Source organism: Phodopus roborovskii, unplaced genomic scaffold (assembly GCF_943737965.1).
Source record: "Phodopus roborovskii unplaced genomic scaffold, PHOROB, whole genome shotgun sequence".
Classification (NCBI taxonomy): domain Eukaryota; kingdom Metazoa; phylum Chordata; class Mammalia; order Rodentia; family Cricetidae; genus Phodopus; species Phodopus roborovskii.
The window spans coordinates 10,754,104-10,875,999 of NW_026126549.1; the positions used below are offsets into that span (position 1 = coordinate 10,754,104).

The 121,896-nt window shown below is 39.5% G+C and overlaps 1 protein-coding gene across 1 annotated transcript; it reads right to left on the minus strand.

The window, feature by feature from the left end:
• Positions 1 to 51,488: 51,488 nt before the first annotated feature.
• On the minus strand, positions 51,489 to 100,367 carry Dtwd2 (DTW domain containing 2). Its single transcript, XM_051200974.1, has 6 exons — positions 100,085 to 100,367; positions 82,864 to 82,954; positions 79,771 to 79,865; positions 79,281 to 79,473; positions 59,914 to 60,042; positions 51,489 to 52,994 (listed from the first exon to the last, which is right to left on the minus strand). Exons 1-6 carry the CDS (start codon positions 100,300 to 100,302, stop codon positions 52,824 to 52,826), a joined length of 897 nt encoding a protein of 298 aa, XP_051056931.1. The 5' UTR covers positions 100,303 to 100,367; the 3' UTR covers positions 51,489 to 52,823.
• Between the last annotated feature and the right edge of the window lie 21,529 nt (positions 100,368 to 121,896).

Sequence of the window (121,896 nt, forward strand, 5' to 3'; positions counted from 1 at the left end):
AGAAAACTTATTATTATTAAATATATAATTCTGATTCTCTAAGTTACATGCCATTAATTAATAAATGGCATAACTGTACATATACAATTGCTTACTTCTTATATTGTTTTAAATAAAAATAACAAGTGGCATGACTGTCATGGGAGTAACCAACTGCTCTCAGGTTAGCTCTAAAACCTACTTCATTTTTGTGAAAGGATGATTTGTTCTTCTTTATGGCTGAATGATACTCCATGGTACATATATACTATATATATTCTATCTATTCATCCACTGATGGAAACCTAGGAATTGTCCACAATTTGGCCGTTGAAAATGTTGCCCCAATAAAATCAGTATGTAGGTATGTCTATATCAAGTAGACTTTGATTCTTTTGGGTCTAATCTAGGACTGAAAAAGACAGTTCTATTTTTAGATTTTGGGGGAACCACTGTATTGACTTCCATAATAGCTGTAACAATTACTTCCCACCAACAGTGTAGTAAGGTTTATTTTTTTGCACATTCCTTGCTAGCATTCTCTTGCTTGTTTTCTTGATTATACCGTTCTGACTGAGATGAGATTAAAATCAACATATTTTCTATTTGTATTTCCCTGGTGATGAAAAATGCTGAATATGTTTTCATCTGAAAAAATGTTTTATTTGCCAATTTTTATTAATTTATTTGTTCTTTTGGTGATTTTTTTAATTTTTCATAACTTCTAGACACTAATCTCTTGACAAATAAGTATATTTCCTTCAATTCTATAGGTTGTCTCTTTTTTCTACCAATAGTTCTTTTTGTTGTTATCTCGTTTGTCAATTCCTGACACTACTTCCTGAATATAAAATGTAAAACCTCATATGTTTTGTTGAAAATCAGGTGGCTGTGGTTGTTTGGATAAATCTTTGAGTCTTCCATTGTATTTCTTCAGTCTACACAGCTGTCTTAATGCCAGCATCATACTGTGCTGTTACTGTGGCTCTATAATATAACTGTTCCTGGTTTGTGCCCCATGGCATTTTCAATTTGTTTTCTCATACAACTCCATACCACCTGATCAGGAATGGCACTTCCCATCACGGTCTCTGCCCTCCCACACCAGTTATTAATCAAAACAGTGATTCACAGGCTTGTCTACAGGACACACTCTATGGAAGCATTTTATCATGTAGGTTCTGCACTCCCAGATGACCCAAGCATGTGTAAAGTTGACAAAATAATAATAATAATAATAATAATAATAATAATAATAATAATAATAAAGCACACTTGGATTTGTTCTTAGGAATTTTTGGTTTTGATTTTTGGTGTTTGGAGGGTCTGTGTCGATGTCCTGTATAAACACTAGAAACCACGCAGACGTCCATGGCCTGTGCTGAACCCATGCTGATGTCCACGTGGTTGGTCTGCATTACCATCTGAGTCCATGTTGGTGTCCATGGCCTGGGCTGCCTCTGAGAGTCTTGTCTTAGTCCATGGTCCTACTGCTGCTGGGGGCCATGTTCTTGGTCTGTAGCTTCTACATGTCATCATGAGGAAACCCACCATCCATTCCCCTGCTGACTGTGAAGAGCAAGGAGGCTACTGTTGTGGCGATATCAATGACTCCAGACACACAGTTGGGGGGGCGGTGGACATGGAAGACTTCTGTCACAATCCCAACCTACCCCAACCCTAAGAGCCCCCACCGAAAAGAGTAACAGCCTAGATAGGAAGCCACTGAAGAGAACTCTTAAAAAGTGTGGCAAAGGTGCAAAGCACCCCTCTCCAGAGCTGACGGCTTCTGACAGGGGTGTGGGAGGGGAAGGGCTCAGTTCTATTTAAGGGGTAGCCCACTGAGAAATTGACCATGCTCCACTGAGTATATAGATAACACAAGTTAGACTTTTTAAAACATTTTTTAGTGTAGGGGGGGTCACAGGGGTGGGATAGAAATGTAAGAACTGGGAAATGAATACAGTCAGGGTACGAGATGTGAAATTCCCTGAGAATCAATAAAAATGTTGGAAAAAAAAGAGAGAAAGAAATCCTCTTATTTTAAAAGCCAGAGGGGTACACACACACACACACACATTAATAAAATAAATAATATAAAAATAAAATCATAGCCCATAAAACCCAATATCAAAAGACTACTAGGAACACAGTTGTGTTTATTAACTGACAGAAGCAGGATGATCTACAAAGCACATTCAAAGATAAGAATGGGGGGGTACTTTAGGAGTGGGAGAAGTTATTTAATAATTTAAGGGTTTTGATAGAGTTTTCTCAAAATCTATAAACCTAGGACATGCTAGAACTATCAGTGATTGTGTGTTTAGAACACAAGTCTGTTCAGAGTTTCTGTTAGATGGACTTATCTATTGTCCTGTCTAACATGTAATTCTAAAGAACCTGGAGCTGCAAAGGTTTAAACTCATGTTGTATGTGCTGTATTCCCTGGCTGGGTCTGGAGGTTTATCTGTTTTGTAGGTCACGTGCATTTTATTTTTTTATTAATTTATTTTATTTTATATAACAAAGTCCAATTAAATGAAAACAAACATTTATACACAATATTTGGGAATTTGGGCATTGTTCTTTCCAAATTACTTCCTGCTGGTAAGGGGCACTGTCATGGAGGATTCGAAGAAGATTCAGAAATCCTGGCTGTAGTCTGTAAGGCTGCTTTGTCCAGCTGTTTTGAATGTGGTCACGTGCATTTTAAAGTTATCATTTTCTTCCCATTACTCCTCCCGTTGGAACACCATATTCCAAACCCTCATGATAGTCTTGATAGCTAGTCACTGTTTTCCTTTATTTATTTATGTTTGTTTACAGAGAAGGCTGAGGCTCAATAAGTTTGTACACCAGGTATTATGCGATCTAGGGTTTCCACAAAGGTCTGTCTCCAAATCTTTTACCTTCAGTAATTTGGATTCCCCCTGGAAGTTGAATCATGTCTCTACTACTTAACAAACTTACCATTAGCAGGGCATGAATATTTAAGTGGCAATGGATTCTTCCTCTTTGTATATGTCCTTGATAGACCTGGCAGCATACCCTACCCTCTCTCCCGAGGAAAGCTGCTGCTGATCCCTTGCAGGGCTCCTTAGTTCCTTCCACCTGGATCCTTGGGACTGACTATTCTGAGACCTGACTTATCTGATGTTTACCTGAAGTTCTCTGGGCCCAAAGGCAATTTGCACAATCAGAATGGTTATCATCAAGAAAACAAGCAAGGGAAAATACAGACAAGGGCTGTGCAGGAAAAGAAACCTTAATACACTGTTAACGGGAAGGTAAATTTTCAAGAAAGAATGAGGTGGCTGGGCATGGTAGCCCATGCCTTTCATCCTAGCACTTGACAGGCAGAGATAAGTGTATGTCTGTGACTTCCAGGATAATCAGGATATGGTCCTTGTCCTGTTTTTCTGTTAAAGTCAACTTTTACTCAAGTCATCTGAATATTATTTTTCTTACACATAAACTTCCAAACTGCAATGGTGATTGGACATACTCATGAGATCATCAGGAATATTAAATCAAGTTTTGTTTACACAGCAGTTAGCTCAAAATACCCCAAAATACTAGCTATTGGCACCGTGATAGTCATAATAACAACTAGATTTGCCCAGGACAGGACTTTGTCAGCATCTCCACTATGAAAAAGTAGACTTTCGTTTCTGATCATCAAATAAGCTTGCTTGCCTAATGAAGGTGTCAGTCATGAGTGAAGCATAAGCGTAATCTGACATGAGGATTGCTGCCTTGCTGTAATGCTCCCCTTTTAGAGTGTAGAGATCTCTTCCACGTATATTCATATGGACTTATTTCCCAAGAATCATTATTGGAACTTGGGTGAGAGACACTAAGCATGCAGCTGACCTACTTAGTGGCCTAGCCAGGCAACCAGCTGATAGAAGGAGGCTAAACAGGTTACTTTTCTATCATAATGTGATAGAGAAGAATTGCCCACCTGAAATTCTTCTGTAAGACGCAGATGTCACTGGAGATAGTTCTAGACAGAAATAAAACCACATTTACCATCCTTCATTACATTCAAAGATTTGATGAGATTTCTTTAAGAAATGTGGGCAACAGTGATATCACCAATTCTAGGTTTTATTTTTAGGACAGGAAGTGAACGAAAAGCAACGCACATCACCTCCTGGTGTTGTTATAATACGGTGCAAGATTGGACTTTACAGCTGAGTCCAAACCATGGTGGGTGAGGGACAAACCACACTGTGCAAACTGAGATTATGCGTGTGGGGGGTGGTATTGGGAGAAGGGATTGGGGGGGAGGAGGGAGGGAGGAAAAGAGACAGGAAAAGACCTGCCTGTCACTTCAGAGGAGTGGGCAGAGGTTAAAGGGACCTTTTGCACCCTGCGTGTGTACAGAGCAAGGGTATGGCTTGCCATGCACACAGGTGTGAACACTCCACCAGCTGCTGGATGCTAACGGGTGTGCCTTCTCCTACTCCTGTGTCCTCCACTGAATTGATGCTGAGATTCTGGGCTGTGGTACATGGCACAAACACAAGATGACAGAAAGCTTATGTCCCTATAAAACCACAGAGAATACACATTTATAACTAAAACTTGGTGGTTAATTCACTACACCAGCTTTTATCCTAAGAAAAGCAAAGGTTTAAACTAGATGGCAGCAGGACATCGTGAAGGATACAAAAATGCACACGGACAGAAAAGGTCAACATGGATAACAGAAGCAGGCAGTACTAACTGCAGCTATGCATCCAGCCATTCCCAGATTGCTTTCTCCGCTGTTTCCATCCCTGGATGTAAATGCAGCTCTATACACATTTTGAGTGTCTATTATAGAAAGGTTGAAAGGAAGTTGAGAAATGAGTAAATCGTGTTCTCAGCCTTCGAGGGGCTTCTGGTTCAAGGGAATAAATGCAATGAAAGCAATTAGATTTAGGTGAGGGGAAAGTTCTGGAGATGAATAGTGGTGAAGCTGGCCTATACAAATACAGATAATGACACTGAAATACCCACTTAAAAGGTTGAAAAAGCAGATTTTAACACACACACTCACAAAAAAAAATACAAATGAATCAGTCAAAGCCAGGTACATGGCTTTAGTCCCAGAACTTGGAAGGCAGAAGCATACAAATCTCTCTGTAAGTTTAAGGCCATGCTGATTTAAATAGAGAATTCCAGACTAGCCAATGCTCCATAGTGACACCTACCTTAAAAAAAAAATCAACTGGTACCAATTCCATTTCCTAAACAAGAAAGAAAACTTAGAAGCTGTAGTGTTTTTCTGTTTGTGATTCTGTCAGATCCACATAGAAGACAAAACTCAAGTGAATCTTTGCCCAAGCTGAGCTGTAGGGAAAAATCAGAATCACACATGAAGGTAAGTGTTTTTCCGTGGAGATGTGGATGAGTGCACTGTCTCTAAGGAAAATTAATGATTTGGAAAGCACCCTCCCCATCCAGGTACAATGGTTTAGATAGGGGATAAGCATCTCCCACAAATGTACATACCACGGGTATGTTTGGGGGAAGTTATAGATCTTTAAGGGTGAGGCCTACAGGAAGGAGAATGCTTGGGACACTGGCAGGGGTTTGCTCTCAAAAAGGATTAAGGTTAGCCTCGTGGGCTCCTGATTAGTTCTTGTGAGAAGATGGTTACAAAAAAAGAAAAAGAAAAAAAACTGGTTCTTCCTGTCATCTTCTCAAGAGATATTTCTCTAGTTTCTTGTCTGGTCATGTGATTTCTTTCTCCCATGTGTGGGCCTACCTTTGCCATCTGCTATTAAGCGATGTGGCCCTGATTAAGCCCTCATCAGAGCTGTACCATCCTGTATGAACAGTGAGTGTACACAAGAAAATATTTTCTGTACAAAGCTATCTTTCCTACAGTGCTTCATTGTAGTAGTGGAAAGCAGGCTAATAAAACAGGTGACCCAAAGAAAACAACAGCAGGGCTCTTGTTCTCACAAAAGAATAAGGCTAGCTGTATGGCGCACATGCGCAGCAACCATGGAGGGCTTCATGCTCAGAATGGCCTCCTCTGTTTAGTTCAGTGCTCTGATGTTCTCATCAAATTGTGTGTGTGTGTGTGTGTGAGAGAGAGAGAGAGAGAGAGAGAGAGAGAGAGAGAGAGAGAGAGAACATTGTGTGTGTGTGTGCATGCATGCATGCATGTGTCTGAGTGTATATATGTGTGTCACATACATGCAGGAGTCCATGCAGTTCAGAAGATGGCATCAGATCCCTTGAAACCAAGCTTACTGGTGGTTGGGAGCCACCATGTGGGCACTAGGAACTTAGCCCAGTCCTCTGCAAAAGCAGTAAGCACTCTTAACCACTGAGCAATCTCTCCAGTCCCTGTCATCAATATATGTTCTAATAGAGGAGTCCACATTATATCTTACCCCAGGCCCAGAAAGTTGGAATGCAGTCAGTTAGTCCTGCAGAGGGGAGAGGAGTCAGCCAGTTTCATTCCAGAGCCTTTGGAAGGCAGAGAATGGTGATTGATGTTCAGGAGGGTACAGGAGCACTTCTCATGGGCACAGTGGCATACACCTTTAGTCCCAGCCCGCAGGAGACATATGCAGGCAGATCTCTCATAGTTCAAGGTCAGCCTGATCCACACACTGACTTCCCCCTCTTGATCTCAATAAAAGAAGACAGAATAAATCAAGGGAGAAAAATCTTCATGAGAAGGAGGATCATGTTACCAGGACAAGAGTTCCCAAAATGGGGTTGCATGAGGCTTGTTGGGAGTTCATACTGCAGACATAGCCCATAAGCTTAAAATATCTTTCCTTGGGTACAAGGCAACCTGTGTCCATTAGAACTGTGACCTCCATCGTACTTCTCTTGGAACACTCAACACTTTTCTGGAGCTTTGTGTGATTACAGATTGACATTAGAGTGAGCTGTGGGTGCCATCTGGAGGCTGAGGGGACAAGGACCAGCATGGGAAAGTCAGCTTTGTCCCTTTTCTTCTGAGCACTGGCTTTTGATGGCACCTAGCCAGTTTCTCTCACCCTCAGCCTTCAGTAGGCCTTCTGCTATAATGGAGACTGTGAAAGACTGGAATGGAAGCATTGCCCCCTCTGAAGAAGGATGGTCCCAAGGTCTCCCTTTGTTAGCTTGACAAACAGACTGTGCCCTTGCTATGTAATTACTATTTCTGTTTAGAATCTTTATCATATCTATACATAATACTGGCTACTTGAAGCCAGTCAACTCATTGGTAGCTAAATCTGATGTGGGGGTTGTCAGGAGCTATCCCTAGCTGAATTATCTAAGTAATACTTTCCTTAATGTCATCTTAGCCCTATTTATTACTAAAGGTTCAGACACTTTGACTTACACAAACATTACTCTTTGCATTTCTTTTTGTATTTTATTTTCTACTTCTTGGAGGTTGCAGCAGGGGTGTGTCTACATTGCCTGGGCTGTCCTGAAACTCATTATGAAGACCAGGCTGGCCTCAAATTCAGAGACCCTCCTGCCTCTACCTCCCAAGTGAGGGGACTGAAGGCTTGCACCACCACTCCCAGGACTCTTTGCATTTCTAAGACTTGGTTCTATTTACTAGAAAAAAAATAAAACTTCAACTAATATTTAGATTGTCTCTACCTTATCCCCAAATAAAGCCAGAGCTTAGACCTGATTAATCTAAAGTGTTGATCTGGGCACACAATTTAATCCATCCATCTCTCCTCACCTTGCTTGGTTCAGCACTGCTTCCTGTTAGAGGGGATTTGGGTGATCAGGAGAAGAACAAAACCACCCTTCTGACCGGGCCAGACTGTAGTGTGAGTTTGGCATTAACTGTTCTTCTCACTGATGGTGGCTGGCAAGAATGGACAGTTGCTCCAACATCACACATTAATAAAGCGCTCAATTCCTTGAGAAAGCAGGCAGCCACTCCCCAAAGGAAGAGAATGACAGTGAGTTTATTGATGGAGTCCCTTTCTTTTCTTTTTCCCCACAGGAATTCTTTGGGGACCTATGCTTGGACTTAGGAAAAGACAATCTCCACAGAAAGGTCTTTGGGAAAACGCCTCCCTTCCTCTTGTGTTGACAGTGAGTTAAGGAGAAGCGGTTGTGTTCTCAACTTAAGCTCAAGGGACCTGCCTGAACCTCTTGTTGGTTTTGCTTAGAACCTAGAAGGTAGGGATTAGCCATTATTATGGACCATATCCTCTAGACCACCACTCATGCAGGGCACCTCTGATCAAACAACAAAATCCCTTTTAGCTTAAAACTCTTTAAATTAGCTTTAAAATGAGTGGATTTCCACACTGCTTATTCATACATTCCTTTTTAAAATTAACGTACTTCCAATCCCTGATATGCCATATCCTCCCCTTCCCATCATCCCTACCTAAACCTTCAACTTGAAGTATTCCTCCCAATTCCTTCATACCATCTGCATTCTACTATCCCCTCTAATTATGTTTGAAATTGAGTTGCAATATCTTAGGCTTCCACACAGCTTTTTTATACGCCTTCATTTTGGTTCGCTTTGCCCTGCATAGTCATTTCCCCATCCCCCAGCACTCCTTTCTGGGCCATTTTCCCCCTTCCTACTTTCATTTTACCTACATTTTCTTATTTCCCCTTCCTTAATGGATGCATCACAAAGACTCATCTCTAAATACCTGACTTTTATCTGTACTTCGAGTTATATAAAAACACCAGTGTCTAGAAGCTAGGATCTCCATACAAGAAATAACAATTGTATATGTTGTCCTGATGCTGGGTGACCTCATTCAATATAATACTCATTCAATATAATATAAATCTCATTCAATATAATATAATCAGTCACACTCTCGTCTAAGAAGGACCAGCCAAGATAAAATCACTTCTATCAAACATCTTGGTAAGGAGAACCCATATCCTTTTCCTTTTCACCCTAACATTCTTTTATTCTTAAAAATATTTCTAGAAATAACATGAACGTGAACATAATAGTGTCTACTGTAGTAGCATTTACCCATAGTCCTGGATTTGGAAGGCAGAAGCAGAAAGATTGAGTACAAAGACAGCCTTGACTACATAGGAAGACTTTGTCTGGAGCTAAAATTGAAACAAGAACTAATTGAACTCAGGAGCTATTAACTATAATTTCTATTTTTAAAAAAATGAAGACATGAAAACAAGAGAAAAATAAGTGGTATGTCTGGGGGAAGCTGGAGAAAGGTACTGGGGTGTGAGTAGCATCAAAACATGCTATATACATCTATGAAATTGTCACGAGATAAATAAAAGTATTATTTGACAAATGAGGGGAGCAAGGCTACAAACCTGCTCTCATAAATCACAGATTAATTCCAATGGAAACTGATTTGTCAGAAGAAAAAGTATGGAGCAACAGCATAGACATAGCGGCAAGGAACTTGCCAGAGAACTGCTCATCAAGAAGCATCAGGGTATTTAACATACGCTGTGGGGTAAATCTTTTAACAGATTTGTCTTCTAAAACTTTTCATGGTAAGCAACCCAGGAAGCTAAGCTCCTGTGATTAGCTCTCTTTTCTGTGCTTTGCTGAAGTCCAGATCATTAAAACTGATAAGCGGAGCTGAACAACACAAAGGCTCCAGATAAACAGCAACTGGAGGGGGAGGGGGTGCAGGATTCACAGCTCAGACCCAGTGACAGAAATCTCTATTTGCACACATGGAGCCTGGCCTTTCACTACAATGAAACTCCAAAAATGATGCAGAAAGGCATTTGGTTGGTTTCTTTAGGTACATTTCCCATAAGTTAGTGCCACAAGAACATTTTTTTTTTTTTTTTTTTGAAATTCCATTTCCTGTTGGACACATTCATTCTCAGTGGTTTGCCCATACAAATGATGATTTGGAGACTCTCCAAGCAGCACATAATAACAAGAAAAGGAAGGAAATGAACAAGGTAGGAGTGAGGGGAAGGGGCCGGAGGGCGCGTTTAGAAAGTCATGTGTTTCTTTTAGGTCCTCCACTTGTTTCATAGGCTGTAATCAAGACCACTACTCATTGGTTGTAACTAAGTTGAGAGCAAGGCTGTGGCATCACAGGGAAAGCTGACTTTGAGGTTAAAATACTATCTGTGAAGTAACCTTTGGCTAATGGCACACATTTCATTCTTATAGCCCATTGCATATTGTTTCATTTCCTTAAACATAGTTCTCTTCCATAAAATGGGAGAGAATGCAGCCACTGCCACCCTGCAAAAAGGCTTGATCTTAATATTAAGCCCTTTGGAAACATTTGCAAAGAAGCCACTTAGAAGCACAGTTCATCGGCAAACAGCATCAACACCATCTACAACTGTATTAAAGATTCCCAATGATCAGTCACACTGTAGACCTCCTAAGTGAATCCATGTTTGACTTTTAAGAAAGTATATAAGTGACATGAATGGTAGCAAGACTAAAGTCCAGGGTCAATGCCTAGAACCTCGCTGCTGCCCCTGCAAATCCATTTTTAGACACATACAGGATTTGGGTATAAACATTTAAAATGTAAACAATCCTTTGACCTGTGGGCACCTCTGAGCATTAGACTTGTTTTCAATGGGAATGGACTAGTGGGATTTTAGACCTTCTCTGGTAAGCTGGACAGCTAACCAAACATCACTGGGACAGATGTTAAAGAAAAGGAGGAGTGATTTCATCACGGGTCTGGGAAGTGCTTAAAGCGGAGCTCAGCACACCTTTCCTGGGAAGGACCAGAGGTGGTGTGGGTCACATAGTCTGCTATTAGTGCTCCCTCAACAGAAAGAGAAACCACGCCACCATCTTCTGCTCCTAGCGGAGTGGGGAATCCAGTGAGGCAAAAACCATCTACCTGGACAACCCTCGTCACAGCCTAGAAAATAAGAGCATCAAAACCTTGATGGCTCAGAGGGAGAAAAGGCAGGATTCACTTCCTCTGCTTCCGGGATCTGTGAACGATAGGCCATGACCTCAATCCAGCCTGTGATCCATTTCTGTAAAAACAGTACTATTTGAGAAAACCAATGTCCATTCATGTGTGCATTACCTAGAGCTGCCTTCAAGCTGGGGGAGCAGACTCCAGTAACAGCAGCTGAGGCACTCTGCCCCACAGAGCCTAAGGTGCTTGCAATTTAGGTCATTATGGGGAAATTGCCTCAGTAAGCTGTAAGCAAGTAGTTACGGTGGTGGGTTTCTCCTACTCTTAGCAAGGTTCCTCCCAACTGCTCCCTCTGGAAAAACTGTCCTCTGCTAAAGAAGATGGCACTGACAGGCTTGCTTAGTTCCCCTGGCATTTCTTGTAGCTTTCAAGATCTTTTTAAGTAAGTTTTTTTTTTTTATTTTTACTATGAAAACTATAGGCAGGGTTACTTAATTCATGAAGCAGTCCATTTGTTAAGCCAAGGCAGCAGTGACTTGGTACCGTCTATATTAAATCTATAGGGAAACTATTAAACACCTTAAGAAGCAAAAGGCTTGGTTGGCTAGGAGGAAAATACCGCCCGCACTCCACACCTTTGGAACAGTCCCAAGCTGGTGAAGGAAGCAGGAAGAACAGCTTCCAAGCAAACAAGGGCTCTTTTCCCAGAGAATTTGGGGCTGTTTGTGTTGAAGCTTCAAAGAATAGCAAGCATCGTAAGTGCATGAAACAAACTTCAACAAACAAAACCTTCCTGCCATTGACTTCACGATAAGCAACAGCAGAAGGAAAAGAGGCTACAGTGGTCGGGGTAAACACACACACACACCTCTTTGCAACATGGTGTTAACAAAACAGTTTTTCACTCTGAGATAGTAGGAAGGAAGAGAGTAAGTGCAGCATCATATGCCTAAACTTCTGGGCACTTTAGAAATACTCCTAGTGCCACCTTCTGGTCACTAAATGTATTGCATGTCCCTTGCCATCAGACCTTGTTTTTCTCTGTGAAGTGTATTATAGAATTATAGCCCCTTAGAGAAAGAGAATTGGGTGGGTTATCTGGAAACCACTAAACATTATAGAGAGTCCAGATGAAGTGGCCTTTGAACTCACTTTTAAAACACCCATAATTCTTTGAGATAACTTTCTCCATATCCGAAAAACCAAGAATACTTCTTGGTACCAAAAGTTTGAGAAATCTACCGGAATGAAAGATTCTAGGGCTAGAGATCTCACTCAGTGGTGGAGCACTTACCTGGCTTGCACAAGACCCTAATTTTTATTGGAGACAGGGAGAAACACTAGACAGCTAGCCTTTACTTCCTTCCATTTCAATTCACTTAAGTTCCAAAGACAGCAGGCAGTTTGCAAACAAACAGGGTTAGGTCACAACTTGGAAGGAGATGCTTTGTCCCAAGACAAAGAGGAAACCATGGCCACAAATGCCAAGGTTTCCTTAAGCAGTCTGCTATGTTCCTCTTGGGATACCTTGGGGAGCCAAATCCTGGTAGCAAAGCAAGTTGTTACATTTTGTCACATTTGCTGTAGAAATTACATTGTAAGTTAATGCAGCAGTAACACTTGTAACCTACTAACAAAACCTTGCACACAGAATAGGATCCTTCCCAGAACCACACTGCTTGTCCTGCCAATAGTCCAATCACACAAAGGATAGAGAGCCGCTAAGGGCATGGCTGAGAGGATTTGTGGAGATGGACCGGGGACGAAGGCTTAACGCCTGACATGGAGGTGAAGTCCTTCAGGACACACATGAAGGCCTGTGGGGACAGGGACAGGTTAGCTATATCTCCCTTGACAGAAATGTGGATCCCAACTCTCGGTACTAAATCCTTTTGCTTCTGATTTGAAAACCATTTGGCTTCCTGGAAAGTACATCCTCAGAGTTGACAGTTGATGTCAGCAAAGCACACAGGTAGTCTCTACTGGTCCTCCCTGGACGCAGTCATGATGGCAATGAAACAAGGATGAAACAGGACCCTAGGATCCCAGTGGGAAGGAACAGAAGTATCTTCAGGAGATCCTCTGGGATCTTTCAGAAAAATAAGAAGTTTTCCCCTCTGAGGATAAAAGAGATGTGTCTCAAAGAAAAATGGCCATGTTGTAGGAAAATGCATATTTTATGAAGACATTCAATGGTGCAGTGAGCAAATTGCTTTCTGACTGGAAGGATAGAGGGAGTATTTTTGCTTAGAAGATGCTATTATTTATTATTATATCAGGGACTTAGTGAACATTGTTTTCTTGAGTCAAATAGATATTTTTAGCCCTGTTTTCTTGATGATGAAATTGAAGTTCAGAGAAGCTTTTGCAAGATGAAAGGGAAGTAAGCAGACATGAGCACATTTCTGTCTCCAGAGCAGGTGCTGTCCACCATGCCCACACCTGTTACTCCTTACAGTGGTTGACTTTCTCAGACAAAGCAGACTGCAAAATTAACGCTTCTATCCAGACATCTACATTTTTTAAAGCAAGATGCTAAAACATGATTTGTGGGTGTCAGTCATGGTATAAGTACAGCATAGCTGTGCCTCCATGGACAAAGCACTCCTATCTGAAGACTCCAGGCAGCAATGGGTCAGAGGCACGAGAGCTACTCTAGCAACTGCTACTTTGTCCTGGCGGCTACAACAAAGTGACAAAGTGGATAGTGCATGAACATTTATGTTATGAGGCTCTGAGGACTGGGAATTTGAGATCAAGGGGCATCATAGTCAGTCAGGTTCTGACACCGGATTCTTTTGGCTGAGACACCACAGCCTACGAACCTGTGAACCTGCTACACTGACTACAGACTGAAATACAGGATTCATTCATTCATTCACACACAATGAACAGATGTTTCCATTGTCCACCTTTTCTTTTCTTTTTTTTTTTTTTTTTTTTTTTTTTTTTTTGGATACAGGATTTTCTGTGTAGCCCTGGCTGTCCTGGAACTCACTGTGTATGCCAGGCTGGCCTGGAATTCAGAGATTCAGAGGTTCACTGGCCTCTGCCTCCTGAATAGTGGGATTAAAGGGTGTGCCACCATACCTGGCTGCCACCTTCTACTTTTTACCTAGACCCTGCTAGAGTGAGTGAAACTGTTATGATTTATAGCAAGTAGATATTTTTAACCCTGATCCATGACACAATTCATCAGCCACAGACTCCCAGCAGCAGACACCAATTACTCAATGACTGAAACAGATAAGGACAAAATGACCAAAGAAGAAACAGCATAGGGACCTCAGTGAGAATTAGCCCCTTGAGCTGATCTCTTGGAAGATGCTCTTTATGGTTTCCACATGGCACCACAGAGAGCAGAATGTGGAAAAACAAATCTTTTCAAGGAAAGAATTGTCCTTTCCAAGTAAAAAGTTTGAATCTTGAATCTGAATGAATGTTCATTCAAAATATTCAAGTTACCCCATTTCAAAACAGAAGAGTCCTCTATACTAAAATGCCAAGGTCTGGCATGTTTTAATTTTCTCTTTCCAGACAGAATATGGTATTGAGGCAATATGGTACCACTTAGGAGACTAAAAAAGGAAAAAAAATACTTGATCAGACATGGTAGCATGTGCCTGCAAGGGACTAGTATCAAGGAGGCTGAAGCAGGGGATTGCCATGAATCTGAGGCCAGCTGCAACTATTTAGTGAGTTCTAAACCAGCCTGGACTACATACTGGAACCTTGTCTCCAAAGAAAAGAGAGGAAGGGAGGGAGGGTGGAAGGGAGGCATATAAAACATATATATATATATATATATATATATATATATATATATATATATATATAAAGAAAACACATGAAAGAAAGAAAATAGGTAATTATTTTCACATTTAAGTTGTGATGTGGAAATGCGGCCCGGGTGTACCTGTGTTGGCTAGATTAATGTAACCTTGACGCAGTCTATAGTCATCTGAGAGGGAGAAACTCAGTGCCTCCAAATCAGGCTGCAGGAAGGCCTATAGGGCCTTTTCTTAATACTGATCAGTGGGGGAGGGCCCAGCTATCGTGGGTGGGACCACCCCTGTCCTGGTGGTCTTCATTCTATAAGAAAGCAAGGTGAGCAAGCTGTTGGCAGCACTCCTCCACAGCCTCCGCATCAGCTCCTGCCTCCATATTTGAGTTCCTGTCCTAAGTTCCTTTGATGATGACCAGTGCTGTGGTACAGTAAGTCGAATAAATCCTTTCCTCCCCAAGATGCTTTGGTCAGAAACCCTAACTAAGATAGTACTTGTTACATGTTTTAAGTCAGACAGCCTCATTTCCTTCACACTTAAGTACACATTGGTAGAATGTCTCACAAGACACCTTTGGTGACAAGATGACGAGCAGGGCAGATGATGGGACACTTACGTGAACTCTTGGGTTGCCTTTGTTTGGTTTCTTTGGATACAAGATTTTCAGGGAGACATTAACAAAATGGGTTTCCTTAAAAGAGAATTACCCAGGATGGTAAAGAAGCTGTAATCCTATCCTAGGAGAGATGGATTATAATCTAAGAAAAATGAAGACACTGAGGGAGGGGGCAAGGATGTATATTTATAATGGAGTGGGATGAGTATGTCTTGAGGTAACCAAGGTCCACACAATGACTCTTCCTTTCCTGAAGAACATGTTTTTTGTAGTCTATTCACTTGGTCTGCTGTATATCCCAGTTCTACTGCCCAGAGCATCTACGGAGCAGTGCAGGCACTAAAGGGTTTCCACTGGGAGGTGGAAAGCTGGAGCCAGAGTAAAGGAAGTAACAAAACTAGGAGTCCTGGGAGAAGAATTGGTGGCCCTGGGAAAAGTTAACACGCACATCAGTCCATAGTCCAGTCATAGCATTTCTGGTGCAGGTCCAAATGGAACGCAAAAGCTTGTTTTGTCCCAAACAAGCTGAGAAAATACAGCTTTAAGATTGTCAAGAAGACAGGTACAATAAAAGAACCAAATCAGAAGCAGGTCTATGTTCCAAAGAAATCATTCCAGGAACTAGTGGCAACTGTGAATTCAGCCAAGCTCTGAATACATACCCAGCAGGACAAGAACTCAAAAGAAACATCCAGCCATCCTGGCTATAAGGAGGGCTTCCCACATACTAGTACAAGAGTAAGAAAAATGTACAGAAAAAAAAAACAGGAAAAATTAGGTCTTCCTGGAGGAGAAGCATGCTGCTTCCCTACTAACCCTGCCACACAACAGACTTGCCTAAAACGTCACCTTAGGATGACCACTTCTTTGCTTTAAATCTAAGTGGTTCTTCAGTGTTTCTTTTCAAGCTGCTTACATCCTTCGGGAAAACTAATGTAGTGGACTATTTAAGCATATTGATTCATTGATTAAAAAAAAGGCATAAACTCCAGAAACAGCATTCATTTCCAGGAGTGGCAGTCAGCTGTGGTCCATAGCATGAGATCAGAAGCAACATTGCTTCCTTTAAATGGCTGACTGTTTCAAAGTCTTCATGAATTCAAATTAAAGTCAAAACCTCACAATCAAGGCTGGGTTGCTAAGAAAGAAGGAAAATGAATGAATGATTTAGGCAAATTTAACTTTAGTTAAGTCCCATTCTTCTAATAGCTGGATATATTTAAATATTTCCATTTAGACCAGGGCATATCAGTTGTTAAATGTTAAACAGTGAAATTGAGTTTCACACTGGTAAGTGTCCCGTGGTTTGCTAGTAAAAAATGTAGAAAGACTTAACGTGCCATGAAAACTCATTTATGACTATATCTCACAGCAAATAAGAAAAAGAATTTGTAGTGGTAATGACACAGGTTGCTGTTATGGAACATTTTCTGTCCCAGCCAAGTCCCACCACTGCTTCAGCCCCAAATGAATACACAGAGACATATTAATTATGTAACTGTTCACTGGCTTGGGCTTCTTATTGGCCAGTTCTGCCTTAATTATTAACCCATTTCTATTAATCTATGTATTTCCACATAATCTTGGTTTACCAGAGAACACCTGGCTCATCCTCTCTTCCCCGGCTTTACATGACAACTCCATCTGCCTATGTTTCCCAGAATTCTCCTCTTCTCCTATCCCTGCCTATACTTCCTGCCTGGGAAATCAGCCAATAAGTGTTTTATTCTTCAACCAATAAGAGAAAAATATATACAGAAGGACGTCTCCCATCAGGTTGCTGGTATGTTGTCTAAGATCCTTAATTCTAGCACTTGAGAGGTAAAGGCAGAAGAACCCAGTGTTCATGGTCACCCTCAGTTACACAGAAAATTCAGAACCATTGTAGGCTACATGAGACCCTGTCTTACAAACAAACAAGCAACACCACCAACACACACACACACACACACACACACACACACACGGACACAGAGAGAGGATTTATCAGGTAATGATGCTAACCACCAAGTCTAACAACCTGAGTTCAACAGGGACCCACAAGTTGACCTGAGTCCCATGCTAGGGTCACCATGGTATGAGGGCAGGCACATACACTGGGGTGGGGGATGAGGATCAGAGACAGAGAGGAAGTAAGTGAAGTAATAAATACTGTGGTTCAAAAACAGCAGTGGCAAAAGATTAGAAAATCACCCACCTGACAAATGTCTATCATGGTCCTCTCAGGTATAAAGCCAAGAGGCAGAGTGAGAAAGCACAGGGATCCTCCCCAAACAAATGAGGTGATAAGAGATACTGAGCAAGGTCATCTCATCCCATCTCACCTCCCAGAACCTGACCCTGACTTAGTTATTCCTGAAGAAGTTATTTCCTGAATACTTGTTAATTACCCAAACATTGAATGGTAACATCCAAGGCAGTGGCATAAAGTGATAGGTCTTCTCAAACACAATTAGATCATGAGGGGTGGTCCTTCACACAAGGGACTAGTGTTCTCATAAAATAAGTCCCAGTAGGTTCCTTCATCTCTCCCACTAGTGAGAACACAACCAGAAGATGTCAAATATGAGCAAGAAATTGTGCCCTCACCAGACAGAAAGCTACCCTTGCCTTGATCTTGAGTTTCCCACCTTCCGGAACTATAAAAGAAGTATGTTGCTTGTAACCACATCAGCTTGTGGAGTGTTGCATTTTATAGCATCCTTGATGGATTCAGGTAGTATAATCTGCCACCAATATAAAGGTCATTGCATTGTACCTAGTGTGCTCACACCAAAAGCACAGCAAACTGAGGACTGCCTGTGAAATACATACTGCAGTCCTAGGGCTTCCATGGGGAGATGAACTTCCTAGTTAATATGCTCCAGCTTACATACATTTTTGAAAATGTTGTATGCAAACGATGATAAATATGATTACCTTCACAGAGGTCAGCATAGAAATTTGAGAATCTGTAAATATAAAGAACATTAACTTCTTTACTGAGCAATAATAAAATATTGATCCCTTTTTAATAATGTGTTTTAAAAGACAAGGTAATTAGCAAGGCCAAGGGGATGTAGGTATGCCTCTATTCTTATCATTCTAAAGCTGTAGAAAGGAAGGTCTTAAGTTTGAGAAATCCTGGGCTACACAGCAAGACCTATCACACACACACACACACACACACACACACACACACACACACACACACACACATGTTTTTAAGTAAACCAACACTTAGTATATGTGGCAGACTGTGGGAGACATTGTTGATCCTTTTCTCTTTCTGTTATGACTCCTTGTTTTCAGGACTAGAAACTGAGCCCAGAGCCTTACATGTGGTCAGCAATTACTATGCCACTGAGATACAAACCTAACCTTCTTCTTTCATTATCATTTTATTTTGAGACAGAGTCTCACAAAATTACCCAGGCTAGCCTTGAACCTGGCATATACCACCAGGCCCCAACACCTTTATGACTTCTTATTCCAATTTTCATCTGATATGCTTCTCTTTCCTTCAATTCAGTGGGTGGTTTATAGGACCCCTATCCTACCCCTTAGAACAGTCAATGGTCTAGGCTTAATTCAGTCAATGCCTAGCATTTATTTGAATCACAGTTAATGTTCTAGGTGAATGTAGCCCTAATAAGTTCAAGATAAACCCCACAAATGTCATGAATAACCTGAAAAGGAGGCAGAGAATAGTGTGGCTATATGACAGGAACAGCACTACTGACCATGGAGAAGTCAATGCAGAGGATGCAGGTGTGAGAGATAAGGAGACCCCAGAGCCTGGTGATTCCACTGAACCCCTTAGTCAAACAGCCCTATGTGCACCTTTTCCTTTCAACAGTCATGACAACTTCCTCCTGCTCAGCTACCTTGGGTGGGTTTCCTGTTACTAACTACTAAAATCTCAATGTGTAATGATTTTAGGTAAGTGAGATGTGACCTGTAAATAAGCACTAAATGTAATTATTCACTGGGAATACTTTTTACTTGTTCCACAAGATCCACTTTCTCCATATGCTAAACCTCAGGAACGACAGGTCCTTCCTGCAGCTCGGACTTCTGCAGCTGCAAACTGAGGCAGAGTAGGCTTTTCATCAAGTCCTCTTTTGACCCCAACACCCTCATTGAATTTGCCTTACTTTTTTTCTCACTTAAATTCTCCTTAATGTTTTTGTTAAAAATTTCATAGTGTTTTGTTTTTTGTTCTTGCTGAAATTCACTACATTTGTAATATTTCTTCTAGAATAAAATCTTTACCTGGGGAGAAAGAAGGATGGGCATGCCTCGGTGGTAAAGAGCATTTGCTGCTCTTGCAGAAAACCAGAATTCAATTCCTAACAACCACATTGGTCAGCTTACAGCCACCATTAACTCCAGCTCCAGGGACCTCAGGCCCCCATGTGATCTCTTTGGGCATCTTCACACACATGGCCTACATTCACACAGGAAAACTCACATACACATAAGTAAAACAAAACTACATCTCTTTTTAGAATTCCTGAAAATTGCAGTGAATTAAAACAGTAGATTTCAAATAGTAGATGATTAACAAATTATTTTTGGAACTTTCTATGGATAAATCTAAGAGATTATTAATATTACATTTTGGTATATATTACATTAAGTAAACTATGTGTTAACTATATAGATATAATTTTAAAATGATGATGAACTCAAGCAAAAGAAAGGTAACTACTCATGATAAAACAATGCAATACATCTACCAATGTGAGTCTAGTACGAATGGTCACTGTGAAATAGCCACATTTTAGGTTGCCATCTGTTAACACAAGCAGTTGAGGTCATCTACAAGGTCAGCCTCACTTCCCTTGGACCAGCCAGGGCAGCGTCTTCTCCCTGCACATACCCTGAGAAGGAAAAATTTTTCAGAATCTGTCCTTTAGAATGAGCATCAAGTACCTACCAGTCAAGAATGTCTCCTTGTTTTAGTGCTGACCTGGCCAGTTACCCCATTCCCAAGATGTAGAAACAGTAGCTGAAGCTGAGGAAATACCAGTAGCTGAAGCTGAGGAAATACCACTTAGCAGTGTAAGAAAATGAAATTTGAGCAATGTGCACAATTCACAAGGAAACCATCATTTGTATCTAAGCTGATTAGATGTTTTCCCCTTGAGGGCACAGAAGAGTTGCTAGAAGGAAACCCAGGTCTATCCATCCAAGGAAGGGAAAACTTGAGGGACTCCCAGAAGACTCTGTTGTAAGCCTCATTTCATTCCCAATGACTTCACAGATGCCAGGTTAAAGGAGGTCACAGGTATTTACCTTTCTTCCCCATCTGTTTCAATCTGGTTTATGAAGGAGAGAAAATGCCAGTGCCTGTGCTCCTTAGAGCCCACAACACATTCATTGTGAAGATTTTTTTATGGTAGGGTAAACATTATCCCAATAGGAAATGTCACTGAGATACATATAAGGTTTATATAGATAAATCAATTCCTTTCTTCAGCAATGATGGGATAGACTGCCAAGTCTCATGTGTGATGCTTTGACAAACAGGGCACCAAGGCATTAGAGCCTTAACACATCTCTCTCCTCCCTCCCTCCATCTCTTTCTCTCTCTCTCTCTCTCTCTCTCTCTCTCTCTCTCTCTCTCTCTCACACACACACACACACACACACACACACACACACACACACTGCCTCTACCTCCCAAGTGCTAGGGTTACAAATGTGCACCAGCCATGCCAAGTTTCTGTGCTTCTGGTGATAGAACTCAGAGCTTTAGGCATGTTAGGCAAGCAAGTACTCTATAAACTGAGCCTAACACATTGTTAGACAAGATGCAGCCATGTCTTATTGTAACACTACTCAACAACTTCCTACGGTTGAGAAGACTAAACTGGATTTAATAAAAAAAAAAAACTTAATTATTAGAATAACATGTACAGGGTATAAATAATCCTAAGGAGCAGATGTTCCAAAATCTATTTATACTTGCCCTTATTTATATGTTGAAATGTGGCTGATAGTCACATTAAGGTATATATTTGTAATAAATATCAAGTGGATACACTGTGCTGGCACTGAGCTGGGTACTAACTATAACAAAAATGAAAAATGTATAACTGCCTTCAAAGATTTCACCCTTTACTGAGAAAAATACAAAAGTAGAAAATAGTCTATAAAATCAATATCATAGATTTCTTAGAAAAATGTAACATGCCCATACATTCAAGTGTGCATGCTACGTACCAAAATGGGTCATACAACCAAGTACCAGGAAGCTCCTCAAAGCAAGCCTTCATGAACCACATGAGTGGCTTATGCTCTGTGGAAAACAGCAACAGGCCTTTGTCAGAACACAGTATGAATCCATGCCCGGAGCATTGCTTAGGTTAGCTTACCAACACTAATGCATGGTAAAGAATTCTAATGAACTAGTACTTGTCATATAGGTCATGGGCAGAGAATTGAGATAACACAGCCAACTCAATCTGAAGAGCTAGCTACCTATCCCACATGTACTCAGAAGAGTATGTAGGATAAAAACTTAGAAGAATCATTTGAATGCAAACATATCTCTGGTGATTCCAAGCTATGGTGGCCTAGGGCATTAATCTCCACACTGGAGACACCTGATGAAGACACTTGAGTAATTAACACTAGTTATCCTGGCCCTGGCCAAGACGGCAGAGCACTTTCTTTGTGACAAACTACTTTGCCGTTAATGTTCTAACATTTTAAGGTGTCTCTTTTTGTATGTGCAAGTATTTTTCTAACTGCAGGCAAACTAATAACAAAATAAAAAGCTCTTACAATTCTCATATTTTAATTTCATTTCCCCCCCCAATCTTTAATACAGTTGTAAAACACTAAAGGTGTGTGTGTGTGTGTGTGTGTGTGTGTGTGTGTGTGTGTGTGTGTAAAATAAATAAGGAGAAGGCTGTCTGCATACTTTGAGTTTCTACAAAACAAGCTACAACATTGCTTAAGAGTTGTAAGAAATAGGTGATTTTCAGGAAACTCATCTTACTAAACCAAACACGTAGCTATCTGGTTCTCTGAGCTCAGGCTCATGCTGCTGAACCGGCCTCTCTGAAATTTCCAGGCATGAGCGCTGCCTGATTCACAAGCCTCTCCTTGCTCCCATAACATTATGCTAAATTTATATTTATGACTCTGACAACCATGTTTTGTGTCAACACCATGTCAGTTTCAAAGATATTTCAGACCAACATTTAGAATAATTGCAAGATACTTCCATAGTTCTAACAGTGTTTTGTAGGGATGTGTTTAGCAGAAAATCTTAGAATCCTTTAACTTTGACTTATTCCCTCTACTCTCAGACCTATAATTATCCCCCATTCAAGTAGCAATCCTTTAGACTTGGTTCTCTTCTTAGTCTTGTTCCAGGGTAAATCTGCCCATTGTCCAAGTTGGAGTCAGCACTGATCCTTCCTCGAAAATCAGTCAGCAAAGTGAGGAAAACAACCAAGTCTTTCTTCCTTTCCACTGAGTCCCAGGATCAAACAGAATTTGCCCTGCAGAATTGTTGGTCATTGAAAACACACACACACACACACACACACACACACACACACACACACCTGCCCATACTAAAAGTTTTACAGAACTGAATTAATCTTTTTATACCTTTGAGCCACTCATATTTTCCACTATAAGAAATTTTAAAGTCATTATACTTTCAGCCCGTAGAGTACTGATTGCTTGTATAAGATTCCATTATAGAACTACTCCATTTCCCTATCTGTATACGTTTTCACTTTCGTCTGTGTAAACACTGTCACAGTAAACATCATTGTCCATGATGTGCTCTTATTATTCCTTTCAAATGATCTTTGGAGCTGGAATTGTAGGGTTTGACTCCACAGGAACTTGCTGAGATTTCAATACACACCGCCAAATTACTTTACAGAGCAGTTGCAGCCATCCCATTTCTCCTCCCTGAACCCATCCCAGCACACAACACTGGGGCTTTTGTTTTTATCTTTTCCGAACTGGAATTTGTAAATGTATTCATCTTTGATATATTAGTACTGTGAATAAGCACAGACCTGAGGCAGGAAGCAACATGTATTAAACCCTGTATGTCGTTCAGTTAAAGGTTCCAAGGTGACCCTATGCTCCCTATTTCCAAGTTGTGCCTTGAAATCTCTTGGAGCAAGATAGAGTATAAATGAATATATTGTCCAAGTTCTTGATGAGAATAGCAAAGGCAATGGATTCCTCCAAGTACAATAAAAACTATAGAGAGAAATGGAAAATTTTCTGGAGAAAAAAAATATTTTGAACAAACATTCTATAAAAGCTGAATGAGCTAGTCCGTGAACCACACCAGTAGCCTTGAAATAAATGCTCTCGTTTAATCCCCCACACAGTCCCTGACCACATATCTGAGTCTGACCAACATGACCTGCTTTGGCCAAGGAAACATCAGCAAGCTTGACATAGTAGAAACTTTATGAACAACTTTCCTCAGGGATGTGTCCACCCCTGTGTGAAGATCAGCTGAAAGAGCACATGGAGAGAAAAGTGTCATCATCCCAACTGTTCTAATTGGACTGAGACATCAGACACATGAGTAAGGTCCCATCAAACCCCAAGTGAGCTCCTGAAGATGAAATGAAACTGGCAGAAACAAAATTGTTTCACACGTACATTTGGGTAGTTTGTTATGCAGAAAATGATAACTGATCTCACAGTGTGTGTGCTGGTTTAAATAGGAATGGCCCCCATAGCCTCATGCATTTGAATGCTTAGTCATCAGGGAGTGACACTACTTGAGAGGAATAGGAAAGTGTGGCTTTGTTGGAATAGGTATGGACTTGTTGGAGAAAGTGTGCCGCTGGGTGTGGGCTTTGGGGTTTCCAAAGCCCAAGCCAATCCCAGAGTCTCTTCCTGTTGCCTGTGGATCTAGATACAGTGCTCTCAGCTACTTCTCCAACACTGTCTGCCTGCATGCTGCCACGCTCCCTGCTATAAGGATAACAGACTAAAATTGCAACTGTAAACCAGCCCCTGAAAGACCCGCAGAGGGAGTGGACCCTCATGCCCCAACTCAGGAAAGGCGCCCCCCCCCATCACACATGAGAAGCAGTCTTGATGCAAAAGCATGAGGTCTTTTATAGTCCAGTGCACTGGGGTCCACAGCCATACTCCATGTGGGATAGAGGACTGGGAACCCTGGGTACAGGGTTTAGACAGCTTTTATAAGGTTACAGCAAAGCCCACACATCATAAACCAATCATCTCATAGCATCTAGTGTGGACCAATCAATTTGAACTATCCAAGCCAGCGCTTAGCCCAGGAAGTCTGCTTTCACTAGGGCTTCTGGGTGGTGTGACAAGGCTCATTTCCTGTGTTCACTCACTCACAGGTGCTGTAGTAAACAGCCCTGTCCTAAACAGTCAAGAATGTGACCTTTGCCTACTCACTGCTAGGGGGCAGAGTCTAGGGAGAGTTAGGCTAAATTTTTCCATCCTTACACCCCTGTTAAACCCTTTCTTTTATAAGAGTTGCCATGTTCATGGTGTCTCCTTATAGCTACAGAACACGGACTGAGACAGACACATTCTAGGCTTTCCTTTATTGGGTACTTGGTATCCAAAATCCTGAGTGAAAACCTTGCATGTTAGTGAAAGTAACTGCATAGTATGATAAGACCTCTGATAGCAAGTCAGAGCTAGAATTTTCCAATTTCAGTTATTCAGAGGATACACAGGAAAGAAAATACATGAGTTTTGTCTTGAAAGATAACCCAACAGACTAAGAAGAAAGAGTCTAGGAAGTAGAGGAAATGAAAGTATAGAGTTGAGATGTCAAACAGACTGCTTAGGAGCCTTTAAAGGAGTTACTCAGTAAGAGGTAGGTCCTGAAGATAAACAAGAGTTAAGCTGCTTAGGATTGGATAAGATGAAATAAGTTCTTAGTTTCCCATTTTAGAGACATTTCATGGGAGACTCAGGAAGGAGTCTGTTGTGCTCTCACACACTAACTATTCTGCCTCCTTTGAGAGTCTAATGCATTTGTATAGCTCCATTAAACTTCCTGGTGCCCCTCTTCTCCTCAAACTGTACATTTTGTATTTGTCCTTTCTCAGCTTGTTCCTTTTCATTTTAGATATGCATTAGACTGGGCACTAATAACCACATGACAAAGTCAATGCTAGGCTGTTTTGAACTGTCCTCTTTCAAAGCTGTTAATCTGTAATTTTTCAACTTAACCTCTGGCAGATTGTTTGGACAAGGATAAAAAGTAGCCACATTCTCCAAAATGTCACAAAAAAACAGTCTCTAGGATACATACTAATATTATTCTCCTCTGAAACCTCTTGAGCCAGGCCCCTACAGTTAAAATCACCCTCAGCACCACTAGTAGGGCCATGCTTCTACTAGTATGACCCATTAAGCCATGCTTAAAGTGTCCAGTTGCTTTTCTAGTCCAAAGTCCCAAAGTGTTCCATATTCCTCCAAACAAAAGCATGGTCTTGCCTATCACAGAAATACCCCACTCCTGGTACCAACTTCTGTATTAATCGGGGTTTCTATAGCTGTGAAGGAATCATGATCACAGCAACTCTTATAAAGATAACCATATAATTAAGGCTTGTTTACAGGTTCAGGGGTTTAGTCCATTGTCATCATGGCAGGAAGAATGGTGGTATGTAGGCAGACATGGTGCTGGAGAAGTAACTGAGAGTTCTACATCTAGACTGACAGGCAGCAAGAAGACAGTAAGACACTGGACCTGGCTTGAGCATCTGAGAACTCGAAGCCCATCCCCAGTGACACACCTTCTCTAACAAAGCTACACCTATTCCAATAAGGCCACACTTCCTAGTAGTGCCACTCTCATTAGAGCCATTTTCATTCAAACCACCACAATACTATATATACAAATACTAAGAGTAAGTCAAGGCAGTATCATCTGAACTTATCTTGCAGGATCAATTATCCAATCAATTTCCATTTTCACATAGTGGCAATATTCTACATTCACAAATACATGATGACATAAGTAAAAGAATCATGGAGAACCCAAAATCATGTTTTAATTTGTAGATATCTGTACAAGTATAAAAAGCTGTGAAACTATGCTTGGTATAAAAGGGACTGGCACAACTTACAGTCTTGGTTTGGAAAACATACAAGCTAGCAAGCCCCAGACCTGGCCCTGCATACAGAGACACATTATGAACTGGCCCCAGAAGAAACAGAGACCACTTCAAAATCATCAGGTGTTGACATATACACAGTGGTCTCCCTCTTGTTTCAGATAAAGAATGACAGACCAACCCACAAAATTAGTGAGAGTCAACAAAACAAGAGGTTGCACCCTATCATTTACAGAAGAAAAACATCAGTAAGAGAAGAAAGTTCCAGTTTTTTTCAAAGCAGTCTTATACAAACTCAGTAAGTTTACTTTCCCCCTGAGCCTAACTGACTTATACTCCTGTGTTTATAAGCCTAAAATGTCACCAAATTAAGACAAATTATACTACCAAATCCAGATGTCTAAGTTCTTTCATTCCACTTGAGAGACAGCCAGTGAAATGGATTGATTTGTTCTCACCACTTATAACCCCTTTAGCCCAAGAAATTTTTGTGCAATCCTAGGTATATAAGTATATAAAATAGACCTACAAATCAAATACGTATTGATGACAGGTCATAAAGAAATTAATTTTAAAACTATTCTGTGGAATATATATAAATTTGCCATCTATTAAATGTTGAAATAAATTTGCATATTAATGAGATGAATGTGCTTCCTTATTTTTATAGACAAGCTATGTCTTGGCTGATTATTTCATACTGGGATGTACAGCATCTTCAACAATTTTCAGACTGGCATTTATATTTCATAATCATCAATTCTGTGAATATTTCTTCACAAAAAATATCTGGTTCAGAATGTATCCCTGATGCACAAAAGGACTTTGGGAGCACATTCCCCCATGGAGGGATAGTCCCTTAATGGAGGCAGGAGGGAGGGCCTAGTCCCTACTCCAAATGACTTGACAGATTTTGTTGATCCCTCCTGGAAGGCATCACCCTCCCTGTAGAGTGGGAGGGGGATGGGATGGGAGGGAGAAAGGAAGGGAGAGAGGGAGAGGGAACTGGGATCGATATGTAAAATAAGAAAAATAAATAAATAAACAAAAAAATAGCTGGTTCAAAACAGCAGAAGCATGCTTAGGATTATTTCAGAACCTAATGGGAATTTTTTTCCTAATTTCAAGCCAAAACTAACAATAAATTTTTATGAAACTGAAAGAGCATTTGTATGTTTTTATTTATTCTTTGAAAACTTTATACAATGTATTTTGATCTGTCTAGCACTACACCTCCCTTCAACTCCTCATACTGCCTCCATTCTAACTCCTTCCCAACTTCATGCCTTTTTTATTGCCATTAATAATCCCCTGTGTCCAATTACTGCTGTTCATACGGGCACATTGTGAGGATATCCACAGGGCATGGGCAACCTACCATTAGCCACATACCGCCCTCATCAGCCACCAACTTCCAAAAGCTCCTCAGCTACAGGTGGGGCTTCTGGAACCACTTCCATTCTGGAATTGTGCAGGTCTCATTCTAGTGGCACAGCTACTGTGAATATCTTGTGTTCTGATTAAAGGCTGTACTGTAATTACATAATGGAGCATGAGGGTGCACTGGCAGAACCGTCTTAGATTCATCACATGCTTGGTTATGTATTAATTTTTTGTCACTATACATCCAGAAAGTTTTACTATTGCAAAATTTTTCTTGACCTAATATTCACTTACAAGCCCTTGTGAAGTTCAACCTATGGTTAAGAAGCTGGGTTTGACAGCAATACAAGCTTTTGACTTTTATGTAAGTCCCTGTGAGGAATCATCTGTACTAGTGTTGGTGAGACAAAAATGTAGCTATCTTCAGTAAGGATGAAGCTACTGCTACAAATCCATTGCATACATAACTGCCATTCTAAGACCTAGCTTACATATTCAAAAATGACTTTTCTATGGTATTTATACATTTAGCTATACATCAAACGTTAAAATATTAGATTTAGGAAAGAGTTAAAACTATTTACTCCAATATATCACCCTGAAGAGAAGAGTCATGTCCAGAATTTCTCAAAATCAAACATTTAAACAGTGCAAGAAAGAGGGTAAAAGCACTGCTAAAGGTTTAAAAACTCAAAGCAGCACATTTTAATTTGAAATATTTCTAATCATAAGAAATTCTCCTTGAGGTTACCTTTAATGCCCTTCCATGATAATGAGATTGATGACTACCTTATATGCTATCCTAGAGCCTTCATCTAGTAGCTGATGGAAGCAGAAGCAGACATCCACAGCTAAACACTGAGTTGAAATTCTGGAATCCAGTTACAGAGAGGAGTAATGAGCAAAGGGGTCAAGACCAGGCTGGAGAAACCCACAGAATCAGCTGACCTGAACAAGTGGGAGCTCATGCACCCGAGTCTGATAGCTGGGAAACCAATGTAGAACTGACCCAGACCTCCTGAATGTGGGTGTTTGTTAGGACTGGGCAGTCTATGGGGCCTGTAGAAATGGATCAGTATTTATCCCTAATATAAGAATGGACTTTGGGAGCCCATCCCACATAAAGGGATACTTTCTCAGCCTAGATGGGGGAGGCCTTAGACCCTGCCCCAAATGATGTGATAGACTTAGAAGACTGTCCCAACCTCCCTGGGGAGCAGGAAGGGGATGGGATGGTGGGGAGGATGGGAGGGTGAGGGAACTGGGATTGACATGTAAAACAACCTTGTTTCAAATTTAAATAATAAAGGAAAACAAAAAAAAAATAAAAACAAAACAAAAAAAAGAAATTCTCCTCAAAAGTGATACTAACTTTGATTCATGAAATAAATATTCAGGGGCATAGTTCCAGAAATTCATGTAATTAATTGTTTTTGTTTTGTTGTGTTTTGTTCCTACAAAATTTTGATATTGCTTATTTAAGGAAGACTCATGCCAATTCCTGTCTTCATACACAAAATTTTTTTTTAAAAATTTAATATGTCCATGTAATAAATATTTCCTACCTGCTCATGACTCAGTGTCTCAAACAGTAAATATTTTAAGAATTCCTACAAATACATAAATATTTTCATATTCATGAAATGCAAGAATTCATACAGATATTTTCCTATTCAAGTTATATGCAAGAGTAAGTAGGAAATCTTTCCTGCTATGGGAGGTGGTAACTGAGAAATGAAATAGTCAAGAGAATGAACATGTCAATGTACAACTGAGATTTGTAAAAAGAATGAGAAAGGGAAGGAACTGTGTACAAGTTTGATAGCTGGAAATATAGATTTAATTAAAGGGTATCCATCTTCACTGCATGTAACTAAGAGATGTCCCTCATACCACAACCTAATGACAACCTGGCAGAAGACACAGAGTTTACTTTCTGGAACACCACACATGGTTGAATAAGTCAAAGGCATAAAAATAGAGTAAATAGAATTGCACATTTAGAAAGGTGAAGCCATTAGCCACTAGACTCGATTCAGCCAATACAATAACATCTGCTAAGTTTACTACACCCCACATGAGAGGTGAAAATCCTCTCTGGGGACATGGAACAGTTCATGAGAAGTTACATGGTTTTGCTATTCTGAAGTGGAAGAAAAAACTGCTCACTGGCTCCGGAATTTAAAATAAATCTCCAGCAGAAAAGCTGTGCATACATAGACATCTCATTAAGCTTTTTGGAAGAATGTTGCTTACCCACTTGCTCTTAGTGGCTTGCACAGCTTGCTTTCTTATACAATTCAGGACCGCCTACCCCAAGGTGGCTCCTCTCTACAATGGTGTGGGCTTGTCCACATCAGCCATTAATCAAGAAAATGCCCCCAGCAACACGCCCACAAGCCAATCTGATAGAGACAAATTCCTTGGCTGAGGTTCCCTCTCCCCAGAATGACTCTAGTGTGTCAAAATGAACCAGCATTGCTGGTGAACAAACCTTTGGTATATAAGCCTGGTGGGGCAGAGGGAAGGTATCATAGGGATTTATTGCTGTGAAGAGACACCATGACCAGGGCAACTCATATAAAGAAAACATTTAATTGGGGGGACTTACATTTTCAGAGGTTTAGTCCATTATCATCATAGTGTAACATGGAGGTGTACAGGCAGACATAGTGCTGGAGAAGTAGCTGAGAGTCCTTACATATTGATTCACAGGCAACTGAAAGTGGTCTAGGTTATAGCTTGAGCATAAGAGACCTCAAAGTTCAAAGGTTTAGTCCATTGTCATCATGGAGGGAAGTATGGTGGCATGCAGGCAGATGTGGTGCTGGAGAGGTAACTGAGAGTTCTACATCTAGATTGTCAGACAGTAGGAAAAGAGAGTAACTTACTATTCCTGGCTTGGACATCTGAAAACTCAAAGCCTACCCACAGAGTGACACACTTCCTCCAACAAGACCACACCTCCCATTAATGACACTCCCTTTGGGGACCATTTACTTTCAAACCACTACATTCTATTCCTTGATCCCCAAGGCTTGTAGCCATATCAAAAAAAAAAAAATGCATTCAGTCCACTTCAAAAGTCCCCATAGTCTATAACAGTCTCAAACTTATTTAAAAGTCTAAAGTTCTGAGATTCACTCAATCTCTTAACTGTAACCCACTATAAAATCAAAATCAAAAAGCAGGTCATGTGCTTCCTACATATAATGGCACAGGATATACATTGCTATTCTAAAATGTAGGGAAGGGAGCATAGTGAGGAAATACTGAACCAAAACCCAGCTGGGCAAATTCCAAACTCTGCATTTCCATGCCTGATGTCAAAATGCTGCCGGAAGCTTCAACTCCTTCCAGCGTTGTTGACTGCAGCACACTTCTTTCTCTTGGACTGGTTCTATTCCCTGTCAATAGCTATCTTTTCCAGGTATCCCATGGCTCTGGAGTCCCCCAATATCATGTGGTCTCTTAGGTCATCCAGGCTTCAACTTAAAGCTTCCATTCAGGGACACTTCTGACACATGCCTGGTCTCAGCAGCTTTCCTTAGTCAAGGAGGCAAATTCCATAGTCCGTTCTTCTATCCTTGACACCCTTGTATCCTTGACACCCTTCTATCCTTGACAACCACATGGCTGAAGCTGCCAAGTTCTGCTGCTTACTGGGGCTGGAACACAGGTCCCACATTCACGTAGGTCTTCCTCAACGTTTTGCTTTCAGTGGTTTACTTCACTGCCTAAGCTTGGCTGTTCTAGAACTTGTTCTGCAGTCCAGGCTGGCCTCAAACTTAAATAGCCACTGCCTTCCAAGTGCTGATATTAAAGGCATGCACCACCACACCTGGCTTGAAGCTTTCTTTTACTTCCTCTTAATAAGCTGGAAACTTAGTTGGGAGGGATCTTGCTGTGAGGTCATCTCTCCCTTTATTCCATTTCTTTATCTGTTTATCTACTTGAACACAGGTCTTAGCTCCATTCCACTTCCTGGTTCCCTTTTCTCCTCAGTTTGCTCCTTTTCATTATAAATCTTTATAAGCATAAACACTAGTAACCACACAACAGCCTATATTAAGCTGTTTTGAAGTTTCCTCTGCCAGTGGAATTACTCCAAAACTCTTCACTTTAGCCTCAGGCAGACTCTTCAGACAAGGGCAAATAACAGCCACTTCTTTTACCTTGAAACTGCAAGCTAGATCCAATTAAATGTTTTGTTTTATAAGAGTTGCCATGCTCGTGGTTGTAGTGAGAGATCCACCCTGCCCACACCTGTTGCACTGACCACGCACTTGGGGTGTGGAGACAGGTGTGGACATGACCTGTGAAGTCTAGGCCTGGGGTCCTGAACCTCAGCTTACTCTCTTCCTGGTCAGAGACAGAGAGCATCTGGGGGCATCCTTGGAGCAGGAACACACAACGGTCATCTGTTTCTCATGTAAGTGACTTCTCCCTGAATAAACATCAATCAGCCTACATTGTGTCCTAGAATCTTACTTCCCACACAATACATGATATGTTTTTAACAGCAATGGAAAACAAAAGTAAGACAATTACCTAGTATATTTTCACATTATCATGTTAAATTTTATAAAAATTCATCATTTTAGACTATTTCAGTAGGAACATTTGTATGAATTCAAAGTACAATTAATTTAATTTTGGAAGGCAACTGTGATTCCAAAATGCAACACAATTTAATGGTCTGTTTAAAATTAGAAATTAGAAGCAAACAGTACTTCTGTGCCTGTTTGGGCACTTCAGCAGATGCTCTGATAACTGTACAGCCTAAAAGTCACTTCCCTACAATCTATTAAAAGCTCAACCCTATTTGTCTCTTGGGCACCACTTTACATTCAAATTGTCTTTAAAAGGTCAATGGAAATGATGTGTCCAATCATTTGGATGATCCTTACTGATAAGATCAATTATCTAACATTAAAGTTCCTTTAAAGACATTCAAAACTGCAAATGTCAGTCAAGGTGGTACATGTGTCTAAATGTTGTCAGAAGGCACCTTTGGCATTTCAATTCTATATGCAGTTGAATCTCTCAGGTACCAATTCTATCTGAATTCTTCTCCAATAACACACACACACACACACACACACACACACACACACACACACACACACACACAAATATGCTAAAAAAATTTAAGTGCCAAAGAAAAAGTTTATTTTTTTAATAGACTTTTAGGATAAAAAAAAACTGATTGGGAGAGGTAAAGAAGTTTTGTGTTTCAGAAAACATTAAATAGTAAAGAAAGAAGACATGGTGCGGGGGAAGTAGCTGAGTGTCCTCTAACTTGACTTGTTGGCAACAGGAAATGGACTCTCTCACTGGGTGTGGCTTGAGGCATATATGAGTCTCAAAGCCCACCTCCCCAGCGACACAGTTCCTCCAACAAGGCCACAACTTCTAATAAAGCCACTCCCTTTGGGGGCCATTTTCTCTCAAATCACCTCAGATGCCCATTTTCATATTGATTCAAGAAGTCAGTAAAAGTGGAAAATTGAAAATCCAGGAAGCTTTTTTTCTGAGAGATGCATAGCCTTACTTACCATGTTAACTTGAAGGTTGAGTGGCTGATTGATTGACTGATTAATTGAATGGCTGATTGCTTGATTTTTGTCTACTTGCTCTCCAAAATGGTACTTCCGTTTTTGTAACTTGACTACTTGCTACTGATGATCATTTAGTCAAGACCCCACAAGATACCAAGCTACTGGGCAGAATCATTTTTACAAGTCCTCTCCATGGATTTCAGACAACTTAAAGATAAAACATTTACCAGTTCCCAAATTTACAAGGACAGAATATCTGACAAAACCAACTTAAGGAAAGGAATATTTATCTGACTCACAGTTTGAGGGTAGAGTCCATTGTGGCAGAGATTTGGTGGCAGGAGCCTAAAGTGCCTGGTCATATTCAATTAGGAATCAGAGAATAACTAAGAGTGGGGCTTGGCTACAAAACCTCAAGACCCACCTTCAATGGCATATTTTTCATCTAGGCTCCACCTCTGACAAGTTCTAAAACCTTCCTTACATACATCTCCCACCAGCGGGAAGAGAATTTTCTAACATATGAGCTTACTAGGAAAATTTCATATTCAAACCACAACACTGTCTATAGGGGTTAAGAACACTCTTGATTAGCATCCTTCATGTAAGAAAACCCTATTTCCTGTGTTACTAAGTAAAGTGCTAAAGAGGTACACTCAGCTATTTCCCAAGCACCAATGTCTGCCTGCACAACCACCAACTCATACTGTGATAAGAATGGACTAAACCTCTAAAAATATAACCCAGCCCATTTGATTGGTTTTCCTGTATAAGAGTTGCTGTGGAGAGATTCATATAAAGTCCCTCACAGAAGGGGGAAGGGACAAGTCCCCCAGAGCACATGGGAAGGGGGGCAGTGAATGGAGAGAGAAGTAGGAGAAAGAGAAGGGGAGGAGAGGAAAGCACATGTGACTACGAAGATTGAGTCCAGGTAGTAATAGAAGACAGGAGAGAAAAAAAGAGAGAGAGAGAGAAAGAGAGAGAGAGAGAACATAAAAGAGGGAGCCATTATTGGTTTGAATAGAAATCTGAACCTAAAGAAAGGTCTAGAGACCTACAAGACTGCAGCCAACTAACAATTTGAACAACCATGGAAAGGCTACCATAAATGCCCTTCCCAGATAGTGAGATCAACAACTAAATTATCCACCATCATGGAGTCCTCATCTAGTACCTGTTGGAAACAGAAGCAAACACCCATAACTAAACACTGAGTCGAACTAGAATCCAGATGCAGAGGGAGAGGACAAGACCAGATTGCAGAAACACATAGAGACAGCTGACCTGAACAAGGAGGAGCTCACAGGCCCCCAGACTGATAGCTGGGAATCCAGCATGGGACTGACTCAGACCCCCTGAATATGAGTCTCAGCTAGAAGGACTGAGCAGTCTAAGAGACCTCAGACAGTGGAACCAGGATGTATTCCTGATGCACAAAAGGACCTTGCAGGCACATCCCCCATGGAGGGATACTGCCTTAACCTAGAGACAGAAGAGAAGTCCTAGTCTCTACTTCAAATGACTTGACACATTTATATGACACCACCTGGATGGCATTGCCCTACATGTGGAATTGGGGTGAGGGATGGGAGGGGAGGGTGGTCAGGGTGCATGTGAGGGGGGAGAGAGGATAAGAGAGAGGGAGAAAGGGAGGGAGAACTTGGATCGACATGTAAAATAAAAAATAAACAAATAAAATAAAATAAAATAAAAAGTTGCTATGGTTTTGGTGTCTCTTCACAGCAATTGAAACCCTAACTTAGGTACCATTTATATAAGAAAGTCTGTCAGAGTGAACGAATATTCATTCTCTGATCTTTGAAACAAGATTAAAGATGTAGCACAAATTTTAGACTTCAGAAGTCTTCCTTTAGCTCTTATAGGTGAGCTTCTATGAGATCCTTGAATATTTTACAAATAAATCCTTTCTTGAACAAAAAAATTAAAGCAATTGGACAAAAATTTCCAAAACTCTGAAATTTTACAATGTCCAAATGCTAGACTTGTAAGTACTATAAATAGTGACTTTTTCTTTCAAATAAGTAGAATCCTCCATGAAGAACTCATGTTGTGTGGATGAGGTCTGGTACTCAGAAACTGCCAAGTGTTTAGGTTTGGGGAGACAGTTGTTGACTGAGTGCACAGGAAGAGGGCAGGCAGGCTGGACAGTATGTAGAGTATCACTTGCACTGCACCTGGGGTTTCTTTTTAACTCAAAGAAACAAGCCACAGTTCCTTCACTGCACTTTACCAGTACAATTTAATTTGTTTCCTTTTCTTATTATTTGAAATAAATCTAAATCAACAATCAAGAGATGACTTTCTTGCCTATAATAGGGGGGAAATTGTAGTCCTGATTCTGGGTGAATCTGGAAGCACTCACTGTAAGGTGGACAACAGCTTCCCAGTCTCATTGCTCTGGTGGAGACCTTGCTGCCTGGGGAGTAGAGAGGCAAGTGCCCTTTCTAAAAACACTTTATGATTTCACTAAAATTCCATACCATGAGTATTTCATGAAAGACTCTGACTCAGGAAGAGTCTAGCTATTCTGTAGACCGCCGTAGAGACCACAGACACTCAGAAGCATTAGATGTCTTCCCTGTCTAAACCACCTTCATGTCCCTATAACCTAGGAGGCATTTTGTATGTTACTTTACTTTCACAACTCATGTAGTTCTAATATTTAAAAGAAAATGAAATCACTTCTGCTAGATATCAGTATTGAGTTTTATATATAAAACAATTCTCTTTTGTATTATAATAGTTTGAAGCCTCTGACATAATTTTGAAAGGTTTTTCTATATGATTCTTTATATATTTGTAGCTAAGCATGCTAATTCATAAATATCTAAGTGATTAAGAGCAACAATCTCAAAATTGGCCTTGACAAGTACTGTATTTCCTTTGGTTTGTATTGCTCCTGTAAGCATGTGTCCTTTCTAACAGAAGGCATATGTTTGTCTTTACCTTTTGGGGGAAGTCTGCATCCCTATCAAATGATGCTGGCACAACTACAGAAAACAAGCATTTGAGTTCCTTCCCCATCTGTTTTAAAAAGAACTAGATTCAACAGCTCTAATTATGGCTTAGAGAAATGCCAGTCAGGTAACTGAACTTGTGTTTCAAAGACTAACCCTTGGTACTAGGCTTATTGAATATTAAATAGGAGCTTTAAGAATATCATACATTTTACATAGAATATTTTAGCTCCTACATGACTTCCTCACTGGAATCATTGGTCAGTCCAATCCCTTGCTACTATCTTACCTGAATTATGCACTAAGCAAGAAATATTCCCATGCAAATCAGCATGCAAACTAGAACAACCTCTCTGTAGGATGACATTGTCAACATAAAAGCACTTTCTAAACTATATTCTGTTGCTATTTGGTGAATCAGGCTAAGAACACAGACTTAATATTCTTTATAAGGAACATCTAACGAAGCTTTGCTTCATGACCGACAGATTCCCCATGTGTGGAGAACAGTACCCTATGCTGAGAAAGACAAATCACATTCTATTCCCCATGCAAAGCAGGTGTAGATTTGTGATGTGGTTTCTAAAGTGATGAGTTATGGAAGTGAATACTAGATCACAAGGATGGCATTTCAGCCTAATAATACTACTGTTGTCAATGCCCTCCCATGAAGATCTAGACGGCATTAAAGGATTTTCTAAGGAGTGGTGATGCACCAGTTGTGAAAAAGAGGGACAGAGCATTGGCAAAGGAGCAACACTGTCTCCTTTTTTTAGATATACAATTAAAAGCATCTAGGAAATTTTTCCTTCTTTTAGGAAAAGAAACTTGTGGTTTTCAGAAGAAGTATCTATGTGATTATTATCCTTCTACTATTGAGAGCCATCTCAAATGTTAGACATAATCCCACCTTCTATTTCTCTTCCCTAATACTCCTGTAACCTCTCTATAACTTCTTTGTCCCTTCCCCCTCATGACATCTCTGGGAAAAAATGGAATTTTTTTCTAACATTAAATTTGGTGACAATATCTATGATATATACTTCAGGTCTGAAATCTTTCTTTTGGGAGTGAGTTTGACTCAAAAGTTATGATTTAACATTACTTTGGCTGCCTGACTTTGACAGTTGTAAGTTACTTTGGGTATAAATCTCTTATGTAGGAAGGCTGCCTTGTCCAGAACTGCCCAGGCATGGGAAAGCAAGTCTGCCTTTTTATAAGTGCTGTGTAGTTCTCTAGGAAAATATACTCTAAGTCTCAGTAGCAGAGTTACAGCGGTTTTCCTGTCTGTATTCCCCTTTGTCTCAGTGCTGCTTCTAATTCAAGCAAGAAGGGGAGGAAATTCATCCACTCTGTACACACACACACCAGAAGCATTTTAATGACAAAGGTTTTGTAAAAGAATAAAAGAAGAAACAAGTAGAAACAACCATTGAGAAAAGCAACAGAAAAATAAAAATGGTAAGTACTGATCAGAAAAGTATGAGTGGTTGCTTTTTTCCTTTTTTCTTTCTTTTTTTTTTTTTTTTTTTCCCCGAGTGGTTACTTTTTTAATGATTATCTTGGATTCATTTCTTTTTCAGTGTCATCTTTTAAAAGCTTTTTCAGAACATGTGGGTCTTTGGAAGAGATGTAAGGAAAGTTTATCATGAGTATCCATCAGAGTTATAATTTTGCTTGACGGTGTGTGTGGCTCAAAGGGGCAAACAACTTCAGAATATAAGTGAGTTTTCTGCATGTTTACTGCTGAATTCCCACTTTCTAAAAGAGTGCATGACATCAGATATTGCTAAGCATATATTTGTTGAATGAATAATGGCATAAATTATAAAATTATGAAAACCACAATCTGGTAGAATCAAAAGAAGTATAGATTTGTGTCTGGAAGATGACGCATGGGGGACAATGCTTACTGTATAAGACAGATGACCTCAGCTCCTTCCCTAGAACACATGGGAAAAATGGCAGTAGAGAATCAACTCCACAGAATTGTCCCTCAACCTCTGTGTACACCATTTGGCATGCATGTGCCCACAGACAACACACACTCACACACACAAGTAAATAAATAAATAAATACTTAAATAAATAGATAAATAAATAAGTAAAAATGCACAGGAATCAATCCAAGTCCCATGAGGCCCAGGTGGTGGTGGCACACACCTTTAATTCCAACGCTTTGGAGTCAGAAGCATGTGGATCTCTGTTAGTTCAAGGCCAGCCTGGTCTACAGAGCAAGTTCTGGGACAGCCTCCAAAGCTACACAGAGAACCCCTGTCTCAAAAAAACAACAACAATGGGAGGTCAAAAAGCAATTATAGTGAGACTTCTTGAATAAGATGGTAGGGAGACAGCAAGATATTAAAATATGATTTTCACACTATTACATTCTAAAATTATATGTTAGAATATAAAATCATAGGATAAAAGATTAAAGAGAAATGTATGTGTATGCTCCCAACACACACATACTCACACTCACACTCACACACACACACACACACACACACACACACTATAGCTCTCATATTAAACACAGTTTTAAGAAATTGTTTATTCTCAAAACATTTTTGAATGACCACAGCCCAGGTGTGTTGATTTAAGTTACCCCAAATTCCATGTTCCAACGTGGAGGCAGTTTCATGATATTACAGAACAGGAATGTCATAAATCAAGGCAAATTTAAAATACATTGGTGGTTACATCAGAGAGGCACCTATAGCAAGATGGCAGAAGCTTTTCTATAGGCCTAAAATGCTATCTGATGCCATTCTTAGCTCTTGAGTTGGAGTAAACCATTGGTCTACTAAGTCAATAGATCTGGAAGGTTTTTAATCTATTAGTCACAGGATGTTAGTTTCACTACAGACTTGGGCAAGGAATGGCTCCAGAAACCAAAGTTAGGTCAAGATAAATTAGTTAGCTTCTGAACCTATAACATTGCAATCTCACCACAGTACTGAAATTCTAATCACCCAACCTATCTCTTGAGACACAGCTTCAGGAAGTTTTGTTCACAATGCCAATTAGTTCATGAAGACAGAGTTTACTCATCTCTGGATGTTAGTGCTCAGCTGATTTCATAACTTGAATGAATTATTATATAGTAGGAATTATATTGTGTGGATTCTAGCCTATAGGAGGCATATGAATTTCTGTCTTCACTCTTTGCAGGACCTAAAGCATCACATCAAACAATTGTTTGGCTATCCTAGTAGAATAGTTACATAGGAAGAGGCCTGGAATGTCTTATTCAGTCATGCTAAGGTGAAAGACATGCAAATAAAGCCATCTTGGATCACCTAGAAATGGCCATGCCTCTAGATTACTACAGCTGCATGAACAATACCAGGACACTAACAGAAAGTGTCCACTCATGACAATTCTAGCAAGCCTAGCACAGAATTAAAGAATATCAGGTTCAAGATTATGTATTATAAAGCAGTCCATAACTAAATGTGAACTTCAAGAGCAACTTCATTAGAGAAAGATCCTGGGTAGACAGGATGACACAATGTGTGGATAGTACTCTTCTTCCCATATCACTATGCTACACTGGCTCAAACAAAATTTGACAATAGACACCAGGATGAGGTTATACATGGGCTCATCAACATGAATTTCCATTTGCTGACCACAGTCACCGCCGAATGCTCTAAAAGCCAACTACAGAAACTAGGGGAGTCCAGCATAATTTCTTGGCCCAATCAGCTATATATGTAGTTCCAGATTGATTATAATGGACTATTTCTATCATAGAAAAATGCAGTACTATAAACATTTACTACAGACATGAACTTGTCTGTCCTGCCCACAGTGTTTCTGTCAACACTAACATTGAAGGACTTAAAGAAATCCTAATCCATCATCATGATACCCCATATATTATCATTGTTTAGGACCAAGGAACTCATTGTAAGCAAATGAAGACTGGAAGCAGGATCATATACACATGGAATTAATGCACTAGTGCTACATCTATCACTCTGAAGCAGGTGGTCTGATAAAATGTGGAACATTTCAAAACTCACATTGGCATACTGTGGGGTAACAAGAGGGTTGACTTAATATCCCCCAAGATATGGTACACATTCTGAATGAGCAGCTAAAATATGGTGACATATCTCCTGTGTCATAGTTTCAGGGATCACAAAGTAGAAATGGGAGTCACTCCTCAATGAAGTCTTTATCAACAAGCAAAATTTTTGTTTCCTCTCTCAGTGGTTCTAGAAATAGTGGGTAAAGAGGCTTATCTGTTTGTTTCCAAAGCAGGACTGCATCCAACAAGGAACACAACAGTGATTCGTGTAACTGGAGGCTGAGGCTATTGGCTTCTCATGCCAGGAAAATAACAAGCTGAGAGGAGGGCTGCAGAACTAACTGATCCTGATCATCAAGGGAAAGTGGGTTGCCAAGCACAAAATGAGGCTGCAAGGACTGACCAACATGAAGGATGTCCTGCGGTGCTTCTCTTATTTCTCATGGATCCTGTGAGGAAATATGATGGAAGGCTATAAGAACCCAATGAAAGACAGTCTCCTGGGGTCATAGATTAAAATAGTGAGCAAGTAAATGGTGGTTGCTTCAGGGTATCAAGTTTGAGGTATTCTGTCATGAAGCAGTTCATGATATTTAGTTATTACTAAATTTGGAGCTGTTTGTGAATTATCACCAAGAGCAACATGAGTACAGAGGGATCTCAGAAACTAAGTAGATGAGATGACATAGTTGATGAGTATATTAGTCTTCTTCTCATATCACCTCCCCAAGCTGTGACCCAAGTCAAGAATTAAAGTTAAGGTCATTTCACCATTGAAGAAAATATAAATAGCTAAGTGCTTGCTGAAGGCACATAAGATGCTGAATGTTTAAGAAGGGGCTATAAATAAAGCTGTATGCTCGGTTACACAAGAGTGCTATAATAGTTACAGAAAGAACTATAATAATTATGTTAGCTTGATATAAGTATATAGCTTTTCTCCCATTCCCTTTTTATCAAATGGAAGCTATCCTCACAGTGATTTATTATGTACTCTTACACTTCAGTGTTTAAGTTACAGAAGATTAAAGTTAACCAAGAGACGTGGCTGAAAGAGAAATAAACATCACACAAAGATAGATAAATTGACATGGTATATTGTATATACTACTGCAGGGAGGCGTTCACATATTTTCAGAGAGTAGAAGCACGACTTTTACAGAAAGTTACATTTGGTTAAAAGTCACATGTATAGCATGCCTAGTAGGAGGGGAAGTGTACGCAGCTACTATAGTGTTGACCTGATTAAATTAAAAGCTGCTTCCCAGAAATCTGTTTCCGGTTGGATCCATGTTGGGATTGGCCTGAAGGGGGTACTTGAGAGCTGAGAGGTGGGAGTAAAGTATTACCCCTCTCTCCTTGATGGCCAGGTCATCATCCAGCAGCTGGAGTGCAGTCTAGCAACCTCTGACTTCTAACTCACCACTCTCCTTCATGCAGACTAACCTGCCTGATCAATGACTGTTCCGGGTCACTACAGGTGGCTGATTGAGAACACACACACAGTACTAGCCAGAGGCAATGCTGCCTAAGAGGTTTCTACCACCTTCTTACATGTAGCCAAACATACCTGTCTTCTCAGATACTCATTTTGAGATTTTTCTTACCTTCCAGGCTGGCCAGTACTTCAGGAAGACTCTGAGTGGTAGCTCTGTTTCTGATCCTCTTCTCCCACTTTTGAACCTTCATGTTTTCAGTTCCAATCGTAATTATGTAAGGTACAGTTATTACAATTAACCCCCTTTCCATAACACCAATACTGGCCTGATGCTGTGACTAAAACCCTGCAGATTTTTGTATTGCTAGAGCAGAATGCTATAGGTACAATAATTTATTAAAAAAAAAAAAACAACTTACATAGTTCTTCTTTTGCATACATAAAAACTAGAAAACTCATGACAGTGTGGTGGCATCTAGCAAGAGCCTTCTTTCTCCATCACCCTGTAGTGGAGGATGAAGGAGAAGGGCATAAGGCCTTTCTATAATGATAGCCATCCCACTAGCAAGGGTGGGGCTACAATGCGTAAGAATGTGTCGAAGGCTCTCATCCCACTCTTATTACAATCACCATTCAATTTTAACAAGTTTTGGAGTGCTCATTCATACCAAATTGTAACATTTCTTCTATACTTTCCTGAGATAAAATTTAAAGCCATGAACTTCCTTTAAGGCCTGCTTTAACCAAATCTCATAAATTTTCATTACAGTTTATTTGAAAATACTAATTTTTCCTTGTGATGTTATTGACCCTGAAGTTATTTAAAGTGTGCTGCTTATGAATAATGATTTCTAAGTAAATTCTAATATATTCAGGAACATAGTCCACAAGCTTTCAATTATTTATTATTTATCAGAAATTCATCTAAGACCCAGAGATGGTCTACCTGAAGTGCTGTATGCTATGAGTTTCACAGGATAATACACCACAGCTAATTATGTTAAAGTGGTAAACTGTGATGTTCAAAACAACTATAGCCTTATAAATTGTTTTATGAAGTTCTAAAACCGGGATGTAGAAACAAACTCCACCAACAAATTAAAATTTTATATTTTCCCCTTGGTTCTAGTAAATTTTGTTTAACTTGATTAGGAACACACCTTAACAAAATGATCATCTTTAGGCCTGATAATCTTTGTTTGAAGTCAATATAATGTGAGATTAGTATAAAAACACCAATTTTCTTTGGACTTATATGATCTTTTCCAATTCTTTTACTTTGAAGTTCTTTTTCTGTATAAATATCTGGTGCCTGCTCTAAACTGTACATAGTGGAAACTCACTTTTTTACCCCATCTGACAAATTCTGTCCTTTCAATTAGATCACTTATATTATTTCACAAAGTAGCTAGATGTGATGACTAATCTCAATTGTCAAATTGATAGGATTAATAATCACCAAGGGCAGTGGTTATCAATCTTCCCAATGCAATGCTGTGACATTTTAATACAGTTCCTCATGTTGTGGTGACCCCAACCACAGATTATTTTCATTGCTACTGCATAACTGTAATTTTAATGCTGTTAAGAATTGTAACATATCTGTGAAAGGGTTGTTCGACCCCAAATGGGTTGAGAAACTCTGATTTAGGAGCTCAGTGAAGCACAATACTGGGGCTATCAAGAGGGCATCTTCAGACAGGATGTTTATTCTTTGAAGCTGTGTAGTGATTTTCTCCAAGATTGGCCTTTATTATTATTTATTTTTATATGTTTGGGTGTTTTTGTCTGCTCATATGTCTGTGTACCATGCATAGGCAATGGGCAATGCCCACAGGGGCCAGAGAGGGCATCAGATCTTCTGAGACTGGAGTTAAAAATGGTTGTGGGTTACCATACAGATACTGTGAACAGAATCTGGTCCTCTGGAAGAACAGCCAGTGCTCTTAACCACTGAGCTATCTCTCTAGCCCCATAGTTTCCTCTAAGATTAATACCTTCCATCTCCGAGGGAGCCTTTGTGAAGACACAGGATGCTTACAGAGAGGTGAAACAAGTGTTCTGAGTAGCGAAACATTCTATCCTCCAGTAGAGCTCTTTAAGCTCAAGAAGTAAACAACTCAGAGACTTTGTTTGGGAAGGCCCTGAAACTGACCAGATTTACTAGTTCTCCCCTCACCTCTACCTCCAAGAATATATAAGCAGTAGGGACTCCTGAGAGATGATGCTCTCAGACAAGCTGAGATGCCCAGAAGAGGTTCAGACCACCTGAGCCACCTGGAAAAGACATTCTCCAATCTGCTCAGTTACCTGCAGGTTGTGCATGCAGTGTGCTCCAGGTTTCCAGTTTTCCTGAACCGCCATCAATGTGGGGTGGGCTTCTTGTGATGTGACTGTCTTTAGTCATTTCTGCTCCTATAAATAATCCCTCATCAACATTCCTGTAAATAGTCCCTCTCCCACATATCTGTAAGTAACCCCAATAAAACTTAATGGCTTGAACTGGAATCCAGATCTAGAGATGGAGGGGTGATAAGAAAATGGAGACAAGACCAGGTTACATAAACCCACAGACAGCTGACCTAAACAAAGAGGAGCTAATGGACCTCAGACTGATAGCTGGGAATCCAGCATTGGACTGACTCAGACCCCGTGAACATGGGTCTCAGTTAGATGGCCTGGGCAGTCTAAGGGACCTCTGACAGTGGAACCAGGATGTATCCCTGCCCTGGTGCACAAAAGAATTTTGGAAGCACATTCCCCATGGAGGCAGAAGGGAGGGCCTAGACCCTATTCCAAATGAGTGTGTGTGGGGGGGACAGGGATGGGAGGGTGGTGGGGACATGGAAAGAAGGGAGGGAAGGAAAGAGGGAGGGAGGGAAGGAGAGGGAACTGGGATCAGTATGTAAAATAAGAAAAAAATTAAATGGAAAAAAAAAATTATGGCTTATCAAGCTGGAATTTGGCAGAATCCATACTTTGGTCTGCCACTGGTTCCCTGTCTGGGAACCAGTGAGTATGATTATTTTCGTTTCCTCAAGAACGTTGTCATACAACACTTACTAGGCTCATAATACTATGACATTACTGAAAGGTGGTAAAAGTCAAGACCCTGGGAGCTGTATCTGAAAGGACTGAGCAGGCACCATAATAGGCTGCTCAGTCTTCTCTCATAGCTCAGACCTCCATTTCAGTTTCCTGAAACTGAGCAAGCAGCTTTTGAGGAAGAGCCACAAACAAAGGACAATCAATCTCCAGCAGTCCCAACAGCAAAGAGGAGGCCTGGTATATGCAGTACTAGTTCAGGCCAGGCCTGAGCCAACCTCCACAATCAGTAAACTCAAGGTGTTAACCACATAAGGACAATACCTGGGATTTGTCCAGGCCTGTCCCAAAATGGAAAACTGTAGCTCTACCTAGCTCCTGGCTAGCCCTGACCAATTAGAACACAGTAATAGGATTGCCACTTACTTGAGCCAATCATGACCTAACTGCTTTAGTACCTCCCCTTGACTGGGCTTAAAAGGAGCCTGTGAAGTCCTCTCAGGGTAGTCTTTTGCCTCTTGCCTTTGTATAGGATGGTCCTCCCCAGCATGGTAGAACAATAAATGTTCTTGCTGTTTGCAAACGTGGATAATGGTCTTTTGTGGGACTTCTCCAGGACCCTAAAAGTATCTTGTCTTGGCCTCCTCTGTAGTCCTTCTGTCTGGCAAGAAGCAAATTTACAACCTTCAATACATGCTTCTGCTGCCACCGTGATACTCTGCCAACATTTTATAGGACCACATAACCAGAGAGTCAACCCTGTCAGATCATAAGCCAAAATGAATCCTTTTTTTTTGGCTCCTTTAAGTTGCTCTCTCAGGTACTTGGTTGTGATGACAAGAAAATGTGCTTCGTTTTAATCTACTTACTTGCTTTTTTATTATCTAATTTTTACCCTTGTCCTTTTCTTGAATCCCTAGGGTTAAATGTCTTAGTGTTTTGTTTTATTTCCTCTCTTGATTTTTACTTTATATCTCCTTGAATTACTAGCTTTTAGTGGCTGCTCCAGGGAAGTTCCTCTGGCTGTAGAAATATTATATATATATATATATATATATATATATATATATATATATATATATATCTGTTGCTCATAATAGTGGCCAGTAGCCACATATGGCTGTGGAATGGATGAAATATGTCCAGTTTCACATGGGTACTCATTTATTAAACTGGCTTTTAAGTTACTTGAAATAGCCATGTGTGGTTAATGGCTACTGTATTATGTCCAGCAACCAGAGGAATTGCATTACACTTCCTGACATTATATTGTCTGTTGTGAGTTAATGTCATACTACTTTCAAAGCCTAGCTACATTTTAGAAATGTTTGTGCTATTATTTGCTGTATGGTTTATTTCTATACCAAGTGGGGATTTTTTTGTTTTGCTTTTTTACTATTTCACTTTAAAACGTTTCCCATTTCTTCCTTTTTTAAAATTCTTCTCTCAAACATTACATCCTGATCACAATTTTCCCTCCCTACACTCCTCCTAGTACCCACCAACCCCTTCCCTCTCCCCAAGACCTACTCCTCTTCCACATCCTTTCAGAAAAGAGCAGGTCTTCCGGGTACATCAAACATGCTGAGCAAGTTTAAAGTAAGACTAGGCACACACCCCTCATATCAAGCCTGGACAAGGCAACCCAGTAGGAAAAAAATGTCCCAAAAACAGCCCCTATAAGCCCTGCTTAGTTGACCCTGTGGGCCAAGTTCTCCTGGTGTACTCAACCCCTCTGGCTCCTACAATCCTTCCTTCCTCTCTTCTACAAGAGGCCAGTGAGGTGACTCAACAAGTAAGGTATATGCCACCAAGCCTGGGGACTTGAGTCTGATTCCAAGGGTCCACACTGTAGAATAAGAGAACTGACTACTGCAAATTATCCTATGACCACAAAATGTGTGCCATGGAATGTGCGTCCCTTAAAAGAAAGAAGTCATTTGCTTTAATATTAACCACATTAAAATATTCCTTATTACTTATAGTCATATTTTGATATCAGCATTTCAAGTGTACTGATGTTTCCTGTTATAGATTCATTTTCTGTGTCCTTCATTCTTTTTTTAAAATATTTTAATTTTCTATTTTCCCCTAAGAATAATGTTCTACTTTGCTCACTGTTGCTCTGACAAAATATTAAACAAAATCGAACTGGGAAAGTTTATTTTTGCTTATAGGTTATAGTCCATCATAATTGAGTAGGTCTGGGGGGAGGGAGTTAAGATGAGCAGTGGGAGTGAATATGATCACAATACATTGTATGAAATTCTCAAAGAACCAATAAACTATTTTAAAAAACAAACAAAATCACCTGTAGGCAAGAAGATAGCTGAGAAATGTAGACCCAGCAACCTAGTTATACAGGTCCAGAGAGGGGAAGCAGAAGGTTATTCCTAAAGGGGATCCCAGTAATCCTGGTGAAAGCACTCTAAGTCCTACTCACAGGATGAGTCCTTACAGATCATGACTCAAGTTAGGGGGCTCAGATAAGACAGTGAACCCTTCTCTGTGGAGGGACAGCAGTGAAGAAGTAATTCATTTCTTTTATTCCCCAAATTTCTGAAGGCTATGACTGGCTGCCATCTTGAGATGGACTCTATTATAAACTGAAATATTCTAGGCAACTGATAAGTAATAATTACAATCCAGGAATCCTGGAACTCACTTGCCATAGCTCAAGGTTGAGAGGCAAGACAGTTATGGAGAGGGGAGGGCTGGACAATGGCATGTGCAGAGCTCACACTACATGAGACTCAACTTGAGTAGCAAAAAAGGTACAAAGAACAGTAATCTGCCCCATAGTGTCAGGAAGGCAACATCATCTGAGTGTAACTGTGAGCACAATACCCCAGGTCTCCTACAGTCACCTCTCTGCTGTTAGGTTTTCATTTTTAGTTTACCTATTTGGTTTCCTTATGACTTTAAAAAAAAAAAATCATTAGTTTTGGTTGATCTTACCCCATCTCCTTCTCTCCCCCATCCTCCGCCTTCTTGAAAAGCACCAGTTGGATATTGTTTACATAATCCAATTTGCATCTCTGGGTTGGAGATTTAAGATCATTTGCATTTAGCATTATTGAGAAAGATAAGCTGGCTCATGTAAATCTTTTTCTGCTTAATTCAAACACTGTGTTCCTTTCTCACTTAAGCATTGTAGGAGTCTGCTGGTTTGCTGGGTTTAACGTGTTTCTTTCCTAAATTCCATCCATTCATCTATTCATGAAATTTCTTTCCTGAATCATGCCTGTGACCCTTTGTTTTTTTCTTAGTGTGTAGGACTCCTTCCAGTGTTTTCTGCAATGCTTGTGTTCATGAATTGCTTTAGTATGTGCTTATCTTGGGAGGTCTTTATTTCTTCATTGATTAACAAAGATAACTTTGCTGGATATTATTTGGGCGATTTTGGTTAGTAGATATTTACTCTGAGGACTTGAAATGTCATTCCAGGAGTGTCCTCCTTTGGGGGTTTCTGCTGTGGTCACCTTTGGAAACCGGTGCTTCTCTTTTACAGGTTGCAGGGCTCTTTTCTAAACCAGCATTTTAACTCTGTGACCTGGAGTCCCTTTTTGTCATTTCTATTTCAGTTCTAAATGTCTTCTATATTTAAATGTTCACTCTTTTCCCTGTATTTCAGGAATTTGCTTCTATAATATCATAAAAATAGGTCTTCCATTTCAGTTTATATTTCAACTCATTTTACCCACTGACTCTTAGGTATCATGTCTTAATCATGTCCCAGGATTCTTGAGTTGTATTCATGGTTGCTGTTTTTGTTTGTTTCTTGCCCTTTATTACTAAATGAACGTGTTTAATATTCATTCTTTACTTGGTCTAGTCTATTGGTAATATTTTTGACTGAAACTTTTAGAGTTTCTTTTTTACATTTATTGGGGGGGGGTATGGAGGGGTAAGTGTATACACACATGCATGCCAGAGCATAGGTGTATAGTTCAGAGTAAAGTTCCCCCTCTACAAGTGACAAGTGCCTTTATCTGCTGAGCCATCTCACCTGCCCTCTGCTGAAAGTTCTAGTTGATCTTTACAAATTATATTTGGTTATTATTGTTGCTGCTTTTTATTTATTTACATTTACCTTTTAGAATTTCTGTATCTTTGCTGGCTTTTTCATCCATGTTTTGCATTAACTTCCTTTCTTCATTTATTAGAATCCTCTTTTAGATACTGCTCATTTTTTTTAAATGAGCCTGAATAATTTCATTACCTTTTGACTGGTAATTTAAAAATTATAGACTTTAAGATAAGCCACATATTCCTTGTGTAACTTATAAATAAATACATGGACTTTTATACAGGTGTTTTCTTAGTGGGCAGACTTCTCTTGGCATCTCAATCCCCACTACAAATTAGAGGCAGAAAATACAGACAGCATGAACACCAACAGTTTAAAAATAAAATAGATATTCAATTGCAGAATAGAAAAATGGAGCAGGGAGATTGGGGCACAAGGATGATAGAAGAGAAAGGGACAGGGTAAGAATGACCAAAACTAATGATAGTGGAAAGGAATCCATATAACAGAAAAGCTAATAAAACTAATGATAGTGAAAAGGAATCCATATAATAGAAAAGCTAATTAAAAATTAAACCAAAAGCCAAGCAGTGGTTGTGCATGCCTTTGATCCCAGCACTCGGGAGGCAGAGGCAGGCGGATCTACAGTTCTAGGACAGGCTCCAAAGCCACAGAGAAACCCTGTCTCAAAAAAACAAACAAACAAACAAACAAAAAAAGAAACAAATTAAAACAAAACAACAAGTCTGTGGCTGGAGTCTGCTGTTTTCCTAAGTGGACATGCTATGACAATCATGTGACCTTCCTGTTCCTGTGTCCAGATTAGTGGTGATGTTATCTTGATCAAAGGAGCTTCCTTTTCAAATAGGCGACAGTGACTGCAGAGACTCAAAGTGCTGATGATAAGTGATGATTTAATCCTCAGCCTCAAATGCAACATCTATAACAGTTACTCCAAGGATAAGGAAACATTGCAAACTATGGGACTAAAAGAATTATGAGCCAGACGAAGAAGAGGCACAGTGTAGAATGCTGAATTCTAGGTCAGACATAGAAATTCTCATCCAACTACAAGGCCAACCCAAGTAATAAGGTTAAATATAGTCTCTTTGCTTGAACTGAAAAGTTAGAATGCTTTTTAATGTCCAAGGCCTGTATCACCTTAAAAGAAGAGTAATCTGGTGTGTGTGTGTGGGGGGGGGTTAATTTGCAAATAAAGATCACAAAAATCAATGCTGGGTGTGTTCCTCAATCATGCTCTGTGTTTATCTTTTTTTTTTTTTTTTTAAAGAGTCTCATAGGACCCAAAGCATGCCAGCTGTATTAGTCCGAAAGCCACAGGATCATCCTGGCTCCTCTTCCCCTCACCAGTGCTGGCATTAGTGGTATAGAGCATCATGATCAAGCTCACCTATTCTCTTTTCCTCATGTTTTATCCGTTCTTTAAGAACTTTATACAATGTGTTTTCATCATGTTAACCCCCTCTCTCAACTCCTCTAAGATCTACCCTTCTTTGTTACCCATTTAGCAGTCTATCATTTAAAAAAAAAAAAATCTGAGTCCAATTTATACTGCCCATACACTCTTGGTTGGTTGATCTGTAAGGAGCCACACAAAGAAATTTTTTCAAAGATCTTGGGCAACCCCTGTGAAAGTGTCCTTCAATGTTCCTCAAAGAGGTCATGACCTACAGGTTGAAAACAGCTTCCCTAGATATACCAGTTTCCCTTCTCCCCAGCTCAGATGCAGGGAATCTCCCTCTTCTCAGGGTCATGCTGCATCTCCTAATATAATCACTTTCTACTTTCCTCAAAACATGGCCAGCAAATGGCACTGTGATAATGGTTCATGAACCAATGTCCAAGTTATAGCCATTTTCCTGAAGTTACAGTGGTTCCCAAAGTGATCACTCACTCAGCCAGGAGGCCTTTGGTGCTTGAAGAATGCAGAGGTTTCTTCTCTCCTTGGTCAAAAGGTTTGACCACAGACTTCTAAGATGATCCCACAGTACCAGAGTACAAACCAAGAAGGAGGTGGGGATCTTCTCCCCATTTGCTTGCTGTGTATATGGAAACTGTACATTTCAGAGATGTCATTTCAAACTACATGTTTGAAAAATGCCACATATGTGTCTGTGGTATTCAGTACAGCATTCCCTTGTTTTTATTTAAAGCTCTACTAGTATACTACCATAGGGTCCAATTTCTTCTACAAATCTAAGCTTCTGTATTTCTGGATTTGCCTCATCTTTGCCACTGCTGCACTCCTGACTTTCCATTCCATTCGCCTCTCCCTGTAGCCAAGCACCTGATGGTGATGTGACAAAGCGCCAAGTGTCTCAAATGTGCCATCTTCCTTCTATCTAGATACCCTTCTTTAAATACACACACACACACACACACACACACACACACACACACACACACAGCCAAAGTAATAAATTTTAAACATTTAAGTAGTCAATATATTTAAAACATAAAAATTATTCTAAATGGTAAACACAAATTGAAGTTTGGAAATATAAATGGCATCGTTTGTTTGATTTTTCTTAAAGAGCAATCATAATACTCAAAGAACTTTGTGAAATTTAACTCCAACATTAAAAAAAAAATACTGAAAGATGATTTAACTCATTCATTAAGAAATCATTTTTCATTATACTATTTTTCATTATTATATAAATAATAATTTGATACTAGACATTTAGATTATAAAAGTCCAACTTATTTTTCAATGTAAATATAAATCAGCAATTGAAGTCACAAATCTAAATTTTAATATTTTAAAATATTTTTACATAATTTGCCACATATTTGTTAGCATTCTACCTGGGATCAGCCAAGCTACTAATGAGTATCTAATCTGAGCCAATAAACACATGAGCATGAAAAACATCAGAAACCAGTGTATGCTTGTGTCATACACAGTATTTATCAAAATCACCACTAAACTGCACGCTTGGTTTTTCTTCCATTTAACACTGGATTCAGGAAACTGTAGTAATTAAGAATAAAGGTCAAAATGAAACACCCTGATTTTGCCAAAGTGTTTACTTAACTGTAAATCGGATATAAATATAGAGTATACAAATTTCTCTTGTTCTATACAAAATCTCAACAAGTATTCTCCTAATAGTGTGAGGATATCTGATCTTACACATTGAAAGCTTTTGCTCTTAAAAAAAGATTTAAGTAGAGCTACTTACAGAAATATGGACTCAAAATGGTAACTGTATTATAGACTCATTTCCATATGGAAATGTCATCAAAAACCTCTTACCACAACCAGTAAACTTGTTAAATCAACACTGAAAACTAAAACTTCGGCAAAGCAACTCCTAATGAGAATGTAGGCTATTTCAAAATTAAGACTCCAGACAATTACAGGTGTAAATCACATTCACTGAGTCCAACTTCAACCATAAACAGTAAAGTTTCCCTGTTCCTTTATACTGTTTAATAAAACAAGTAATCCTCTTTTGCCACTTATTCACAGTAAGGCTGAAACTAATGCAGGGTACATCCCATCACTGGTCTATATATACGTAAGTATCCACAAACACTGATGGAAACAACAGTTCCCAGGCATAATTTTCTCCATTTTATAGACAACAACTCTTTACTCTAGACCAACAACTGATTAAATTTTTAATATATCTAAAAAAAGTGTATTAAAAGCACATATTGAAAAAGAAATAGAATATCTGGATGATGGTAGCACACACCTTTAATCCCAGCACTCAGAAGGCAGAGGAAGGTAGATCTCTGAGTTCAAGGCAAGCCTGGTCTACAGGTTACACAGAGAAACCTTGTCTCAAAAAAAATAAAAAACAAAACAAAAGACAAATACACTGTGATCTTTTCACAGAGTGGGTGGAAGTATGCTGTCTGATGCTGTTTAGCAGACCACCACTCTCTGCACAAGTACCTGCCAGCATTCCTTCTTTGGAGTCAACGCCCTCAAGCCTAAACTCCAGGAAAGTTTGCAAAGTCTTGTCAGCTAAAGACAAGTGAACCAGCATTACAGGGACAGCTGTACTAAATTTTAACACTGTTTATTAACAGTTCCATCTTCCTCAGTTTGCGTTTGTTCTTTGGCATTGGCTTGGGATATAATCCATTTTTCAGAAGATATTCCTTGCTGAAGCGAATCTGAGCACCATGCTGAAGCTGGAAAGAACATAGAGCTTGAAGAGGGCGAAGCAAAGTCTGTTAAGAAAAAAAAAAAAAAAATACTACAAATGTTTTTGTGGCAATTTGTATTCCATCTATATTTTTCTTTCAAATACAGATACTTATGTGTCATTTTTTTTATTTCTGCTTTTGACCGTGAAGAGTAATGACTATTCTAACACTTCATAATTATTTCTAAATCCACAGATCCTAATAAAAGGATTTATATTGATTTTCCATATAGGAAATAAGGAGTCTGAGTTAAGTTTTATACACTAATGTATTTAGATAACATGAAAATTTGTCATTACAACAATTTAGCCAGTTAATGAGATGATTAAAGGAAACAGGCACATCACATTAGTTGAATTTCAATCACAATTAATGTACCTCATTGACACAAACAATTCCGTGATGACAGCAAAGTCTTCCTCACAGTAAGTAGCCCATGTAAGACACAGAGGTGACTGAGTCACATGTGGTACATTTGAAATACTGTAATTTTATACCCTGCCTAAAATAAATTTCTGCAGAGCCAAGCACAGAACACTCATATATTAACTGGATTTACATGTAAGTTAATAGACATGGTGAAGGCTGTCAGACAACCAGAATACATGCTCTATTATAAGGTTATTCAAGATCAAAAGCTACAAGAAATTTAAATAGTATTTAAATACATTTTGGGGGTTAGATTCTTTGTACCGAAGGCTTCTTATCAAAACAATTTAAGTAACAATAGCAAAAGGTTGAAAAGGCCATTAAAGAATCATTTTTAAAAAGGAAAAAAAATTAAGCTAGGCAGTAGGGGCATATGCCTTTAATCCCAGCACTTGGGAGGCAAAATCAGAAGGATCTCTGAGTTTGAGGCATCTGCAGAGTGAGTGCCAGGACAGCCAGGGCTACACAGAGAAACCCTTTGTTGAGGGGAATAAAAAGAGAAAATTGATAGAAAAATTTCAAAGTATCTGTGTGAAAATATATTCTCCCACATATACAAAATACATAGTACATGTTTATATATAAAAATTTAATGGGACTTTACTTTACAATGAAGTATTAAATACTATGACAGCCTCTGATAATTACTTCTCCCTACCCATTATTTTATCCTTACTAATCAGGAGGCACAGGCAGGTGGACCTCTGTGAGTTCAAGGCCATCCAGATCTACAAAGCAAGTTCCAGGACAACCAGGGCTCATACATATAGAAGCCCTGTCTCAAAAAAAAAAAAAAAAAAAAAAAAAAAAAAAAAAATTTAACCACTGCCTTTGCTTTTAAATGTTGTCACAAGCAATTCCTTATTGATATAGACTAGTAAGAAAAAAAATTAGAATATTTTGGAAAACTATACACAACACTATTGTTGAAAGTCCATTACATATGTTTTCACTATGTAGAAAGTCCACTAGGAATGTTTTCATTATTTCTTTTAATAAGAAAGACAGGAAATGAGAGCTGGAGAGATGCCTCAGACGCTAAAGGCTAGGCTCATAACCAAAACTATAACAGAAAATGAAATAGAAAAAATGTATATATGTTACTTAAAAGTCAACCCAATGAAGAGATCGGATGACCAAACATCACAGGTCTCCAGGAAACACAGACAGGACTATATACAAATAGAAGTAACTTAAAAGTCTCTTCATGTTCTGAAATTTATTTTCATAGATAGAATAATGCTAATATTCCTTCGGCCAAATACCTCCAACTTTGACAACCCAAAGACAAAATTCCACAAAATTACTTGAATAATAGAAATCCCTAAACTACATCTCCACTTTATCTCTGTTGTGGTCACTAACAATGAAGTCATCTTTTGTCTTGGTAAATGATCAGTTTACATTTTTTATTCCTTTTGAAGTTAAACATAGTCACTGTCCTACTTAGTTTAATTGTCACCTTGACACAGCCTAGAGTCATCTTGAGAAATTGCCCAGATCAGACTGTCCTGACAGCATGTCTGTGATCGACTGTCTTGACTGTTAATTGACTAGAAGGGCCCAGTTCACTGTGGATGACACCATTCTTTAGGCACTGGTTAAGCTTGGATTGGATTTACCATATTTCTTGCTTCTTCTTTATGAAAGTGGAATACTTTTCCATAAACCTGGGTCCCTAAGCACCTGCATGAACCTTTAGAGGCCCTCCTGGCACTCTCACTGGACAAGTAGCACGCAGAGAGGCACAAAGCACTGACATCCTATACCATTTTCTGTAGTGAGATAGTTCTGTGGCACTGACCACGCCCATTGGGGGGTGGAGCCATGGGCGGAGGGACCTGTGGAAGGAGGTCGGAGGGGGCCAGGAAAGGTGCTCTCTTTCTGGTGTGACTGGGACAGGAGAGGATCGGGTTGAATTTCCTGGTGTTCATCTGTCTAGGTTGTAAGTTATTTCTCCCTGAATAAACATCTATTCGGCCTATTTGTTTATCCTGATCCTTATTTACCGCGATAATTTTCACTTATTGTAGCCTACCTTGATGGTACTATCATATGCCAGTTATGTGCTTCAAGTAGTAAATAAAATCTACCTAACAAAGTTATTATCATAACAAACAGTGAGGTGATACATTGGACCTCAACAATTACAGCACTGAAACCACTACCTGACATTTAATAAATGATAATGCTCTAATATAAAGAAAAGTATCAGATTTGAGTGACAGTACATAAGAAAATCTCACTTATAAAACAATGTTTCTAAGTGTTTACTTGAGGAAAATGAGTGTTGTATGAATCCTTTTGTCTGCATGTATGTATTCACAGTTTTCAAAATGCTATTCCTAGCAATCACTGAGGCTGGACAGAGCTAAGGTTTTTAAATTTACATGCAGCTAAGAGCTTTTTACACTTTGAAATTCTTTAAAGTACTGTTTCCCACATAAAGGAAGACCTTGAAGCAAAACTAAACCTGAAACTGGAGGTCCCTGGTAAATAATGCAGTAGGCTAATAAAACCCATCAAGTTGTAGTTTAAAACCTTTATTGATCTACCAAAATTGGAGAGGCATAGAAACTCAAAGGTGCTTGTTTGTGTTGATGATGGTAGCAATTAATACACCTCATTTATTTTACAATAGTAAGGTAATGGAGACAGAACACATTAGGCAAGTCCTCTCTCACTGAGCTACATACCCAGCCTAGGTAACCATTTTTACACAGGTTTAAAGGGAAAAACAAGTACAAAGAAAGATTATGCAACTGCCCCTGGCAAGCCATGCTGACAATAAAGCTGACAGTAAAGCTGCAATTCAAACTGACTTCAAAGCCTGCACTGTGCCCCTTCCAGAAGCCACACTCTCAGCCTCCCACATTCTGCTGCTTCCTGTGCTTGAAAGTTGATCCAGCATATAGGATGGAGATGACCCAAAAGACTGGAAATCTATTGTGGTAAATAAGGGTCAGGATAAACAAATAGGCCGAATAGATGTTTATTCAGGGAGAAATAACTTACAACCTAGACAGATGAACACCAGGAAATTCAACCCGATCCTCTCCTGTCCGAGTCACGCCAGAAAGAGAGCGCCTTCCTGGCCCCCTCCGACCTCCTTCCTCAGGTCACCTCCGCCCATCGCTCCACCCCCCCCAATGGGCGTGGTCAGTGCTACAGAAGGACTACCTCACTACAATTCCCCTTTTAGTCTAAAGAAAAGATTTAGGCTTAATACAAAACTATATACAAAACAGTGAATAACAAGTGTGTTCTAAGAAAAGGAAAATCGAGAACAAAATGACCTACATATCTAGTCCTAGGGTGAGGGCATAATGGAGTTTACAATAGAGTTGTCCTAAGCTGGAAAACGTAAGTCTAGTACCTAATATATCTAACTAGGAAGAGAGAATAATAGTTGTGATAGTTTAATCTTCAACCTCATCAAGACCTGAGAAGGAAAATAACAATACTAGAGTAGACAGGAAATGCGGATGGACAACTTCCAAAACGGTGCAGCAAGGACAGAAACAGCAAGCCACCTGAACAGTCACCCTAGGTCTCACAGCGACGTTGGTACACCCAGATTTGGCTAAGGCCAAGAGAACTTGACAGACCACAACAACAGCAGGGAAATAGAATGGCTGTCTTACCCTGACTTGGCAAGGTCAAGCAGTCTTCTATATTTGTCTCCTGCAAGCACATAGGACTGCATGTCCAAATCAGTGGTCAAGGTGGGGGCAATTCTATGCCCAACAGGCCATTAGCTGAGGCGAGATTGAACTCCAGCAGGAGCAACAACAGTGTCCAACATATTTTCGGGAAAATGTACGGTGCTGTCAGGAGCAACAGTGTCTCATGTCAAAGGAGTACTAATATTAAAACATTTAAATGCCATGTTCTGTATGTCTATGAAGGATTGAAGATTAAGCATCTATATCTGACTAATCTCATAGGTACAGGAAATGTGAGTGAAGATAATCTGTAATACTCGGGAACTTAGCTAAAAAGACTGATTAAAACTTTCCTGAGTAAAGCAGGAACAAATACTTAAACAATATAACTATTTACATATACCTACATGTAAATCCCTAAAATAGAGGTAGAGTATAAGTGTCAAGACAAGAGGTAGAACTATAAAGGGCAGCAAGATAAATATCCCAAATTGTATCAATATACAAAATGTCTTGAACACAAGAAAAGTATACATACATAGAATATGGTAAAAAATAATGTGCATAAATATTATAAGTGGAAACATTTAACACAATATAACAAAATATAAACTTAATTTTACATAGCTTACCACATAGGAATGCATAACAATGTAAGCTGTAAAATATTATCTCATTCAAACTCAAATTCTCAAGGAAATAGGCTAATCTACTTATATCCCATCTAAACCATACCTTTACCCACCATTCCCTATTCCTGTCTAAAAGATAAACCCGAGTGTAAGCATCACCCAATCCCAATGGGCGTGGTCAGTGCTACAGAAGGACTACCTCACTACAGAAATCAGTTACATTAAACATATTTATTCTTAGAGTCTGGTGTCTAGAGAATGAAGCCATACAATATTTTGCGGTTTTCCAAGTTTTAAAAAGCTTTCCTCCCAAAGAAGAAATAATACACCTGTTGTCACAGAAGACAGTAACTATGTTCCATAAAGAAGTATGCTATTTATTTTTTTGTAACTAATTTTTAACAGATTGGCCTTAGGGTTCACTTCCAATAAAACAACTTATACTATAAACAGGGAGCAAATGTGTTTTCTATAGTCAATAATCTGAGTTGTTGCATTACACCTGTCTCCCATTCATGCTCCCACCAAGCACATTAGAATCACCCAAGTCATAGATATAATTGTCAGAGATTGTTTCTCTACTGGCCACTGTGATTTGGTTATTCCTGAAAGCTGAAGTAGGCAGAACAAGGGTTCCAGGCCCTTATTGCTACTATGAAAGTTTATATTCGATCCATCCATAAGGAATTACAAAACATGTGGGGTCCCATCACAACTCTATACTTTAACCTTTGTTTATTCTCAGATGTTATACTTAGGACATAAGTTATCCAAGTCTTGGGTGGTCGTGATAAAGATTCCTCTTATTTTTAAGATACCGTATCACAAACCATTGTCCATAATCTAGTACAAATCAATGTCAGCTATTATATTTTTGTTGCCCATGAATGTTTCTGGTTTCTTGAAGAAGGAGAAGTGGTGAACAGAAGGAAATAAAGTTACACAGACAGGGAAAGGTGATGGGTAAAGAAGTGACCAGGGACACCGTGGTCATTCAAGGCACAAAGCTAGGATTGCTGGGAAGTGCTCTTCTCAAAGACAGCATGGGGGAGTGAAACTGTTTAGCTGGAACAGTTCACACAGACATCCAAAGGAAGCCTCATCATGAAACACAACTTCCATCAAATGAAGGAAGCTCCCAACTCTCACTCTTAGAGCTCAAGGCCCTGGGAGGGGCAAAGCACCCAATCCTGGCTCCCAGCCCTCTTTGACTCTTTTGTGTTCTCTTCAGAACTAATGTCTTTATAACTTCTGGCTAGGTTTTATTCACTGCTGGAATTTCCTTATGGCTATGGTACTGTCTTGTCACAGGGATGATACTATACAATGAGAGAAAGAGAAGGCAGGGAAGAGTTTTCCAAATGTGCGTGTGTGTGTGTGTGTGTGTGTGTGTGTGTGTGTGTGTGTGTGTGTGTGCGTGTGCGCGCGCGCCTGTGTGCTGGCGAAGTTACCAACTCTATCTTTTAATTGTCATCCGCTGGCATTTTTTTCCTGAGTAAGAAATAATAGTTAACTTATTTTTCACAATCCATCTTAAAATTATTTATTTGCTATACTTTTCTTGCTATAAATGTAAAGTTTCTAACATGTCCCAAAATGTTGAGATATTACAAAGCTCATTGAAATGTTATTATCTACTGATAATTATTAGTTATATATGTAATCACTAGAATTTTATGGGAAATATTATAATGTTGATTATAAGTTAAGTCCTTTTCATATTCTATGGGCATTTCTATCCATTTAAGTACCTATTTTACACTCTATGCAAGTTTAATAAAGTAAACAGAATGTTAACATATCTCCTCAAAGAAAGGCACCAATGCAAACAAGTAATGTTGCTGGAGAATGTTCTTTTAATTAAAAAGAAAAAAGTTAATCACCAGAGAATACAAACTACTTAAAAAAAATAAGAGAACGCTGAAGGAAAAATCTAGCCCAAAAAAACCTCTATTGAATACTATGCTACTTACAAGCAATTTAGCATATTAAAAACGCTATTTGCACAGCTTAGAGGGAATATTTAAATAATGCAATCTAGAATGATAAACCAACACAGTAAAATACCAGAGAGGAAGAAGATTATGAAAGTCCATAAATATCTACTGCAGATATACTCCACATGTCACTTGACTTACACAATTTACAAGTTATGCACGTCTAAATTTTCTCAATAAAATCCAACTCTATTTTAAAAATACTATGACTTCCACGTACCTCATGTATGGAGTTATTTTTTTCCAAGATGGAAAGAGCAGCAGCAGCACATTCTAAGGTAGAGAGGCACCTGCTAGTTGGTTGCATCCGAATTACATATTGACTACAAATGTTAGTTTTTAACTGTACCTGAAACCAAAAGCAAAGTAATAAAATGTAATTTTCACCTTACATTTAAAATTATGAAACAAACACTTTAAATACTACTTACCTTTCTCCTAAAACTTCAAGTTTAAAAATATTATGTGCATCAATATCTTTGCACATATCCTTTAGTTGTTATTATTGGATAGCAGAAACAAAAGTCAGGCTACAAAAAGAAATCTGACAAAGAAATGATACCCAGAATACATTCATATTTCTATATACCCCAAATGACACCAGGAACACTCTCCAATGAGGACAAGAATGAATATACACTTCACAAAAGAAGACGTAAGTATAGCAAACAGGTACTTGGCAAAATGCTCAAATGACCTAATTGATTAGTTTAAAAAACAAATAAACAAAAAAAAAAAATAACATGAGGCTAGGGATACAGTTCAGTGGTAGGACCCTTGCTAGGCATGCAGGAAGCTCCCAACTTAGTCCTGAGTATTGCCTTCCTTTTATCTTACCCCCCCCCCCAAACACTAACACCATTATATCCAAATATAAAGACCTAGAGCCAAAGAGTATGAGACCTCGGAACACTAGCCCTAAATGGGATGTCTCCTCTGAATCCTTCCTCTAAGAGCTCAGGGAAACCTATGGAAGAGGAGGCAGAAAGAGTGTTAAGGGCCAGAGGGAATGGAGAACACCATGGAAACAATATGAACTTAAAGACTGAGGCAGCATGCACAGGGCCTGCATGAGTCTGCAGTTAGAGTCCTAGGGCTCAAAGAATTGGACATATGCTCCCACAATGATAACCGTCTCATGACATAGACCTTCAATCCAACGAGATACTAATTATGCCCATAAGCTTTATGCCCCCATTGTACCAATATATCTTGCAGGCTGGCCATTCTTGTAGGTGACAGGTTTTGTAGCTAGGTTGGTGTTTATCTTTCTCCATTGGTAGTGTGCGGAGTACCTCTCAGTATGATGAGCTGTAGGGGTGAAGGCTCTAGGTAGGAACCAGCTTGACTTCCCCATGTCCAATGAATTATGTAGGTGTTGTCTTCAGCAATAGGGCCCTATCATCAGTTTTTAGAGAGCAACCAATTGCCTTGGCAATATACAAGGTTGTTTGGGGCCCCTTTGGTCAACTACTCAACTACTTATAACTCATTCCTGGTACTGGGAGCTTCATTTGGTGATGAGAGCTGCCCAGTTGGCATTCTATCTGCACTGCTATTTGGCCATTTTGTTTGGATCACCTTAATACATGTGTCTATTTTTCAAGAAGCATCTACTATATTCGGTTTTCATACAATCTCCCTGATGGCCCTTAGTTTTAGCTGTCTCCCATTGTATTCCTTCCTTCACCCACCTCTTAGCTCTCCTTTCCTATTTGATTCTCTGATTATAGGGCCTCCCCCCAAATCCACCCATAATTAACTATTCTATTTTCTCTTTGTAGGTATATCCATCCCTCCCTGCTAATCCCTTAGTCTATGCCTAACCTCTGTGGGTCGATGGATTATAGCTTGCTTTTCAAAGACTTAAGAGCTAATATCTACATATAAGTGAATACATACCACATTTGTGTTTCTGAGTCTGAATTACCTCATTCAGGATGAGTTTTTCTAGCTCCATCAATTTTGTCTGTGAATTTCATGTTTTCATTTTAACAGCTGAGTAATATTCCATTGTGTACATAAACATTTCCTCTACCCATTCATCCACTGGCAGACATCTAGGCTATTTCCAATTTCTGGCTAATATGAATAGAGCATAAATGAATATGGTTGAGCGAGTTAAGGATATCTTTTGGGTATATGACCAAAAGTGGTATAGCTAGATCTTGGGGTAGATCAATTCCTAGCTTCTTGAAGAAGCTCCACACTGATTCCACAGTGGTTATACACATTTGTATTCCCCCCAACAATGAGTGAGTGCTCCCTGTACTCTTCCTTCTCCCCAGCATGTGCTGTCTTTTTAAATTGCTCTTGGACACTATGATAGATGTTAAGATAAAAATCTCAAAGTAGTTTTGATTTGCATTTCCCTGATGACTGAGGATGTTGAACATTTCTCTAAATATTTTGGGGGCCATTTGTATTTCCTGTTTTGAGAATTCTGTTAGAACTGCACCCCATTTTTTAATTGTGCTGTTTGTTTCCTTGATGTCCAGGTTATTGAGTTCTCTATAAATTTTGGGTATTAGCCCTCTGTAAGATGTGTAGTTGGAAATTATCTTTTCCCGTTCTGTAGCCTGCTGCTTTGTCTGAATCATCAATTGTGTCTTTTGCTGTACAGAAGCTTCTCAGTTTCATAATTCCATTTATTAATTGTTGCTCTTAGTGAATGTGCCATCAGTGTTCTGTTCAGAAAGTCTGTTTCATATATTATTAAAGAACCAAAAGCTAAATTTTTTCTAGCAATACAAACATTTTTAATTTTGTTTTCTGGACAATCAATCTAAAAGTCCATGTCAATTGCTTATGTGATATAATACATAAAGCTTATGTAATATAATACCTTAAAGCACAGGGGAAAAAGTTATACTACAGTGAACTTAAATTTCTGTTGAATTTAAACATGTATGTAAAATAGGAAATGACCAAGTATTTACTATACAAGAGGAACTAGAAAGATAAAAAAGATACAAGAACATATCAACTTGAGGAATAATTCTAAGAACTAGGAAACAGATCGAGTCAAGTGTACTTTTAAACACAGATTTTATTAACCAACTTATTACTAAGGTGACTGAGAAATTACTAGGGCTCATTATTTACTTGATATTATTTTCTGCTTACTTGATATTATTTTCTGCTCTTTAGGGTGACAACAGCTTAAGCTAGTATCCTCAAGTTTAAACACACCTGAAATCCAAAATCCAAAACTTACTAGATTTTTGTTTTTGTTTTGTTTTTTTGAGACAGGGTTTCTCTATATTGTTTTGGAGCCTGTCCTGGAACATGCTCTGTAGACCAGGCTGGCCTTGAACTCACAGAGATACGCCTGCCTCTGCCTCTCCTCTGCCTCTCTGCCTCTCTGCCTCTCTGCCTCTCTGCCTCTCTGCCCCTCTGCCCCTCTGCCCCTCTGCCCCTGCCTCTGCCCCTGCCCCTGCCCCTGCCCCTGCCCCTGCCCCTGCCCCTGCCCCTGCCCCTGCCTCTGCCTCTGCCTCTGCCTCCTGAGTGCCAGGATTAAAGGCGTGTGCCACCAATGCCTGGCTAGAAAATATTTTTTAATCTAGCCCTTTCACCCAAACTAAGTGAAATTATCAAAATAGATAATCATGTAACTAAACAAATTCCTTTTACACTCAAACTGTAGTTTAAAAAGACCACAGAGAATACTGGTGGCAAAGAAGAAGCATATACTCTTCTAAAAAACAAAGACAAAGATGGTTTTCATACCTAGTTTTCCATTTTCAGCAGATGTGTTATTGAAAAATTGAACAATGCTGTGTGGTTATAAGACTCACTTATAAAAATTTCCCTATTACTGGGCAGTGGTGGTGCACACCTTTAATCCCAGAACTTGAGATACAGAGGCAGGTGGATCTCTGTGAATTTGAGGCCAACCTGGTCTATAGAGTGAGTTCTAGGACAGCCAAGGACACCATGAAACCCTTTAAAATAATAATAATAATAATAATAATAATAATAAACAATAAGATAAAAAATTTAAATGTCCCTATTAGTTGCTAGGTTCCAAAAATGTGTTGTTTCCTTTGCTAATCTCACCAACACAGAGTAGTCCTCTTTTGGGGTATCAAGTAGGTTCCTTTTTACTCTTGTAAATTTTTATTCTACATATATAGTGTCATTCAGTGACAACTGGCTACTACATTGCTAATGAAAATGTAATACTTTTCTTCTATTTCTTGAAATAACAATATAATCACTTTCCTCTTCTATTTCCTCCCTCCAAACCCTCCAATGTGTGTTTTAGCTTCCTCGCTCTCCTTCAAATTCATGGCCTCTATTTCTTTTGTTATTTCCGTGTGTGTGTGTGTGTGTGTGTGTGTGTGTGTGTGTGTGTTCCTAAATATATAAATAAAACATGCTCAGTTCATATAAAGTCACACACACACACGTTTTTCAGGGTGAGACCATTTGGTATTAGATAACCAACTGGTGTGCTCTTCCCTGAGGAAAACTTTTCTCTCCCAGTCTCCCACTCTCAGCCTTCCTTAGTTGCCTATAGTTCTTTGTGTAGGTTTGAGGCCTTATGATACTGCCTCCCCCACATACACCCCCAGCCCACTTTGGGATGTCCATTGATGTCATCCTTTTCCTACTCCTCTGGCTCCTATTATCTTTCCACTCCCATTTTTGCCATAACCCCTGAGTTTTAGGTATAGGAATTACATTACAGACATATCAGTTGAGACTGGGCTCCACAACTCTGCATTTTGATGGGTTGTAGTTTTCTATAATGATCTCCATCTGTTACAAAGAGAAGTTTCCTTAATGAAGGGTGAAAACTACACTCGTCTGTCAAAGACAAATATTAAGTATGTAGAAAGGAACTGTGCTTGTTTAGTAAGTTATGGTTGTAGGTTCTCCTCAAGATCCATGATTTCCCTACAGTGCTAATGGAAATTTAAATATATTCCCTTCAATCCTCAAACTATTCATTGCAAACGCTTAACACACACCTGTTCTTGACTATCTAGAATTTCTGAAATACATTTGGGTCTGAAATCTGAACTTAAGAACAAACATTACTTCACTGCCTTGAATCTAGGCTAGAAATACTGACCACTTTAAAAGAGATGCTACAACACTGATGAGACATAAAGGGTTTAATTTTATCTCGTAGATTCAGACTAAGCCTTTAGAAAATGGAAATGGTAAATTTTTAATTTTTTTCATAAATTATAGAATATGACCTATCTGCTTTTGGTTCAATAAATCTGAAGAGCAAGCGTTGCTTTTAAGTTGATTTGGGACATACATATTACCTTTAATAACCTCAGAGCATACTAAAAAGTAGTTAAGAACCAGTAAAAAGTACATAAAATGGTATGACTTATACAGGCTGCATTTGTGCATGTGCATATATGAACGTGTGTGTGTGTGTGTGTGTGTGTGTGTGTTCGTTCTTGAGAGAGAGAAAAACTTATGGTCACAAAAAGCAAAAGTGTTGTATTTTACAATAAACAGTACGAAAGTTATGAAATGCAAAGACTGCTTGCATGTTTATATATCAATTATAACTAACTGAAATTCATAAGTAATTTCTAAAAGCAATAAAATACATTTTAATGTCAGTTTTCTTCTGAATCTGTTTATCTAAATTTCTTTCATTCAGTGTATTTCTCAAATTATAAAAAAATCCCAATTCTTTATTAAATTACTAGTAATATGGAAGGTATTCTTAGAAACTCAAGTATTCTTAGCCATCTGTTCACACTATGCACTCCTCATTTTTTCATAAACAGTTTTATCCACCATGCCCCATAATTGAGGTACATAATCATACCAGCTGCCTAACTATGCCAACCATGCCTGTCATGCGATAGCTCCCTTTTCTGAATTAATTGTGTCCACTGGACCAATTTAATACAGACTTCTCTAGGATGACTTTGCCAACTGTGACAGCTGTTGCATGGAAGTCTACAGTGCATACACTGCTGCACATAGCTTATTTTCATTGTGGAAATGCAAAACATTTCTGAATAATGTATTCCTCTAAAAATTGTAAGTACACAGTTAAAGGCTTATGCATCATCAGAAAATAGTAGGGCTCTCTAAAAGCTACAGTTGATCAAAAACAAATATCAAGTCATCCACAATCTTAGACTCTTTCAGATATGATTGCAATTCATAAGATACACGGGATCAAGGCACTAATATTTAATAAATAAACAAAATGAGACTGACAAGATGGCTTACTAAGTAACAAATGGCACTTTCTGCCAAGCTTGATAACCTGAGTAAGATCCACAGGACCCCAAGACACAGTAGAGAGAAAAAAACCAACTCCCACAAGTTGTCCTCTTATTCTACATACACACAGTGACACACCATGTTCACACACACACACACACACACACACACACACTCCACAAATTTTACATAAACAAGAACCAAAACAATCTAGCTTAGTGTTAATAAAAACACGTTGTCATAATGTAAACCTTAATAATGGAGCAAACTGGCCTTCATTGAAATTAAAAACTTGTTCTTCAAAATCAATATTAATAAATGTGAAGCAGGTGTAAGACTGAAATAAGTATTTGTGATACATAAATCTAATAGGGACTTTGTAGATTTATTTCAAAGTCTTGCATCTTAATCATAAAAATTCTCCCCCAAGCAGGACAGGACAGACACTTGAAGAAATTCAAATGAGGGGGGCACAAATGCAAATTAAATTGCAATGGGGTACAAGCTACTGCAGTTAGAATGACTAAAACCAAGAAAAAGTTAAATAAGAAACAAAGTTCACTTTTAGGTATTTATTTACCCAGGAAAAATTTGAAAGCATGTGACCCAAAAGACTTGTAAAAAAAAAAATGTTCAAAACATCCTCATTCATCCTTGTTACCCTGAGAAACATACGATCTCGCTATCAAACATTACTCTTCTTACTTTGATCTCTTTTAACTAAAACCTCCATACTGACTTAAAAACAAGCTTAAGCCTCACTTTGGAGAAAATAAGTTACACTCCCCCCTCTCCTAGTCTCACAATTCTATCAGCTTCTACTTCCTCCCTTTTCTTTCCAAACTCTTCATATCGGAGGTGGGTTCTATGTTAGCTCCTGTCCAATTGCCCCTTATGCCACAGTTGGCTTCCATCTCTGCACTCCATTAAAACTGCTCTTACACTGCAGCAACTATCATGTCACTAAAACTGACCACACTTCTGTCTTTATTTTAACTGATCTGATAGCAGTGTTCAACTCTAAGGAAACACTATTGCTCTGCTGCCAAGATACCAGACTCCCCTGGTTTTCCTTCTATCCATCAGGCTGTATATTCAGTTTCTCAAAGCCCAATCTGAATCACTCTTTCTTTCTCTCTCTTTTTTTTTTTTTTTTTTTTTTTTTTTTCCAGAAGTGAGGACCAAACCCAGGGTCTTATGCTTGCTAGGCACTTACCACTGAGCTAAATCCCCAATCACCTCTTTCTTTATTCCAAACTATGTTCTAATTCTGGATAATAATAGCCATACCCTAGCTTAACTTGCCATCTGTTTGGAAATGACTGGCAGGTCTTAGCCACTCCCACTAACTCAAGAGATTCTGAATTATCAGTATCATTTAAACAAGAGTAGTGCAGAAAATATGAATGAAAACTTTATGTGCAAACAATTCTGTGTCAAAATTAATAGCTTAGGATTATCATAGTGAAGTGTCATATATAAATGAAAAGAGACTCAAGAACCTCAATGTAAATACACACTAATGTGGAAAAGGAAGGAGGAGAATGAATGTGTGTGACTATACAGGTGCACCGAAAGCAGGTGACCAAAACTTCTTATTCCAAGGTCTTCAGTGGCACCAAAAGAATGGTCAGCCAAAAACCACTCTAGCTAGTAACGAGGACAGGTAAGAAGACTTAGAGGGGATCAGTACTTTGTGCTACTTCTGGAACAAGTGACTGGAGGTACTGTGACTAAGGCAGAGTCCAGGTCCCAGTGATGTAAGCAGACTGTGAACTCAGAACTCAGGGCTAAAATTAGTTCATCCAGACAGAGTATTGTAAATGAAGGAACACAGATTTGACCGTGAGTGTCCTGGTTCACTCCAGGTTTCAAGCTAAGATCATTCAAATTCCAATGCAAGTCAAGTGTAGAGTATTCTGTTGCCTCAACTAACACAAAGTAAAAGAAGGAAAACAAAAAAAACAAATTTAATGTCAGAACAAAGATGGACTCATAGCTGTCTCTAAAAATCAAAGAGACACCTAGGAAAGATTAGGAGCAGCAGAGAGATCTGAAGTCAAAAGATGCTTCTTCTCATTTCAGTTTCTTCCTTTTCAAGCTTAAGTATCCAGAGTTTTCAACTTATAATGCTATGAAACTATTAGTAGTATTTATTTATACCTCCTCCAAATTTAAAGAATGAAATAAAATTTACGCGAAATTACTAACATAGTAATACAATACCTCCATAAGGTTGTCACTTCACTACAAATACTAAGATACAAACACAGGTATTAAATATAAATAAATCAACACACAGGCACACTGAATTTATACATGAAAAGATCAAATCATACCTATAATGTGTATAAGGCTTGAAGAGTCTCCATGTTATTCAGAGGGAAGGCTATAAGTACTTTCAAGAACTACAAATGAGTGAGAAAACAAAAAATACTACTCATCACATGTTGGAAATGTTTCCATTTAAGTAAAGCTAATTTTTAGTAATAACAACATATATTTTTTCTATGAAAAGAATTCTTTGGCAGGAGGGAGGGCCTATTCCCTACACCAAAAGACTTGACAGATTTTGTTGATCCCTCCTGGAAGGCATCACCCTCCCTATGGAGTGGGACAGGGGATGGGATAGGAGGGTGGTCAGGGAAAGGAAGAGAGGAAGGGAGGGAGGGAGAGAGGGAGGGAAGGAGAGGGAACTGGAACTGATATGTAAAATAAGAAAAAAAAGAATTATTTTCTTCATTGTAAGGAGTAGGGTTTTTCTGCCTGCCGCCTGGTCTTGTCCCGCCACCGCACCAGCCCCAATTAACACACGGAGACTCTGTATTTGATATTATGCTGTTGGCCAGTTACTAGTTTCTTATTGGCTAGCTCTGTCTTAATTATTAACCCATTTCTATGTATTTCCACGTGGTCTTACCAGCGAGAGGCGGCTAGCGGTTCTATTCTCTCCAGATTCTCCATCTTGACTCCTTACTACTTCCTCCAATCCTCCTTGTCTCCTAGACCCGCCTATCTTGCTTTCCTATTGGCCAACAGTGCTTTATTCATTAAACCAGTATGAGAAACATATACAGAATGATATCTCCCATCACTTCATAGTTACTCTTGAAAACAAAAGTTATGGACCATTTTAGCCCTTAATTCTACTTGCCAGATTTTTATTTCTAAATAAAAAATGAATCTGAAAGGTTGAGATTTTTTTTAAAAAATAAATAAATAAAATAGGCATTCTATATAATCAGAACATTTCATATCTTAGAAACACCAGAACCAGGAAAGAATGTTATCTATTAATAAAACAACCAAAGATATAAATAACATGAACACAGAATCATTCAAAGAATGAAAAGATGTTCCTAAAGATTTTGAAAAAGATAGTTGGGGAAGAAATTAAAGGAATTACCCAAAAGGCAGTGTTCTAAACAGACACCTCTGACCAGGTAAACAGGATTGCTACTGAGGAAACAGAAGGTGGGTTTCTATTTATCAGGAAAACCACCACCTCCTTTATACACCTCCAAAGGTCAGCTGCCTCAGGGAAGGGCATCGAGTTCCCAGGTGATCTGAACAACCTGTGTTAGTGCACAGATCACAACGCTGCTGACTGCTTGCTTTTCCACAATTTTACTGTTCTCTCAGACCCCCACCTCACCCGAGAGACAGCCTGGCAGTCTGATCCACCAGTAAACCTTTCTCCCCACAGGGTGGTCCAGTTCAGTGATTTCAGTGTTCTCGCTTACAATAGCCAGCTTACATATGACATATATACATGTGAATATAGAGAACTCAGTACTATGACTGTTCTTCCTAATAATAAAAATACAAAATAATCCAGGATATAAAATAAATGTATAAATGATCTGCCTAGTCAGAGTCATCCTATTTCTTAATTGGCATCTGAGGTGCTAATATTGTAAAAGCTGCAGGTATGCATTCCAACCAACAGTCCATCTTCCAGCCTTCCCTGCCAGTGTGCCAGCTTTTGTAAAAGCTATCCTGACCTTCTACTCCACATCAACCATGTGATGAAAATCTCAATGTGAGCTCTGTCAACAGCATAATGAATTATGACTGGATGGAGGGATATTGTAAAACAGCTGGTGCTTTGAGATACAAAGTTTCAGTGAAGTTTATTGTGCAGTGTTCTAAGGGTCCACACAACCACTCAAAGATTCAGGGACTTGACAGAGCTAAAAATTAAAACAAACAAACAAACAAACAAAAACCCACAGTCAAAGTTATGACTGAGAATTATTAATGCAAAAGAAACCAAACCAAAGGCAACAGAAAGACCCAAGAGGCCTGGTCCGCATGAAGACACACATGAAGTATCTGGAGTGCTCTCCCAGTGATAATAATAATAACAAAAGCCATAATAAATTCCTGCATCAGTGAATTGTCAGTGTGCGCACTATTGGCTACAGGGTAAGCGTCTTAGAAATGCCGGGTCCACAGTTCTTGCTAGAGGCCAGTCATGTACACACCTTCTGCCTCACACATAGTGTAATTCCAGACTCCCTGAGGAAAACTGATGCATGTCTGTTAGCACACTTTGCACTAGCAGCCAGAGCACAGAGAGCCACTTATATCAGGGGAAGTTTCCATCAGTGCCTGTTTCTGAGCAGTCTCAGTCCTGCTGTGTCATGTGCTCTTTGCACAGGCAGCAAGAGGCAAACAGGACAACCAACACACAGGCATTAGAAAGAACAATATGGGTGGCACAAAACAGTATTACTAACACTCCTGTAGAAAATTAAAAGCATTTCACAGTAACCACCATCAAATTAAAAAGTAGTAAGTCAACTACAGAAAACCTCAGAGTAAAATTAATGTTTGAAAATTAATTGTAGTCTCCTAGGTGAACCTTGAAGCAAGCTATTTTCATGCTACTAATAAAATATTACACAATTAATTTATTAAGAACCAGCCTTTTCCACACACACACACCTGCCATCATGATGCTCAGCCTACCAGGAAACCAAGGACCTGGAATAAATCTTTTTTTTTTTTTTTTTGCCCTTGTTTTTAAGGTCAGGTGTTTTGTGACTGAAACACAAAAGCAACACAATACTGAACAATAAACTAAGTATACATTAAGTGACTGCAGAAACACAATTATAAAACAAAATATAATTGTAATGATCTAAATGATGCTATATAACATAAAAATAATTTAATGAGTATAAGTTTAATGAAAATAAAACAACATGACCAATATAAACAGCCAATTAGACTGCTAATACAGATTTTTTTTCTTATTGTCTCAAAGAGCATTTAAAAGGTAGAAGCCAAGCACAGATTAAATGTCTTCAGGTCTAACATCTATTATCCCAACCCCATTTCCTTTGGGGCCATTTTCTTTCAAAGCACTACATTCCATTCCCTGGCCACATAAGCTTGTAACAATATTAAGGTATATTTTTCTCTCCTCTATTCATCCCCCAACTCAATCTTCCTAATCCTTCAAGTTCTTCTCTCCCCTCCTCTTCTACCCTCTTTTCTCCTCCCTCCTTCCCCTCCCTCATGCTTCCACTTTGTTCAGGAGCTCTTGTTCCTTTCCACTTCAGGGAATGATGTATGTCTCTCTTAGGGTCCTCTTTGTTTCCTAGTGTCTCTGGAGGTATGGGATTGTAGCCTGGTAATCCTTTACTCTATGTCTAATATACATATATGAGTGAACACATACCATGTTTGTCTTTCTGTGACTGGATTACCTCACTCAGGATGGTTTCTTCTAGTTCCACCAATTTGCCTGACAATTTCAAGATTCCATTGGTGTTTTTTGTTTGTTTGTTTGTTTTGTTTTGTTTTTCCACTGAGCAGTATTCCATTGTTTAATGTACCACATTTTCTTTAACCATTCTTTGGTTGAGGGGCATCTAGGTTGTTTCCAGGTTCTGGCTATTTTAAAATAATGCTGCTATGAACATAATTGAACAGATGTCCTTGTTGAATGAATGTGCAAAAGAGAGACCTTAATACATGGAGTCATTATAGGTTTAAAGAGAAATCTGGCACGAGAGAAATGTCCAGAGATCTACAAGGATGACCCCAACTAACAATCTAAGCAGTAGTGGAGAGGCTACCTTAAATGCCCTTTCCAGATAATGACATTGATGACTACCTTATATGCCATCCTAAAGCCTTCATCCAGTAGCTGATGGAAGCAGAAGCAGACACCCACAGCTAAACACTGGACTCCTGGATTCCAGTTGTAGAAATGGAGGAGTGATGAGCAAAGGGATCAAGACCAGGCTGGAGAAACCCACAGAAACTGCTGACCTGAACAAGTGGGAGCTCATGGACCCCAGCCAGACAGCTAGGAAACCAGCATAAGACCAAACCAGGGCCCCTGAACATGAGTGACAGTTAGGAGGCCTTGGCAGTCTACGGAGCCTCTTGCAGTGGAATCAGTATTTGTCCCTAGTGGAGTTTGGGAGCCCATTCCCTATAGAGGGATACTCCTCAGCACAGATACAGGAGGAAGGGCCTAGGCCCTGCCCCAAATATGTGACAGACTTTGATGATCCCTCATGGAAGACCTCACCCTTTCAGGGGAGGATGGTAGGGAGAGGAAACTGGGATGGACATGTAAAATAAAATTGTTTCTAATTTAAATAAAAAAGGATGGAAAAAAAGCTTCAAACAATACTGTAATGCAAAAATGCATTTAGTACAATATCAAAAGTCTCCATAGTCTATCAGAGTCTCTACAATGTTTTAAAGTCCAAGTTCAAAGTCTCTTCTGGGATTCATGAAATCTCTTAACTGTAACCCCCTATAAAATCAAAGTCAAAATTCAGATCACATACTTCCACCATATAATGGCACATCACCATTCCAAACCTTATGGAAGGGAGCATAGTGAGGACACACTGGACCAAAGCAAGACTGAAAACCAACTGAGAAAACTCTGCATCTCCACGTCTGATGTCAAATCATTCTCCAGATCACTAACTCCTTTCAGGTTTGTTGACTGCAACACACTTCTTTCTCTTGGACTAGTTAGCAACTTTCCTCAGCAGGTATCCCATACTTCTGGTATCTCCAACATGTTGGGGTCTCCAAGGCAACCCAGGCTTCATCTTCACAGCTTCACACTATGACCTCTCTAGGTCTCTATTCAGAGACACCCCTGACATATGGCTGGTCTCAGCAGCTTTCCTTAGTATGAAGACAAATTTTATAACCCGTTTCCTCTCTCCTTAACTCTAAACTCAAAACCACATGGCCAAATCTGCCAAGTTCTTCTGGTTGCTGGGACTGGAGCATGGCCCTTGTGTTCAATTACATCTTCACCAGCTTTCTATTTTCAATGGTTTACTTCACTGACTATGATCTATCAGCCTCTGCCTTCCAAGGGCTGGTATAAAAGGCATACATCACCAAACCTGGCTTTAAGCTTTTCTTTAATTCCTTTTTACAATTTGGAAACTGTGGGATTTTGCCCTGAGGTCATTAGCTTCATTCCATTTCTTAATCCATTTATCTCCTTGACCACTGGTAGCTCCATTCCACTTCCTGGTGCCCAGCTTGCTCCTTTTCATTATAAATCTTCATTAGAGTTACCACTAATAACCTCACTACAGAGTCTATACTAGGCTGGTGATATTAGTGAGGAGACCTGAGGGCCCAAGAGCAGGACTCCTTGCTACATGCTACATTGGATGAGCTGGCCCAGGCAGTGCTAAAGAGCTCATCTGGGGAGTGAAGATGAGGAAAAGCTAGTGAGCTGACCAACCCAGCTACCACCAAGCTCCAGAACCAGGGCTATGAGTTGGCCCACGCCAACATCCACCAAATCTATAAACAGTTGGAGCATGTGAAGGGAACAAACCTACAAATTCAAAACAACAGGATCTCCAAGACACAGGGCAACAACAGGATATCCAAAAGGAGTCCCCAGTGAGGGCCCATTATCAGTAGTGTAGCAGCAGCAAGACCAGTGAACATTTGCAAATAAAAATGAAAGGACAAAGGGTAAACTCTGAGACATAGAGCAAAGGATCACCAGCCTACAAGCCACACCACCAGAGAATCTAGGAAACAAGGAGGACCCTAAGAGAGACATACATGGTCCCCCCGGAGAAGGGGAAAAGAACAAGATCTCCTGAGCAAATTGGAAACATGGGGGGGGGGAAGGGGAGAGGGAATTAGGAGAAAGAGAAGGGGAGAAGAGAGTGGAGAGAAAGACATGAGGGAGCAGGAAGATTGAGTTGGGGAAAGAATAGAGGAGAGCAAGAAAAGAGATACCATAATAGAGGGAGCCATTATAGGTTGAAAGAGAAATCTGGCACTAGCAAAATGTCCAGAGTTCCACAAGGATGACCCCCACTAACAATCTGAGCAATAGTGGAGAGGCTACCTTAAATGCCCTTCCCTGATAATGAAACTGATGACTATCTTATATGCCATCCTAGAGTCTTCATCCAGTAACTAATGGAAACAGAAGCAGACACCCACAGCTAAACACTGAGACCAACTCCTGGAATCCAGTTACAGAGAGGGAGGAGTGATGAGCAAATGGGACAAGACCAGGCTGAAGAAACCCACAGAAACAGCTGACTGGAACACGGGGGAGCTCATGGACCCCAGTCTGATAGCTGGGAGACTATCATTGGACTGACCCAGACACTATGAACATAGGTGTTAGTCAGGAGGCCTGGACAATCTCTGGGGCCTCTGGTAGTGAAACAGTATATATCCCTAGTGTAGGAATGGACTTTGGGAGCCCATTCCACAAAAAGGGATATGCTCTCACCCTAGACACATGGGGGAGGGCCTAGGCCCTGCTCCAAATGATATGACAGACTTTGAAGATCCCCCTGGAAGGCCTCACCCTCCCTGGGGACTAGAAAAGGGGTGGGATGAGGGTTGGTAGGGGGCATGGGATGATGGGAGGGAGAGGGAACTGGGACTGATATGTAAAACAGGATTGTTTCTAATTTAAATTTTAAAAAGAGAGAAGAAAAGGGTACAACCTTCACAATAAGATTCTTCTTTTTATGTTTGTTTTTACTTTTGTTCTGTTTGTTTTGCTTGGGGTTTCTTTTAAATCGGTTTTGTTTAGGGGGGGAGGATGCAAGGGCAGAGGGAGGATAAGGAGGGTAAATGGATGGGGAGATAAGTGGGATTAGAATGCATGGTGTGAAACCCCCAAAGAATAAAAAAAAAGTTAAAAAAGTTAAAAAAGTTAAAGAAAAAAGGAATACAAACCACTATCTGGGACTCTGTTACTTGCTTCTGGGACCCTTTCTTCCTATCCAGTTGCCTTCCTTGTCCAACATTAATGGAAGAGGAGGTACCTAGCCTCACTACAATCGGATATGTCATGGCTGGCTGATATCCATGGGAGGCCTGCCTTTTTCTAAGAAACAAAAGGAGTGGACTGGGGGTGCAAGGGTTGGGGGGGGTTAAGAAGAAATGGAGGAGAGGAGGGAGAGGAAACTGCAGTCAGGGTGTGAAAACAAAAAAGTAAATACATAAATAAAAGAAAAAATTTCCAAACTGGGCAGTGCTTTAATCCCAGCATTCTTGGATGCAGAGGCAGGCTAATCTCTGTGAATATGAGGCCAACCTGATCTATGGAGATAGTTCTAGGACAGCCAAGGCTACACAAAGAAACCCTGTCTGAAGAAAAAAAGAAAGAAAGGAAGGGAGGGAGGGAAGGAGGGAGGAAGGGAGGCAGGGAGGGAGGGAGGGAGGGAGGAAGAAAAGAAAAACAAGACAAAAAAAAAACAAAAATAATCCAGAAAAGTCATAAAAACATGTCACAGGATAATTGAGGAAGGTTCCTCTCAGGAAGTCAGCCATAACTCCATATTACTAAATATTCATGTAATTAATGCTCCCAAACATCATTCATACCTGAAATATAAGTAATCAAAAGGCAGTGTGCAGAAGTGCCAATTTTAGACATGACTATCACTTTCCATTATTAACACTCATACTTCCTTTAAAATCAGAAATAAAATGGACATGACTTCAGTTCATGATTGTCATATTGTTAAGTAGCAGACAGTAAAAAAGTTCACGCTTCAATGTGCAATATACCACTATTTTAAGAAAAGAAAGTAAATCCAGCTATATGGGAAAACCTACTACTATTATTCTGCTGAATGGATATAACATTAAAATGATTCCTAACGACTTACTGCCATACCCATACATAAGTACATATTTAAACACTTAACACAGAATCTTCTTACAGTAGAAGACAATCAAACCAAGACCCACAACAGCTCAACATGCAAAGAATAAGAGTGAGGGACACTACTGCAACCCCACCATAAATAGCTGCAGGAAACAAAATCTAAGTGAATACATTCTGCTTGAAGGACTCCCAGGAAAACAAAACAAAACAAAAACAAAAAACAAAGAGAATTGAAATAAGAGAAAGTTAAAAATATAAGATAAATTCATTCCACAAACATGCAAAACACCACAAAAAGAATATGTCTAAACTACCCACCACAGCCTATATCCAAACTCCCAGCCCCCTCATACTGGAAGCCAAAACTTGCTGAGATAGCTGGAATATCTAAGAAAGAATTAATAGTCCTACTCAAAAACAAAACACTGTAATGCCCATATTGAAGATTCAAACAAAAAGATTCACAAACTAAAGACACCTACCCAAAACCCTGGTGAGACAGACAATCTTCAAAGTGAATGAAATAGTTAGCAAATTAGAGTAAAAAGATCAAAATGTGGAAGAAAAGTTCAACTGAGAAGACTGAAACAATGAAAAAGAACCCAAGAGAAATACTGGCAATGAAAGAATGATTAATCAAATAAAAACTCCATCAAAAGCATCAACAAAAAAGACTATGTAGAATGAACTTTAAGGATGGAAAACAAGGCTGAGGAACTAATACAATCATGTGTGTGGTGGGGGAGTATATATTCTTGAATATATTCTAGACTTCTTGGAAATACTGGCTGTTTTAAGTAATTTTGCTCATGCATGTATGTACAGATGAGCAAAATTACTTAAAACAGCCAGTATTTGCAAGAAGTCTGGGATATACATGCACATATACATACAGACATACATACAGACATACATAAATACAAACATGAACAAAATTACTTATAACAACCAATAGTTCCAGGAAGTCTGGGATATATTCAAGAGTCCAGACCCAAGAATTTGTGGGATAAAGGAAGGAACAGAGGTGAAGTTGAAAGAAATACACAGCCTATTTAATGAAATTATAGCAGAAAAAAATTCCCAAATCTAGAGAAAGAAACTACACATCAAAACATAGGAAAAGAACCACAAATAGACCTGACTGGAGAAAAGCTTTCCATGATGTATCTATCATAGTCAAGATGTCAAAAATACAACAAAACAATGCTAATGAGAAAATTGTCAAGTCACATACAAAGACAGAAACATCACAATAACCAAACCTTATATCAGAAACTCTAAAAAGCCAAAAACATGAAGTGAAATATTTCAACCTCAGAAAGCAAAAAAACTATAAACCAAAAAGTCTAAAAGTCTATACCCAGTGATGCTATGTTTAAAAATTGAGCAAGATACAAAAAAAAAAAAAAAAAAAAAAAAAAAAAAAATCAAGTAACTTTGTGGCAGCCAAGCCACAACAGAGAAAATTCCCCAAAGAATACTATACAGGGAAGAAGAAAGACAGTTTCTTCCACATATAACATATATGTACAGTGAAATACAGAGAAGAACGAAGCCCTGACATCTGAGGGGACATGATGAACCTTGACAACACCATCCTGAGTAAAACAGTCAGTCACACATCGTACAATATGACCACACTAAAAAAGTTTATAACATCATCAGAAGTAAAATAATGATGGGCAAAGGCTGGGGGGGGGTGACAAAGGAAGGGAAGGAGGCCAACAAACAAAGCTAGAGTGAAAAGGAATGAAGGAGTCTCACACTTTGTCACACTGCACAGTGGCTCTAGTCAGCAACAGCCAATCTTCAAAATTGCTAGAAAAGAAATCTGAATGATCTTCTCACCGTGAAGAAACAACAGCTGCTTAAGGAAACAGTCTTAATACCAACAGATAATGAATACTTGAGATACTGGCACTCAACACACTAATTTGACCATTAAGCAATGGATACATGCCCCCAGAGAATCGTAGGCACTCCATGAACATGTGCAAGTATTATGTCAATTAAAAATACAAATGAAAAAATCATCAAGATAAAATTACTCAAGTGAAAACAAAATATAACTGCAATTAAGCTTATAAAGTAGCTTTATATGTATGAGAAAAAGTATGTCTGTGTATGTGTTTCTGTGTGTATATACAGGTGTGTCTCTGTGTATCTATGTGTATGTAGAAACAAGAAAGAACACACTGAGGACAAGTTAATTGTTAACAATTTATACTGTTCATCTGGGGGAGAGAGTCCCCTAGAGGAATATAGAAAGAAATACCAAATGTAAACAGAAAGCTTGAAGTCTCCATAGAAGAGTTGGAAGGGATTTAAAAGCTATCTTTTTTTAAGTGACCAGAGCAGACAGCTTTACCAATGCATTCCATGTAACTTTTATGGCGGATTTAATTCTATAGGTAACTATTCTAGGCCAAAGAAAAGTATTCTTCAATTTACCCTGTGAAATTGGAATAACCTCAGTCTCCAAACTTGCCTGGGAAAAATATGGAAACCATGTACTTTTCAGTTCAATACATCATACAAAACCCAAGCTCCAGCTGAATACAAAATAGTAACAGTCGGGAAAGTTCACTGAAAAACAAACATGGTTCAATACTTCAAAACCTACAATTAAAACAAATTATATCAAATCTGAAGACAGAACTAGGGAGATGGCCCAGAAGGTAAGGGCACTTGCCAGCAGGCCTGATAACCTGAGTTCAATCCCCAGGACCAACACACACACACACACACACACACACACACACACACACACACACACACACACACACACACACGTATTTAAAAAGGCTTTTAACATGAAAAATAAAGGATGAACAATATGATAATGACTACCCCAAAAGTACCTTGCAAAAAGCTTAACCATTAGTAATAAGTAACTAAATTTCTTAACAAATCATTTGCACACATAAAAAAAATAACATATATAAAATTTTCTCTATATACAAATGTAAGTATAGGTATATATAAGTACATACACATAAATACCATTTAATTCATATTATTAAAGTATATGGTGAATATATATTAATTAGTGTATATTAGCATATAAAATATATATCTTTATACATACGTATATACACACGCATATATATATACATATATACATATATATATATATATATATATATATATATATTTACCAAAAGCCTAAACAGCATGTAATTATACAGTTGTACTTATTCTTTGTTAAAGTATTAGTTTACCTGTTTGGGATGTCGGAACAAGGAATTCTTATAGAAAATGTCTTTAGCCTGGCTCCATGTACCATCAATGAGGATGATTGTGGAAGGGTAAACAGGAGAATCTAATATAAATTCTTCCAAATTAGTAGCTTCAGCCCCTGGATATAATATTAATGTACCAGAGTTCCGGCAAACAGTTGAAAGTTCAACATCTCTAAAACAATAATTTTTAAGATATCTTTATTAGGTGTGGGGAAAACAAAAGTTTTACTACACTTAGAGGCTGCCTAAGCTGCCCTCTCAACGAATCTGCCTAATCAAATGAAAATGGCAGTTCAAAGGTCAACCAGAAACCTCTGAATCTGGTGACTGGCATACTGCCTCCTCAGCCACAGTTCTTCCTACCAAGGCTTTGGTAGTCAATGGCCAATGACATCATTTTTAACCCTCCCAAAGAAACTTCTATGTAGGAAGGAACTACTCCCAGCTGCCTGTCAGTCAGCTCACTTACCGCTCTTCACTGAAGCGGCGGCCGACCTTTACTGTGCACTTGTCAGGAGGCAGGCATGCTGCTAGCAGAGGGACCGTGCGCAACACTTTGCTTTCCTTTAATGAAAAATTAAAACACTTTTAAAACTTTTCTGTAACTGACTGATGAAAGTGCTTGCTCATCAGGTACAGGAGACTGAGTGTCAACATCAGCATTACAGAAAGTGCAGCTTCTCTAAGAAACATTTGTTTTCTAAATGTATATATTTTTACAAGTCTTTTACTCAAGACCACACTTTAAGAAGCAATAACATTTCTCTAATTTATTAATATTAAGCATAATGCAAGCATCATTTTTAAACTTATTTAGATATATTTACAGGCTAATGGTTAGCATTAGAAATGACAGTGGGAAAATACTTAATAGATATATATGCAAACGCCATAATGAAACCCATTGTTGTACATAATTGATAAATATTAGTAATACACTAAATAAATTATAAATTATAAATACATGCAAATTTGTGTTACACTGAATAACTTATTCTGATAGGCTTTTTATCTCAACAGTAGTTTTATTTTGAACATGTCAGCTTGCAGATGATAGCCTATATCTCTGTACCAAAAAAAGCAGCAACATGCGCCAAAAATAAAACAAGGGACATGTCCAAATGACAGAGCCACAAACTTAGAGACTTACCAATGACCTAAGGGAACAATTCAAGCAACAAAATAAATACTACAGTCTAATCCAAAATACAAAAGTCTCCACAATGATACCTAAAAATTACTAAATAATTAATGAGAGAAAGGGAAGTAGCTTTCTTACACGATGCTCAATCCCCAGTGCAAACACTGCCTGTTCCAGAAATCTTACATTCTCCTCCCATGGAAGTGGCTGCGCTTTCAGGATTCAAAAGACCCAAGCACAAAGCTGACCTCCATCAGTGGCTTTCTTCAGTGTCCTAGCAATCATTGTAACCCTTAGCCTTTTTTTCTAAGAATTATTTCCTATAATGTGTTACAATTTCATATTTTCAAGTTTACCAATGAGGAGACTGAAGCACAGACAGATGCATTAACTTGCACAGTGTTATAGACTATACACAGCTAGTAACTATCTGAAACTCTTTCTCTGGAACCCTGACTGGTTTTTGTTTTGTTTTGTTTTTCCTTATTTTACATATTGACCCCAGTTCCCTCTCCCTCCTATACTCCCATGCCCCCCACACCCACCCCATCCCATTCCCTACCCACTCCCCAGGGAGGGTAAGGCCTTCCAGGAGGGATCATCAAAATCTGTCAAGTCATTTGGAGCAGGGAATAGGCCCTCCCTCCTGCCTCTAGGTTAAGGCAGTATCCCTCCATGGGGAATGTGCTCCTGAAGACCTTTCTTGCACAAGGGATACAACCTGGTTCCACTGTCAGAGGACCCTTAGACTGCCCAGGCCTCCTAACTGAGACCCACGTTCAGAGGGTCTGGGTCAGTCCTATGCTGATTGCAAATACAGCCTCTCATAACAAGCTAACATTCTGAACTCTCATAACTGATAATGGTTCTAGAAAATCAATAAACAGTGTGTGTGTGTGTGTGTGTGTGTGTGTGTGTATGTGTGTGTGTGTGTGTGTGTGTGTGTATTTATTTATGGCTAAATATATGTTGTTCCCAAGGCCATACAATTCAGCATAATGCTTCTTCCTTTTAAAGCTTCTTTCTTAATTCTTGAGATCACTTCTTGTTTTTAAGCAACCTTCTATATTCTTGAACCTACTCTTTGAAATGTCCATCACATCACTTCTACACATCATCTCTGCCACATCTTCTTTCTCCACATCTCCTGCTTGGAACCCACCCAGATGGTTTTCAATCTCATGTTTATAGGAGAACCGTGAAATTGTCAAATCCGTTTATGCAAAGTAGTGTGCTAAAGTTACACTTAAGCAGCCTAATATTAGTGTACTAGATGAAAACCAGAACATCCCTTTGCTGATAGGGAAAATAAATTTGGATATACTTATCTATTCATAAAATACATCAATAGTGGACACAGTTTTAAATGGGTCATCTAAATTGAGGATTAATTGTGATTTTTTAAAAAAAAGTGTAATATATTTCAAATTATAAAAATCACCACAAATCAATCTTTAAACCTACATTTTGAAAGCTATCTAATACCCTAGGGCAACATAACAATGAAAAAGAACCCTATTTGCACTCTAATATGGAAACTATATCACCAAAATGCAGGTTTTAATCCTCTATGACCATAGTACTATTCTTTTCTGTAAATGTAAGTTGTACAGTATTACAATTTTAACTGCAGTAAAATAATTCAGTGACAAAGTTGCCAGAATCATAAGAGCCTGCTGTCAAGTCTGGAAAAGGAGCTGTCAACAAATAACTTGCAACCAAGAGAAAGTATTCAGCATTTGCAAAACAGAAAATACTAATTTATTTTACCTCTTTGTTATATCTTTGAATAGACTATACAAAGTTTATTTAAAGGAGTTCTCACTTGGGTTACCACTAAATCCATTTACATCACACACTGACTTGTTTTGTATTAACTAATTTATAATTTCCTATTGTTTCCTTACATCCCCTCATCAGGACTCAAAACTCATAAACATTCCTATACACTGGCATATGTCTAATCCTCAACAGAAGAGTGGTAGCTAAAAAGCCTTACAGATGGCACAGTACAAAGTAAAAGTGTTCTAGCCACCTAAAAGAAAGAAATTTTTACTTGCATATCCATCATGTAAGAATAAAATGCCAAAGTCAGTATCTACTCTAGCAAGAAAAGCCATCAGGGAGCCAAGACATTAAAAGCAATCATTTCTCTCAGTTCTTTATTCACAAAATTGCATCTTTTCATCATACTAAATCTCTACCTTACAATAGCAGAATTGTATGAAAAACTGTCTCAAGCACATGACTCTCTACTACCACCTAATTGTGCTTTCTTCCTTAAAAAACAAATCCTTACCATGAATAATGGTTTTTCTGAAACACTACACAACTATGAGAAATGAGCATGTTACATGTGCGTTTTCTCTGGTGCACTCAGATTCCACCTGAATGCATATCATTCACAAATTTGTAACTCACCTCTGCTGGATGCTGAATTATGTACAAATGGGTGGAGATTTGGAGTGGGTGCACTGGTAGATATGGACACAAGCACACTTTCTGGGGCCGGCTAAAGGGTAAGAAAAGCAAAGAAAGGCAGTGAATTTTTTAAAGGCGATAAAACATCATCCAAATATGTCAATATTATGCCATTTTTATATCTAAAGAGACTTGGAAAAGCTATATACTTTCAAAATGAAACACCATTAATGGATTTAATGAGACACTTTAGATATGAAAATTATGAAAGAGATTTAAGTAAATTTTCCCCATCCCTGGAAATTCTGGGCTTGGCAGTACACTATAGTTCAGTGCTGTAGCTCTTGTTTAGTACTTACAAGGCCATAGGTTTGATCCACCACAAGAAAAACTAGCTAATATTAAAGAATGTCAATAAATATTAGCTGTCTTTAGTGGAAAAATAGTAACTAGCAAAGGGTCAAAATGAAGTGAATAAATAATTTTCAAAGAAGAAATACAAAATATCAATTACCTCTTGAAGTGTGCTTATGGCTATAAAGGCATGCGAGTTAGTCACAAAATATCTAACAACAACAAAGGTTTCTGATGGTGCAATGGCCAAAAAGCAACAAAATCAAACATTTAATGAGTTTGGGGTATGTATGGCAGCACATGCCCATATAGCATTGCATGTGTTTTCCCTGCAATATTGGTTCTGTACACAAATAATGCATACTTTGTATGCACATGCTATTACACCATGTAACACCAACAAACCTTTGCTCCTTAAAACACCCTGCCTGGCTCAACCTCAAATACTGTATGTTAGGAAATATAGTGCTTTTCCTGTTGTTTATAGAAACTTAATAATTTAATTGCTGAAAACAATACCTTATCAACATCCCTCAGCACTTGAGTACTAAGTTCATACTGTATTACAATGCTTGATTTTTGTAAAAAGTGCTATCTTAGCTGTTGGTCTGTGTCTCACATAAAAGTCACTAAATGAATCTCAGCATGCAATGTGGTGGCAAGTGACTAATTCTAGCACTGGGGAAGTGAAAGCAGGAAAATCAGGAGTTCAAGGTCAACCTCAGCTACACAGAAAGTTAAAGTTAGAGACTAGCCTGGAACACAAGAGAGCCTGTCTCAAATCTAGAAAAAATAGTAACTTTGTCTGAAGATTAGAACAGCATTTCCAACCATTTCTGAAATAGTGCCAAACATATGTTTGCCATTTTATACTATATATTCGTGAGTATTTTGCACTGATAATTACAAAATTAAAAGTATCTATCCACTGAAAAATGTTGACTGTGCTGCATGTTCTGCAGTATCAAATATTCAGCTAAGATTTAATTCTTTACATAAAAACAAACACTTCTATCTCATTAGTATGTAAGTTTGCTTTCATTTTTAAGAAATGATAAATCTGTTACCTATTCTAAAGAGTTATTTTAAAATAAAGTTCTTGAGATTTATCAGTAAATGTATGGTTTATATACATAGCTATATTATATGCAGAAGGTGCATAAAATTTTCTTCAGTTAAAAAGACGTAACAAAGATGGGTTTTTAAAGATTTATTTAGTTTATTTTTATGTATTTTTGACTGTATGTATATACACGTGTGTGCAGTGCCCATGGAAAGCAGAGGGGCCATTGGATTCTCTGGAGCTGGAATTACAAAGGTTGCAATCTATCATGTGGGTCATGGGAACTAAAACTGGAGAGAGGCAGGTGTTCTTAATCACCAAACTGTCTTTAACCACAACAACAGGGAAGGGTTTAAAAAGTTCTGTCTAGATGATACCTTGCGCAGGGATAAAAACACACAATCCTGGAGAATTAGCTCAGTGGTTAAGGGCACTTGCTGCTCTTTCAGAGGACCCAAGTTCAATTCCCAGCACCCACATGGTAGCCCACAACCATCTGAAACTATAGTACCAGGGGATCTAATGATGCCCTCTTCCAGGCATGCAAGTGGTACATAGACATACATGCAGTCAAAACAGTCAAATAAATAAAATAATAAAATACATAAATCTTTTTTGTTTTGTTTTGTTTTTGATGGGGGGCGGGGGCGTTTGTTTTGATTTGATTTGGTTTTCAAAACAGGGTTTCTGTCCAGAAACTCACTTTGTAGATCATGCTGGACTCAAACTCAAATGCCTTTGCCTCCCCTGTGCTGAGATTAATGGTGTGTGCCACCACTGCCCAGCATGTGTAAATCTTAAAACACACACACACACACACACACACACACACACACACACACACACACACACACACACAATCCCAGCTTCTTTCCTTCAATTAACCTTAAGGAGACCAAAAGAAAAAAAAAAAAAAAACAATGCACCCACTTTCTAGCTCCCTTTGAGATGATCTGGTATGACTGTCTTATCTCATGCTGAATGTCCTGTTGTGACTATAAACAGACTTACATTGGTGACAAGTGTTGTAATTTTTAAAAATCAGCTCAAGAAAGATGCCAAGCAACAGAGTTCAAATGGAGGGGTTGTTTATTAAGGGAATAGGATCGTTAAAAGGGGGAAGGGGAGAGATCCACCTCTGAGGACAGGAGCAGTGGGAAAGAGAAAAGAAAGACAGAGAAACAGAGAGGGAGAGAGAGAGAGAGAGAGAGAGAAGAAGGGAGTGGGGGGATGGGAGGTGGGCGGGCCCTTTTAAAAGGGAATGTATTTAATAGGCACAAGTGGTGTTCTTAATAGTAGCAGCTGAGGGTGTATCTTGTCAGAACTCCAAAGGCAGGCCAGTAAAATGCCTAAATACTGACAAGAAAAAATTCTTTCTGTAAAAGGAACTAGGATAACATTCAAATTCTAAAAAAACCTTAAGATTTAATTCTTCACATGAAATTTATCAAAAACATAAACTCAGATGACCAAAGAAAAAAATCAAATAAAAATTTGTTTCTTCAGCATAACATCAGGCAATTTAAAGTTAGAACCTAACCATACTCCAACAGGTAAGGTAGAATTTAATTTGGAAATTTTTAATACACATATACAAATTTTGGTCAAAGAACAGCTATGGTTCTACAAACACTAATTTTTATAGATTAAAAAGTCCTATTATAGCATCCTGGGCTACCACAGTAGTGAACATTCATTTCAGACCTTTAGCAGATGAATCACCAATTACACTGCATTTTTAAAATTATCATTCATCAGCTGTGTTGTGATGTGAGCATTTATTATTAGGTTTTATTTCAATTCTTATGGGTACTTTTAGATCTTTAAAATCTTCGGCATCACTAAAATTCTTTAGTGGCATTGTGAAATCGATTTACTCAAACTGCCCTTTATAAACACTCCCTCAAAGAACTCAGTGAAAATGTTAAATGAGACTAATTCTATAAAAAGTAAATTGAACCAAAATATTGTAGCCTTTTTAAAATTTAGCTCTGAAAATTTCAATAGTAAATACAACTAATACAAAAATCAAGTTATCTTCCCATGGAACCATTAAGAACATTTACCAAGTACGCTCTAAAAGTCTACTAATAAAGCCGGGTGTTGGTGACACATGGCTTTAATCCCAGCACTCGGGAGGCAGAGGCAAGTGGATCTCTGTGAATTCTAGGATAGCCTGGTCTATAGAGTGAGTTCCAGGATAGTCTCCAAAGCCACAGAGAAACCCTGTCTCTAAAAACAAAAAACAAACAAACAAACAAAACTCTACTAATAAAACTGGTTCTCCAGAACTGGTTGGATCTCTGGTCAATTTAAGCTATCAATCTGTATACTACTTAGTCCATTACTTTAAGGATGGTGTCTAACCAGAACTATGCTTATTCTCTAGAACACTCCTTGTCTGCAACTATTTCTTCTTCTTCACAGGACTGGATTCACTCATTAATTATAGTCGTTTACACTTCCTTAAACTCTTACTGGTACTTCTGGACTTTTAGATAATTGAGACTGATTAAGCTACAAAACTACAGGGCCAGGAAGTGATATGTGAAGGTTTGAATGAGGTGTCCCCCACTAAGTCTTGGACATTTGAATACTTGGTTCCCAGCTGATGGCTGTTCAGAGGATTAGGTGTGGTCTTGCTGGAGGAAGTATGTCTCTGGGATGGACTTTAGGCTCTCTACTTCTTGCTTGGTGTTTGAGGTATCACAACTATCAGCTTGCATCACCATCACCTAGGAGGAGACTGCTGAGCCTAGCAATCACCTCACCGATCACCTCATGCAGATTCTGACAGAGTAGCCCTGGGAATTTGTATTTCTGACAAGGTGGAGGTTGGTGGGTGATACTAATGCACTTCTCTATAAGCATGCACCTCTTCAGCATTTTCTTTCCCACTGAAGACTTGAATTCATTCCTATCTAAATGCTACCTACTTATCCATTCCTGCATCTGAAGACTGTCAAAGCCTTTTGAATTTTTAAAGAAGCAGTTACCGAAGAACAAACAAAAGAACAGTGAGGGAACAAGCCAATGAAACCATTTTCTCTTCACGAAAATGACCTTTCCTAGTCAACCAATTCAGTTGCCCTGACAACTCTATCACTAGGCAACCCTGCATATGATTAAAACAACTCACAACTGATAGAATGCATAGTACCTGGAAAATTATAAAGGACACCATACTTTGGGCTCCCCCAAAATGGCACCTTAGAAACTTGCTAAATGTATGAGCTGTTCATCTAGAGCTGTGCTGTGTGGAACACATCACCTTGCATCTGAGCCAGATCACTACACCAAACTGTCACAAAGATTATGGCAGAAAAGAAGCACCTTGACGTGCTCTCATGCAAGTTGTCGATCTTGTCCTGTATGTTTCTGGCATCAAGAGTGGCATGTAGCCAGGCAATGGTAGTGCACACCTTTAATCTCTGGAGGCAGAGACAGGCAAATCTCTGAGTTGAAGGCCAGTCTGGTCTCCTGAGTGAATTCCAGGACAGCCAGGGCTACACAGAGAAATCTAGAAAAACTAGGAGGGGAAGGCAAGCTATAGCTGCCTATTTTCCAGAATGTTTCACTAACCCCACCTATCTCCAGGACCTGATTCTTTATCTTCTTTACTCCAATATACTACTCTAAAGTAATCCATTTACTCTCCTACTATCGCTTTTCTTCCTCTTTTTCTGATCTCCCGTCATATATTTGATCCCTATTGGAGATCACATTAACCTAATATAATGCAGGGTTGGTTTTTTTTTTTTTTTTTTTTTTTTTTTTTTTTGGTTTTCATTTTTTGTTTCTACACTAGTGTCAGCTACAGGACAACAAGGTCGGGCCTCCTCTTTTTTTGTTGATAATTGCATAGCAGGACCTCAAACAACACTCAGTGTATGAAGGAATATCTGCACATTCCCTCTTACATCCACACCGGGATGCTTTCCTCCTCCTACACAATTTCCTATCCCATTCCTTCATTTTCTTACACATCATATTTCGTACTTCCTTTATGTTCTTTACAATACTTAAATAATTCATTTCTACTCTAAATGAAACCCTATTTCTGGTCTCTGTTTGAATATTCTGTGACCAACTTAATAAATGGTAGGATGTAAGAGACAAAACTGTTACTGAAGAAAACAGTAAGCACTTTGAGTAAACACTGTGTGGTATAAGCTAAAATTAATTGCTTCAGTCTTCTGCTTTGATAACCTCATAAAACGTCATTACCTGTGTATTTAACCTTAGTCTATAGTAACCTAATCTAATTACTAACTATAGTTCTTCTGTGTGAATGTGTATAAACACATATGTGTGCAGGTGCACATGCAAGTATATACATGTGCATATGGAAGCAAGTTGACAACTTAAGGCATCATTCCTCAGGAACTATCCACATTTATTTTTGAGACATGCTCTCTACCTACTTGTACCTTGCCAAGTAGGCTGCTTGGCCAGAAAGCCCCAGGGTCCTCCTATCTCCATTACCCCCATCTTGAAACTAGCATGTGCCAACATACCTAGCTGTGTTTTTGTACGTTTGCTTTGGGGGGGGGTGTTGCTTTTTTGTTTGTTTTGCTTGCTTGCTTGCTTGATTTTGTTCTGACACAGGGTCTCTCTATGTAGTCCCAGCTACCTCAGAACCCCATATAGACCACGATGGCCTCGAATTCACGGAGATCCACCTGAGATTAATTAAAGCTGTGCACCACCACTCCCTACCACAGTGAGCTTTTTCTAGGGGCTCTAGGGATCAAACTCAGGTTCTCACACTTGCAAGACAAGTAGTTCAGTAACTGAGCCTTCTTTCCAGCCCCAAACTACAGCTGACCAACTCTATATATGCTATATGTAGTGAGTGACTTTATACTGAGATACTTTCCCTCTCTGCAGTGCATGCTGTAATGAGGACTAACTGCTCAGCTGTTAAACTATCTTTTTGTTTTGTTTTGTTTTGTTTTGTTTTCAGAGACAGGGTTTCTCTGTGGTTTTGGAGCCTGTCCAGGAACTAGCTCTTGTAGACCAAGCTGGTCTCCAGCTCACAAAGATCCACCTGCCTCTGCCTCCCAAGTTCTGGGATTAAAGGTATGTACCACCACTGCCTGGCTAAACTATCTCTTAATAAATACAAAGTGCACAGTAACCATCTTCACTCTAAATAGCTGAAAAAAAAAGAAAAAAAAAAACTCTGTATCTAAACTTAAGCCTGAAGGTTATTTTATATTATATTTTGGATGGATAATACATTAAACAAAAATTCATGGCTGTATCAATATATTAATAAATTCAATAAATTCCTATTTTAATATACACTGTACCTATGACCAAAGAGCCAAATTTTTCCATTCACTACCTTTTTAATGCATTGTGAACACATTCCTGTTTTTCCACTCATTGGGATTTATCTTCTTTAAAAATCTAAATAACCCAATAAATTTTAATTACATTTTTAAATTTTAAAGGAAACTACAAGGAATTTCCCTAAGGGAACTGAGTGAAATAAATGTTTTCTTTGTTTCTCCCTAGAGATGCAGGAATGAATATGCAGGGCACATGTCAGACATGGACTGACAGGCTTCCTCAGTTAGTGGTGTAGTACCAGGGTAACCTGTCACTCCAGGCACATGCCCTCTGACAGCCTGTGAGCTAATGCAGTTACACCTGACATGGATCTGAGATGTGAGTACCTACAAAAACATCTTTCAAAACCCAATTAAGTCCCTCACATAATATTTACTGAAAGCTTTTTCCTATTACAGTACTGATTTTTATGTAAGTAAATTTTAAAAATATATGAATAGATTTAGAATTATTATTTTTACTCACTAGAGAAACACAAATGTAAACCCACCTAAAAAATAGTTTAACTCAAATTTTCCAAAGCACAACAATTTTTTTTTTAATACTCTCAAAGTGGGAGAAAGTAAAGAATTCCACAACTCTTTACCACTTTAAAGTCTACAACAGAGCACACACAAAACTGGCAACAACTTTCTCATTTTTAAGACAGGCTTTAGAAAACTAAATCCCACAGTGCCCTCTGCTGTTTTGGGTTTTTGTTTTGTTTTTTAGATTTGTTTACTTTTATTCATGAGTGTGCACATGTTTGCATGTGATCTGAATGTGATCTGCCTACAGGTGCCAAAGAGGCCAGACAGGGCATTAGAGCTCTTGGAATTGGAGTTAAGGCAGCTGTGAGCCCTGTGGTGGTACTATGGGTACTGGAACCAAGTCCAGGTCCCCTGGAAGAGCAGCATGCACACTTAACCACCAAGCCATCCCTCCAGCTCTCTACTATCCTTGCTGTCTTCCAATGTCTAACATAATCTTCATCTCATACATAGGTAACCTCTTCCATGTATGACTGTTTCATGTTTAATAGTCCCCCCTGAAGCTGTTTTTCTTACTGAATTCTTTCATAGCTGACTTTAGTTGGAGGAAAAACAGAAAAAAAGAAAAAATTACTATTGTAAGCTGTCTAATTAGCGGTGAGGCATACTTGACAGGGGAGAAATCAAGTACTGGAAACCTAGTCTACTTGAGCTAGTGTGAGCTCATGGATGTTATAATTTAAAAAAGCAACACTCGAGATAAAGACACCATGCATGGAGGTTTTTTTTTTTTTTTAAATTGGGGAAAAGTGAATGAGAAAAAGGGGAGGGGAGAGGGGAGAGCGGCCTGTGGGGACAGGAGCAGTCAGTCCCCAGAAAAAGAGGCTATGAACCTCGTAGTGGGAGGGCAGTGGAATGGAAAGGTACCTGGGAGGGGCTGGAGGGAGGAAAGGGTGAGGGGTGATGTAGAAATACTCTTTCAATTAAAAACATATTTTAAGACAAAAAAAAAAAAATACTGTTGTAAGAGAAGTAAAAACTCTACAAGGAGAGTAAGTATCTTGAGAGTTTCAAACACCTGCCCTAGAAGGCATGCCTAAAGCAGTGGAGAAATAACTAAGAGTATATGCACTGTGGACTCACATCTTACTCTTGGTTGTAGTAGACCTCACATAATTTTAAAATAATAAATGACATTTTACTATCATTATTGGGAAACATGCTCAACAGATTATTTCCTCATATTTCTTCCGCTTAAATATCAATTTTATATATGCTTATGAGACATATGTAGTATCAGTAAATAAAACAGATATAATTATAGATAAGAATATGTATTAGAAATACATATTAATTTTTTAACCATCTATAGTATGTGATCCAAAAAGACTTCCATTGGAGCCCTGGAGACAAGTTTGTTCTTCCTATCAGATCCATAACTTTTAAGCCTTAGTGAGTGGTGTTCTAATAGGTCTTTGGGGGCCAGACGCCTGGTAAACCAAAAGCCCTTCAGCCAGAGATGGCATATATAAAAGCTGTCTTCCTTACTTTTCTATTGCTGAGAAGGGATACCATGACCAGGGCAAAACACAGAAGGAAGCATTTTATTTTGAGCTTGTGGTTTGAGCTTGCTGTAGGGAGCATGGCAGCAGGCATGGCACTGGAACAGTAGCTGAAACTCACATTTGGAAACACAGCCATGAGGCAGAGAGACAATGGGAAGGGTAAAGTCTGCCCTCAGTGACACACCTCCTCTAACAAGGCCTTTCAAACTATTCTACCAGTTGGGGACCAAGTATTTAAACATATGAATCTATGGGAGACATTTTCATTCAAACTACCACACAACTACACAAAACCCCTTTTGCATTGAAATGATAAAGAGATGGAAGTAGCTGTCTTAGCAGCAAAATAATCAGTGTCCCCTTCACAAATGCTTCTATACTTCCATAATTTTTTAAATAATATTTACACATTTTCTTCCAAATTTAATTTTCTAAAGGAAGCAATTTTATATACGCCATCAGGCATTCATTATCAGATACTGGATACTGAATAATGACTGAGTAATTTTTTTAAATCTACATGCCCTCTCTCCCTCCCACCCTACCCCACCCAAAAAAAAAAAAAAAAAAAAAAACTGTTCTTTATTTTCTCCTAGTACTGAAGATCAAACCCAGGCCCCGTGCATCCTCCTTCTGTGTACACATACAGCAGAAGCCATGTTCCCTCCCACAGCCTAATTAAAGGGAGAACATCCATCCTCACCAGCAAGGAGTCAAAGGTTAAAAGTAAAGTGATCTTCCAAAGACCAGCACAGAGTGAAAGGACTAGAAAACACTTCCCTTTGTTCCTCCCTCTTCTCTTTTCTAAAAACTGCCTATATTTTAAAATTTCAGGTTTTTTTATTTTCCTGATTTTATTTACATGCCTGTTGCCTTGAAGTGTGAAGGTCAGCAGGCCTTGACTACACAGCAGCAAACAACAAGACCCTGTCATAAAACAGGGGAAGGTGAGGACATGTACCCAAGGCTGACCTCTGACCTCTAACACGTACACTGTAACACATGCACACCCACACCCGCAAATATGCACACACATTCACATATATGCAAAGAAAGAAAGAACAGAGAGGGAGAAGGGAGAGGGGAGGGAAGAGGGTAGTCAGTTCAAATTTAGAAAAAAAAAAAAAAAAAAAAAAACCAGAAAGGACAGAATCTGCCTTCATGGCAATTAAGTTGGACCCTGCTGAAATAGAGTAGGAGAAAAAAGGGAAGAGAGTCTGAAAGGGGAAAAAGAAAATAACAGAATGAAGGTAAAAAGGCAAACATAAAAATAACTCTCTAGGAGGAAGAGTACTAACTAACAGGAAGGGGATATGAACAGAGAGAGTGGCTGAAAAGGACACAAGTCCGTAGACTGGGGATTCAGCTGCAAGCCTTTGGGCAGTATACTCAGGCGTTTGAACCCCTCCCCTTCACCTAAAATTCAAGCACAGATCTCCAGGAAAAAAATTAAAGTGAGTAGCCCCAGATATTAGAAGTTGGACTGTTATAAAATGCAAGTTGGGAAACAGCTACCATTAGAGCAGAGCTATGAAAATTCATGATAGAAACATCAGTGGGGGGAAAAAATTGGTAACGAAGAGTAGCTTAATTTCCTTGTGAAGCTTGAAGCAGTGAACTCCCCGCTTTGAACTCCTCAATCTCATCATTCACACTGCAGCACAATCATTGCCTTGTGTGTTCTCTTCTGGAGACTCCTGGTGATAGATAACAGCCAGCTTCCATTCATCTTTATACTAAGCAGTGTCCTGCTTAGCAAAAGGTGCCATAAAAGATACATGTGCAGAACACAACATCTGAATTGTGTTTACTTAGAGATATGACTGAAGAACGAGTTGAGCTCTAAACCCTTCTGCACTAGAGGCTAGAGCTTTGAACTGTACTACTGAACTCAGTCATGCTCTTCTTCAAGAAAAGCCACTACTGATTCACAACTACTTGGATTCTAAGACATTGACTAAGCTACATTTCTTGGAAACTGAGTCACTAAGAGGCATGGGTTCCAATACTCAGAGAGGCCTTCTCTGCCTTCTACCTATTTCCCAGCTGATTAGCTATCCCTGGACACAAGCTTGGGCATTCTCACCCTCTTTTAGTGTGGGCTCAGGTGCTATCCTTTTGAAACTCCATGGTAACAATTGCCAAGTTGTGGTGGTTTACAATGGTAACCCTGGGAAGCCATGATTTCTGGGACAGGTGTCTCCTAATACTTCATTCTTCACTTGTATTGTGCTTTATACACATGCAGATATTTCCTCTGCCAAAATTCAGTGATGTTCACCACACACAGATTGAAGAAGTCACTAGGATTCCTGAAAAAAAAAAAAAAAAAAAAAAAAAAACCCTAACTTAAAAGTATCAAATTTTATGACGCCACATACAATCCTAGACATACAGCAGGATTTCGCTATTTTTAACACTCTGGCAAATGTACAAGAGCAATTACAAGTTTAAGGAAAAAAGCTGAAGGGGTAGCAAGTGGAGGGCACCTGCCTATCATGCATGAGGCCCTGGGTTCTATCTTTAGAATTAAAGTCTGCTTGGCAGGGAAGCCAAGAAGATGGGCTGGACAGATGGCTCAGCATTTAATAACACTGGCTGTTCTTCCAGAGGACTAGGTTCAATTCCCAGATCTCACCTAGTAAGTTCACAATGTGTGTCAGCCCAATTCCAGGGGACCTGCTGCACTCTGCTGGCCCTCACAGGCACCAGGGACACACCTCCTCCAACAAGGCCATACCCCTAGTACTAAACAGTCCACCAACTGGGAGCACACATTAATATATAGACTATGGTGGCCATTCTCATTCAACCCACCACAGAATGCAAACTTATCAACACAGTTAAATGATGCATATACTCTTAAATGTTATCCCAACTCAAAAACAAAGATAAGTCTGCCAAGAAACGTACCCATATAAACAAACAAGCCACATATATTTCTATTGAGCTGATTTTTCTAGTCCTTTTTACAAGGCCAGTGGGCTTACTGCATACCTAGCCTTTTATTTTGTTTGTGGGAATAGCTTGTACTGAAAATATTTCTTGCTTTCAGAATTAAATTTTTGCCAAACCTTGCAACCAAGTTAATAATGTGCCCCGAGAGCATTTAGAACTACATACTTAACCCATTTCCCTACTATATAGTCACTCTGTTTAACTTGCCTTTCAAAATCAATATAACTCAACCTAACTCGGCCTTGGAATTCACATGCAATCAGTTTTTACTACATGCACTAAATTCCAATCTTTAATCTTAAACTATGCATCCTTCCATGCCTCAAATTCAGAATAGTTGTTTGTGTGTGCACGTGCATGTGTGAAGAGAAAGGGAGAATTAGAGACACAGAGAGAGACAGGAACAGAGATGGGGAGGAGGTGGCAATCATTTGCTGAAAGCAGTTTGAAAGTAATTTTAAAGAAATCAAGTATCTGCCATACGGAAGCAACATGTGGACATCATGTAGCAACATCTCTGTGGTTTTAGTACTACTCTGGGTCATTTGGGGGTCAGTAAAGTAACTCCTTTCCTTGTAAGATTCTGCTAAAATTTTCTGTAAAGAAGCATTCCTTATTTCTTTCCCATTCCATGTTTTCTGTGCTATTCAATAAATATTGAGCAAAGCCCTTTGTTAGGGACAGACTTCAGTCAGAGACAACAGACATAAGACGGATGGGCAAATGGATCAGTAATGGCAGATGGAAGACACAAGGAGAGTGGAGGTTTCAAATTTGGGCCCACTCTTTGTACACGCCAAGAAGAAAAATCCTTTTTCGTCCTTTAGTGTTGCACTGACATTTTTTTTTTTCTGAATTGTTTTTCTTGAGAAGTCCTGAAACTTCTACTGACTTTATTTCAACGTTCCCCCTTTCCCCATCTTTTCATTAGGCTTCCAACAGAAAAGAAAAAAGGAATGGAGGGAGGGAGGGAGGGAGGGAAGGAGGAAAAACCTTCAGCAAAGGGGAAAAAAATAACTATGCACCAGTACTACCTTCAAATCTGCCTTCCTACCTGAAGAAGGAAGAGCCAAAAAGAGAAACGAGAGTCTAGTCACCAGCAGGGAAAAGGTTCAGCAGATATGATGGACAATAATGAGCTGGGCATGCTGGGACACAGCTGCCAGCCCAACACTTGGCAAGAGAACGGAAAAAAACAATACATAAAATGGTTCATCTCAAAATAATTAAAAATGGCCATAGCCAAAGGAATGGAAAACAATCTATGTATTTGAAAAGGCAAAGAAACACCTTGTTACAAATATGTGCCACATGCAGTAGAAAGCTGAGGGCCCATGGCTTAATGTGTGCACCGTTTGTCGCTATATGCAGCAGAACAGAAACCCTGAAGCCAGAGCAGCTATCCCTGTCACCAAGCATCTCACACTGACAGCATCTAAAAGACAACAGCACAGAGGCAGGAGGCATAGGTAATGGGTAAAGCACTTGCCACACAGGAGGAAGACCTGAGTTCAAATCCGGAGTCTACAATCTCCCTAGCCTGGCATACGAAGCAGCAAGCAAGAGAATGGCTTAAAGAGGACCACAGTGAGGACCAGCATCAAGGTTTTCCTGTATTCTCCATACATGTGCATGTTCAGAGAGGAAGAGGAGGAGAGAGGAGAGAGAGAGAGCTTTAAAACACAAAGAGAAAAAACAAAGCTATCTCGTTAGATAAAAATGTACAAAAAGAACTTTGGGGCCAGTGAGGGCTCAGAAACTAAACATTCTTTCTGCAAAAGCTTACAGACCTGAGTTTAATCCCAGGAATATACTTAAAGATGGAAAGAGAGAAACAAAGTTGTCCTAGATCCTCCATATTCATGCCTGACAAGTGTGCACAGGTACACATACATACATACCCACTTTTTTCTCAATGACTTTGTAACCTAAGAACTTTTAAATAATATCAGAGTTTAAACTAGAATATTACTTGATTGAATAGTCCTTAATTCCACAAGCACTACTAATACTTTAAATTGGACAAATTAACTTAAGGAATTAAAGTGATTCAATGTTCTTTGAAAAAAATCTTAGCATAATATTGTAATTCATATTTTTCATGGGGAAAGTAGTCAAACATTTGGAAAGTTCTAATGTGTTTCATTTTTAACTGGACACTCTTTAAAGATTAAATTAAGAGGGAAAATGTCTCTTGGCATATTTCCATCTCTGTTCAACTTTGAACGTATGATTAGCTTGCATAACATTTTACAAATCAGCTTTGCTCATTCATTATGAACAAACCACTTTCAAGAATAAACTCAATTTCTATGCAAACAGGAAAGAACAAATTATTGATTTTCCTTAGAAATAAGATTTTATATGTAGAAAAACTTAAGTTTTTGGAATACCTAAATTTTTACCTTAAACATGTAATAGTGTTAATCTGTTTGATTTTCTATTTACAAAAAAAGGCTGGTAATGTATCTCAGGTGGTGCATTCCTGAAGCCCTTGGTTAATCCCCCAGCAACCCATAATGTGGTGCAGTGAAACAGGGGTACCTTAAGTTCAAAGACACGCTAGGCTATAGAGGATGTTGGGAACCAGCTGTGCTACATGAAACCATGCTGAAAAGAAGGAGTAAGGGAGGGGATGGAATTGAAACTATTAAGCTGAAATGTACCGGATACATGTAACAGGTGATATAACTTAGCAACACACTACAATGAAGAGTACTAGTGGGGATGAGGATTAACAGAACTGCAGCTCACAGCTGCTGACCAGCCTGGCAAGAGAGCACAAGAGGCCATACACTGTAAAGCCACACTACGGCAGTGCATCCAGAAAACAAGGTATCCTACAAATAGGATCCAGCCTCTGAGTTCATACAATCTGACCCCTGGCAGAAGGTCAAAACGTGCAAGATAAAGTATCCCAAGTGCTCAAGTAGTAAATGCACCTACCTTGTCACTCACCCAAGAGAGCTTTCCTGACACCATTTCAACTAGATTGTTTAGCCCACCATCCTAATTCCTTTCCATCATTGCCTGCCCCCTAGTCTATAGTTCACTCGCTTGCTGGTTTATTAGCTCCATCTAGTAAGAAAAGGAATTTATGTCACCGTATTGTCACTGATTACAGAGTACTCAGGAAGTAATAGGCAAGTGCATGGGTCTGGGGCTCAGGAGAAAGGTCCAAGGTAAAGAAGATATTAAACTACCAGGGAACTGGGGAAAATCACCAGTGGGAAGTGTGTAAGAGTCTGAAGGAGAAGAGAACTTGAACAAGTGAAGGGGTCTCTGCAGGCAGGAAAGCAAACTGCCAAGAGGTGAAAATGACAACTTGGCTTAGAATGACTTCATCAACCTGGATCAAGACTGTGGGGAGCCTAATGCCAGGTGGCTTATTCCAAACAACTTTAAACACAGTATAATTTGGGGAAAGGTTTCCTGATGTAATACAACCCCGGTGCACAAAGAAGTGTAATTACTTCGAAACTTGACTCAGAGTACACATGCCATTTCTTCCAAGAAGATGGGTTCTAGAGAGAAGCTACCTGTACTAGCTTAAGGGCCTAAAGAAGGGTCTGGCTCAGTCTCAGTCATAATGTAGAGGTCATTTGAGCCAGTTGTGGAAGCTTGGGGAGTCTCTGGCTTTAAGGGTCATTTAGATTACTAGCCACCTGTGGTCCTGGTTGTGGGAGCTTGCTATTGTCTGACCCGATGATAACACAGATCACCAGGCTACATCACCTCCAATTCGCAGCCATCTGGATGGAAGAAAGGTTCTATTTTTTTTTTTTTTCATTAAAGACTATTATAGGAATTTTGTCATTGGTCCACTAGAGAACTGAGAGGAGTTTTGTTCCAAGAGGCAGGGTTTTCATTGGGAATGGACAGGACCAAAAGAAAATGCTGGCCCAAGGGATATGCAGCCTTTTTGAGCACAGAACGAGCAATGGCTTTGGTGGGTGGTGACTTCAGTTCAAATTCCCCATTTTGTCTTGCGATATCTGTGCATGGATTTTGCTTGATAGTAAATGGTAATCTTTTTTCAACATTTATCACTGACTGGGCAAGCACAGCAGCTCACTTGTCTAGCTGGGATTAACACATGAAACAAGAAGTTTGATTTATTCTTGTCACAAGGACATTTTCATTACAAATGGTGTGATTTTTTTAAAGACCTCATAGTCTATGCTTCCAATGGCTTTTAATATCTATGCTTAAAATTCTTTATTCCCCCCCACCCCCCCCCACACACACATACATCTTCCAAGTGTCCATATGTCAGCTTATGGCATTGCTGGGAAGAGGTGAGACCAAGTGGCAGTGGTCGCTTTCTATAGGCCTCCTTTATTATGTACCTATGCAGCACTGCAGACCCAACACAACTAACCAAGCTATGGGCTGCAAACTCTGAAACCCTAAACCCAAATAAATGTTTTCCTTCTAAACTGAACACCTTATGTACCAAAATAAGGCAAGGCTGACCAGTATCTACTAATTAAAAAGGGCACCACAGATGAAGACCTTCAGTCCAAGAGCATAAGAGTGGTGTTTCTAAAATTCTGAGATTAAATATGCAGGAGGGAAAAAAAATCACACAGCTGGAGCACACCATTTCCCTGTGGTGCCCCCCAAAGAACAACCAGGTACGTTGTGAACAGTCAGCACTGGTTGCCATTGTCCATCCAAGAAACTCTCCACATGAGCCTATAAGAACCCAGTTAGCAATGAGCCCATAATTTATTTTTTCATCACTGCATTTCTAGTTCCTAGAACTATCAGCAGACAGCAGACACACAGCAATTCGTTCCCACACACACACACACACACACACACACACACACACACACACACAAGGTCTGGCTATCCTCCAACTTGCTAGATAGCCGAGAATAACCTTGCCTTCGAACCTTTTTGCCTCTACTTCCCAGGAGCTCGGATAACAAACCCGGTTTTCAGTGACCACTGCTAAAATAAATTCAAAATTCTCAATACAAAGAGCCGCTTTGTTCCTCTCCTCTGACTCATTTGATGATGGCGAGCCCACTGAAGCATCATTAAGTATTAATGTCCTTACGCCTCGAGAGTTCCTTATATTAAAGGCTCTTAAATTTCTTGGGAAAACAACTATCTTCTTGCGTGACTTTGTGGTGCATGAGTCTAAACCCAGCACTCAGGAGGCAGAGGCAGGCTGATCTCCGTGACTTCGAGGCCAGCCTGATCTACCAAGCGAGTTCCAGGACAGCTACGGTTCTGTTACAAAGGAAAACCTGTCTCGAAAAACCAAATGAAACCAAACAAACAAAAAAACTAAACAAAACAAACAAAAAGAAAAAACCCTAAGTCTTGCAGAATGTCAGGTTAAATAATAATGGGATGAAAGGCTTCTTGCTGTGGCAGGCACCGCAGGGTCCGCCTGGCCGGCAGAGGGCGCCGCAGCTCCGCCCCAGCCCCGCGCTCACCTGCAGCGGCTGCACTCGGGCCTGCGCTCAGCGTGCTCCACCGGCAGACCCCACAGCCCGTCCGCGCCCGCGCTGTCCCCCTCGGCGCCCGCGGGAGCCGCTCCCTGCGCGTCGCTGCCCTCCGGCCGCTCCTCTTCGTCCGGCGTCGGCGACCCCGAGGCCCCAGGAGGCCGAGACAGGGACTCCCCGGGCGTTCGCGCCTCTTCCTGCGGCTCCATGGCTGGCGTTAATCAGGCCGCCGCATTGAGGGAGCGCCGCCGCCGGGGGGCGCCACGCGCTGAAGAAAGCGATCCTCGCCACGCACGCACTTCACGTAACGGGCGGGCCTCAGACCCACGTAAGGTCCCGCCCCGTTGCAGAAAGAGAGGAGCCCATTGGTCAGTGTGGAATGCCTTGCCTATAGGCAGGAAGAAGGCGTGGCAATGTGGCTACGCAGGTGCTAGGTTCGGTGGGACGAGGAAAGGAGTCTTGTCTCCAGAAGGCACTCGGACGCTGGACCTCAGCGCAGTTCTCCGTACTTAGAGGATAACGTGGAATGCTAGGCGGCTGTGCCGAGTTCTAGGACGTGTGCGTGCTCAGCCCTGCGGCATCTCGCGCCCTTAATGGCTAAAAGCTGCAGAGGAGCGGTTGCAACCGCTGCAAACTGGTCCAAGGACTGCTCCTGTGAGTGTGACCTCCTGTGCCCAGGGCCTGACCTGCCTAAGTGTTCTCCTAGCCGTCGGGCATACTACCATCTCACATTTGACGCCAAATGATTGTTGAGTGGTGTGTTTAACTCCCCAAGCCAAACAATGACTACAGTACACCTTGTGTGGTTGAGAAAACACCACGAACAAGCACTACCTTAAGGAAGTTCTCACAACATCTACTTACAGGAGAAAGCCTGGTAGCTCAGCTTTTAAAAGCCAAACCGAAAGTAGAAATGTTGCTTGCAGAAAATGAGTGATTGGATTTGTCAAAGCTTATTAATGTTAACTCTAACACTATACATTTAAACAACAACAAAACGTTTTCATCAGTCCTCCGAGCTGTTTTGCAGTAATAACTGCCCTGTTAGTCTACTTATGACTTAATAGACTAGACGTAAACAGTAAAAACAAGTAAGTTTTGTATCTCTTATCATTTATTTAAACGTTAGATTTTTCCATTTCCAATCACCTAAAAATCAAATTGATAAGTAGTACACAGGACTGTATTTTAATGTACTCTCAATTCTTCCCCCCTGAAAAAAGTACCCTTTTTTTTTGGGGGGGAATAGTTTTAAAAGAAGGGAAAGAGCCCACCTAGTGAATGGATTGTAGGGTAAGAAACAAACTGGCACACATGTGTGTTAAAATTAGGAAATGAATGAAACCAAGAAACTGTAGGAAGGAGTAAAGAAATCCTAGCCACAGGAATAGATTGGAGGACCAGCTATTTTTAACTGCCAAATTAAATTCTCTGTTGACTATGTTTAAAGCAAAGGACACTCCTCCTCTCTCAAGACAGGGAAAGCTTTAGTAGGTGGGGGTGGGGGGTTCTACACTGTCAAACCTGGTGAGAAAACAGATGAGAGCTAACAACCATTGGCTTTCTCAGTAAACCCACACCAGATCACTGACTCTGACCTTCAGAGTCATTCGTCTGAATCACATTGCCCTGTTCAGGTTTCCATGTTTCTTGTGTAGGTTATTCCCATCGCCACATAGAAGTCCTGCTTCATCTTTGTTTTTGAAAGAAGCATCTCTACAAGTTCATTTTCCCAGAGGTTGACTAGAATAAAAAACTAAAGAGTTAATAAAGAAATACATAAACCTCTGAGAGGCTTGCATAGTGGCACCAGACACGTGTCCTTTGCATGGGCTAGACCTGGGACCCAACCAGCAACACTCTGAAACAAAACAGGCTAATTACCAGATCTTTTGTATGTGGGGTAGACAATCAAAAACAGGTGCCTGTTGCCCTCTGGGAAGTGGGATACACACCCTTATGCCCGTACTTTCAAACTCTGACCTAGAATAGCCAGAGGGAACCCAGGTGTAGTTGCCACCTTGGAGGACACAAAGGGAACACAAGCAATAACCTGCCTGGGGTAGCCTGGGACTAAGGAAGGGAAGTGGTGGTTTGAGGAGGAATGGCCCCCATAGGCTCATAGATTTGGATGTTTAGTCATCGGGGAGTGGCACTATTTGAGAAGGATTAGGAGGTGTGGCCTTGCTGGTGGAAGTGTTTCACTGGGGGTTGGCTTTGAGGTTTCAAAAGCCCACGCCAGGCTCGCCAGGCTCGGGTCTCTGTCTTCCTGAGGCCTGTGGACCAGGGTCAGCCCTCTGAGCTACTGCTCTAGCGCCAGGGATGCAGCAGCCATGCTTCGTGCCATGCTGCTAATGGACCAAACCTCTGAAACGGTGAGCAGGCTTTCCTTTTTAAGAGTTGCCTTAGCCATGGTGTCTCTCCATAGCAATAGAACAGCAACTAAGACGGGAAATAAAATGTCTTTTAAAAAGAAACACTTAGCGGCAGGATGAGGCAGTTAGGTGTTCATTTATGCAGATAATAAGAATTTTACATTTCTTAAACTCTTGTTTAATTTGTTCAAAAAGCCTTAATATCCTACCACTGCTGTAAGAGGAAGAGGGGCCCATGTCAAGCAAGAGCCTCAATAATGCCAAAAATTAGATACCCAGTCAATCCAACAGTGGATAAGCTTTGATTCAAATAATAATAAAGGCAGTACATTTTTGCCATTTTGTTTTCCATTGCTGCTGCAACAAATTGCTACAAATGTAGTGGTTTAATAAAACACATATATATTCTCTTACACTTATCTAGGTCAGAGCTTTCATGTCAGGCTGTATTCCTTCCAAGGACCGAAGACAGAATGTGTTTCTTGCAGTGGGTTGTTGGCAGGACTCGGTCCCTCGTGGTTATTTTTTTACAGTGTTATCAGCTGTGTGCTTTGGCTCTGAGCCCCCTTGCTCCATCTTCAAGGCCAGGAACTGTGGGCTGATGCTTGCTCATCATCCCAACTCTCCTGCCTCTTCTGGAATTTCCCTCTCTGAACAACCCTCTGCCTTCCTTCACCGCTTCCCCTTCCACTCAGATAACCCAGGAAAAGTTTGCTATGGTGAAGTCAATTGGCAACTTTGATTCTATTCAGTTCTGTAGTGTTACATGCATAGACATTATGGCAGAGCATAAATGTCATTGGGAGCCAAAATTTAATTTACCTATATATGCTAACCAAATTTAATGGTTTCATCATCACAAAAACTGCATATGTTAAAAAAAAAACTGCATATGTAAAAGGAAATATAGGGTCTGGAGAGATGGCTCAGCTCTTCCAAAGGACTCAGTTTCAATTTCCAGCACCTAAGTGACAGCTGGCAACTGTCTGTAGCTCCAGTTCCAGGGGATCCAACACCCTCACATGGACATATTTATGGAAAAAAAAACAATGCATGTAAAGTCGAAGTAAATAAATCATTATTTTAAGAAAATTTAAAAATGAAATATAGTCATCTAATGCCAAGATATCATGCTTTTCCCATAGCTTACAAGCACTGTACACAAGAACTATGTAAACAGTATTTTAAGAAGAACATGAAACATGAATAAAGACACTAGATCTGATAATCCTCTGAGCAGTGCCAATATTATACCCAGAGGATGATTCCTGTAGAGTACATCCTGATGCCCTAATGGCCTTTCCATATTATGTATGTGGAAGACAGTCCCTGTCGATTCCATACTGATACCCTGGTGCCCTTTCCTACTGACTGCACAGTCCTTGGTTCCCTGATGCTCAGTTCTGATCTCTTCTATGTGAATTAGTGTGAGTACAGTGATGCTTACATTCTATACAACTTCCTTACATCCATGACTATGCTGACAAATTGTTCTTACATATCCTGGGAAATGACAGGGATGGTCCTCTCTTTCTTAAACCCCAAGTTCCTTGACACTTTGCTTTTCCCTGTAGTCCATGACTGTTTCTGTTTTCTCAGAGTAAGGCCTTCCTTCATAGCTACGTGCTTTTTCCCCAACTTGTCACCAAGATCCTCCATTTCCTCCTGAATTAGACCACTGTTATCAAGAGTTGCTTTTGCCCTAAGTTTCTGATACTACCTCTGTGGTGGTAGATATTGTCAACAGATCTACAGTTACCTAGGAGACAAGTGTGTAGGCACCTATGTCTGGGTATTATAGATTGGCTTCCCTGAGGTAAAAAGACATGCCCAAAATATGGATGGCACCACATCTTGGGCTGAGATCATGAACTGAAAGAAAAGGAGAAGGAGAGCAGAACACCACTGTTCATCTCTCTATGTCCTGTGTCCTGTCCTTTCTTCCCATGATGAGCTGTACCTTCACACTGTGAACCACAGCAAACTTGTCCGTAAGTTGCTTTTGTTAGCTATTTTATGAGAAAGGTCACCCAAAAGAACTCTATACAGAAAGGCCCCATTTCTCTGCTTGATCTTCCTGCCTGTGTGAATTTGCTTTAAAGCTTGTTTAAAATTCTATATACAATTACTTGGAAATGTATTGTCTTTTACTCACATATAATTTTCAACATTTGCCTACAGGATTTTGTATATCTTATATTATTGAATTTATGAGATGAGAGTGTTTACATGCTTGAAGAGTTTTTGTTTCATTTGCTTGATTGTTTAATCAATTAGTCTTATAACAATAGAAGCGTCTTTTTCTATCTTGGAGTAAATATCCCTGAGTGAATAACTTAATAGTTAAGTTTATAAGTATTTACATAAAATAAAAGTAGATTGTGTCACTGTAAACTGCTGCTCTTAGGCCACAGTGGGAAATGAAATACATTCTAACACAGGACTTTTCTAGTCTAGTTGCCCTTGGGAGTCACCTGACAAACCTCAGCCTGTAGACTCACAAGAATTCTGCCCTCCAGCTTGGAGTAAGAACCACTGATCTGAGATGATCCTGCATTTACAGAAAGGTCGGCCCCAAGCAGGGAATTTGCACTGCCCAGCTTCAAACCTGCAAGGTTTTCACCACACCTGCCTCTTTTTGGGGAGATTCTGATCTGCAGGGCATTCATAATTATTCAGTATGTCTGAAGTCCTATCCAATTAAACAGAAATCTGCCACTCCTCACATGATCCAGGAGAGCACAAAGGCTGTGGACTGTTGAATTTACTTAAAGTAACCCGGCTTTTCCTGCCGAAAAAGTAGAACTGAGAATTCATTCCACTTTAAAAAAAAAAAAAAAAAAGTTCATTAGTTTTGGGTTTCTAGAAGGCAATGGCTATTGCTTGAGGGGGGGATAGTGAATGAATACCCATTTCCTTGCTATCTTGCTTGCTTGCCTGCTTGTTTTCTGAGACAGAATCTTTCTATGTAGCCCAGGCAACCAGGGAGCTGAGATCCTAGTTTTCCTAGTTTTTTGCCTTCACTTCTGGCTTATATGGGTTTCTGGTTTTGTTTTTGTTTTAAAACACCTCTCTCCAATTTTAGAGAATTACACCATAGTAGAAATCAATTAACCAAAATCACTTCTTTCTCTCATATTCAAAACACAAAAAAGAGTAATGTGTTTTAGTTTGACTGAATAGGACAAGTTCGTTGATATGGTGCTAAAATTTTGATACAAGGTCCAAGAAGAATATCTATAATCATCTGAAAAGACTATAAAGAGACATGCTTTTTCTATAATATATCTGTTTTATGCCAAACTGAGTGGACATAACATAGCATGTTATATTGAATGCAAAAATAGATACCAGAATACAAAAAGACATTACAGAGATATGTAAAATCAACACCACTCTTCTTACGGACTTTTCATTGAAAATATATTTCATTATCATATAATAGATTTCATACCGCTCTCTTAAAATTAATGAGTATAGACGTTCTCATTTTAAATTCTGATACTGTAGATAACAATCCACACAAAAGTTCCTTTTGGTCCTGAGTAACTTTTTAAGAGCATTATGGGGTTCTGAAAGCAAGGGGAAAGCATCCACAATGAGGGGTAAGCCAATGATTTGTCTAGTACTATGAAACTGGTGGAGGACAGATAGCCACCACTGAGTGGATGTAGGGCAAGCAGCAGCCCCATGTGCAGCCAGGTTCAGTGAAGCTAGCAAATGATTCTCCTCTCTTTCTAAAGTACCAGTTTTCCCTACGGCATCACTGTACTCAAACCAAGTAGTTTATCAGTACTTGACACTAGAAAGAAAGCAGGTCAGCTCTTGCCAACACTCCAAGTGAGATTTCACATTCATAGTCTATCTCTCCTGTGTTGGCTACTTTTAAGCTAACCTGATACAATCTAGAGTCATTTGGGGAAAGGGAGCCTCAATGGAAACAATCCCTCTACAAAATGGGCCTATATGCAAGTCTGTAGAGCATTCTCTTGATTGACAATTGATGTGGTAGGGCCTACCCAGCCTCATTGTGGGTGGTGCCACCCCTGGGGAGTTGGGCCTGGAATGTATAAGAAAACAAACTGAGCAAGCCAGGGGTAATGACCCAGTAAGCAATGGTAGTCCATGATCTTTTTAGTTCCTGCCCTGACTTCCTTCAATGATGGACTGTACTGGAAGTATGTGATGAAACCCTTTCCTCCCTTTCCTCCCTTTCCTCCCTTTCCTCCCTTTCCTCCCTTTCCTCCCTTTCCTCCCTTTCCTCCCTTTCCTCCCTTTCCTCCCTTTCCTCCCTTTCCTCCCTTTCCTCCCTTTCCTCCCTTTCCTCCCTTTCCTCCCTTTCCTCCCTTTCCTCCCTTTCCTCCCTTTCCTCCCTTTCCTCCCCAAGGTGATTTTGGTTGAGGTGTTTTATCACAGTACTAGAAACCTAAGACATTTCCTAAACTTCAAAATATTATATAAACCAGCAAGTGGAAGAGATCCATCAAATCCAATAAATCCATAAATATCCCCATGGAAACACAAACAAGACAAAAAAAAAAAAAAAAGTAACAAGACCTTGCCAAAAGTTCTTAACTTTTCTGTAACTGTCAAAAACTATCAAAGCAGATGAAAGAATTGAGGAATTAATTATTTTAATGATCAGCAACTTCAAAGAGAATACAAATTACTAGATGAATTACTATAAAACAGTAATTCAAGCAAGACAGGGGTGTATGAAAGGAACAAACAAATGCTGGAAATGAGATTTCAATCCATCAAAGCATCAAAGGGGAAAAAAGTTAGTTGAGGGGTTAGAGTGACTCAGTAGCAAAGAACACAGGCCACAATGGACCTGCACTCAGATAGGTTTCCATCGTCATCAGAGAAGTTTCCTCATGAAGATGGGAACTAATACAAAAACCCACAACAGGACAATGTGCAGAGAGAGACTTTGGAACACCCAGTCCTAAATGGGGATGCCTCCATCAACCTGGCCCTTCAGGGAGCAGGGAGGTATGCAGAGAAGCAGACAGAAAGATTTTAAGAGCCAGAGGGAATGGATGACTCCTAGGAAACCGCTTATTCCAGACACAATAGGACTAGCACACATCAAAACTCATAGAGCCTATGGCAGCATGCACCAGGCCTGCACATGTTCAGGCCAGGTTGGATCCTAGTGCTGATAAAGGGAAGTAAATATGATCTATCTAAGAAGCTGTCTCCATTGACATGGACTGTAAAAAAAGATATGTTTTCTCCAATAGACACTGGGTATATAAAATTTTCACTGGGTATATAAAATCACACGTAAGGGCAGGTCTCATGCCCAGCATTAAATGGCCAATATAAAACAAACTCACTAATGTTTTTGTTTGTTTGTTTGTTTGTTGTTTTCTTTGTCTTATAGTGCTTGGTTTGGACTTTCTTAAAATCTCATTGGTCATTTGCTTGTGTATTATGGTTTCTGATTGTGTGTTTTTATGAGTTTTGTGTGTGTGTTTTCTTGTGTTTTTCTGCTATTTTATTTACTTAGTCCAGTTTATTTGAGCTCATTTTTTAGTTGCCTGTTTGTATTCCAAAAGAGAAAGAAAAAGATGTGGAGTTAAATGGGTGAGGAGGGGAGGACCTGGGAGATGATGGAAGAAGGGAAAACATGACAAGAATATGTTGTATGCATTTTCAGTTAAAAGGAGAAAAAAAAGCACTTGCTCCTCCTACTAAAGAGCCAGGTTCTGCCTTTACTCCAACTCCCAGAGATCTAATGCCCTATTGTGGCTTCTATGGGAGCCTGCATACCAGTGATGTACATGCTTACACTCAGCGTGTACACACAAACACAGAAAACAAAATACATAAATCTTTTTTAAAATTTACTCAAAAGCCTTACCAATAGTGTTGATCAAGTGGAGGGAAAAAGAAGATCGGGGCTCCTCTAGTTGGGTGGTGTCTGGCTTTATTAGGAAACAAGAGAAGCATTCATGAGGCTAATCTAAATTATATGAGAAAGAATGCCTCTTTTCAGAAAGCCTTTTGTAAATCATGAATTCTTGGAGGATTTAGTTTTATCTTTTTCCAGAAATTCAGGGCCTGGGTAAAGTTCAATCCATGGATCCCTTCTAGATAAGACTGCCTGTTGAATAATTCCTGGGGGCATTTTATTTTGTTCCTCGATAGGAAAGCATGTGACACTATTATAATTGAGATCAATCAATGAAACAAACTAGATGACTCTTGCAGAGGTCACATTGCAGTACCCAGAACTAAAACATGTTAAAGAATGTAAACCCACAAGGGGGTCTTGCAGCAACTGCAGAAAAGCTGCAGGCACAGCATGGAGGCAGGACTTCACTCCAGGTTAGTTCCACAGACTCTTGGGAAGGTCTAGGAGTTTTGGCTGAAATTGAAGATATGGACAATCTTGAAGCAGGGTAAGAATTACTGGTGCTTGGAGAGCTCCAGAATTCCCAGGAGCTTCAGGAGAAGCAACAGACTCCAGGTGGGGCCAGATTTGGCTCTGGGTTAGGCCTATGAGCACAGGCAACGTTCCTATCTTTCAGCTATTTTAGAACAGGAACTGCTTGAATATTTCATTAGCTGCAGAAAAGGGCTTTGACAAAGTCCACTGTCTCTTCATGTTAAAAGCCCTAAAGAATCAAAGACACATGGGAGTGATGTCAACAAAACAAAGGCAATATACAACAAGCTCACAGCCAACATCTTGCTAAATAGAGAAAAAACACAAAGCATCTCCACTGAACCTAGAAGCAAGTAAATGAAGTTCATTCTCTCCACTCCTGTTCAGTACGGTCCTTAAAGTCTCACTCTCACCTTAAGGAGTCGAGAAAGAGATAAAGAGGTTACAAGAGAGAGAGAGAAGAAAGAACCTGGACATGGTGGCTGACAACTTCAATCACAGTATTTAGGCAGTCTCGGTCTGCAAAAGAGAGAGCCCCAAGGCCATCCTCAGCTACTTAATGAGATCCAGATCATCCAGGGTTCCATAATGAGATGATGTCTGAAGAACAAAACTGGGGTGGGGGAGATCCCTTCTTTATTTTCAGATGATATGATTCTCTACATAGAATAGTCCACCAGAAAACTCCTACATTTGATAAACTCATCCAGCAAAGCAATGGATAAAATGTTAACCCACAAAAGGTTCAACAACCTTCCTGTATACCAATGACAAACAATCTGGAGGGTAAGGGGGAGAACAGAGAGACAATTCCATTCTCAATAGCCTCAAAAATTGTAGAGTCTAATGAAGAAAGGAAAAATGTGTATAATGAAAACTTTTAGACACAGAAGAATCTGAGAAAACACCAGAAGATAGACATCCCATGCTCATAGGTTCATAAAACTAATCTGCAGATTCAATATAGTCCTCATTAAAATTCCCATGCAATTATTCAAGGAAATTGAAAAACCAATCTTAAAACATATATGAAGACACAAGAGACCCAGGGTAACCAAAGGAGTCCTGAAAGATAAACCCTGCAGAAGGTATCACCATCCCAGATTTCAAGTAGTATTACAGAACTAGTGAAAACAGAATGGTACTGTCATAAAAAGACAAAGTAGACAATGGGATAGAATTGATGTTCCAGATAAAAGTTCACCATTCTACAGCCACCTGATTTTTGATGCATGATGCCATTTCATTCTGGTGTTTCTTCTCTGCTTATTTTTTGTCCAGGTGACCTATCTATTGGAGAGAATGAGGCACTGGTTGAAATTAATCTTTAATTCCAGCAGTAGTAAACTTTTTTTAAGAGTTATTTATTTATTATGTATACAGTGTCTGCCTCCATGTGTGCCAGAAGAGGGCACCAGATCTCATTATAGACGGTTGTGAGCCACCATGTGGTTGCTGGGAATTGAACTCAGAACCTCTGGAAGAACAGCCAGTGCTCTTAACCTTTGAGCCATCTCTCCAGCCCCTGTAGTAAACTTTTAATAAAATTGGGTGCACCAAAGTTTGTTGCATATATATGAAGAATGGGAATGTCTTCTTGGTTAATTATTCCCTTGAATAGAATGAAGTATCTTCTTTATGTCTCTAGACAAATTAAGTTTAATTTTGTAAGATATTACGATAGTGACAGCTGCTTGCTTCCTTGATCCCATTTGGTTGAAGTACTTTTGTATATCCTGTCACTCTAAGGCAGCACCTATTTTTAAAGCCTAAATGTGTCTCTTGTAGACAACAGATAAGTGAATTCTTTGGTTTGGTTGTTTGTTTTGAGGCAGTCTCTCTATATAGCCCTGTCTGGTCTAGAACTCACTATGTAGACCAGGCTAGCCTCAAACTCACAGATATCTACCTGCCTCTACCTTCTGAGTGCTAAGATTGGAGGTATACATCACCCATGCCCAGCTTGGGTATTGTTTCTTGATCCATTCATCCATCTTGTCTTTCCATTGGAGAACTGAGGCCATTAATACTAATTATTTGAAAGCGGTGTGTTGATTGGATGATTGTGTTGTTGGTATTTGGTGCTGTAGTTTATGTTCTCAGTGGTATTATATATTTCAGCAATTACAGCTTTGTTTGTTTCCTTCTTACAACCTCTTGGCTATGCTCACTCCTCTTTTCAGCATGAAATATTGGTTCCTATATGTTCTTCAGGGTTTTTTCCAGTTAGATATAAATTTTTAAGCTGTTTACTTCATGGAAAAGAATTTCTTTCCTCTTCAACTATAGCAGATGGTTTTCCTGGATACAGTCTTCTAGGTTGGCTGTTCTGGTTGAAATGAATGGCTCTAGACTCTTCTGGCTTTCTGTTTTCATTGAAAAATCAGCTGGCATTCTGATGAGGTTTCCTTTATATATAGCTGGTGTTTTTTTCTCTTGCAGCTTTCAATATACTTTATTTGTCCTATACTTAGTATTTTAACTATGATATGCTGGGGCTGCGTTATTTCCTGGTCTTATCTAGTTGGTGTTCTATGTGCTTCTTGTATCTGTATGGCTATGACTTACCTTAGTCTGGGGAAGGTTTCTTCTATAACCTTGTTATGATATGGTCTATGCCATTGATCTGGAATTCTTTTCCCTCATCTATGCCTGGAATTCAAAGATTTGGGCTTTTAATGGTGTCCACTATTTCCTGAATGTTCCTTCTTTGTGTTCTGGTTTTACACTTTTCATATCATTTGCTTATTTCAACTAGATCGTCTATCTCTGAGTTTCATATTCTATCCTCTGCTTGGTCCATTCTCCTTGTAAGGCTTTTCCTTGAATTTTCTAGTTGAGTTTTTCAATTCCATCTTCACTTCAACATTTCTGTCTTTTTATTAAGTTTTGTTTTCAGATTCTAATTGCCTTTGTCATTTTTACCAGCCTTGTTTCTGTTTTCTTGAGCATAACTCTGGCATGTATTTTTTTTAAAGCTCATTATCTTTCAGTTCATTGAGGTGATTGTGTCTTCTTTAAACTCCTTGAATTCTTTGAAGAAGTTATGAAATTTTTAAAAACTTATGTCCTGGGGTTTATCTAGGTAACTTTTTTTTTCATGACAAGGGTTTCTCTCTATTGCTTGGGAGCCTGTTCTAGAACTAGCTCTGTAGACCAGGCTGGCCTCAAACTCACAGAGATCTGCCTGCGTCTGCTTTCTGAGTGCTGGGATTAAAGGCATTCACCACCAATGGCCAGCTTAGGTAATTTATAATGGCAAACATTTCTATAAAACTGGTAGATCTGTGCGTGAGGGGTAGTGTGGGTTTGGGTTGGGGTGTGTGAATACTGCCTTGATCTCTCATGTTGTTTTAATTTTTGCAATGACACCTGGTCATGTGGACTCTTGTTCATTCTGCATCTGATATGGAAAGAGAAGTTTTGTGAAGAACACTGGATTTGTGTGCTGGATGGGCTTAGGTGGAATGAAATCAGGTGGTCCAGTCCTGGAGTCAAGTGGGCTGGGGATTAGGGAGGAGATGATGAGTCAGGCTTACTGAATAGACTCTGGCTCAAGTTGTGCAGGATCTCTCTGGGCAGAGAAGTTGAATATGGTATAAGAGGGCCCTGTACGGGGGCAGACAAGGCATGTCCTGGCTAGAGTCTGAAGGTTGAGCCCAGGCTAGGCTGGGGTGCTAGACATGGGACTTAGATTAGATCTTCAGGGTTAAGAAAGGTGTGTGGCAGGAAGGGTTAGGTGGATTCACAGGGCTCAACCCTTGTAAAGAATGTGCAGTGTTTGGCTGGGCAGAAAGCTTAGAACTTGACTGGGCAGAGGCAGAGGTTGGCAGCAGCACTCTAGAGAAGATAGAACCCCAAGTCTTCTCATCTGCTTCCGCCAAAGCAAGAAGCCTTGTCATGTCAAGGGCCATCATCCTATACTTGTTTTTAGTTAACCCAACTGTTAGCAAGAAGCCACAGAATGGTGTTGTAATTCAGAGAGTATGAACTATCTTCAGGGAATTCTAAAACCTCTGAGATACCCATCTACTGCCAAGTAGCTAAGGAAACTGAGGTCTAGACATTTGAGGGTACCCATAAAGTGTCTGACAGCAGAGTCAAGCCCCTTTTCTTCTCCTGTATCTACACAAAGTTACCATGTAAATAATAAAGCTATAGCTCATAGATACCTGCCAAGGCAGGAAAGTGCCACAAGTTCAAGGCCAAACTGAGCTACCACAAAAAAATAAACAAATTAGATAGATAGGTAGGTGGATAGATAGATAGACAGCCAGAGACAGATAAGTATAACTCTGTAGTGGTGCTCTTTGAGGGACAATTGTACTTAACATTTATGTTGTAAGTTTGGGGAAGTTAAAAGTGAACATCTTCTATCTAGAAAACTGAGAAGACCTGAATAAAATCTGTAGATTAGGTAATAATAGTATGTCAGTGTTAATGTTCTTATTCTTAGACTTGTGATAGTTAGAGAATTTGAGAACTAAAGTAATGAAACATTTTATCTGCAACTTACTATTAAATGACTTTTTAAACATGTGGGGTGGTGTGTGATTATATATCTAAGCTTAACAGAAAGAAGGAGGGAAAGAGAGAAGAAAGGAAGGATGAACAAATGAAAATGACAATAAGATGTAACTTATAACTTCCCAGAGCACATGGGAAGTGGTGGGGGGGCAGTGAATGGAGAGAGAAGTAGGAGCAAGAGAAGGGCAGGAGAGGAAAGCATATGCGACTAGGAAGATTGAGTCCGGGTAGGAATAGAAGACAGGAAGAGAGAGAGAGAGAGAGAGAGAGAGAGAGAGAGAGAGAGAGAGAGAGAGAGAGGGAGGGAGGGAGGGAGGGAGGGAGGGAGGGAGGGAGGGAGGGAGGGAGGGAGGGAGAGAGAGAGAGAGAGAGAGAGAACATAAAAGAGGGAGCCATTATTTGTTTGAAGAGAAAACTAAACCTAAAGAAAGGTCTAGAGACCTACAAGACTGCCGCCAACTAACAATTTGAGCAACCATGGAAAGGCTACCATAAATGACCTTTCCGGATAGTGAGATCAACAACCAACTTATCCACCATCATGGAGCCCTCATCCAGTAGCTGTTGGAAACAGAAGCAAACACCCATAACTAAACACTGAGTCGAACTAGAATCCAGATGCAGAGGGAGAGGACAAGACCAGGTTGCAGAAACACATAGAGACAGCTGACCTGAACAAGGAGAAGCTAATGGGCCCCAAGACTGATATCTGGGAATCCAGTATGGGACGGACTTAGGCCCCCTGAATATGGGTCTCAGCCAGAAGGACTGAGCAGTCTAAGGGACCTCAGACAGTGGAACCAGGATGTATTCCTGGTGCACAAAAGGACCTTGCAGACACATCCCCCATGGAGGGATACTGCCTTAACCTAGAGATGGGAGAGAAGTCCTAGTCCCTACTTCAAATGACTTGACAGATCTACATGACCCCATCTGGATGGCATTGCCCTACATGTGGAATTGGGTTGGGGGGAAGGGAGGGGAGGGCGGCCAGGGTGCATGTGGGGAAGCAGAGAGAGTAAGATGAAGGGAAGGAGGGAAGTAAGGAGGGAGGGAGGGAGGGAGGGGGTGAGTGAGGGAGGGAGGAAGAGGGAGCTAGGATCCACATGTAAAATAGAAAATAAATAAATAAAAGAAAAAATAAAGTGATAATGAGATGTTTAAAAAAAAAAAAACTCAGAGATTCAAGATGTACTTTACAAGTGAAGTCAAAAGACTGATATATAGTTAAGTCTGTAGATGAAAGAAGAAAAATAATCTATTGTTGTTGTTGTTCTTTAAATAACTGACTGATGGTGTCCTTTCTTGATATAGAGACCTGATCATTGGTTACGGAGGAAAAGATCTAGTACTCAACCAAGAATTCTATTTTGTCCATACTGTTTAGAGCACCATGGTTGAGTCAGTCATGGTGTACACACCAGTAATCCCAGCATGTAGCAATCAGATCCAAGAGGATGAAGGACGAGCTCAACTTAAGTTCATAGGAATATTCTGAAAGAAGAAAGGAAAAATAGAGGAAGGTAAGGAATATGGAAGAGAGGAAAATCTTAAAAGAGTGGTAATATGAAATATCCCATTGATATAAAAGCCTGGAATATTAGGAAAAGGCCATATTTGAAATCAGTGCTTATGTTATTAAACATGCTTTTGATTTTTAAAAATGTGAGTTCTGGGCTGGAGATACAGCTCAATAGTTAAGAGCACTTGACCTTCTTGCAGAAGACTCAGGTTCTATTCCTGGCACCCTTATAATGGTACATAACCACCAATAATTCTTGTTCCAAGGAATCTGACACTATCTTCTAACCTCTGTGGTACACATACATGCAAGAAAAAAAACCTCATATACGTAAAACAAAATGAAATCTAAAAATACAAGTTCTCCTAAATCAGATATTTATATGACCACCACCACTCCAAGAGTCAGTGTGGTTTGAAGAAAAGTGCCATCCAGATGGTGATCCTTGGAGGGCGGTGTAGGAGGTATGATCTCTCATACCTGGGGATGTCTTGTGTGTGTCTATGTGTATGTGTCTGTGTGTCTTTGTCTGTGTGTGTTTGTGTGTCTGTGGTCTGTGTGTGCCTGTGTGTGTCTGTGTTTGTGTGTATGTCTGTCTGTGTCTGTGTGTCTGTGTCTGTATGTGTCTTTGTGTTTGTGTGTTATGTTTCTGTCTGTCTGTGTGCCTGTGTGTGTTGGTGTCAGTGTTTCTGTATCTGTGTGTATGTCTGTTTGTGTGTGTTTGTGTATGTGTATGTCTGTGTGTGTGTATGTGTGTCTGTGTGCCTGTGTCTGTGTGCCTGTGTGTGTCTGTATCTGTGTGTGTATGTTTCTGTGTGTCTGTGTATGTGTCAGTGTTTCTGTGTCTGTGTGTGTTTCTGTCTGTCTGTGTGTCTGTCTCTGTGTGTGTTTGTGTGTCTATGTTTGTGTGTGTCTGTGTCTGTGTGTTCCTGAAAGACCACAATTCCCATGGGTCGGTAAAGGATGTAGAGCAAATATAAACTACTACAGAGATGTAATCAGGGCACAGCAGATCTCATATCCATTTGCTGTACTGCAGAGTTCCAAGGAATCTGGAATACAAATACAACCTCTGGTTCCTCTATAAACAAGCTTTTCAAGAGGAAGGACATCCAATAGTAAATGGAGCAAGTGACAAGTAAATAATGGAAAGGTCTGTTATATCTTAAGACAAATGCAAACCAGTGAAGCCATGTACATGTGGTTTGACAGAAATAGAATCTGACTTCTCAAATAAACTTGCTTTGAATTTCATGACAATGCTAGCCTAGAAATTCTCACAAAGCTGAACACGATGTCACCCTGCCACTCACACAGCTTTTGAGCCATCTGACACAGAATCACAGTGCATTTCATGCTGCAGCAGATGGTACTGCATCAGAGCCCAGCTGTCCTTGCTTGAATTATAACACATTTAGAGGGCACATTGTGGTTTGTAAACTCCATTCCCAGCATCGCTGCATTGTGTGCTTTCCTACAGCCCTACAAGCTAAAGAAGGGCCATTTCTTCACCTGCATATGACAGATGAGGCAGAATGACAGCCTCTGCAAAACCAAGTTGCTTGTCTAAATTAACATGGCTTCTTGACCTGACACGGCTGTCCTTAGAAAGCCCATCTCCTGGCCTGTTTTATCTTCATCTCCTGCAAAAGCTTCTTTCAATCTTCCCACTACTAGGGAGGGGTTATTTATTAATAGTTCTTCCATACTTGTAAAGTCTAAGACAAAAATACCTTAGAGTAAAATGAAAGGTTTGACATCATCAAATTATGTCAGAAGGAGCCAAGATTAGAATTACTGTTTCCAGAGTTGCTATTCTTCACTAATCCATTCACAGATGATTCAGCGAGAGATGTTTTGGCCATTATTTCTCCTATTAGTAACTAGATAAATACTTTGAACTGTAATCCATAAAGAAAATATGCTTGGTATAAAATCTCTTCTAGAGGGGCTGGAATGTAGCTCAGCTGGTAAAAATGCTTGCCAAGCATGCACCAAGCCCATGTTCTAGTTAGATTTTTATTGCTGTGATAAAACACCATGACCAAAAGCAACTTGGGGAGGAAAGGGTTTATTTGGCTTACAAATCTCCATTAAAATCCATCACTGATGGAAGCCAAGGCAGGAACATGATGCTGGAGGCAAGAACTGAAGCAGAACCATGGATGGGTGCTGCTTACTGGCTTGCCTCCCTCTGGCTTATTCAGCCTGCTCTCTGATGCACCCGAGGAGCGCCTGCCCAGAAGTAATAGGGCATACAGTGAGCTGGGCTCTCCTATATCAAGAAAATGACCTATAGGTAATCTAATGGAGGGATTTTTCTAAATTGAGGTTTGCTCTTTCCAAATAACTTGACCAAAATAACAATAATAATAACTAACAATAATAACAACAACAACAACCAAAGTACCCCAATACCACATAAACTGGTTTTGGTGGTCCATATCAACATCCCAACTTGAGACATGAATGCAGTAGGATCAAAAATTTAAAGTTATCCTCCACAACATAGCAAGTTCAAAACCAGACTGAGGTACTTGAGACCATGTCTCCAAAATGTAACAATAAAAATATTCTCTTATAATTGTTCATAATTCAAATTATTACAACTATAATAATATTATATCACTGTTACTATAGTTTTGAAGTTTCCAAAAAGATAAATGTTTTAAAAGCTCTTTTGCAGAGGAAGTTTAAAAATCACAAAATTGCAAAAGCAGATGTGGCTCTGACAAAGAAAGAGGAAGTTTAAAGGAAAACTATTCAAATCACACCAGGAAGTCAGATGTGGGGGCGTGTGAGTGCACTCATTGTGACAGTTGCACAGGGGAGAGGTTTAGAGTTTTCACTAGGCATAATGCCCCCATGCATGAAAATGTCATTACATGAGCATATGTTGGATGATTTATTTATTTTAGAAGAGGTGTGAGTGCCACTTGAGGAAAGGCCAGCAAAGAGGAAGCTGAAATGCTTCTCCACTCTTCTAAAATATCTTAGCTTAAAAATTATTTGTTCTTAAGTCACTTTTGAGTAAAAGTTCCAGGATTGGATTTAAATATAGCAATAGATCAAAAAAAAAAAAAAACAGAATTAAATGTGCCTTAAGTATGTAAGTGTGGTCTCAATCAAGAGGTTACTTATCCTTTAAAATCAGTTCAATACTTGTCTTCTTGCATATTTTTCTTGATATTTTAAATCACAGTCTCTCTGTTTATACCAGTATAGCCTCAAACACACTGTGTAGTTCAGACTGGCCTTTAAGCAATGATCCTTTTCTTACTTCTTAAGCCATGTAATCACAGATATAAGCTACCATGTCTACCAAGATTACAATTTATTGTTTCTTGCTTAATATGTGTGGGTGTGTAGGGGGGTAATTGGGTGTACATGGGGTGTGTGTTTGTGTGTGTATATATGTCTGTGGTGTGGCACTAAAAAACAGATTCTTTGCATACTAGGCAAGATTTATACTGCTGAAGTATATCCCTAGCTCTTGAAAAATCATTTCTATTTTCGAAACACATACAGTGGCCAATAGCTAATGCACAAAACAGACCAATAGTTAAAGACTAACAAGATCCAAACACTTCTAAACATGTAATTAGCCAAAGCAAAAATATTTCAAGATAACATAATCTTGACACAGATGATTATTAATATATATAATCCAAAATAATTCATAGTTCTCCTCACAAATTAGAAGTCAATTTTAGTTTGATGTACTATTTGACTTATTAAAGTCCATAACATCAAAGAATACGATCAAGGTATATTATGAACACTATAATTTAACTAGACAAGATCTAAGTTCTGTATTTGGATTCACAACTACATTTCCAACAAAAAATTAAGATCTTAACAGTCTAACATTCTACTGTAAATAACTTGTGAACTCTAGCTGTTTGTAGCCCTCCATCCTGCTCAAGTCTTCTGTGAGTGCAACAAGATCCCACAGAGCTATGCTTTAAGTGAGGGTTCCACTCCCTGATCTTCACTACTCTATAGGGCAAAGTGAGGATGGACTGAAAGAATAAACAGAGTTGGATGCCAGTCACATATTTGTTCATGCCTCTGTGGTCAGTTTATGGACCAGTCTTTCCCACTAGAGAAAATGCAACCATAGGTGCATTAGTGATCACAGTTGTTTCAGACACTGGTCTCCACAGATGAGAAAACAGTTCCCAGTCCTATTTAGTTCATTTACAGAACCCAGAGGGAACTAGAGTCACTTATTAGACAATGTAGCTTGTTTTTTATTTGTTTGTTGTTTTTAATTTTTAATTCACTGTTTCTTTTTTTAGTTTTCTTCATTTTGAGAATTTCATATCTGTACACAACAAAATATGATTATATGCACCCTCTTTCCCCATCTGAATCCTGCCGTATACCGCCATCATGTATCTCTTCCAACGTCATGTACTTTTTCAATATAGCCCACTAAGTTCAGTTAATGCTGCCTTTATGTGCATGGATGTGTGGCCATCCACTGGAGCAGGAGAATCCTAGCGGTTGCCATATCACCAAAAAAGAATGATTCTCCCTCCTTCAAGCAACTATCCACCGCCAACAACATCATGTCTTTAATTATTCACCAAATCAAGTGGCAGAGCCTAAACTTTAATCCATGTCTTTCTAAATCTAACAACCCAGGTAGCAATTAGAGAGCTTGCCCTTGGTAGGTGAAGCAGCCCATGCATGCAGAAATTCAGGGTTGTTTCCTGTGACTTATCTGGAAGTTCAGTTGTTCAGAAATACTCCAGACACGGCTAAGGGCTTGATGAAAGTGTCTCCAGTTGTTGGAAAAGAGTACCTTAGAAGCCAGCAAAGGAAACACCCAAATCTATTTGATTAAATTGATTGTGTGAATTAAGGAACAACTCCATAAGCAATTCTACACATTATAGTGCTTACTATTCTTCACCCCAAAAGGGTACTCTGAAGATTTCTATATAGACAAATACAAGAGATCAAAGAACATTTCCATTCCAAGAGTTACATCTTTTAGCAATTTATGATGTTTTTTGTTCATAAACAAAGTTGTAAGTAGGAAGCACACTGTTAATGCTTTGGGAATAACTGTCCCACACATTTTAAACTTTCCAGTTAATGTTAAAAATATAATTCATATTTACTTTTGTTTTGTCTTGCTAAAATGATGATCTCATTATGTTGTCCAAGCTTATCTCAAACTCATGGGCTCAAGTGATCCCACTGCCTCTGCCTCTTGAGTGTAGTTCATGTTCTTAAAAGACTTCCTTATGTCCAGTATAGACACTTTTTCACTGTCGGATTTGCCTTTCATAGTAGGTGTAGGACAAAGCAGCCTTTAAAACTGCTAAGTTTTGTCATATTTTAAGTTCATATTAAATCCTATGTAGCTAAATTAAAAGAAACATTTCCCCCTTTTTGCCTGAGATCAAAATGGAGGTTTCATGTTCATTTGTCCCTACATTTGATCCTGTGTGAGCATGTGGATCAAGTGACACATTGCTAATGAGCATGAGTCACAAAAGCCACTTCATGACAAAGCATTCACCCTGGAAATACATTTGTCTTTCCCTCACTCCCTTCTCCCTCCCTTGCTTCCTTCCTTTTTTCTTTCTTCATTTAACTGCATACCTACAATTTAACTCACAAACAAAACTATTGTCAATAATATAGTTCTACCTTTATAAAAGAACAGAGACAGTGGCTGTTAAAATAGAAGTATGAGGAAGTAAATTTTTCTTACTGAATATGTACTGTGTTTCACTTTCCATATATAGCTTATGATTCTGTTATTGTAACATTATGCTTTTAACTTGCTGTACTGGCTGATTTTGTGTCAGCTTGACACAAACTAGAGTCATTAGAGAGGAAGGAGCCACAGTTGAGGAAATGCTTCCATGAGATCCAGCTGTGAGGCATTTTCTCTAGTAGTGATCAATGGGGGAGGGCCCAGCCCTTGGTGTGTGGCTCCATCCCTGGGCTGCTGATTCTGGGTTCTATAAGAAAGCAGGCCATGGGTAGCAAGGCAGTAAGCAGTACCCCTCCATGGCTTCTGCATCAGTTTCTGCCTCCAGGATCTTGTTCTGTTTTGAATTCCTGTCCTGACTTCCTTCAATATGAACAGCAGTATGGAAGTGTAAGCCAAATAAACCCTTTCCTCCCCAACTTGATTTTTTGGTCACAGTGTTTGGTTGCAGCAATAGAAACACTAACTCAGACATTTGCATATCAGTGACAAGAGTATTTATAGTATTGGGATCTGTAAGGACATGAGTAGCAGTGTGACTTACCTTGGGTTTCCCCAGAAACATTGTGAGACAAGCATCTAAAATACAGTCCAAGAAGATTAAGTTGTGTGGGGTCGAGACGCCATCCTGTTACATAACTCTGGAAAGTGGCTAGAATTTGTCACTGAGCAATTCTTCTTTGGAGAAAGAGCTGTACTTGAGGGAGAAGAGACAAATATGTCTTGAAAGAGGACAAAATAAGGCTCTTTGCTTTAGAGTGAAATTATTATTGTTATTTTTTTGTGGATTTTTTGTTTGTTTGTTTGTTTTTTGAGACAGGGTTTCTCTGTGTAGCTCTGGCTGTCCTGGAACTTACTCTAGACCAGGATAGCCTCAAACTCACAGAGATCCTCCTGCCTCTGCCTCCTGAGTGTTAGATTAAAGGGATGCATCACCATCACCTGTCTTGATTGAAATTATTAGTATTCAGACACACATAGTTTTTAAAGTGTTTATGTATATTGAAATGTTCACACTAATATTTGGCTCTAGCTAATGGAAGCATATGTAATGGAAGATTGAGGATTTTCTTTGTGATATACACTTCTAAAGACAGTATAATATATGTGTAGTATTCTTTTCTTGACTAGTATAGTTATATAAATTGTTTATAAAAGTTGAAATATGTATAATAGAATAATAATTCTCTTGAAAATAGAAGGAAATTCTGCTATTTGTAACTACATGGATGAACAAGGAGGACACTA

Excerpts from the sequence above, each read along its gene's own strand:
- Dtwd2 (XM_051200974.1), bottom strand. The coding sequence starts at position 100,302 with ATGGAGCCGCAGGAAGAGGCGCGAACGCCCGGGGAGTCCCTGTCTCGG. Across the intron at positions 79,866-82,863 it reads TAATTCAGCATCCAGCAGAG|GAAAGCAAAGTGTTGCGCAC; the intron begins GTGAGTTACAAA and ends TTTTCATTAAAG. Across the intron at positions 52,995-59,913 it reads AAAATAACTCCATACATGAG|ACTTTGCTTCGCCCTCTTCA; the intron begins GTACGTGGAAGT and ends TTTTCTTAACAG.